General features: G+C 44.7%; 2 protein-coding genes across 5 annotated transcripts; one reads left to right on the forward strand and one right to left on the reverse strand.

The window, feature by feature from the left end:
* The first annotated feature begins 1792 nt into the window (after window positions 1-1792).
* On the forward strand, window positions 1793-52403 carry ACOX2 (acyl-CoA oxidase 2). Its single transcript, XM_044003229.1, has 15 exons — window positions 1793-1943; window positions 7535-7720; window positions 12227-12389; window positions 12706-12857; window positions 13291-13398; window positions 18312-18431; window positions 18625-18740; window positions 19852-20024; window positions 24029-24191; window positions 25963-26153; window positions 27693-27872; window positions 30095-30200; window positions 37854-38071; window positions 42416-42548; window positions 51006-52403. The coding sequence occupies exons 2-15, from the start codon at window positions 7561-7563 to the stop codon at window positions 51066-51068; spliced, it is 2046 nt and encodes a 681-aa protein (XP_043859164.1). The 5' UTR covers window positions 1793-1943; window positions 7535-7560; the 3' UTR covers window positions 51069-52403.
* Window positions 52404-53054: 651 nt separating this feature from the next.
* KCTD6 (potassium channel tetramerization domain containing 6) lies at window positions 53055-71455 on the reverse strand. Of its 4 annotated transcripts, none has more exons than XM_044003239.1 (3): window positions 71405-71455; window positions 56824-56911; window positions 53055-54450 (listed from the first exon to the last, which is right to left on the reverse strand). In XM_044003239.1, exons 2-3 carry the CDS (start codon window positions 56848-56850, stop codon window positions 53764-53766), a joined length of 714 nt encoding a protein of 237 aa, XP_043859174.1. In that variant the 5' UTR covers window positions 56851-56911; window positions 71405-71455; the 3' UTR covers window positions 53055-53763. The 4 variants fall into 4 exon arrangements, with proteins under 4 accessions (XP_043859174.1, XP_043859184.1, XP_043859179.1 ...); XM_044003249.1 differs by lacking the exon at window positions 71405-71455 and adding an exon at window positions 60650-60668; XM_044003244.1 differs by lacking the exon at window positions 71405-71455 and adding an exon at window positions 57093-57479.
* Window positions 71456-104080: the final 32625 nt, after the last annotated feature.

Genomic DNA, 104080 nt, shown 5'->3' on the forward strand with positions numbered 1-104080 from the left:
CTGTGTGACCCTGGGCAAGTCACTTAACTCCAAATGCCTCACTAAAAAAAAAAAAGAAGAATAAAGGATGGGGGCAGCTAGGTGGCACAGTGGATAAAGCACTGGCCTTGGATTCAGAAGTACCTGAGTTCAAATCCGGCCTCAGACACTTGACACTAGCTGTGTGTCCCTGGGCAAGTCACTTAACCCTCATTGCCCTGTTAAAAAAAAAAGTTTAAAAAAAAAAGAATTAAGGACAAACAACTCACCACTACCACCACACACCCCAGTCTTCTCTCCAAGCTCAGCAGCCCCCATTCCTTCAACAGAGCCACATGAAGCATGAACTCAAGGCCCTTCATTCACCCTCCTGTTTGTTCAGAAGAATGCTGTTTGTGGTAGCAAAAAAACTGGAAACATGGATCCCAAGAGATGCCCCAGATGGCATCTGAACCAACAGCGGCATGTGAATGCAATGGAACCATACTGTCAAGTCAGACGCTGCTCAAGTTAACTTAAGACTGGTATGAAAGGAAAGCAGGGAAAATAAGGGGACCCATCTACATCCTTTCCCAGCAGGAACCAACAGCACGATAAAAGCCATTGAGATCACACACAAGGCTTAAGTGCAGTCCTGAGAACTGGCTGAAGAGGAAGAGGGGATCTCTATTCTCAAGAGAGATTGCGGGACGGGGGGCAGCTAGATGGCACAGTGGATAGAACACTGGCCCTGGATTCAGGAGGGCCTGAGTTCAAATCCGGCCTCAGACACTTGACACTTACTAGCTGTGTGACCCTGAGTAAATCACTTTACCCTCATTGCTCTCTGAGAGAGAGAGAGAGAGAGAGAGAGAGAGAGAGAGAGAGAGAGAGAGAGAGAGAGAGAGAGAGAGAGAGAGAGAGAGAGAGAGATGGGGCACAACTACAGGAGGGCAGGCACACACAGGCTAAACCGTTACTGTTGCTGTTGCTCTTGTTAAAGCGTTCTGTTTATAGAAGGAGAGAGGATGCTGGGAAGTGACTGGTGAAAAAATCCATCAGTAAACTTTTTATAAAACAACTCAGTCCATTTACTCCATGTACATTAATGTTGATAACGTACACCCAGACTGCAGTGGGAAAGCACACCACATCTGGAGTCCCTGAGCATGTGTCAAGAACCTTTTTTTTTTTTAAGACCCTCTGAGTTTTGGGCAAGACACATTCCTGTCTCTGTGTTTCAGTTTCCCCATCCACAAAATGAAGAAGTTGAACTAAATCAGTAACAGGAATAGCTGCCCTTCTCGTGGCATTTTAAGGCTTACATCGTGCTTAAGAAACTTTTTGATTCTCACAACCACCCTGGGAGTTGTGAGGCAGTTGCTATTATTAAACCTATCTTCCAAATGGAGAAACTGAGGATCAGAGAAGTCTCCCTGCCCTGGGGCCCCTGGAAAGTGTCCCTTTCAGGTCCATATCTCTACGACCCTTGATCATCCGGAATGAGAGTCAGAAAGACAGACAGAGACAGAGAAAGAGACAGAGAGACAGACAGAGACAGAAAGAGACAGAGAAAGAGAGAGACAGGGAAGCAGAGATAGACAGAGAAACAGAAACGAGAGAGGGGGGCATCTGCACCCCAAGTTAATGCCCCGGTCGCCGGGTCGGGGTGCTGAGCTTGCCTCCTGCCGCCTCGCCTCGCCCTGCCGTGCCCGGCGAGGGGCCGCTGCTGCCCTCTGCCTCTGACTGGCTCACAGGGCGGTGAGTCATCACCCCTCGCGGAGCCAGCCCGGGCTCAGCTGTTCCAGTTCAGGGAGAATGGAATCTGTGGTCTCCTATTGCGCCTGGCGAGGCGCTGGGGAGGAGGAGACTCCGATGCCCGCCCCTCTGGCTCCCCCGGGATAAGGGAGCGCTTCGCTCTCGGAGGCCGAGAAGGCCGGCAGCAGGGCTGGAAGCTGGCATCCCGCTGCGGAGACCCGGATCAGGTCTGTGGGCTCCCCGACACCCCGTCCCCCGGGGACCCCCAGCTGTAGCTGCACTAGATGGGGGTGGAGGGAGCAGAAGAGGAATTGGGGACACCGAGGGGAAGCCAAGCACCGCCAAGGTCGGGAATCCCATTCCGGGAGTCAGGCAGGGTGTTCACGTAGCAGAGACCACGTGGTCCTGGCTCCCAGGGATCCCCAGAATCTGTTTTATCTGAATAACTTTCCGAGCGGTGTCGGGGAGGGGAGATAAATAAAGGACAGGGCAGGATTCCTGTCGACCCTGCGGGAAATTGACTGGAAGGAGGGCGAAATTTGGACTCGAGCAAGCCGGGTTCAAATCTTGTCTCTGCCTCTTCCTCCCTGGGTGACGTGGGCCTGCCCGTCTCTCCTCTCTGGGCCCGTTTATTCTTCTCTAAATGAAGATGTTGAATGATGTGGCTCAGAGTCCATCTCTTGTTACCCTTTGGTCTGCATTTCCTTCTTAGTAAAATGAGGGGTCTTTGGCAGGGATGGGGTGCCTTGGGGTCTAAATCTCTGATTCTGTGATCGCCCAGGGGAGGGTTCCTGTCTATGGCCCCTCCAAAGAGCAAAGGTGTTTGGCCTCCTGGGAACCACAATAAACAATTTAACTTCCTGGAGATCAGTGTTTGGATCCAGCACCTACCCCATTCCCACAGCGGCCCTTTAGCAATCCCTCACTTGGAAAGCTAAGAGTTACTTTTGTGGGTGGGTTCTGTTCAATTCATGGAATGTTTACCTTTCTTAAGCACTGTGCCTGAAGCTGGGGATGCCCAGAAAAAAATGAACCAGTCCCTGCTCCTGGGGAGTTGGCATTGTCCTGGGGAGAGAGGAAAGGGGCACTCAGGATGGGGGCAATCAGGAAACCCCTTTCCCCCAGTCGGAGGGGACACCAAACCTGAGCTCCGAAGGAGGGAGGAGTTCCAAGAGGTGGACCTGGCATTCCAGGCTCAGCAAAGGCATGGAGTTCGGAGACAGAATATTGTGCACAGCAAATAACCCATAGGCCAGCGGGACTGGAACATAGAAGGTGGGAGGGGAAAGAACAAACCAGCCTGCCTAGATAAGCCAGGGTCAGATTGTGAAGGACTCCGACAGCTCCCTCCCCCAAGGTGTGCCTATTCCACTCCAGGTGCAGTTAGGAGCTTGGTGTAGAATGTTGTTAAAGGGAGAGACTCAAAGGGGCGATGCTCTTGTTCTACCTATTAGAATCCCAAGCTTCATTCAGGTACCAGAATCACTGCAGGATAACACTAATCTATATACATTTAGGGGCAGCTAGGTGGCGCAGTGGATAGCGCACCAGCCTAGATTCAGGAGGACCTGAGTTCAAATCCAGCCTCAGACACATAACACTAGCTGTGTGACCCTGGGCAAGTTGCTTAACCCCAATTGCCTCACCAAAAAAAAAAAAAAAATCTATGTACACTTACACACTGCACCCAGATTACGAATGAGAGAGCCTTGAGGGACCAGCATCTAGCACTCAATCAATACTTCACTGAATTAGCCTAGCCCATTGCAGGACTCCAGATGCTTGCTTGTTGGGGGTTCCCCCCTTTTCAAGCACCTTATCAAGGAGCACTGCACATTGTAGGTGCTTAATTAGCATTTATTGAATTCATGGGTTTTGTTTTGTTTTGTTTTTACTGGACAAGGTGATTTCCTGGACATAAATAATTCTGGGTGAGAGAAGTCCCTCCAGCAATGGAAACTGACTTGCCTGTTCTGCTACTTGTAGTCTTAAGAGAGATGGTCAGGGGGCAGCTAGGTGGTGCCGTGGATAAAGCACTGGCCCTAGATTCAGGAGGGCCTGAGTTCAAATGTAACCTCAAACCCTTGACACTAGCTGTGTGACCCTGGGCAAGTCACTTAACCTTCATTTCCCTGCCAAAAAAAAAAAAAGAAAGAAAAGAAAAGAAAGAAGGAAAAAAAAGAGAGAGAGATAGTCAAGGGAGGGTAAGCCACTTGCCAAGCGTGTCAGAGCAAGGATGTGTCAGAGATAGAGCATTCCGGACGGTCCTCATCTTTATCACCTGGGTTGTGGTGGGGAACCTCATAGCAGCACAGAGACTTTGGGTTCCCCATATGGGGTCCTGTAACTGAATGTGGGGGTTGCAAAACATTTGACAACAGTAAAAGGTTCTGTAGACCTATTTTCTATACCTATATACCCCGGCTCCTGTAAAAATTTCTCAGGCAAAAAGGGGTCACAAGTGGAAAAAGTTGAAGAAGCCCTGCTGTAGGGAACCAAAGGCCTTCTGGGAGATGACTCCTGTTATGGGCCCAGGGCACCCCAGAAGTTCTCTGGGGCACATCAAAGAACCTTCTCCTTGAGAAACTAAACCAGAAGACAGACCCGCCTAGAGAAATAAGTGGAACCAGATTGGACTGAGCTAGCTCCCTGACCCCCACCCTTCATTCTAGTCTCCCTCAGCCCTGGGGCGATAAGATTAGGTGTGACTGCTTCCTTTGTGTCCTGAGGAGATGGCTTGAGAGATCTGCAGCCACTCCTTACCCAACACCTCCAGCCACCACCAGTGGGGGAGGGTCCTCCCTCACTCAGGGAACTTTCCACAGTCAGATGGTCACCCCATCAGTCCTCTATAAAAGTACCTGCCTGTCTCCTGCTCAATGAAATTGGTATCTCAGAGCCATACTCTCTGTGCCATGCCTTTCTCCCCATGAGAAGTCTAAGGACTTCTTTCATGGTTTCCCTTCCCTTCCCTTGACCCGAAATAAACTACCATCTTATTCTAACTGCTTTTGTGTGCAAGAGGGTGTAATTCTTTAAAGAGGAATTCCTAAGGACCCCAAACCCCTAACCCTTACCCCATTTTCCCCATGACAACTCCCCTTCACCCACTCCCTTGTCTGGTGCAGGAATTCTCCCACTTTGGTCTTAGGATTTCCTCAAAGTGAAGACACTCCTTCCATCCCCCAAGAGTTTGGCTTATGTGGGTTCTATCTGTCCATATTGAATGTATTATAAAGTGAAAATGTCTTAGAATTATTATGAAAATAGTTACTCATCTCCTAGATCCCCTGCAGGGTCATAATTGAGAAGCGTGGTTCTAGTCCGTTCTGGCCTTACAGTTCCTGATGTATATCATCAACTCCATTTCCTTTCTCCAGGCCTTTGCACAGACTATGCCTCATGCCTAGAACTTACTCCCACCTTACCCCTGAGACCTTTTAGAATTCCTAATACTACCAGCTTCCAATATTTTCAGTATCACCGTATATCTATTTTGCATATTTTGTTGTCATTCAGCCGTTTCAGTTGTATCTGACTCTTTGTGAGCCCATTGGGGGTTTTCTTGGCAAAGATACTGGCATGGTTGGTCATTTCCTTCTCCAGCTCATTTGACAAATAAGGAAAGTGAGGCAAACAGGGTGAAGTGACTTGCCCAGGGTCACACATCTAGTACGTATCTGAGGCCAGATTTAAGTTCAGGAAGATGAGTCTTCCTGACTCCAGGCCTAGCGCTCTATCCACTAAGCCACCCAGCTGCCTTTTTATAAATATGTGTTGTCTCCCCTGGTAAAATGTATTTTGTTTTTGTTTTTGTTTTTATTTTAGTGAGGCAATTGGGGTTAAGTGACTTGCCCAGGGTCACACAGCTAGTAAGTGTTAAGTGTCTGAGGCTGGATTTGAACTCAGATCCTCCCAAATCCAGGGCCAGTGTTCTATCCACTGCGCCACTCAGCTGCCCCCTAAAATGTATTTTTTTTAAGTTGTGGAAACTCCCTCTGCCAATTCAGGTTGGCCCGTTCTCTGCAGCTTAGAACCTCAGAGTCACCTAAAGTCCCAAGGAGCAACATGCCTTACTTAAGGTCACACAGCCAGTCTGTGCATTTGGGAAACATTGTTAGTTCTTACTAATATTGTCATCAAGAGTGATTCACATGCAGATAACTCTTTTTTTTGGGGGGGGGGTGAGGCAATGAGGATTAAGTGACTTGCCAGGGTCATACAGCTAGTAAGTGTCAAGTGTTTGAGGCTGAATTTGAACTCAGGTCATCCTGACTCCAAAGCCAGTACTGTACTCAGTGTATACACTGAGCCACCTAGCTGCCCCCTGCAGATGACTCTTAAAAGTTTGTGTAGAGATGGCAGAGTAACCATAGAGGCTCATTGTTATTGATCTTCTCTGTGTCACCTTTTTCAGTATAAGTAAGGTCTGAGATCTGTGCTTTTGGCATCTCTCCCTCTTTTGTATATCTTGGATGTGGGGTGTTCATGGAGCACTAGCATCTCTAGTGTGAGGGCTTGCCTCAAGCTCTTTTCAGGGCTGCTCATCCACCTTTGGAGTCTACCTCACACTCAACTGTCCCTTGTGGCTCCAAGAAGCTGTAGCATGCACAGTGGCCACGTCCTGGTAAACTGTCTTGGCAAATGGACTAAACCAGGTGGAGAGTAACCAACTGGCAGTAAGTTAGAGGAATGTCAACACCAAGCATGGGAAGACTTTTCCCAGCATATTGGGAGGATGAGAACAATGTGTTCCAATGGCCATGAAGGCAGCTGAAACAGGGGCTGTGGAGCACTTAGAGCTTAGTCAGGCATCCAAGATACCGAGGTCATTCACTGCATCCTGGCCCACCCCAGCTGTCCTGACCTTTGTCATGCCACTGGACTTTGATGACCCTGAAAGAGAGAGTGAGGCTGATAACTTTGTGCAGCTCTACCTCACTTAAATCCAATTCAGGCACAAGTCAAGACATCATCCAGTGATGTCATTGCCCCTCTTTGAAAACAAAGGACAAACAATAAGCTCCTTGAGAGGAGGACCAGTCTTTTGACCCTTTTTGTACCTCCAATGCTTACTTAGCACAGTGCCTGACACATAGTAGGTGCTTAATAAATGCTTCTTGATTTGACTAACAGTCCCAACTCTATAGATGAGGAAACTGAATCTCAGACAGGCTGAGTTGCCCATAGTCAACAGCTAGTGTCAAAGGTCAGGTCTAGACTCCAAGTCCAGCATACAGATCTCTACACTATGCTGCCTTTCAAGGGACTTCATGCGGACTTAGAATCAGGAGGATCTGGGTTCAAATCTTGCCTCAGTGACTTGCCAACCCCATGGTCCTGGACAAATAACTGAGCTTCTTTGGACCCCCAGCTCCTCATCTGTAAGGTCTTCAAGGCATCCTCCAGCTTCAAATTGACAATCCTGTGATGAGATCATCCCTGTCATTTTTAGTACTGCTTTCATTGCCTTTCTTTGTGGTTGATTTGTCTTAGAAACCAAATATAAATTGTATACCAGCTGTACAAATCAGTGTCCCTACGTGGGCAGGGAATGATTGGAGAGATGCTGGGTGGAGCTTTGGCCCCAGGCAGTGGCTTTTCCCCAGGTTCCATCAGTGACCAGGTTATCCTTGGGTCAGTCCTGCTCTGACACTTCTCCAGATGTCAAAAGGCACCAGCTACTCTTTACTATCCCCTCTTGCCTTACCACTAGGCTTACTCCTCCTCTGTAGGGGTAGAGCAGCTGTGGAGGGTAAGCTTAGGGCACGGAGGCAAGCCAGAGCTGACTAGGTACATTAGGCCCTTTCTTTTGCAGAAGGCTGGGACCAAAAACCTCTCAAAATGGCCAACCAGATCTACAGCACGACACCTAGGAGTACCTGGAACAAAAGGGTGAATCCTGACCTGGACATTGAGAGGCAGAACAAATCATTCAATGTTGAGAGACTGACAAACATCCTAGATGGCGGTGCAGAATTTACCCAGAAACGGAGACAAGTTGGTGAGACTACCTTTTTATCTTCTCCTTTCACTTCTCCTTTGCCCAAAAATACCCTACGCCAAATTTCCTAACTGAAGATTAATGCTGTCCAGGCAGTCCATGATTCAAAAGAACCTCTATTAAAATACAGACATTTCTAGGAATGCAATGTTATAGAAGGCAATGTGATGTGATCACAACAATAATAATTCAGAAATGGTGCTTTGAGGTTTAAAAAAGCCCTTTTACATACCTCACCCCTTTTGATCTTCACAATAAGCCTGTAATCCTCATACTTTCCATTTTACATGTGGGGAAACTAAAGTTCAAGAAAGGTGAAGCAATTTGCCAATAATCACAAAGGTAGCAAGTGTCAGTCAAAATTTGAAGACAGGACCTTTGACTCCAAATCCGGCCTTCTTTCCCACAGGCATGCAGAGCATGGGATGCATGGACCCTTAAGGGAAAAAGCCACATCTATTCACTTTCCAGTCTGTCATGTGAATACCACCTCCTAGCAGAGAGCAGAATGAGAGAACCTGGCTCCTCTCAAATATATCAAGTAGAGACACCCCCCAAAAAAAGTTTATTCTATTTCAAATGAACCTCCAGTTCCCCTGTAAAAAAAGCAGGTTTAATTATGATTTTGGATAAGGTGACAGTTTTTAAAAAATACTGTCAAGTGAGACACAATCAGGGAAACTATAATATAAAAGTACCATACATAATGAAACAATATATACAAATTTATATATACATATATACATATGTATATATATATATACACCAAATAATATAATATTCAGATACTTAAAGAAAAAGCTAAATGAAAAGCAAAAGACCTATATAGTAAGATAGGTGATTTGAACCTAATACTTTCAGATTTTGACAAATCAAAAATTAAGATAACTAAGCAGAATGTTGGAAATCAGATTTGATAAATTTGTGGTAATTACTGATAGGAATTTTAAAGAATAGATTTTGTTTTTCTTCATTGCTTGATACTTTTATGAAAACTAACCATGTGATGTTCTGGGGTGTAAATAATTCATAAGTCCTTTACAGAACATAATGTATTAAAAATTGGGATTAATGAGGGAAATGAACAAAAGATACATATCTAAATAAAGATTATACTAAACAGTGAGTGGTGGGGCAGATAGGTGGCACAGTGGACAAAGCATTGACCCTGGATTCAGGAGGACCTGAGTTCAAATCTGGCCTCAGACACTTGACACTAGCTGTGTGACCCCGGGCAAGTCACTTAATCCTCATTGCCCTGCAAAAAACAAACAAACAAAAACCAGTGAGTGGTTCAAGGAAAAATAATAAAAATAAGAAATAACTAAAGAGAATGAATGAAATGGTGAAATGATATCACAAAATATATGGTATACAACTAAGCATGGAAAGAAGCCAGAAATAGAAAGGTCATAATGACTAGTAAATACTATGCAGGGTGCCTTCCCCATGCACTCATAATCCAATACCCTGTTTTTGCCACAAGGATTCAAAGCTTTATGGTGGAACAATTTTAACCTTTATCTAGAGTCTACTTTTGACTTAATTTTTGGATTTTCTCCTTTTTCTCCAACAAAACAAACACTTCCCAACAAACAACCAAATAAACCCCACTCCAAAGTACATTCCCTGAAAATTTAAGCAAAACCACCAAAAGCATAATTGTAATGAAATTATATACTATTTTCTACTTCCGTAGTTGACCAATTTTAGCAGAAAAGATAGATGTTTTAACTTTGATACTATGGCACCAATATAAATTTGAGTTTTCTTTTCCCTTGGTGTTGACTTTATTTAGATTGACGTAGACATTGTGTATAGTGTTCTCTTGGTTCTGCTTTCTTCACTCTGTATCACTTCATGTAAGTATTCCCATGTTTCTCTAATTTCTTCATGTTCATCATTCCTTTCAGCTCAATGATATTCCATTGTATTAATATTCAAAGTCTACATCTCTAATCATCACAAGAGTGTAACAAAATAACAGTAATACTGCTTTAATTAAGAACTGAAAGACCTAAAGGGCTTGGGGTGGGAAGTTAAAAAGGAGATAAGTAATAATTTTATTATGAATATTACAGATAAAGAACACAAGGGGGAAAAAGGGCAAAGAGGGTAAAGTGGAAAGGAGGGTGGATCCCAAAGAGATACTCATATCTCAAATGCGAGGAAGGGCGGGGAAGTTAGGTTTGTGTAAGACTTAGTTAATAGCATAAAATTTAGGAACTATGATGAGTATAGTGTGTGGATGGGAGAGTGTTAAAGTTATGACAAGATAAAAAGTAGTAGTAAAATGAAGACAATTGCATTCCCTTCTGACAAAATGAATAATTTAGCAAATTATAGTAAGAGTTAGATAAAAGATCTTTGCTATAACCATCTCTAACTGACATCTGATATTGAGGCAGAATGGATACAAGTTTATAAGAATAAAAATCATTAGTGGTCAAAGGATATATAAACAGGCATTCTCCAAACACAGAAACATAGATTTTCAGTAACCATCTAAAAAACTATTCAAACAAACAATCATAAAAATGCACATTAAAAGAATTCTAGGGGTGGCTAAGTGGCGCAGTGGATAAAGCACCGGCCCTGGATTCAGGAGGACCTGAGTTCAAATCCGGCCTCAGACACTTGACACTTACTAGCTGTGTGACCCTGGGCAAGTCACTTAATCCTCATTGCCCCGCCAAAAAAAAAAAAAAAGGACTCTAGATACTACCTTACATTAAGCTGACAAATAATTTAAGTATTATAAAGTTGAAGGCTGATAAAGCTAAAAAAAAAAAAATAGGTACATTGTGACTCTCCTACTGTGGCTGTGAATTGATGCAATCTTTTCTGAAAACAACATATGATAAGGGTTGCAAAAGTGTTAAAGCTCTTTGACCTCATAAGACTACTCCTAGATGTTATTGGTAAGATTATTATACAAAGTTAATAAGATAATTATACAAAAACTGTTCCTAGCAATAATGCTTGTAATAGCAAAAAAAGAAAATAAGAAAGAAAGAAAAGGAAATGACCCAAATGTCCAGTGATTGATTACAGATCATAAGAGACTACGATTTGCCATCTAGTCCAACCTCCCTCATTTTAGAGATGAGAACAGAGAAGCTTTGGTTACACAAATGGTCAATGGCAAAGCTGTGATCTGAAGTCAGGTGCCTTAGCTTCTACTAATCCTGACTGCTATCTTTATATTTCACCACATGCCTGGAAAATGGCCAAACAGATTGTGGCATGTGAATCTAATAGGATATTTCCGTCTTTGGACATATGTATAAAGTATACAAAGTATACAAAAAGTATACAAAGTATACAAAAAATAGGGGAAACTACTACGAAGTGACATATGATGAAAAAACTAGATGCAGAGCAATAATGTATTCATAAATTACAACTCTGTTAGCCACAATAATAAATTTTAAAACCACAATTGGGGCAGCTAAGTGGCACTATAGTGTACAGAGCACAGAGCCTAGAGTCAGAAAGACTGAGCTTCTAAAGCCAAATTTGAACTCGGGTCCTCCTAAGGTTCAGGGGCTATTGCTCTATGCACTGTGCCACCTAGCTGTTCCTAATATGTACATTTTAAAGCTACAAATGACAAAGAGTTCTGCCTGCAAGTGAGAAGCAACAGGGTACAGCAATTAGAGGGCCAGCCTTAGCATCAAAAAACCTGGGCTTCAAGAACTTCTATGGTTTCATTACAATCTTAAAAAAAATTCTATATGCCTCTGAACATGTTTGTTAATGGTTACTAAGTTTATGATCAATGAAATGCTTTCAATGAATAAATATTTAAAGTACATAGGTGCAGTGGAAAGAACAGTGAATTGGAAGTCTGATGAATCAGTAACCAATCCACAATTATTTATTAAGTGCTTGCTTGGTGGCAGGAGCTGTGCTAGGTGCTGGGCACACAAAGTTAAAAAAAAAAAAAAGGACATGTATACAAGGAACAGGAAAAAGGGTGAGCTTGGTTGGATAGTAGAGGGTGGGAAAGGCCGTAATATATCACAGGACTGGAAGCAATACAAGGTTTTTAATGCCAGATGGTATCATTTGCATTTGACTCTAGCAACAATTAGGAGCCACTTGAATCAATTAATCACTGAACATTTATTCAGTACCTACTATGTGCCAGGCACTATGCTAAGCACTTGGGTTTATTGAGTAGCAGAGCACACCTGTGCTCTAAGAAAACTGCTATTGCAGGATGAATTGGAGCAAATAGAAAACCTGGGTGTGAACCCCAAAGCTGCTCTTGGCCTTGGGACATACAGTTCTGGGCAAGTGACTACCTTTGTGAGCCTTGGGTTCCTTATTAAAATGAGGGATTAGGATGCCTACCCTCATGTGTACCTTCCAGGGCACGTGATGAGGATACAATGAGAGAAGAGCATCCTTTTGGAACAAGCGATTCAGGAGATGCACGGGAAATCACTGCAAGGTATAGAGGAGTCATTTGCTGACTGATCTCTTGTCTCTGTTTGGCAGAGAGCATCATTTACAGCGATCCCATATTCATCCTGAAGAACATTTATTTCATGAGCCAGAACCAGCGCTATGAAGCTGCCGTTCAGAAGAGTGTTCATTGCAAGAAGCTGATGAAGCAAAGAGGCTGGAAGGAAGATGGTGTTGAAAAAAAGTATATATACAGGTGATGGTCGTGGGGCAGCCTCTGAAGCTGGCTGTCTTGTGAAGCCACCTGCTTCACAAGACCCCCAAACCCAGCAGCCCAAAGCTAAGATTTTGGCAAGAGCATCAGTGGAGTGTGATGAAATCAGATGATATTGATAAAGGGCTTGGCTCAGCCCCTGACACAAGTAAGGGCTTCAATGCTCATTCCCTTGATCCTGAGACAGTTAGTGAGTGCTGAGTGCCTCTGAGCCTGTCTGCACCCACCCCCACCCCCACCGTGGTTTCACATGCCCACCTTGTGCCCAACCCCTGATGTGCATGTTTGTATCTTCCAGGGCCCTTGCAGGAGACATGACTTTTGTCATACACTCAGTCTTCCAAGAAGCCCTCAAGAGCCTGGGTTCAGATGAACAAATCAAGAAGTGGGGCCCCCTGACAGAGGACTTCCAGATCATTGCAACCTACGCTCAGACAGAAATGGGACATGGTAAGACCCAGAAGGTGGTCGGCTGTGTAATTTGGAGGATACAAACCACAGCCTTGGCCCAGAGCTGTTGCCAGGTACCAACTTTGGGGGAGTCCTGAGAAGCAACCCAGAAGTCAGAGATGAGGCCATCTCACTTCCAAGGTTGCCTGATCCAAACAGGGCTACTTATAGACCATTAATAGAGACAGCTAAGGAGCTGTAAATATTACATTCACATTGACTCTCCCCTTCTTAAACTCATTTGCTAAGGACCAAGAGAGGGTCTATTCTCCTTGGAGATTCAGTCTGCATGGTGACAAATGGGAAGGGCAAAGGAGAGCACACCCAGTCCCTAGCTGGAACTCTGAGGAGCAGTGGGCTTGCCCAACAATAACCCCTTTAATACAAGTAGAGTAACTTTACTCATTGATGGTTCGGTTTCCTTGGCTCCAAGGGACATACCTTCAAGGTCTTGAGACAACAGCCACCTATGATGCTTCCACCCAAGAGTTTGTGCTAAACACTCCAACGTTATCAGCAACCAAGTGGTGGCCCGGAGATTGTGAGTATTCAGCCCTTCACCCCTACCCCTTGTGCCCCAGATCCTTCTTCCCTTTTCCAGGCCTCACCTTGCCCATCTCTCAAGCTCATTAACTGGCCTCTCAAGTCCCTTCCAGCCCTATCATGATGCTCTGCCCAAGGTTATACAGGGTTAGCCACTGAGATGGCCCCAGAACCCAGGTGTCCTGGCTCCTGGCTCCCTGCACTCCCTATTCTGGCATGAAGCCTCCACACCTTAGGTAATTTTCTTTCTTTCTTTCTTTCTTTCTTTCTTTCTTTCTTTCTTTCTTTCTTTCTTTCTTTCTTTCTTTCTTTCTTTCTTTCTTTCTTTCTTTCTTTCTTCCTTCCTTCCTTCCTTCCTTCCTTCCTTCCTTTCTTTCTTTTAACGGGGCAGTGAGGGTTAAGTGACTTGCCCAGGGTCACACAGCTAGTAAGTGTCAAGTGTCTGAGATCATATTAGAACTCAGGTCCTCCTGAATCCAGGGCCGGTGCTCTATCCACTGCGCCACCTAGCTGCCTCCACCTTAGGCAATTTTTAAAAAACATTCTTATCATAAGCCAAACTATCACTTCTGTGCTATTATAGTAAAGAACCATCCGGGAGTCAGAGCAAGAGTGAGCTTATCACCCACTGGTGTAGAGGATATCGAGGCCCCACAGAGGATAGAAGAACGGAAGAAGATGATTCCCCTATCCAGATGTGAGGACGCAGGCTCTACTCTCAAACAGAGGGCCTTGGAGTGTTGCCAACTCACTTGATCGAGCAGTAATTAAGTGGCCCTGTCCTTGAAGACCTTCCATTCTATCAAGGGACATTTATAAGTGCCACCCCATGAACATGGATGTCACTGAGATCTGCTGCTGACCAGGAATCCCTGCTGTCCTTTCCTCTCTACCCTCTTTCTCTCTGGATATTTTATCAGCCACATAATCAGCTAATATTACAACAAGCCCCCCCCCTTTTTTAAAGCCCAGCAGTGAAATAATCTCTTTAGGTTTCCTTCTCTGCAGTTTATATCAAACAAAAAGTTAGGAGACCAATTAAAATGACTGAGGCCCCAGTTAGGAAAATTCCCAACATTTAGGCAGAGATTTGGCTCTCAGACTTAATTTAAATTCGTGTTTATCTCTAGTTATCCTCTAGCCTCTTTATGGTTGAAACAAAAATTCAGGTGACTGACAATGTTTGGGGAAAGCAGCAAGCTGAGTGTGTGACAGGCAGTGTCTGTTAAAATGCAGGCGGTGGCAGGAGAAGCTGGGGGGACGCCGCCTTTTCCAGGAGCTCTGCTCGGTCCTCGAGAGGCTGGTCCAGCCGGCCACTTCAGCTCCAAGAAGCCTGTGGGCTCGGCGGTCCTCAGTCTCCTTCCTCTGCCACAGCCCAGCCCATGTTTTCTTCCTGTTCTTTCTATTTTTGTCTGTTGTCCCTGGGCTTTGGATTCTTTGCAGTTCAGATCTCGGGGCCCTTTCTCTCCGCTGACAGACCCTCAACACCCCAATTCCAATCTAGCTCCTGGGCTTTATACAGGTGCCCCAGGGGGTAACCAAGTCTCTTTTACTGATCTGAACACATTTCTCCTGTGGCTCAGACCCAGCAGTCCTCACTCCTGTTGAACCGATCATGGATTTTTCATATTTTGCCTAAAGCCTCTGACAACTGATTGATGCAGACAGGTGTTTAGGCCCTTTCACACCAAGTTTGCACCTCGATGAGCTCCTTGAGAAGTCTGAACTCTTGGTAATAGTCAAGGGCAGGGAATGGAACAGTCTCCTCCAAGACTTACTCCCCCAAAATACATAAGTACAAGGTTTATCATTCCAAACAGGTCATCAGCAATCATAGACATGCTACCAAGGTAGAATGGAAGTTCTTACCTGTGGACACTAGGTGGCAGACTTCCCCATGCTTTCCAAGGGGACCAGAAGTTGGCCACGGTAAAGGGTCTTAAATAGAATACTTACCTCTTTTTTCCTTTTTTCTTTTCTTTTCTTTCTTTTTTCTTTTTTCTTTTTTTTGATGAGGTAATTGGGTTTAAGGGACTTGCCCAGGGTCACACAGCTAGTAAGTGTCCGAGGCCAGATTTGAACTCAGGTCTGCCTGACTCCAGGGCCAGTGCTCTATCCACTGTGATCCCATCAATGGAAGAACTTCCCCATCCATGCAGAATGCAACTCATCTGCCCTTCCCATCCCCACCATCTCCTGTGGCGGATTTACAGACCCCACCTTCAAGGCGTTTTGTATTTCGTGGTACTTTTGCCCTTCCTGTGTTAATTATGCCTTGACCAAATCACCAATTTAAAGCCAGATGGGAACTCAGCCCCCTCCCACACACCCCCTTTTAACTTCCCCACTTGGGTGGGCAGCCCCTCCATCCCTCCAATCACCCAGTTTCCCAATCCCACACACCCAAAAAGTTGCCAAATCTTAATCAATGTTTGCAGAGCACTTTACAAATATTTCATTGAACCCTCCCGATCCTACCCTGGATGGTAGGGACTATTATTATTCTACAGTTGAGAGGCTGTGACTTGCCCAGGGTCACCCAGTGAGAGAGCATCTGAGGAGGATTCGAACACAGGCCTGACTCGAGTCTGGAGTAGAATCTTCCCCACTCCCAAGGCCGCCACCCTCGTTCAGAAGTAAAGGGACTGGGGCAGCGAGATGGCGCAGTGGATAGAGCACCGGCCCCGGATTCAGGAGGACCTGAGTTCAAATCCGACCTCAGACATTTGACACTTACTAGCTGTGTGACCCTGGACAAGTCACTTAACCCCAATTGCCTCACCAAAAAAAGAAAAAGAAGAAGTAAAGGGACTTTATGAGGTCACCCAGACAAAACATAGCTGGGGATTCAAGCCCAAGGCATCCAACTCCCAAACCAGCTTTTCCCAAGATACCCTAAGTGTTTGTGGGCTAATCCCTGAAAGGTGTTAAACATTCCAAGGGTGTGAGATGACGGGACAAATGTTTAGAAGTGGGAAATCAAAACCCAAGTTTGGGCTACACACTTCGTAAGACGAGACCATGAAGGGGAAGTACTATGAAGAAGCAGCATATGAATTCAGCTTAGGAAGAATTTTAAATGCCAGGCTTCAAGTCTGCATGTTAGCCTCCTGGCAATAGGGAGCCACTGATGATTCTCAAGGAGGGGAGTGGTGAGTTCTGACCTGTACCTTAAGAAAATAATGTTGGCATGTAAAAAAGAAAAAAAGAAAACAATGTTGGCAGCTATGCAGAGGATGGCTTGAAGATGGAAGAGACAAATGGGAACCCTTAGGCCAATAGCGGCTATTCTTCCTTATAGAAAACAACTTCTGGGGGCAGCTAGGTGGTGCAGTGGATAAAGTATCAGCCCTGGATTCAGGAGGACCTGAGTTCAAATCCGGCCTCAGACACTGGACAGTTGCTAGCTGTGTTGCCCTGGGCAAGTCACTTAACCCCAATTGCCTCACAAAAAAAGGAGGAACAGCTATGGTGCACTTTTAAAATGTGTATTACCAGCCTTTTTAAAAGCCTTCAGGTACTCCCCGTTGTATTTTGGATTAGAATCAGAGAGTGAGTATGATAATAGCACTTTACTCATGCATATTTCACCAGAAGAAGATGGCAAATCTGAACTTTTGATATAGCAACATTCCACAGATAATAGGTTTGTAGCTGGGCGTGGCCCCACTTCCCTTCTTCATTCTCCTAACTCAGGCTTCTGACCTCATTATGCAGCTGAAACTGTTCTTTCCAAAATTACCAACAGTCTCTTCATTTACAGCCTCTTGGCTTTTCTCAGTCGTCCTCCTCCTCCTCCTTGAACTTTGCGAGTCCTTTGACACTGCAGATCACCCCTCTTCTCCTGGAACTCTCTTCTCTCTAGGTTTTAATTTCTGCCGGATTTCCTCCTGCCTGTGTGACCAGGACTCATCACCTTTGCTGGATCTTCCCCCTGTGGCACGCCTACAAAGGCTCTGTCCTGGGCCTCTTCTCTCCTTGCTCCATGAGGTGTTGCCTCTTCCCCTTCATCAGCCCCCAGGGCTTTGATGATCCGTGTCTGTAATCTACCTGGCCAGCCCCCAGCCTCGCCTTCTCACCTGCCTGTTAGACATCTTGAACTAGATGTCCTACAGACAGCCTATGATCCACAGGTCCAAAGTGAACCTCTTATCTTTTTTGCAACAAACAGACCAACAACCCTCCCTCTCCTTAACTTCCCTTTTGTTTTCAAAGGCACCAGCATCCTCCATCCTCTGTGCAGTCTCCCAACCTAGGAGTCACCCTGGGCTCCTCCTTATTTCCCCCCCTCCACATCCAAAGGGTCACCAAAGCCTGTGGATTCTGTCTTCGTATCTCTGGAATACGCCCCCCTCTCTCTCCTGACATAGCCCCCACCCAGCTGCAGACCCTCACCATCTCACCCTGGGCTATGGCAACAGCAGCTGGGGTGGGAGGCTCTCCCCGCTCCAGTCCATCTTCCACTCAGTTGTCAAGCTGATCTTCTGAAAATTCAGGTCTGCGTCCATCATCTCCCAATTTGATCATTGCAGTGGTCCTCTCTGACCCCCAGATTCCAATATAAAATCTTCAGACCCAATCTTCCCTCCCCTTCCAGTCTCCTCACACCTGACTCCCCGACACAGCCTCATGATCCAGGGTGTCGGCCTCCAGGCTGCTCTCAGATCACACACATTTTCACTGTCCATCCCACGTGGCTAGACTGTGTCCTTCCTCGTCAGTCCCTCCTGACTTCCCTGGCTTCCCTGGGGTCCCACCTCTAGCCAGACATCCCTCTCTAACTATTTTGCCTTCTTTCTGAGACCACCCTTCCGTCGGCACGTAGCTGTTGGCGTGTTGTCTCCCCATTAGACCGTGAGCACCCTAGGGGCAGGACTAGACTCTGGGACTCATTTTTTCCCCATCCTACAGTGGGCAGAACAGCTACCCATGCCCTGGTACTGGCCCAGCTGCACTGCTCAGGAAGGCGGCATGGTATGCATGGCTTCCTCGTGCCCATCCGGAGCCTTCGAGACCACTCCCCTCTGCCAGGTAATGCCCAGGGGTCTGAGCCGCTGCCCTGTCTTTTTCTGAGGTCATCCAGGCCAGGGGAGCCAGCGACATTGGCCAGTCACCCAGTGACGAGGCTCCCTCAGGTGGAGTGGGGAGGAAAGTGGGGGACATGGGTAGAAGCCCTCATGCCAAGGGCTGTTCATGTCTTCTATCCTCTCTTGCTCTTTTTCAGGAATAACCGTAGGGGATATTGGGCCCAAAATGGATTTTAACCAAATAGACAATGGCTTCCTCCAGTTAGATCACGTGCGGATTCCCAGGGAAAACATGCTGAGCCGTTTCGCCCAGGTAAAAAGTTGTGAGGCCTAAAGGCCAGGCTGCTTGCAATCTTCACCTTTCCACACTGATTTTGAGCAGACACATTAGAGCATTGGGAGGAAACACCTTCAAATCCGAGGTTTGAAGGAAAGTCTTTAATGGACTGGCATTTATTAAGCCCCTACTGTATGCTGGGCACTGGCCTAGGTGCTGGGGATACAAAGTAAAAAATGAAAAGGTCCAGGGGCAGCTAGGTGGTGCAGTGGATAAAGCACCGGCCCTGGATTCAGGAGGACCTGAGTTCAAATCCGGCCTCAGACACTTGACACTTACTAGCTGTGTGACCCTGGGCAAGTCACTTAACCCCATTGCCCTACAAAACAAAACAAAACAAAACAAAAAAACAAAAACAAAAATGAAAAGGTCCTTGCACTCTATTAGGAATGAAGTGCTCCGTGCAATATTTCTACTAGCCTCAAACCTCCATCCCTCTCATGGCTATTTCCAAAAATCAAGTCACCCTTCTGAGGGATGGAGAGCTCAACAGAGTAGGTGCTCAAGAGGGACCTCTTGAGGTGGCCTTGTCTCTAGCATCTAGCACTGTGCTGGGCACACAGTAGGCCCATTATGAATGCTTGTTGACTTTCTTTCAGAGCCTGTAGGATGGTCGCATTACTGAGGGATAGCAATCACTTGTAAGCATAAGTGGGATGTGTTTGCTTATTCAAAAAAAATAAGCTTTCTGCTCTATATCCACAAAACCAAGAGCCCTGCATCCAAATTCTGGCTCTGCTCCCTACGGCCTGTGTGACTTTGGGCAAGTCCCTGGACATCCCTGAGCCTCCATGTAATCCATAAAATACAGACACTGGGCTGGTTGTTCTTTGCGATCCTAACCCTGTAACCCTAGAAAAGAAGAAATATGAGGCAAAGGGGGGTGAGCACTTTGGTGTCACCACTGACCTCAGGCTCATTACCATTCTAATATCCCCAGATTCTGCAGGGATGAGGAAGGGGGCCAGCCCTCCCCCCATTCTTCCTCTCTCTCAACCAAACTCTCCAATACTGCCCAGCTCCGAAGCACTGGGGGCTTCCTGGCGTGAGCACCCTGGGCCACTCGTCCCCTCTGTCTCACACCCAGGTTTTACCCGATGGCACCTACGTGAAGCAGGGCACACCCCAAAGCAATTACCTCGCCATGATCGTGACCAGGATCCATCTGCTGTCCAGCGAGTTCATCCCTGCCCTGATGAAGGCGTGCACCATTGCCACCCGCTACTCAGTCGTCCGGCACCAGTCCAAGATCAAGCCCAGGTATGTGGGGGGCCGGTGCCCGTCCTCTCTCCAGTCCTGTAGCACATCTTCATTTTCCCTGCCTCCAGGAGCTGGCTGTAAACAGGACGGTCACAGAATTCTAGATCTCAACTGGTCAGAGGCTTTCTAGTCCACTTTACAATTGAGGAAACTGAGGAGGCAGAGGGTGGATAAGTGACTTGCTCAGTTCACACAGGATGTTAAAGGTTGAGGCAGGATTTGAACTCAGGTCCTCTGACTCCAAACAAGTGTTCTTTATTTCCATTGTTACACAATAACTCCCTTATCAGAATCTGCTCAGACTGGGCCATATAGGGAATTACTACACATCTAGACCTCCCCTCACCTGTCACATAGATTCTGTTGGTAGAACTGAGCTCTCCTATAGAATAGGACAGGGGGCCAGGAAGGGGTGTCTGCCTATGCCAGACTGCCAAACAGATCATCATTCTGTTTTTCAGTCAGTCACCCCTGCCTCTTCTCACCTTCCATGGGAACATGTGAATGATCATGCAATCAACAAGCATTTATTAGGCACCTGCTATGTGCCAGGCACCTTGTTAGTGGCTGGGAATAAGCCCCTGCAAGAATTAAACAGGTTGGGGGCAGCTAGGTGGTACAGTGGATAAAGCACTGGCCCTGGATTCAGGAGGACCTGAGTTCAAATCCAGCCTCAGACACTTGACACTTACTAGCTGTGTGACCCTGGGCAAGTCACTTAACCCCCATTGCTCTGGAAAAAAAAAAAGACACTATACAAGAATTAAACAGGTTTATGAGCCAGATGGAGTAGAGCCATGCCCCTTATCCTAAAGCAGTGAATTTAGGGAGCTGGAGGGAAAGAGGGAAAAGGTGTAGCTGGGGGTTGGAAGATTAAGTGGTGGTCAACCCCTTGCAGCTTCCCACCTACCCACCCCCAAGTGTCCCAAGGGCATCTCCAAGCCTGGGTTCAGTCCCTGAGCAAATTGGACTCACCCTTCCCTGCTTTCTTCTTCTCTGGTTCATGGAAGCCTCTTCCTCTGGTCTTACCTTTTAGAGCAAAGAGTGAGGGCAGAATAAGAGAAGAGAAGGAAAAATCTCCTTCCCCAAAGCTGGGGGACAGGGGAGGGTACGATAATGTCCTGAGGTTTAGTGGACGCTCCACATTCCAGGCCCTTTCACACAGCTAGGTGGTGGGTCCCCTCCTGAGAAACAATCTTCTCCCACTGTGAGTGGAGGGGATGCCAAGCTGTTCTGTGGTGCACTAACTAGCCAGCCCACTAACTGCTGAATTTTGTTTAAGGGCCTGAGCATCCCTTAAATGGGTTTCACATGAAGAACATGCTCTGGGATGGGTGGGGGAGGGAGGGAACATCAACGCCTTTAAGATTTAAATGCCGTTTCTCATCTAATTGATCTGAATCTGTGTTCCTCCAGCTGTACTAACTGGCAGGAAGGAAGAAGCATGCCACAAACAAATGGTGCCCAAGAGACTGATGGAGCCACCATTTTGGCCAGGCAACCCAGATGCTTCTTCCCCTCATAATCTGCTGCTTCCTCTGAGCAGTTCTGCTCAGGTCAGCAGTTTTTAGGCAGTAGGGGAGGATGAGAAAGGATGGGAGAAGCAGCCGGCCCCTAGAAGCCCGTGGTTAACATGGGAAGATGGGGCAGAGACGGAGTGCCATGCACTAAAGGGAAGAGCAGGACTAGGAGTCAGCATCGGCTCTGTAAACTGGACAGAGGGGCTCCCTAGCCCTGTAGACGAACAGGAAGCAGGAGAGTGGCACCCCTAAAAGGAGATCTCTGGGAAAGGAAAAACAATGCCCATGGCATGGATGCCATTTTACAAACCAAATTTCAACAGTGTGGGTTGGAGAAAGGTTGGCCTTAGCCCGCCCATACTCGGACTAGTGTTTGGGGGGTTTTTCTTTGTAAAGGGGAATGACCATCAGAAGCTGGAATTACCTGCAGATGTTAGTCGATATTTTACCCTTTCCTGCCAAGAAATGTATCTATCACCCTAAAGAGCATTTCCAAAATTAGTGTAGTAGCAGCAACTTCTCATCTGTGCCCTACTACATGAACCTCACCAGGGAGGCAAGTGTTTGATGTAGAAACTCTCCCTTCAGATGAAGAGGTATCAGCCTTTAAGTCAGAGGCCTTGGGTGCAAGTCCTCCCCCTGATATTTCTTATCAGTGTGACCTTCAGCTTCATGTAACTCCCCCTAGGCTCTTCCTCTGTAAAAGAAGGGCATTTAACAAGATGTCTTCTTGGGGCCTCCCAGTTGACAATCCCATGTACCCATTTGACATGAGTAAAGCTGTAAAGTTACAGGTTTGGGGTTGAATTCCAGTCTTTCTGGGACAAATTATAATACTCCAGCAAGCACAGTGGCCTTAGTGCTGAGGACCAAGGTTCAGAGCCAAACTCTGCTACTTATTTCGTGTGTGACCTTGACCTTGGACATGTTATTTCCTCTCTGGCCCCAATCTCCTCATCTGTGTAATGGAGCTGTTTGAATGGCTTCCAAGACCCTTCCCACTCTAACCCTATGTATGATCTGTGGCCAATATAGAATAAATACTCATTACCAAATGCCTCAAGTCTTCTGCAGTACAAGTTATAGTTAGTGACACTGAACGCCCACCGGTCTTGAGAAAGGTGGGCCTGCACCTGTTTACAAAGCAGTTGACTAAAACTAGGGGAGCTGGGGCAGCTAGGTGGTGCAGTGGATAGAGCAATGGCCCTGAGATTCAGGAGGACCTGAGTTCAAATGTGGCCTCAGACACTTAACACTTACTAGCTGTGTGACCCTGGGCAAGTCACTTAACCCCAATTGCCTCACCAAGAAAACAAACAAACAAAACAAAACTAGGGGAGCTATAAGGGACATGCAGGTGCCTCTGCCCCATCCCCAGTTGTGGAACTGGAAGGTAGGGACCCTCTCATTTCACAGATGAAGAAGCTGGGGTCCAGAGAGGTGGGGACATGTTATAAATGGCAGAGCCAAAGTCTGAACTCAAGAAAGGATGTCCTAGCCAGGTGTGGTGGCACACCCCTGGAATCCCTGTGGCCAGGGGAAGCTGAGGCTGATGGATCACTTGAGTTTGGGGGCTCTGAGCTACAGTGGGGCTAGAATAGATCCAATGTCTGTATTAAATATAGCCCAGAGGCAGGAAGGCACCATGTTGTGAAGAGAATTCTCATTTCTGCCATACCACTGACTCGCTGAGTAAAGTGGGTCACGTTTTTTCTCATCTCTGGGTCCCAGCTTGCTTATAGAAGGGCCATGGGCTCCAAGAAGCCCAAGGCCCCTTCTGGCTCATTATCCTGAGCTTGGCCTCATTTCCTCCCTTCTGATTTCCTTCCACCTTATCTGGGGTCCAACGAGGCAAAACGCACATGTTCATGGAACACTCACGCTCCATGATAGCAGAAGGATGTGGCAAGGGGAACAGAGTGAGTTCCATTTTACAGAGAGATAAACTGAGGCCCAGGGAGCTCCAGCCCCGGCTTGAGGTTACAAAACATATTAGTGAATTGCTTTTTTAACTAGACAACTGTGGCATAAAGGAAAAACGACTCCACTGAGAGTTAAAAGATGTGGATTTGCAATCCTGGCTCTACCTCTTACTTGCAATCTTGGGCAAACGCTTGTCCTCTCTGAGCTTCAATATCTTCAAAGACTTGGGGGGACTGACCCAGATGGGCTCCAAGCCCTCCCAGATCTTAGGTCTTTCTGTTCCTTGCTACAGTTAGAGAGCCAGGCGGCCAGATTCCCCAAGCACCAAAAAAGAGATTTGTGTTATGCAGCCAGAGGGAGATTTCATCATCCCACAAAATCCCAAGTCCTACATTGGGCGTTCCAGGACCTGTCACCCAGGGGAGCGACTCTAGGTTCTAAGCGTCAATCACAAGGGCCCCGGCTTCATTAGCAGTTATATAATCTGTGTGTACGTGTCTGTGTCTGTATGTCTGTCTCTCTCTCTCTCTTCCCTTTCCCCTCCTCCTCCCATCCTCTCAGTGAGCCAGAGGTGAAAATCCTCGACTATCAAACTCAACAACAGAAGCTGTTTCCCCAGGTGGCCATGGCCTACGCCTTCCATTTTACAGAGAGAAGCAACACTGAATTCTTCCAAAAATCCTACCAAGAGATAATCAATGGGAATGTCACCAGCCTGCCGGAGGTAATGGGGTGGGGGTGGACCCTGACTTGGGGACTATTCCTATAGGCCATTTCCCTCTTCAGAGGCTCTCCTCTCTGCTTCTGCCTCACACCATCTCCCTGCAAAAGCGAGGCCTGGCCTCTCGAAGGCCGCATGCTTCCCACACATGACTCTAGGACCCTCCAGCTCTCTCCCCATCATTCCCTGTTCTGGGGGTCTCCAGCCCCACTTCCTCTCTTTCTTTCACCGAAGTCACAAAGGAAGACAAAACACCATCCCTGCCTGCCCTCAGGGAGCCCATGGCTTTAGAACAACATGGTCAGTGGCCAGACCCGTTAGGAGGTTCCTACAGCTGTACAGACGAGGGACCATGAGAGCTTGGACTTGAGTGGTCATCCTGTGTGCAGAGAAGGAAAGAAAGAAGGGCAGGAAATTACAGTGGAGGCAAGCAGATCTTATAGCATCATAGTTCCAGACATAGAAAAGACTTGGGAAGTGAAGGGATGTTAGTAAGAAGCATCAGGAGCAGGATTTGAACCCAGTGCTATCTCCACCTGGACATCCAGCTCCTCGGTGGAGGGGAGCAGGGACCAAATCCCTGAATCAGACATCACCTGGTCCCTTGGCCTCTCCAGGTAGCAGCTCCACCCACTCATTTATTCATTCAACAAGCATTTAAGTTCATACTCTGTGCCAGGCATACTACTAGGCATTGGAGGTATGCAGTGAGAGGGAGAATGAAGATGGGGAAAACTCTTAAATTCAACTTTTTCTGTCCAAAGATGCAAAACAGTCACAGCCTCAGCCTTCCCCAGTATCAGGGACTGCAGGCGTGTACCTGTCTGATACCAGCTGTTTTGACTGAGTGACCTGAGTTCAAATCCCACCTCTGCCATTTACAACATGTTTGACCTCTGGCAAACAGCTTCCTGTCTAGACTGAAGGGCTTTAAATGCCCAACACAGAAAGTTGTACTTTATCCAAGAAGCAACAAGGATTCACTGAAATTTTTGGACCAGAGGAGTAATTAATAAGTGTCAGACCTATGCTTTGGAAATGTATATTTGGGGGAGTGTGGGAGATGGCCCAGAGATGGGGAGAGAGCACAGGCAAGGAGACCGATTCAGAGGCTATCGCAATAGTGCAGACAAGAAATGCTAACAACCTGATCCCAAGTGCTTGTCCTATTGATGGAAAGAAGGGAACAGAAAATAGAACCATTGCAGAGGTTGAGTCGACAAGACTTGGAGGTGTTGGTCCTTCCCTTACCACAAAGGATGCAAAGGAAGAGGAAGCGATTGGTACATCTGTGAGTTGGGCAGCCCACAGGTGCCTAAGGAATCCCAGAGTCATGATCTGAGTTCAGCTTCCTTTTGAATCCCACAAGATGGTGCCCAGTGTCTCAGTGATGGCCACCGCCACTTGGAGAAGCAGGGAGCCATCATCAGAGGGCACAACAGCGGCAATATTCCCCAGTTGGCTTGGTTAGGGAGCCCCCATCTTCCTTGTCTTTGCCAAGAATGAAGAAGTTACTGACTATAGTGGGCTTCATCCAGTGCAGGGTTGCTCCCTCTTTTCCTTCCAGATATACCCACTTTGGGGTTTGGCCATAATTATCAAGAGTGATTGCATTCTGTATTCCCCAAAACAGTCTTTAGACAGAAAATGTTCAATTTAAGAGTCTTCCCTGGTCCTCCTCTTCCCTCTCACTGCACCTCTGCCCAACACCCGAGGCCATGAGTAATCGGGGCTCACTCCTCCCCTACTAAGTCCTATCTGTTTATCTTCACAGCTTCATGTACTCAGTGCGGGAATGAAGGCCATGGTGTCAGACTACTGCATCCAGGGAGCTGAGGTCTGTCGGAGGGCCTGCGGTGGACACGGCTACTCCCTGCTGAGTGGACTGCCCTCCCTGGTCACCAAAGTCACAGCCTCCTGTACCTACGAAGGAGAGAACACCGTGCTATACCTGCAGACAGCCAGGTGTGTCTGAAATCTCTTCACAGACCCATTGCCTGCAGGGCTGGCCACATCTGGCCACCTTTCCAAGAATGTCACTGGGCTTCTTTGAAGTCTCTCCAGAACGCCTTCTAGGGAAGAACTATGACTGGAACTCCCTAGAACCACAAATCTCAGAGCTAGAAGGGGCCCTGGAGCGAATCCACTCCAATCTTTGCATTTTACTGAGGAAAAAACCAGGGCCCCAAAGAGGATGAATGAGTGACTTTCTGAAGCTTTCACAGAGCTCAGGGATTTAGAGCAGGAAGAAATCCTAGTCATCTTATCTCATTTTACATACAGGGAAACTGAGGCCCCAAGAGGGGAAGCACCTTGCCCATGGTCACCCAGATAGACAGTGGCCAGAGCCTAGATTTGAACTCAGGTCTTTCCAGGGCACCATATTGATGGATGATGCCCAGATGGCACAAAATTCCTCCATTCTCATTGTTCTAATGCCAGCTGGGTGGCAACAGCATGTGCACCTATTGACACTGGATGCCATGTTGTTTCCCACCTGTGGTGGTCACTGAGGGACCCAGAGACAGGTTTTAGTAACAGTAACTAGAGAGTAGGAAGCAGACTCAGCTTCCCCCTTCGCTGCAGGGAATGTACAATTCGAGCTTACAAATTCACACTAATTAGGGAGGCCTGATCCCAATTTTACAAGTTTTAACAAATGCGATTTTATTCTTTCCTAAGACAAGATGGAGGCAGCATAGATCTTGGGTGTTTACAGCTGGAAGATCTCATCCGGGTGGTCTTAGACTACTCTAATGGAAGCCCAGTGGACAGAAGCAAACAAGGGTTGATCTCAGTGGGCTTTGCTCGGGTCAGAGCACATCTGGAACATCGTGTTCTGTTCTGGGCACAAAGCTTTAGGAAAGATGTTGACAGAATGAGTCCCATGCAGACAAAGATGACCAGGACTGCTGAAGCAGCTGGAAACCCAGCCACATTATGAGAGATAACATTTGTACAGCACTTCAGAGTTTACAAATGTTATCTCATTTAATCCTCCATAACCCTGAAGGGTAGAATCATTGCCCCCATTTTTCAGATAAGGAAACTGAGACTGACAGAGGTTTTTAACTTGGAGGAGAAAGGCTCAAGGCCTGTCACACAGCAGGGGAATTCGGCTTTATGTGCTCGGCAGGATGGGCTAGAACTAGAAACAATGAACAGAAGTTGGAGAGGCAGATTTCAGTTCAACGTAACGAAAATATTCCTAAACCAATGAAGGAGACCCATAGTAGAACAGTGTGTCAAGATGCAGAGTGCCTGGTCCCCTGCAGATCTTTAAGCAGAGAGGCTCAGAATCAGGGGCCTCACATTGTATTTAACGTCGAGGGATGAGCAATGGCAACTGGGAAACTGGAAGGAGATCCAAGGTTGCTCTTGGGCTCTTGGCCTCCACTTGTATTTCTAGAGAGTCTCCAGAGGGATGCTTCTAAACATGAGCCAGATGGTTGCTGAGTGACTAACAGGGACCCAGGCCACCTACTCCCTTATTATTTCCTGCAGATATCTGGTAAAGAGCTACCTACAGCTTCAGTCTTCCCAAGGTTCTCTGCTGCAGACGACCCTTCCTCAGTCCATCCAGTATCTCACTTTACCTCAGACAGACAGGTGTCCAGCACAGAAGACAGAAGACTTTCTCAGCCCCACCCTCTACACTGAAGCCTACGCTCATGTAGCAGCCAGGTCAGTGAAATACAGGAGAGTCTCACCACATGGAAGGGGACACATGACATTTCCTTCTCCTTCCATCATGTAAATCCTTTGCTTCAAAATGACCAAGGCTCCCTTTGGGTTGGACTGAACTGGAGAAGTACATCCATAAAGTAAGAAAGGAGAGAGAGAGAAAGGTGGAGAGGGAGAGGGAGAGAGACAGAGAAAAAGGGGGGAGATGGAGGGAGGGAAAGATGGAAAGAGGAAGAAAGCAAAGGGAGAAAGAAAGAGAGAAACAGAAGAGAAAGGGAGGCAGAAAGAAGAAGCAAGATGGAGGAGAGAGATGAAAAGAGAGAGGGGGAAGAGAGAGACAGAGATAGACAGGTGGGAATAGGGAGAGAAGAGAAAAAGAAAGAGAAAAAGAGAGGGGGAGAGAAACAGACAGAGAGTCAGAGAGAGACAGACAGACAAAGACAAAGAATTGCTATACAAAAAGCAAAGAGCCTAAAGTAATCAGGGGTTGGGTCTCATATCCTGGCTGAGGCTAGGCCAGAACTTGTTAGTGATCAGACAAATACTAGGTGGGAAAGGTCAAAGCCTGCCTGGGAGAAGGGAGATTCTAAGTTTGGAAGAGAGCAAACGGAAACCCGGCAGCCAGGCCGGCTTGGTACCCAGGTCTCTGCAAAGTGCTGAGCCCCCGGGCTGAGAGGAGCGAGAGAAGCGGCCAGCAGAGAGGATGAGAGAAGTGGGGGCAGGCTCCAAAGCAGGTCAAGAAGCCCACTGCTGGCGGCAGGATCTTCAGGGTGGTAACCACTGGCTGAACTGTCTCCCCAAAGGCTCAGTCATTTCTGGAAGCCGCCAGCATTGGCTGACCCCATGCTCTGCTGTCGTGGGTTAGTGGTGTCGCCCTTCCCTCAGCTGGGCTAGTCAGGTGGGCTTGTTCACCGAGTGAAAGGCAGAGGCTTAACATCCTCCTGACAGTCGGCAGGGTGGACAGTACAGTCAGGATTGAACAATTCCTGCTTATCGTGTTGATTTTCATTCAGTAAGTCAATCAAGTCAACAAGCATTTATTAAGTGCCTGCTGTGTGCATGGCATTCTGCTAAACACTGTGAATATTAAAATATTAAAAAAGGCAAAAACAGGCCCTGCTCTCAAGGAGCTTACAATCTAACAGGGGAGACAACATGCAAACAACTCTGAACATATCATGTACAGGATAAATTAACAATACTTTGTAAGGATAAAAGAGGGTCAAACTAACAGTGCACGGTTTTAGGGAGTTGGCTTTTTTGTTTCCTTAGCTCTCACCAGGGTCAGGTGTGTGTCCTGGAACCAAACCTGAGCAGATTAGTCTGTCCATGTTTAGCCAATGCTAAGCTTACCAATGAAGAAATAATGGGGATCCAGTTCTGAAAAATGGGTGCATTGAAAAAAGTTCTAAGAAATGTTATTGTGCACAGATTTTAGAAGCTACGGAAGTTACTGCTCTGTTATCTGTTTTCAAAAATAAAAAAAGGTGTTACAGATGCCCCTGGTAGTCCCTTCCACAGGCTGTCTATGTGCAAGCAGATACTCAGGATGTTTCTCTTCCCCCCTTTTCAATAAACTGTTATTTCCAGGATTGTCTCTGCATAGGTTCATTTGAACCTAACAGCTTTCAGAGGGGAGGCACTAAGGAGGACTAAGAAATACTTCTTGCTGAAGGAGAGATTTTAGCTGGGATGAGGAAGGAGAGAATCTGGGGCTTGGGAGAGAGCCAGGAAAAGGTGCAGAGTCTGGAAATGGAGGATCTTATTCAAGGAACAGCAAGGAGGCCAGTGCCCCTGGACTACAGAGGACATAGGGGGGAACCTGGAGAGGGAGCCCTTGCTCAGGAGATGAAGGGCTTTAGAAGTCAAGCAGAGGATTTTATATCCCATCCTGGAGGTAGCAGATAATGGAGCAGAAGGTCAGGTCCTTGAGGCAGAGCCTGTCTTGGTTTTGATTCTTGCAAACCCCGTACTTGGTACATGCTAAGTGTTTCACAAGCGCCCATTGAATTCAATAGTGTGGAACCTGTGTCCTCCAAAGTGGGATGGCCCTGGATAAAATCAACCTAACCCAGAAAGAAACCCAGGATAAAGCTGGACTTGGAGAGCTGGAGCAAATACCAGATAACAGGGCTCTGTCCCAGGCAAGATACCCATATGGCCCAACAGAAAAAGCACCAAAAATGGACACTGCCATACACTTTCTTTGTTTTGACCTTCAGGCTTATACGGAGCTCAGCTCATAAACTACGTGATCTGACCAGCTCTGGGACTGACCAGCATGTGGCATGGAACCAGACCGCCATCCTGCATGTCCAGGCAGCCAAGGTAAGGCCTTTACTGGCTAATGAATGACTATACAACAGACCGATCTCTCTCTCTCTCTCTCTCTCTCTCTCTCTCTCTCTCTCTCTCTCTCTCTCTCTCTCTCTCTCTCTCCCTCTCTCTCTTTCTCTCTCTCTCTCTCTCTCTCTCTCTCTCTCTGTGTATCTGTCTCTCTCTTTCCCTCCTTTCTATGTGTCCCTCCTTTCTCTTTCTGTCTGTCTCTCTCCCTCCTTTCTGTCTGTCTCTCTCTTTCTTTCTGTCTCTCTGTCCCTCCTCTCTCTTTCTGTCTCTGTCTCTCTCCTTTCTCTGTCTCTCTCTTTCCCTCCTTTCTGTCTCTGTCTCTCCTTTCTCTCTCTTTTTCCCTCCTTTCTGTCTCTCTGTCCCTCCTCTCTCTTTCTGTCTCTGTCTCTCTCCTTTCTCTATCTCTCTTTCCCTCCTTTCTGTCTCTGTCATTTTCTTTCTCTGTCTCTCTTTCTCACCCATAGCTACATTGATGGGAGAGAAAAAATGCCATCCCCTCTCTGCTCTCATTCCCTCCTCCTCCTCATTCAACCACTGCCCTCATTTTAGTGCCAAGGCTTCAGTATTTTAATTACAGACCTTAGGCCCCAGCAGTGAGATTGCTTTGGTGTTAGGGGGCCACCTAATAACACGGCTTTCTTAGGTTGGGGCTGTTTAAAGACTTCACTTCAAAGGGAACAGCAGAGCCAGGATATGGGGTCCAGATTCCTTTCCCTTCCTGCCTCCTCCCGTATCCTGCTGGCGTTTCATTAATTTCATGGCTAGACTCCTTTGGCCTTCTGTGTTTTTAGAAAAGAGTCTCCCCCAACCGCCTTGCCAAGGCCTGAAGGAAGGTGTGTTCACTCAGTGGGTTAATGAGCATTAATTAAGTACCTACTATGTGCCAGGCACTAAGCACTGCCTTCATGAAGCCTGTGATCTAGCAGGGGAGAGACAGGTACACAGCTATGCACAAGTAAAACGTGGCCAGTACTCTCTGAGGGAAGGCACTCACACTGGGACCCGGGCAGGCTTCCTGCAGAAGGTGGGACTTTATCTGAGATCCAAAGGAAGCCAGCAAAGCCAAGGGGCAGAGGTGAGGACACGGGAGGGCCGGCCCAGGAGAATGCCCACAGCTGGAAGAGGAAGTGCCCCGTGTGAAGGCGGTGCGGCTGGATCGCAGAGGATGAGGGAAGGCAGTGAGGTGGAAGAAGACTGGAGTGTAGGAAGGGACTGGGCCATGGAGGACTTCGAAAGCCAGACCAAGGCAGGGTTTTCTGTTTGATTCTGGGAGCGATAGGTGGACGCTGAGCAGGGAGGGGACGTCACTGGGACATCGGAGTGGAGGCTGGTCTGGATTGCAGAGGCTATAGGCAGGAGCCCAGGCAGCCCACGGTGAAGGTCTACACCAGGGTGCTAGCGATGTCAGCGGACAGACTGGATATGGGGAAGGGCTGGTGAGGGAGGCAGGGAGGAGTTGAGGGTGCTCAGGAGCTGGTGAAGCTTTAACAACCTAAAAACCTGAGAATCTTACACAGGGAGCAGAGACTGGAATCCTGATGCCGGCAGGCTTGTTCAAGGAACTAGGGTGAGGCTGCCTTGGAAGGCTTGGAACTTCCCGGGACAGGTTGAGACAGGGCAGACTTGGGTAGACAGTGCCATCTGGTGGCACATCGGCACCATTTCCTTCCATAGGCAGCATGAGTACCATGGTTCTTTGGTAGGCGGGAGAAAGGACAAAGCAGGACCCAGAAGAATAAACCCTTAGCCCCACAGACAGACAGGTGGTTATCCCAAGGTGACCTGGGTCACAGGAGATCATAAACACCAAAGGGTCTTGAAAAGTTGAAGCGTAAATCACCATTCAAATATAAGAAGTTTATTAGGTGGGGCAGCTAGGTGGCACAGTGAAGAAAGCACCAGCCCTGGATTCAGGAGGACCTGAATTCAAATCTGGCCTCAGACACTTGACACTAGCTGTGTGACCCTGGGCAAGTCACTTAACCCTCGTTGTCCCACAAAAAACAAACAAACAAACAAAAACAAAGTTTATTAGGAATATGAGAAACAGGGTGGAGGGAGAGAGAGACAGACAGAGAGAGGCGGACAGAGACACATACAGAGAGACAGAGAGAAACTAAGTGGAGGAACTGATGAGCCTCCGTTCCCAACAAAATGCTTTCTTAAGCCTGGTACCCACTGAGTAAAGAACGATGACTTGGGTCTCTCAGAAATGAAGATCTACTTGATCATGACCCTCTCCTGAGAGGTTTCTTCTCAGAACCATTCCTTTCCCAGAGCAGCACATTCGGTGACCCCACCCACATTTTGGCCATAACTTGATGGTACCAGATTGTTCACCTGCAGAATCATCCGCCCCTCCTCTTCCACCCCAGCACATGCAGCATGGTTTCAGGAATTCGCCCTCAAGTTAAAATAATGGGAGGGGGGGAATAAATTAAAAGACTTTGAAGGAGATTTGGGGGTGTGATTTGAAAAGTCACGAAGTCAGTGCCAGAAAGTTGTCGAATAGAAGCCTGCCAGATCGAAGAATTCTTGCTTCCTTCACAAATCTGGATGGGATACAGCTGACTTTGTCCAAGTTTTCTTGCCCCCCCCCATAATGTTGGGGGCGGGGCTACAAGAGGAAAAGCACAAAGTGGTAGCACCTGCTCATCTACTGTCCTTACACACACACACACACACACACACACACACCACCCTCCTCCCTGTGATGAAGACAGAAGGTGTTGTGTGTAGCACCTTGGTTTTGTAGTCAGGGAGACCTGGGCTCAGAGCTTAGCCGTGTGACCCTGGTCACTTACCCTCGGTAGACCTCAGTTTCCTCCTCTATAAAACGGGAGATTAGAGGGCAGCTAGATGGCGCAGTGGTAAAACACCAGCCTTGGATTCAGGAGTACCTGAGTTCAAATCTGGCCTCAGACACTTGACACTTACTAGCTGTGTGACCCTGGGCAAGTCACTTAACCCCCATTGCCCTGCAAAAAAAAAAAAAAATTTTAAAACACCATGGAACTCAAAACTTTAAGTAAAAAAAAAAAGAACACTGGATTTGTAGAGAGAAAACCTGGACCACATGACCAATGAAATCACAGAGCTGTGATGGACCCCACTCCCACTCCACCCCAATACCAAAGAGCATCTGAAACAGAAGTAAAGCAGATTAAAAAAAAACAGCAGCAAAGACAAAGTCTTACATGACCTATTTAAAGGAATCAGGCAAAAATTAACACTGGTTTAAAAAGCACACACCAGACTAGGGTGGGAAAAACATCAGCAGGCCCCAAAGAGACAAGGGACAGGGGGCAGCTAGGTGGTGCAGTGGATAAAGCACTGGCCCTGGATTCAGGAGGCCCTGAGTTCAAATCCGACCTCAGACACTTGACACTTACTAGCTGTGTGACCCTGGGCAAGTCACTTAACCCCCACTGCCTTGTAAAAAAAAAAAGAGAGAGAGAGAACGGGACACATTAATCAGCACACTTAGGAGCATCTGACCAATCCCATCCAATTCAATCAACATTTAATCAGTGCCTACTATGTGCCAAGCACTATGTTGGACACAGAAGATACAAAGACAGAAATGTAACAGAACTTACCCTCAAAGAGCTTACATTCTATTAGGGGGATACAATATGAAAAAGAAGGAGTAATATGGTGGGGGCAAGAGCACTAACAACCGGGGGGATCGGAAAAGGCCTTGGGCAGGAAGCAGCACCTGAACCGGGCCTAGAGGCAAGGGATATACAGGAGTAAAGGAAGACAGACTGTATGTACCAAGGCCTGGAGATAGGATGTCAGGTGGGGGAAGAGCAACTTGGCAGAACAGATCATTTGGCTGGAATATAAAGTGTGGGAATGTGAGAAATGTGAACGAAGTCTAGAAACCTTGTCTGGAGCCAAATTGTGAAAGATTTTAAATAACAAGCTGAGGAGTTTGTATTTTATACTAAGGGGAGAAGGGGCCACTAAAGACATATAAGCAGGTGCTTACAACATGACTTGGGCAGCTGTGTGGAAGATGACAGGAGGGAGAGGCTGGAAGCAGAGGGGATGAAGGCCCGCTAAGGGCGGTGCCCATGGCTGGAGACAAAGCTTGTGGAGGCAGAAGGAGCAAGACTTGGCAACTGATTGGACAAAAGAAATGAGGCAGAAGTAAGAGTCACAGATGCTGCTGAAGTCACAGATCTGGGTGAGTGGAAAGAGGGGTAGTGTCCTTAGGAGAAATGGGGAAAATTAGGAGCAAGAGCAGGTATAGGAGGAGAAAATATGTAATCTTGGGCATGTTGAGATTAAGATGCTGATTGGGGGGGGGGGCCAGCTAGGTGGCACAGTGGATAAAGCACCGGCCCTGGATTCAGGAGGACCTGAGTTCAAATCCAGCCTCAGACACTTGACACTTACTAGCTATGTGACCCTGGGCAAGTCACTTAACCCCCATTGCTCCACAAAAAAAAAAAAAAAAAGATACTGATGGGACATCCAGGAGAGATGTCTCGTAAGCAATTATTGAAATAGGCCTGGAATTTGAGAGAGATGAAATCTAGATCTCATCCCTCTAGAGATCATTGAGTCCTTGGCAACTGATGAGATTACTGAGAGGGTTGGGGGTGGGGGTGGGGGTGGGGGGTTAGATGCTGTATCATACTGTTGACTCATAGTGAACTTGCAATCCTCTAAGACCTCCAGATCTTTTTCCTATGAAGTAGCATTTAGCCACACCCTCCCCCATCTCGTACTTGTCATTTCTTAAACTCAAGTATAGAACTTTACATGGATCCCTATCAAGTATAGCATTACTAGATTTAGTCCACTCTTCAAGATCCTTGGAAATCCTGAATCTGTCACACAACATGTCAGCTACCCCTTCCAGTTTTGTGTCATCTGCAAATTTGGTTAGCCAAGGCATTGATAAAAAATGTTAAATGGTACAGAATCAAGGATGGATCCCATGAACACTCATGGACCTCCCTTCCAACTGACATTGATCAATTAAAGCAACTCTGTGGCTCTGCCCCACACCCATCAGAAAGGCAAAGATGACCAAAAAAGGAAAATAACAGATTTTGGAAAAGCTGTGGGAAAACAGGCGTATTAATGTACTGTTGGTGGAGCTCTGAATTGGGTTGGCCATTCTGGAAGGTAATTGGAACCATACCTCAAAATCACTCAACCATGTATGCCCTTTGACCTACTAAGCTTATATCCAAAAGAGATAAAAAAAAAAAAGAGGCAAAGGGAACATACCTACAAAAATATCTATAGCAGCTCTTTTGTAGTAGCGAAGAACCAGAAACTAGTGGCGTGCCCATCAATCAGGAAACAACTGAACAAATTATGGTATTGGCATATATGGAATACTACTGTACCCAAAGAAATAACAAAAGGGATAGGTTCAGAGAAACATAGTGTAACAATTGGAATGACGCCACCTGCTGGAGACTTACTGTAGAAAAGCTCCGCCATGAAAGGAAGGTCTTTGAGAGCAAGACCATGCATCTTTTCTTTGGCGTCAGGAAGTGACATTTGCTGGTGGGAGGAGGAAGGGGGACCTGGGCACTCTGTCTCTCTCTCTTTCCTTTGGACTCTGGTGGAGAGCGGAGCTAGAAATGTGCTCTCCCTTTAATAGATAGATGAATGTAGGCCTTTCTCTCTCTCTTTACCAAATTCTTATTCTCCTTAATAAATGCTTAAAAGCCTAACTCTTGCTAAAGCTTATAATTTATTGGCGACCACTCATTACAGATTTCAGACAGACTAGCTAGAATTTTAGCCCTTAACAACAGGAAGACTTGAATGAACTAACAATGAGTAAAGTGAGCAGGACCAGAAACAATTTTAGACACTAACAACATTTTAAAGACAAACAACTTTGAATGACTTAGTAAATCTCATCAGCACAATGGCCAGTCAAGACTCCAGAGATGATGCTACTCACTTCCCCATGGAGATGTGATGGGTTCAAGGCGAAGAATAAGACATCCATTTTTTGGACAGCATCAATTCAGGGATGCGCTTTGCTTGACTGTGCATATTTACTACCAGGCTTTTCTTTTTCTTTTTGTTGTTGTTCATTTGGTGTGAAGGAAATTATGGGGTGGGGGGAGGTAAAGAAAACAGATCCTTATTAATTAAAAAGAAAAAGAAAAGACAATGGCATTGATCAACCAATGTAATTCTGGGTTGCACGAAGAGAAGTAGTGTCCAGAAATGAGAGGTTGATAAATTGATATGCCGGAGGAGGACAGTTAGGATGGTAAAGGGTCGAGCCCACAGCCTAAGAGGTTCAGTTTAAGGAGCTGGGGGTGAGGGGCAGCTAGGTGGTGCAGTGGATAGAGCACCGGCCCTGGAGTCAGGAGGACCTGAGTTCAAATCCGGCCTCAGACACTTACTAGTTGTGTGACCCTGAGCAAGTCACTTAACCCCAATTGCCTCATCAAAAAAAAAAAAAAAGGAGCTGGGGGTGTTTGGCCTGAAGAAGAAAAGGGGACATGATACCTGTGTTCAGATATCTGAAGGGTGTCCTGCAGAAAAGAGATTATTCTTTTTTTTTTTCCCTTAGTGCCAAGAGGACAGAGCCAGGGAGAGTGAGTAGAAACTGCAAAGAGGCAAATTCAAACTTGAATTCCCTAATAATTCAAGCTGTCCAAATGCAAGATGCACTGCCTTGGGAAGTGGAGGGTTCCTACTCTCGGGAGCCTTTGGGCAAATGAGAGATGACCATTTGTCAGGCATGTTGTAGTGGCCTGGCCATCGAGTTGGACCAAATGGGCCAGAGGTCTCTGCCAACACTAAGATTCTTTGGTTCTGTGATAAGCCCATTATATTCTGCCACATCTGGGGTATTTTGTTTGGTGTGGGACGCCATATTTTAGAAAGGACATTGGGAAGCTGGGATGTGTCCAGTAAAGTGTGAGCAGGATGGTGAAGGGACTACAGACCATTCCACATTGGCACCAGTTGACAGGACCAGCAATGTCTATATTAAGTGGTGACAGAACCATTGCCTTCAAGTATTGAAAAGATTATCATGGGGAAGATGGATTAGACTTGTTCAGTTCAGCCCTAGGGGGAGAAATAAGAACAGTAGGTGGAGGGTTACAAGGATACAACTTTCTCCTTATGTTTACAAAAAACAAAATAAAGCAAAAACCTGCGCAGTAATTGGAGCTTGTCTGAAAGGGCATGGCCGCCACAGGAAGTAGTGAGCTCCCCCTCACTCAAAGTCTCCAAGCGAAGGCCACGCAACCACTTGTTGTAGACCTTACAGAGAGAATTCCTGCTCAGGCTTGTGTTGGCCTAGGTTGGCGTGTCTTCATCATCTTTTTGTCATGAGCTCTTGGGTAGTTGAGTCCTATAGACCTTTTCTGAGAATATGCTTTTACATGCAGGGAATAAAATGCATATGATTATGAAAGAAACTGGTTATAGGGAAATACTTGTTTAAAAAAAAACAACAAGTTCAGAGATGGCAGCTTCTAACCCTGCTGGCCCACATGGTCCCTAAGTCCCCTTCCACCCTTGACCATTATGCAATTCTGAGCAGAAAACACTTATTTCCCCCAGTTCTTTGCTGTGGTCAGAGGGCAGCCTTGGATTGAAAAGCAAACATTTACACAACTGCATCTTTTCTAGGCTCACTGTTACTATTTTACTGTGAAAACTTTTGTGGACTCTCTAAGAAAACTTGAAAATGAACCAGAGATCTATCAAGTGCTTAAACGACTCTGTGACCTCCATGCCTTACACGGCCTTCTGTCTAATTTGGGTGACTTCCTCTATGATGGCTACATGTCTGGGGCCCAAGCAGACCTGGCAAGAGCGGCCTACTTTGAACTCCTTTCTCTGATCCGGTAAGTGATTAACCATGAGAACATCCCCTGGAGTGTGAGGTGAAAAACAGAGGTTAGATGTCGGTACCTATTCCTTTATGACATTTTATTCATTATCATTACTACCAATAATAACAGCCAACATTTAGATAGCACTTGGTGGTTTGCAAAGAATTTTAACATATTATCCCGTTGCGTATCACCGTCAAATTCCAACTTGCTTCCAAAACAGGATTAGTAAGTGGATATTTTAATTTGGTTTGGATTTTGCCAGATTTGAGAGGAAGGGAAAAAGAAGAGATGAATCAGTATAAACATGTTAGCTAGGGGGAGGAGAAAAGGCGGGGAGGGAGATGTGGTACATAGCACCGGGAGCTGGTTCCAGGAAACAAAATTTCATTAAGGTAGCAAGTAGAATGGGGGGGTGGGGGGAGGAATGTTAAAGACCCTAGACTCAATTTTAAAGAGCTATTTTACACTGTATAATGGGAGGACAGCATTGCCCTAAAACCCTGAAGTCCTGCGTATTCTGTGAACGGGCAAATCACATAACCTTTTAGTGGTCTGGGCAGCTGAGACTAGAAGCTGCAGAGACCCTGCCCTTCTGCATTAGAAGAAGGATTCCCCCATACCAATGACATCAGCAAGCTCTTGTAAGGACAGAGCAGCATCAGAAATTGGCAAAGGACTGTACTAAAATAAAAATATTTCTTAAAAAGCCGTGGGGTGTGTGTGTGTGTGTGTGTGTGAGAGAGAGAGAGAGAGAGCGAGAGAGAGAGAGCGAGAGAGAGAGCGCACACATCTGTAGCCAGGGAGAGGATGGATTATGGAGGAATAGGGATTACACTCCATTTGGGTCCATGGACGTATTATTTACTGTTTTCCTGTCCCTTAGTCATGGTCCCAATGTACTTACAAACAAATCCCAGTTCTACTATGTGCATATCTGTGTGACCTTGGACAGATCACTTCCTCTTTCTGGACCTCAGTCTCCCTCTCTATAGAATGAGTGAGCTGGACCCCACAGCAGGGTCACTTCGAGCTCTAAATCTAGGATCTATACAAAGCAAGTGAGATGTAAAACCTCCTCCGGAAAAGTCCTGCTTCTATTCCAATAGCCCCATGCTCTAGTGGGGTGCTCAGGATGGGTCCGGGCCACCGACTCAAGTAGCTACTCAAGGGTCATTACCAGGGCGGCTGTGGCTCTTTTATTGATGTGATGAATTGTTCAACCACTGTTACTCTCGAAGATTTCTCTCCAAGTCATAGTCGAATTATGAGCTACATGATGAAATCACTGGTAACCGAAGTAATTGGAAATAATGGCTATTCCACCAAATTCTAGGATGTGTCTGAAAAAGCTTAAACTATTTTCAGTGTCTGCTGCCTAATGTGCAGTTTTGGTCAGATTATTCTCAAAGCATGATTTCCGATAGACATTAAGCATATTATTGGGGCGAGGGGGCCTCAGGGGCGGTAGGAGACAGAAGAAAGAGAGGACCTGGATCAGCTCTGCCTCTTCCCAGCTATGACAAGAGCCAAATGATGTTGGGAGGTCCCCATCGGCTCTAAAGCCAGGGTCCTTCAATCTAGGCCCGAAGTGCTTCATGGCCATGGTGCAGAGAATCAGGATGGCATGTTGAACAGACTGCCTGATGAACTTTATCCAAACTCCACAGAATCAGGGTGCACTAGCAGGCATTTGGGGCCATCTACATGCTATTCTCTTTTTTTTTTGGTGAGGCAATTGGAGTTAAGTGACTTGCCTAGGGTCACACAGCTAGTAAGTGTCAAATGTCTGAGGTCCGATTTGAACTCAGGTACTCCTGACTCCAGGGTCGGTGCTCTGTCCACTGCACCACCTAGCTGCCCCTACATGCTATTCTCTTAATCCTCTGTTGACAGAGGCTGTATGCTGTCACCGGACTTTAAAATTTTCCACAAGCCTTTCCAATAAGAACAGTTAAAAGATAAGATGGAAATAAGAATAGTTCATGTTTGCTCTCAGCTCCATCAATGATGTTTACTCCTGTTACAGCAGGTTACCTATGCACACGGGTACTTCAAAACATTTAATTAGTAAGCAAACACATCTGCTTTACTTTGGAGGGCAGGGGCTGGGGGTGGAGAGGGAAGGCAAGGCCTATGATGTAATCTGGAATTCCTGGCAAGAAAACTCCCTCCACTGATACCATCAGCAGCTCCTCTGTAAATGATCACCAGAGGTACCTGGAGCACCAAGAGGTGACCTGCCCAGGTTCACACAGCCAGGCTATATCAGAGGCAGACCTTGACCCCAGCTTTTCCTGACTCAAAAGCCACTAATGTTTACCTCTACATACCATACTGCTATTAGGCGATACAGTTTTTTGGTTTTTTGGTGAGGTAATTGGGGTTAAGTGACTTGTCCAGGGTCACATAGCTAGTAAGTGTTACGTGTCTGAGGCCGGATTTGAACTCAGGTCTTCCTGAATCCAGGGCTGGTGCTCTATCCACAGCGCCACCTAGCTGCCCCAAGAGATACAGTTTTAAAGTGAACATATAAGTAGACTTGAATATGTAAGTTATTGTATTGTCACCATATTGATTTCATAATACATGATATTTGTAATACACAATATAATGCTGTGATAATAACAATTGCTATTGATGTTCACATATTAATAATGAACCGAGCTCATTATTAATAACCCCCATTTCCATCCTTCTCTAACATTTAACAAAGCTCCTTCCTCACAACAACCCTGTGAAGTTGGCAGTAAAAGTATTTTCCCCAATGTACAAATGAAACACCTGGGGCTGCAGAAGGTGAAGTGGTTTTCTCAAAGTCACACAACTGAAAGAATGAGGTCTAGGACTTGAACCCAGGCCTCTGGACTCTGAGACCAATGCTTTTTCCACTAAACAACAGAGATTGAAAAAAATATATACAAAGTGCCACATGTAACATATGTGGAATAATTTTCTTACATTTATATTTGCATCAAGCAGGTAGCGTTGAAGTTTTCCTAAACTTCATTCATTGCTACGGTCCCCTCCTGGGATTGTTTCCTCAGCTGTACAGTGTGGAAGCCGACCTACATGGGCCTTTGAGGTCCCTTTCAGTTCCCAATTCCATGATCACCCTGAACACCACCATTTCCCCAATTATAACCCAGCCCAATCCAAAACAAGTCACCCCTTTTGACCTGTCAGTCCCTGAATATTCAAATGAAACGGGACTCCAGCCAGTGACCTCTGGGCCTTCCACATTATGGTCCTTAACATGAGTGGCTTTTAATTAGGAAAGATCCCAGCTGTTGTTTGGGCCTCAGCAGTGTGGACTCCCCTGAGATTGCTCTGTTTATGGGTAAAACCTGGTTCCCACAGAATCACAGGACGCCTCCTTCAGGACATGGAGCCAGTTCTCTGCATTCCTCACCCCAAGGGCTCAAAGGCCATCGTTCCTAGGCTGTAAAATGCTGGGGTTGGGCGGGATGACTTCTAGTTTCTGTCTAAGTCTAGAGCAATGACCTCGAGTGCTACCAAGTGAGAAGGGATTTGAACGTGGGCTGGAAAGGGGCCCCGTGCATCTGCTGTCCCAAGAACCAAACTAGCTCCACTTGGACCATCTAGTCATCAGAAGGCCCGGCCACCGGAGGATGCACTTCCTTTGTGGCAGCTGGAGAATCTCCGAAGGCTGCTGGAGGTTAGGTCAGCAGAGGGAGTGTCTACATCAGTGAAATCCCAGGTCTTATGGCAAAATGTCTAAAACTAGAGCAGGCAGTGCCAGTGTAGGGGCAGCTATGATGATCGGCAATAATACAACTGTCTGAGGAAGCCTAGAAATAATAATTTGTGTAACCGCTTCTTCTATGTTATTTCATTTGACCCTCCCAACAGCCCTTGAGATAGGTGCAATTATTATCCCCATTTCACAGATAAGGAAACTGAAGCTGAGATATTTGAGTGATTTGCCCAGGGTCACACAGGTACTAAATGAATGAGGCAGGATTTGCATTCTGGTCTTCTTGGCTCCAAGTTCAGAGATGCAGCTGCTCCAAGGCACCCAGAAAGACACTTGAATTGTGTGAAAAGGAGCCATATGCCAGATTCATGTCTGACATTGTAGAGTGCATCATAGAGAAACCTGACAATCAGTCATGATCTGTGAGCACTCAGCCATTGGCCATGGGAACTTACCACCCAAGATGGGCTGCCCTGGGGCAAAATCAGAGAAGCCCACACGACTTATTCTCTGGGTACCAAGATGCTTTGGTTGCAATGGATGCAACCCCACCCGCATCTTTATCCCCAGCAGGAAATCACCGCGTGTACATAATCTGAAAGATGCTCATCAACTCTTATTTATGATCTCTCTCTTAGGAAAGATGCAGTTTTATTAACTGATGCCTTTGACTTCTCCGACGAGTCCTTAAATTCCGCACTTGGCTGTTACGATGGAAATGCCTATGAACGGCTGTTTGAGTGGGCCCAACAATCACCGACCAATACTGAGGTAGGGAGTGCAATGTGCTATCAATTATGCAAGAGAACAAGCTCAGAATCTATCTCCTTGTTGTCTGGTTTTAGAGAATGCAGAAGAGACAAGCCACACCATGTGATTTTAAGCCTAATGGAAATCAATTAAAAGTATTTTAAGCACACAGGCGAGGGGGAGGGGGCTGGGCCTGTGAGTATCTCTGAGCCAGGAAGGCACCACTCCGAATGAGGCACGGGGAGCTGGAACAACATACCCAGGCCCTAAATCTGGGCTCAAACATGTGCTCATACAGCACATGGCTGTTGAGTAACAAATTCAGGTGACATTTATTGCTACACAGATTAAGACAATGATGGAGGTGGGATGGTGACAGAAAGACACCAGACTTTCTGCCCAAAGGAGCCCCTTCTTAGGACAACCACAAGAGTTATGATGACCACCCTTAGATAAGCAGCTCTTCCTCAAAGGAACACAAGGGCTCTATGTAATTAGCAGTTGAGGTAGCCAGGAAACTCACCAGAAAGCTGTGGGCTTTGGTCCCAATGACAGCTTCTCTCTCCAGTCCCAGGCATGTTCATTAACACCCCCATTCATTTTTTTTTCATGGTATTTAATGGAAAGATTTTGATTTGAACCTCAGCTCTGTCCCTTACTACCTCTCTGACATCCAGCTTCCTCACCCATAAAATAAGTGGCTCCCAGGGCCCTTCTAGCTCACCCCCCAGATGACTGGCCACACACCTACTCCACCCCAGCTCCCAAAAATAACTTTTTTAAGAACAGGAGGAAATAATCTAATGCAATGTATAGCTATTCTTTGGAGATTATGAAAAGAAAGAATCATACAGGTTAAGATGTGGTGGGGGTACCATCTGAGTCACTGGAAGCAGTGCCCCTAGCAATTACATCATGGATCTTTCGAGTTAAAAAATCCATAACCTACACTGACAGCTCTGTAACCAATAATCCAATTAATCTAACAGCAGATTTAACTGAGATAGGTTCTTTACCTTCTTGGCCTCATGGACCCTCTTGGGCAATCTAGTGAAGCCTTTAGACCCCTTCTCAAGACAATTTTCAAATGTTTTCAAATGTGTGTTTTTAATGTTTTTAAATGCATAAAAGAGGGGCAGCTAGGTGGCGCAGTGGATAGAGCACCAGCCCTGGAGTCAGGAGGACATAAGTTCAAATCTGGCCTCAGACACTTAACACTTACTAGCTGTGTGACCCTGGGCAAGTCACTTAACCCCAATTGCCTCACTAAAAAAAAAAAATGCATAAAAGAAATCACAGGAATTGAAAGGAAACCATTCATATTTTAATACAACTATCAAAAATACGTGCACATGTATATATACACATATGTATTTTTCTTAAGTTCACAGGCCATAGGCCACTGATTTAGAACAAAGCCTCATATTTGTGGCCTATAGGTACTTACTTAAACATGTTTCACCACATTCTTTAGCATAAATGTGTCACTGGGATAATGAAAGCAAATACACGTGACTTTTCTTTTTCCTCTGGAAAGTTCAAAAAGGTGTCTTGCCACATCATCATATTGACAGCTCTGGGACTTTAATTCACACTTAATTTGCATTTTGTCATGTCAGTATCGAGTCTCATTTTAGACCACCATTACAAATGAAGTCACACCCCTCCCTCTCCTCCCCCTTTCCCTCTCCCAAGGTAACCAGTGGAAAGAGCGAGTCCAGAGTGGATTTTTCACCCCACAAAGTTTCTATTCTGTACCGAGAGTGTGGTATCAGCACTGTTTCACTTATAAGTAACTTCCCAGTGCCGAGGACGGTGCCATTTCTCCTTGGCAGGTTATGAGTTGGACGCATCTTGGCTGTCCGGTAATGGTCAGACCCCACAGCTTGGAGGCCTGGCCCAGGCACCATTGGTGCATGTCCCTTCCCGGGTATGAGGAGAGGAGGGGGCAGCAAGGTTTTAGGTGAAGGAGGAATGGTAAGGGGGATAGACAGAGAGGGCTCTGGAACCATGACAGAGGCCAGCAATGAGCTTTGGGGAAGGGGAAATTGGAAGGGGAAGGGGGAGCAGAAAAGACAAGGGCGTCCTCTGAAAAGAAGTGACTGGAGGGGCAGCTAGGTGGCGCAGTGTATAGAGCACTGGTCCTGGAGTCAGGAGGACCTGAGTTCAAATCCGGCCTCAGACACTTAACACTTACTAGCTGTGTGACCCTGGGCAAGTCACTTAACCCCAATTGCCTCACCAAAAAAACAAACAAACAAAAAGAAGTGACTGAAAATGAAAGAAGGGAATGAGCTGAGCTGAGAAGGGAATCAGGCTAAAGGGGGATTCCAGAAGGAGGAGGAGGAGGAAGACTCAGGAGAAGGTCCTGAAGATGAGGAGAAATTTGAGGGGGTCAAAGACCCAAAAAAGACCCTGACTGCAGAGCCAGGACCCCTTCCACTGTGCTACAAAATACTTCACATGAAAGCTCTCCTCTGAGCCTCCCAACACCCCTGGGACTAATTACTAAAGGCATTATCTCCGTTTCACAGATGAGCAAACTGAGGTTCACTATGTAAGTAACACAGCTAAGTGTCAGAGGCAGGATTTGAACCCACATCTTTGCTTCTATACACTAGAGCACACTGTCTCTCAAGAGTAAAGTTCTCCTGTCTTTCCCAGAGCACGTATCCAAGATGCAGCCCAGAACTTCTGGTCAAACCAGATGACTACACGTATATGGCACTTCCCTTGGATATAAATGACACTACCTAATGGAACCCTGAAAACTATGCTAGGGAACAAAAGGGCTGTAGACCTCAGGTGCACAGGGGCATTTCCATCAAAGGCAAGGGCTTCAGAAAGGCAGATAATATCAGAGAATTGCATATGAATTTCTGGTCTGCACCTTAAAATATATCGATGACATGTGTGTCTGTATGCACACATACATGTACATGCATGTGTGTTCAAAAGCAACAGAAGAGGGAGACAAGGGGAGGAAGGGAATAGCACTGTATAGTAAGAAGGCAAATTCACATGCAGAAATGAGGAGGAAGCATTCCATTTTATATACTTCAACAAATATTTAAGTACCAGGCACTATGAAAAGTACAAACACAAAACTGTCCCTGCCCTCGAGGAACTGACGCCAAAACAACGTGTGGACAGATAAAGTAAATACAAAACATGTGCAGAATAAATACAAAGCTAATTGGGAAGTAGAGGAACGCTGACAACTGAGGAAATCAGAAGAGGCTGAGCTGGAAAGGAGATCTCAAAAGGCAGAGGAGAGTGGGGACAGTAGTCCAGGCTTGGGGGACAACCTGCCTCAAGGAAGAAAGGTGGAGATGGAATGTGAAACTGGCGAGCGTCCTGAGGAAAGAGCAAATAGACAAGTGCAGGAAGCAGAAGGTACAGCGGACACAAGGAAATGATATATCAGCGAAGGGCGATTTCGATGATTTGGGCGTCGGCTGGAGCTGCCTCAGACTACCAAAAGTAGGGCAGCTAACAATTTCATGACTTGCATTAGTGATAACATTATTTTTGAAATGGAGGAATGGTGGGGGAAATTCTACTGAGGATCTGATTCTCACCAACAGAAAGGACCTGGTTTCTCGGGTGAAAATGATGGGAAACTTGAAGTGGAACAAAGAGCATTCTGTCTTTGCAGTAAAGGAGAGGAATACCAGGAATAGTCTGACATATACCCTAGATCTAGAGGACAAGAAAATGCAAAAGGTTTAAAGGAAGAATGGGATCCCATGGACTAAAATACTAAAGAGGAAATCTACCCACAAGGGATGGGATGTTCTCAAGAATAAAATTCTGAATTTGCCTATGATACAATCCAACCCAATATAATGGATAAGGAAAATGAGCTGTCTAAAGAGACTAATATGGATGTACGAGGAATTCACCACCCAATTTAGATTTTTTAAAACCATACAGAAAATAAAGGCAAGGGAACAGAGGATGAATACATACGCATGGCTCAGTCCTCTAAGATTAGTGTCAGAAATGCTATAAAGCTCAGAACAAGCTGAGGCTGGTGGAGAAAGCTGAGGACAACAAGAAGCCTTTGGGTGGGATGTTTAGCCCAAGGAAGGATGAAAGAAGAAATAAGGCCACTGCTTGGGGTGGATGAGATTAGAGTAATTGGCAGAAGGGAGATGCCACAGCTTCTAATGCCTATACTTGCTTCTGTTTTAGCCAAGAATGATCTTTAAACAAAAAAGGAAAGAAATAAAAATAATAAACACATAACACCCCAAATAATTAAGCACCAAGCTACCTTTGATGAGTTCAAGTCATCAAACCCAAGTGAACTACAGCCCAAGGTGCTGAAAAAATTATCAGGAATGATTGCCAAGACACTGTCAATGAGACTGGAGAATACAAGAGATACCTGTAGGGCTAAGAGAGAGAAAATGTTTTTTTGATTTTCGAAAAAGGGGAGAGAATGGAATCTGAGCTATGGGCCAATAAGCTTGATTTTGATTCTTGGCAAAATTCTAGAATATATTTTTAAATCAAATTTTCTCCTTGTCAACTTATTCATCAACAATACAAACATTTCAGTGTACAAATGAGAATAGGAAAGCACCTTGTATGAGAAACTGTGAATTTTTTAAAGATGGCAAGAGATTATCCAGAAAACAAAATCATGATTCTAGAGAACAGCTTGAGTCCATCAAGAACAGGTTGTGCCAGGCTAATTTCATTTCCGTTTTTGACAGAGATACTAGATTAGTAAAACGGAATAACGCCATAGATATGGTTTATCTAGATTTTAGCAAAGCAAGTAATAAGATTTCTCCTGCTATTCTTGTAGAAGAGATGGAAAGATGTGGGCTAGACAGAAGTAAGATAAGTGCATTCACAACTGATTGAAAGGCCAGACCCAGTAAGTTCAATGTCAGCTCTAAAGGAGGTTTTCAATGAAGGGGTCCAGGGTTATATCCCTGACCCCGTGCTTTCAACATTTTTATCAGCAATCTGGCTAGAAACAGAGAAAGCATGCTTGGCAAAACTGTAAATGACTCAAAGCTGGGAAGAAGAGCTAACATAGGAAGACAAGATTAAACAATATCTTAATGGCTAGAATATTAAGCCATATCCAATAAGATGAAATTTAATAGGGTAAATGTAAAGTGTTATACTTGGGATCAAAAAATCAACTGCATAAGGGCAAGATGGGAGCTAAACAGCCATTCACCTGAAAATGTAGCTGGGGCTTTCCAAGTTCAGTATGAGTCAATATGAGAAAGCTCATGTAACTTGGGGCTACCTTAGGAAAAGGGGAGCATGCAGGCTCTCCACATCCATTCAGCTTGAGGTGCCACATTTTAATAAGAAGGATCAAAGGAAAAACTTAATGGGGATATGATTGTTGTCCTCAGGTACTGGAAAGGCTACCACTAAAAAGTGGACGAGGTTTGCTCTGCTTGTCCCTAGAGGACAGAACTAGGAGTAGTGGATTGAAGTCACAAAGACGTCAGTGTAGGCTTGAGGGAAGGAAAAATTTCTTAGCAATTAGAGCCGCCCAGAAGTGGAATGGGGCATCTGAGGAGAACAGCAGACACTAGAATGGAAGATTCTTGGCTTTGGTTGGAGGAGCACTGAGTGGGGAGAGGTGTTGTCAAGGAGATTTTGTGCACAGTCAGGTGGAAGATCAACGAATCCCTGTAGATATCTTGGAGGGGATTCCTTTATATCTATGGGTTACACAGCCTCCTTCCAACTAGGAGTTCCGTGGTTATGTGTCAGAGGACCTAGGCTCTGCTTGCTAACTAGTTGAGGTAAATCACCAGCTCTAGGAGGCCACCTAATCCTCTTTGTTTTCCAGAGAAGGAAACCAAGGTACCTTCCACCTCTAACATACTGTGATATTGTGGTACAGATCCTAAAAGAGAAATAAAAAGATATTCCCACTCAGACACGGGGATCACATCTAAAAAGTAAACTCATGGGGCAGCGAGGTGGCGCAGTGGATAGAGCACCAGCCCTGGATTCAGGAGGACCTGAGTTCAAATCTGCCCTCAGACACTTAACACTTACTAGCTGTGTGACCTTGGGCAAGTCACTTAACCCCAATTGCCTCACCAAAAAATAAAAGTAAACACAACATATATGTGTGTGTATATATATATACATATATATATATATATACACAAATACATGCATATATAATGTATAAAATGTGTGATTTCCACCTGGCTTAATGGTAATACATATTTTCCTCCCTTTGGTATGCAGCAGAGGAAAACTCAAACCACTCTTCTATATTCAAAATAACTAAAATGTTATGGGTAAAACCAGGTTAACTGGCAGCAAAGGGAATCAGACCCTTCTTCTCCAAGTTACCACAAAAATAATATTGCTTTTTATAGTTTTATATCCCAAAAGCACTTGAGTCTTTAATTAGATGATTTCTGTATTATGGCCACAAGGATGTCAGCCTACAGAACACCATTGTAGTAAAAGCATCATATATCACTCTGAAAGGAGATCTATAAAGTGGCTTTTAAATCTACCTATTTCTATATAAACAGAGAACCGAAATGGTGAGTTTATGAATTTTGAAGCTGATGGGGCACCACCCTATTTCACAACGGTGCAACATACAAAGTGTGGCTTTAGAACATGTGGTCTGTTACTCTAGCAATGGCCAACTCTACACATAATCGACTACATTATTATATGGATTTTCAGAATATAGTGACTCTGATTAGAAGAATGTGTAATTTTAGATGGCTTGAGGGCCCAAAAAGTTTCAGTGGTCAAAAGTTCAAATTGAACCTGGCTGACTTCCAGAATTTTCAGAAACCATTAGATTGTCATAATTTTAACCTAATTACATGGGCAAAAAAATGCATAGCATATAAATGTTTTAAACACCTACAAATGGAAAAGCCCTGTGATTAGGTATAAGTTCAAGTTGCTATACCAGCCTCTACACTGCAATTTTTTTTTTAATTTTTTTTTGCTGGGGTAGGGAGAAGAGAGAGAAAATTTCACACAGTGTTAAACACAGTTATGCTTTTGGGTATGGTAGTCACTCTGAGTTGGAAGGTACTGCAGAAGTTGTTTATTTTGACCCATAACTGGTCAAGAATCTCTACCACAATATCCCCAGTTATTCATCCAACCTCCACCATAAGACCCCCAGGGACAAGGAACCCACACTTTCCCAAAGCAGTCCATTCCATTTTTTTTTTAATTTCTTCTTTTTCTTTTTTTTTTTTGGTGAGGCAATTGGGGTTAAGTGACTTGTCCAGGGTCACACAGCTAGGAAGTGTAGAGTGTCTACGGTCAGATTTGAACTCAGGTCCTCCTGACTCCAGGGCCGGTGTTCTATCCACTGCGCCACCTAGCTGCCCCAGTTCATTCCATTTTGAGGCAGCTCTAGTTACCAGGAAAATTTTTCATCTCATGGATCCCAAATCTGCCTTTCTTTGATTCACTACTCCCAGTTCTGCCATTCTGAAAATATTTTTTTTTTAATGGGGAGAACCCAAACTACCTTGGGTCATTTATTTGTTTGTTTGTTTGTTTTAAGTGAGGTAATTGAGGTTAAGTGACTTGCCCAGGGTCACACAGCTAGTAAGTGTGAAGTGTCTGAGGCCGGATTTGAACTCAGGTACTCCTGACTCCAGGGCCGGTGCTCTATCCACTGCGCCACCTAGCTACCCCCCTTGGGTCATTTAAATATAGCCTTTGACCAAAGGCTATCTATCTAACTTGTTGGATCTAACCTTCTAGCCAGATGGACTCACTGAATGATCTTGGTCTATTTCTGCACTCACTGTGGAACGGGACTTAAAAAGGCCTACCAATATTTTTTCATGCCGCCTTATTTTTCAAATGTCTTATTCTGATCAATTTGAGGCCTAGGTCAGACTAAGAGAGCCATAATGAATGGCTCCTTCCACATATTCCATTCTTCTGCACTGGGAAGAAGAGGAAGGGGGTGAAATGGGGCAAAGCAAAGATTTGGGTTCTGAAATTAAGAGCAGGTCTTTCCCACTCCCCCTAACACATCTGACACCTTTACCCTCTGCTGCTGCAAAAGAAAGCAGCTCAGTGGAATAGATCAACTTTCTATTCTCTGAGGACAGAGAATATTTTTTTCCTGTTTCAAAGAACTTTATGCAGAAAGACATACCTATTCATGATGCCCAAGAATGTGTACATTTTCAAGTAGATACTTGATAAATGTTTATTGACTTGAAGCTTCAAGACCAAAAGCTGAGCTGTATTTTGCAATTTGCCTTGTACACCCACACAATGAAATCTGCCCTGAAAAAAAAAAAAAGGAGGCTGACCTTTGAAAAATGGTTCTTCATGAGTTTGCACAGCCCGGATTCTTTAAAAAAAAAAAAATTAGGAACCTCATGTGATCTTTCCAATGTTGAATTAGCTGTGAACAAGAAATTGACATAAATCCTGTTTGAAATGGTCCTTTTAATATCTCTTTCTTTCTCCAAACAGGGGAATCCTGTCTATGAGAAATACCTGAAGTCATTCTTTAAAAGCAACCGATCCAAATTATAAGATCTGCCAACTACAGACTGTCTTTTACATTCAAGAAGTAGAACAAAATCACCCTCTAAATTTATACTGTGATAAAGAGAAATTTGGGGTACTTAAGTTGAGGAAAAGCCAGGCAAATCATCAGCCAGTAGATGAGTGCCTTCAGCACTGTTCTATATACGCTGTGAAAAATAAACCTTTCCTCATCAAGTGACCGGGACTTAACAAACTTCTTAAATTCACAAAAAAGAAACTTATGGATACAACTAAGAGCTAATAATCAAATCAGCCTAATCATACGAAGGATGGCAGTTATGCCTGGTTTTTTTATACAGATTTAAAACCATATTTTCACAATTAAAATACTAGAGCATCTCTATTTTTAACATTTCGTTATGGAATATCCTACCACAAATCAAATGAATATATTATCAACTAAAATTTGCAGATAATCCATTTAAACATTTAGCTTTTGTGCAATTAAATGGGACAACGTACTAATCATTCGAAAATCTGAAGGAAACTGACTTTGTTCCAAGGTTTTAGACTCGACCATGTGACAGTGAACAAAGAAAAAGAAGTTACCAGGGGGGCAGCTAGGTGGCGCAGTGGATAAAGCACTGGCCCTGGATTCAGGAGGACCTGAGTTCAAATTCAGCTTCAGACACTTGACACCTACTAGCTGTGTGACCTCGGGCAAGTCACTTGACTCTTATTGCCCTGCCAAAAAAAAAAAAAAAAAGTTGCTGAGAATACACTTCACTGTGAGTTTAATATATTTCTTAAACTGGATTCAATCGGTCTTCTGCCTCTTTCCATACTCTAAAAGCCTCTCTCACACAGTGAGAAACCCCCCTCAACTGGTGGGTTTTCCATAATTTAACAAGGCGACAAGAATTTTACAGAAAGGAAACAGGAGCTGAATTTACAACTCTGTTGTGCCCAATTCACAGCCCCCCAAATCAGAGTAATTGTTGCTACAGTTTCATTAAAGTTCTATTTATAAGGCAGGAACTTGGCCATTAACAAAACTGTATAAAGAACTTTGAGGGGGAAATGGTACCATTTTGTCCTGGCTGGTTGAGGTTACAGGCTTCCCTCCCAGGGTCCTTTCCTGCTCTGATTTGTTAGCCCTGGAATGGGCATTTGTCTTATCATCCTGGATGACTCTGAGAGCCAGAGGTAAAATGACCTAACCTTAGTGCTGTGACCCAGAGTGTGCGGCTTGGAAGCAATCTTTCTGAACGAGAAATGTCAGCAGCCTGATATGGTAGCAATGTAGCTATCCTAGCAAATCCTTTTGCTGCCGGAAACTAACCAAATGCAAGTTCTATAAAATAAAAAATGGCGATGAAAGAGAAACAGTGGTACTTTTTTCACTGTGGCGAGGTGATCTCTATTCCCATCAGGAGAATTAATTTTTTAACAATCTCAAGCACCACAGAGGCTTTGGTTTAGCTAAGTTTGGTGCAGTTCTTAAGCAGAGTCCTCTGTCAAGCACACAGACAGCAAAAACAGACTAGTGAGCTAAAACCTGGACATTAGGAATATATTCAGTGCTGGGACAAGTGGGGACTCTGCTAGAGTCCAAGCTTGAGTTAAACAGGACTGAATATTTATTAAATGAAACTGTTCAAACATATTCATCTTAGACATCCAGAAAGATGCCATGCCTTCCAACTGTCACTGTTTTAACACTGTGATCATCACACTGCAATCAGGAGTGCCACTAGGGGCAGCTAGGTGGCGCAGTGGATAGAGCACCGGCCCTGGAGTCAGGAGTACCTGAGTTCAAATCTGGCCTCAGACACTTAACACTTACTAGCTGTGTGACCCTGGGCAAGTCACTTAACCCCAATTGCCTCACTTAAAAAATTAAAAAAATAAATAAAAAAAAAAAAGGAGTGCCACTGATAACCTCTCCAAAATATTGTACTGAAATGATTTTAAGGAAAAAAGCGTATACTCTCACATAGGCACATTACCAAGAAAAATCAATGAATCCGATTTTAATTTCCATATCTCACTTTTTTTATTAGCTTCTTTTGGGCAGGCGGTACACTTGGGAATAATATTGCACCAGGCATAAAAAGTAAGATTTCTACCATGGGGACATTTTGTATTCAAAATCCAATATAAATATTTCTAGTCCGACATTTCCATGGCTACAGATATTTGGTTGCTTGATTTATATGCATAGAAAGAAACGTTGTCCTCACTAGAAAAAGCAGGACTTAACAAGTACTTTAAACCAATTGGAGCAGGGCTTTCTTTCATCTCACAACACTGTTTATTGGCCTGGAAACTAGGTCCCTCATCAAGTTTTGATTTTCTCAAAGACGTCAGAAGTACCCTGCTAATTCTTCCATTTCCAGTGTTTTTAGCCTTGTAGTTGCATTAGGAACCATTTAAACAGTAATAATTTTAGCACTGTAATAGAAAAAGTTCTGTTAACAGGTAGATTATAGACCATAATGATTTTTAGAATTCTTTTTATAAAAAAGGTATCTTGAGAATTTGAACAGGCACATGCATACTCAGTGTGAATGGGACAAAAGGGGGGGGGGATAGGAAGGGAGTTTTGATAAGCACAAATTTCATTTCCAGTCCTCACATCCTTTAAATAAATACAGATTATTTTAAGCCCATAGAGGTGATTTTTTTTTAACCTTTCACCTGCGAGCCAGTGTCCAACAGGTTCTCCTGGGGTTATGGGTCAGTCATCTGTCTTGCGGGCCAAGCGACAGAAAGTCCAGTTGTGCTCCACTGTGTTTTCGTTGGCCCGCTCACTCATATGATGCACCCGTGTGTTGCGGATCGTAAAGCCTTGCTTTGTAATGTACTCCATGAGATGGACGCGGAGAGAGACTTCTTGGTGGTAATCACAGGGACCAAAAGTGAAGGACACTTGGCAGTCTCTGGTGTCCATCATGTGCTTGTTCCACTTGGTGAAATAGTTGGAAATGCCCTCCAGCAGAGGGTGGACCTTGGTGGTGATGGTCAGCTGCGTGATGATCACGGCCACTGGGTTGGAATACTTGGAGAGCTTCCGAGTGCTGGACAGCTCCACCACTTCTTCAAAAGTATCCATGGGATACAGGGGCTTCGGGTCATTGAGACACTGAATCAGGGGCTCGATCTGGTAGAAGTCAGCTTCTTTCCGAAGCAGATCAAACTCCTTAAAGTCCAGAGGCAAAGTCAGTTCTGAAGTCCTTAAGAAGTTGAGGACATATCGGAAAAGGGGTCCGTCCCGATCAATGAAGTAATTGCCCTGAGAGTCTCTGGCTGTGGGGAAGTCCCCCCCAAACATGGCTCCCAGCATGGAGTCAGGATACCTTGTCAGAGTGGTGAGGGAGGTCGTATACAAGTGGCCCCCGACATTTAATGTGACTGGATCAGTCATCTGAAAACAAAACAGACAGTGTGACTCAGGCTGGGAAGAAGCATCTGTGTTTTATTAGTCAAACACCAGTATCACACATCAAATTAAGTTTACCCCATTAATTTCAATGACAAATAATGGCCTCAAGGGATCAAATGCCATGGGTCTAATATTACTGCTAAATTTAAGGACCTCCTTCAATAGAATAAAAAAGAAATCCCCCAAATTAGAAAGTACTTTTTTTCCAAAGCCTTACTCTGAAAATAAGGAATTACTACATTGCTTCCAGATTTGTGCAATTTTTGTCCTAACCAAAGGGAACAGTTTTCCAAATAGAGTATGCTACAAAGGAAGGTTAATGTGGTTTAAAAGAGAGTATATTTGAAATTAAATCTTATAAATGACTATTTTATCAAAAGCAACAAAAAATAAAACAATATAACTAACATTTATGTATAGCATTTTCGATGTGCTAAATGCTTTACAAATATTATCCCATTTGATCCTCACAACAACCCTGAGAGGGAGGTGTTGTGATTATCCCCATTTTACAGTTGAGGAAACTGAGATAAACAGAAATTGTGACTTGCCCAAGGTCATACAGCTAATACGTGTCTGTGACCAAATTTGAATTTTGATCTTCCTAAGTCCAGACCTATTGCTTTATCCACTGCACCACTAGCTGCCTAGGGAATGCCAAATTTAGAAAAATACAAACTGAACACCAGAAAGACAGGTATTTGCTGCAATTATATTCTCAATTAAAAAAAAAAAAACGACAAAAAAAGTTGCTAAAAATCAAAGCTTCACCTCTTCAGAATTAGACACTCTAAAAACAAATACTCCGCATTTAAAATAACTATGTGGGAACACTATTTGATCCTGCATCTAGGGCCATAGACAACACCAGGGCTAAAGGCAAAGGTATTGGCACCTGTCTTCCAGATTGGTCAATGGGCCACCAGACTTCCTGTGTCTCCAGGTACATGACGTGACCAAACCTCTATCTACTATAGGCTCTACTCAGTGATGGAGCAGTAGGAGAAGCTATGACTGACGCCAAGTTAACCTCTGCGGCAGAGGAACCGAAAAAGAACTACCCCAAATCAATGGAATCATTTTATTGGACAAAAAGAAAAGTGAACTGATGACCAAAACAGCTCTTCTTGATACTTCCTCTGTTTACTTTACCCCAAAAGGAAAAAAAAAGAACTAAAAGTTGTTGTGTTAAGATCAAAATATGGGCAAAATTTAACCTTGTACATTTTCTGTGGAACAAATCATTTGTATTACTCAGCAAGCTAAATGCTATCACCTAATCTCTACATCCTAACCACAAAACCATGATGTATGTAAGACAGACAATGCTATTTTTAAGTTTCCATATCCTGACAGTTTGCTTATATTTGTAACATTAATGTCGTAATCTTGCCTTTAATTTTGAAAAGAAACATCTTCTCCAAATTATCATGAACCTTCAGTCTTACTAACCCATACCACCAATAAAAAGACCAGGCTTTAATGAGAAAAGTACTTCCCAACCAAAGGTAGAAAAAAATACAAAAATAAGGGGGCAGCTAAGTGGCGCAGTGGATAAAGGCCCTGGATTCAGGAGGACCTGAGTTCAAATCCGGCCTCAGTCACTTGACACTTACTAGCTGTGTGACCCTGGGCAAGTCACTTAACCCTCATTGCCCTGTCAAAAAAAAAAATAATAATAATCTCACATTTGCTGTGATTCTTTTTGGGGAAAAGGATAACATTAATGGTGGTGGCACTCATCCACCAAATGACATAAATAAATCTCACTAAATTCCATAACCGCAAAATAAATGGATAGATGTTTTCCATCAGCATCACTTCAATGCAGTTAGAACTTGATGAAGAAAACAAAATTTTAAGAGCAAAACTTGGGGATAGCTAGATGGTGTAGTGGATAAAGCACTGGCCTTGGATTCAGGAGGACCTGAGTTCAAATCTGTCCTCAGACACTTGACACTTACCAGCTGTGTGACCCTGGGCAAGTCATTTAACTCTCATTGCCCCACAAAAAAATTAAATAAATAAAAATTTCAAAGAGCGGAACTTTACGTTTCATAATATGATTTTAAAAAACTCATTGCCCAATATTAAACTATAGTTTTTAAAAGAGACACCTATGTTGTATGTAAATACATAAATGCGCTATTAAATGTATTACAATACCTCAAACATGATAGAATGTAATAAATGTCATAGTCATAATAAATGTCATAAATCATTCTGATTTACAGTAAGTTACATCTAGGAATTTATAGCTATTTATGTTTTTAAAATTCATGATAAAGGGCGTGTGTGGATATGTAAGAAAGATCAAGGTTGTCCAGCTACAGCTGGCAGTGACATTGCACTCACCATATAGGCCCAGTCTCCATTATCCATCTGCTCGGACGCTTGGTCTCCGCACTCCCAAGTTTCACTGAAGGTTCAGTAATAATATCACCTAGCCCCACAAGGGGAGAAAACAGAATGTTAAGGACTCACAGAAAAACACTTGTCATGCCCTTCTCACAGAAGACCAAACATCGCCACTCCTGGTTTGTATTCATCTCCCACCCTGCCCCCAAACAAAGGTCTGAACCGTATCCTATTTTCAAAGACCTTCCAGTGCCCTCTCTCCTTACCTCAAGGACCACAGTCTCTGGGGACAACAAATTATTAATTCTTGAGCCGTCCTATGCATTCCACTTGGGCTAAATAATGAGGGCTTTATCTGCATGGCTGACATGTCCACAAAGAAAAAGAATTATTTCAGTTAGGAAAGAAGGAAAACCTTAATAAGGAAAACCGGGCCCTCAAATGCTGTGCCCTAATCAATAATCAGCTGTCTACTTTCTGTGAAATACAGTTTTCAGAATTTTTACAATGAATTTATTTATCGTGCAACTTCATCCTGATTAGAATCTATGATGACCCTGTATCAGGAAGGTCATTTATGAAAAGGGAAAAATAAAATCCTCCTTCCCCATCAACGTAAATAGTAAAAACCAACAAAAACAATGGCAATTATAAATCTCTTCCTTATCAACTTTTCAAGTAATTCTACTTTGAAAACCTATTCATTAAAAAAATGAAAGCAAATGTTGAAGTTTCTAAAATAAAATATTTTTCTATGAACTTTAATGCTGCAGAAAAAGATGTTAACCAGCTTACTACTATATAATAGACACAGAGCATCTCAGAAGCGTAAGCTGAAAATCAGACCACCAACTTTGAGCCCGTCCTGTGCCACGGAGCCTATGCCACCCTACACATCTGGGCTTACACTGAGGTCACTTCCTCGTGTCAGCTATCCTAAAGCACCCAAGCAGACATGATCCCGGCTCCCAGTTCATGAAGCTCACACTTCATTCCATGATCAACCCATAGAGAAAACTGCCAAGCAAAGGGCCGTGCTTCAGCCGGTGCAAGGAGGAGGAAGCTGGCCGTATGTCCCCTCGTCCTTCACCAGCCCACTTCCCCCACTTTAGCGGGATCTGGCCCACAATTCCCCAAACGGGCCCTGGCTACAGGAGATCACAAAGGCTCTTTTTCAAAAGGTCACTCAGGCATGTAGAGAACATTTGCATAGCCCAGCAGGGACTGAAACCAGAGCCTAAAACATCTACTTCCCCACCTTGCAATTTCTTCAAAGCAAACAGACAAATGAACCATGGACCAGTCAGAAGGGGAGTCCTTCGTGGCTGCACTCTGCCCTCAGCAGTCAGATCCAGAGAGGGTCAGCGCAGGCTCTCTCTAAGGGGAAAACAGGAACAAGCATCCCGCTCCAGGGCTGCTGTGGGCCTGTCATTCCTCTGCTGTGTGGTATCTGCACTTCCAAGGTTCACTGAGGGGTTACTAATAATATCACCTAGCCCCACCCTGACTCCAAAGGAGAAATCACAATGGGAAAAAGTCTTCATGCCCCTCTAACGGAAGACTAAACATCAGAGCCCGGGGTCTGTGTCATCACAGCATTTCTACAAACAGTGAGCTGAAGCAAACAGACCCAATTTTCCAATTTTCAGCCATTTTTCCATAGAAAAACAACAACAATCCCTTCAGTCCCTATCAGGAAACAGATTATTAAGATGAATCAAAGTCATGCAAAAATGATCACTAGGCAACTGGTACCTTTGTGCATTCTCCTAGCACCCAAAGGAACCCTTCATGGCCTCTGAGAGCCAACCTGGGGCAGTCCATAGTGACACTCCGTATCTGTGGAGGTACTTTTGAATAGTTTTATCTTATCGCTACTATAACTCTGGGAGACAGACATCGTCTCTGATGCTTTCTGTTAAAAAGGAGAAAACGGCAGGAGGCCCAAGGCTAGAAAGTCACCCTTACCCTAGAGCCTGGTCTATGGACTGTGCTCTGGGCTCCATCACACCCTGCACGTCGAGAACAGTCCTCAAGGAATACAAGCTGAGGGGTCCATATGCAGACATCATAGCCACACTGTCCAAACAAGAGTCAGGACTTAGAAAATCCTGGCAGTTTGGTCACTCAAACCATAAAGTCCTTCCACCATTCACTACCCCCCTTCCCTGGCAAGGGCTCATAGCTTCAATTCTTTATCATTCGTGATGTGAAGAACTCCAGCCCATGATTATCAAATCCACAAAGTGAAACGGGGATAAAAGTAAAGAAGGGGCAGAAACCATCAATGTTCCATCTGATATGGCAAGTCTGTGCTCTTAGGAACCATTTATTGCTAAATCAAAGCGAGATAAACTCTTGGATGGTCATAAAAGAAAACCAGACAATATCTCCCATCTGCATCATGGCAAATACCAACGTTCAGTTACAGAGCAGCTATGAAACACCAAAGTCCAAGATCGATGAGAGCAAGTAGTTGACAAAAAGCACCTCTAAGTCCCCCCAAACTTCTGCCAAAGAGACATGTCCAAAACCCAACAGGGCAAGGTAAATGTTAGTGCTGTGCCGCGCTGCTTCTAAGTGAAATATCACCGTAACTTGTTAAAGGCATCTGCTTCCCTAGGAACAATATTCATCATGTACCTGGAAATTCAGACCTTTATATTCATTCAGGAGGCCTAGATGAAAACAATTTTTCTTTCTGGCAAGTATTAGAAACTCTAAAATAGCATAACCCACTTCAACTCTAACTTCTGCTCTTTGTGGAGAACAAAATCCCCTTCAGCACCTGGAATCCAGATCTCTTTAACCGTTTTATTTCTAAATATCCAAATTATATGCTAATGAAATACGAGCACCCGAGTATCAGGGCTCAAAGTGATGGGGGGAGGGGAAGAAAGACTCTGCCTTTCCAGGGATTAAAAGGCTGGAAATGCTTCCTCCACATACCAGCTGGCCCCTGGAGTGAGTTCAGTGTCATCCACCACAGTCTCATGCCCAAGATCCTAAGCCTGGGAAGCTGAAGACCTTTGAATCCTCTGCCAAAGGGGTTCACACACACACACACACACCCATCCACCCATCCATCCATCCATCCATCCACCCATCCACCCATCCACCCATCCACCCATCCACCCATCCACCCACCCATCCACCCATCCACCCATCCACCCACCCACCCACCCATCCACCCATCCATCCTTCCATCCTTCCATCAGGTACCTTAAGCCTCAGGACACTCTGAGGAATAAAAGTGAATAATAAGAACAAATAGTGACTTGAGAGAAGTTTAGGCTTTGCCCCTTTAAGATCCTTATCTCATCTGAGTCTTCTAATTTGGGAAATTTGATACAATTGTTCCCTATTTTACAGATGAGGAAAAAAAAATAGAGACCCTCAAGCCCAAAGAGGTTAAGTACAAAACAATACAATAAACATTTATTAAAGACCAACTAAGTGCCAGGCACTGTGCTAAATGCTAGGGCTACAAAGAAGAAAAAGACAGTCCCTGGCCTCAAGACAACTACCACCTAACAGGGGAAACAATATTAAAAAGGAAGCTGAAAAGGAGGACACGAGATGGCTGGCATCTTAGAAAGCCCTCTCTAAAGGGAAGACAGAGGAGGAATTTTTTGCTCTGCCGCATAGGTCTCCATCAAGACAGGCAGAAGCACCCAAGGCTACCGAGGGGCAAACCTGAAGCAATGTTCATGATGATGAGTTGATCCGGGGATGGCCATGGTGAAGGTGATGATGGAGCTGAAATCCAGCAGAGCAGCTGGCAGTAAATGAATGTTAAGTGAGGTACCCAGGATCACACTACCTTACAGTAAGCATCTAGAACAAAAGCTGACCCGAGCGGTCTCAACTCCATGTCTGGGGCCCTAGCCACTAGGGCACACTGCTCGGCTCCTCTGCGATGACTCAGAGCCCAGGAGTGACACACTTCCTCCATTTACAGTTGGGGAGGGGGGAGATCTTCAAGCTGTGCTTAATCTTCCACCACCTTGGGACAAGGCTGAAGGGCTGATGACAAGTCTGAGTTCAGTCTGACCAAAGGGACTCACTCACTCCAAATATTTACTGACCTTCCAACTACACACATCTACCCACTCCCCAATGTTTGGTGATGACTAAAGAAGTCTGGCAACAACTTCACACACATGGACAGACATAAGTCATCAGAGGACACTGGAAAGGGGTCCTGGGAGAATTTTCAGGATAATAATATTGTAAAGACGAGTAACATTTAAAGACTTAACTCTGATCAATACAATTATCAACCATGATTCCAAGGGACCAATAGCAGAACATGCAGCATGCTGTCTATCGATACTCTGACAGAGAGGTGATGGATTCAAAACACAGAATAAGACACAGTTTTGGACAGTGTCAATGTGGCAACAATGCCTGTTTGTTACAAGGCTTTGGGTTTTCCTCCTGTTTCAAAGGGGAGGCAGGTCCAGTCAATTGATTTTTCTCCCACGGTACAGTTGGCAACCTCCTACAAGGAGGTTCCTTTCCCCCAGAGACCGCTCCCCATCTTCTCCTTCCTACCCCCTCCAGGTCTTTACCCTCTGCTCTGCCCTTTCATTCCGCAGAGCCCTTTGGGATCCCGACCTTAGGGTCCACACACTCTTCCTCCTAGGTCTCTTCCATCATCTGGGCTCATGAAAACCCAGCTTCTGTCTCCCTGAATTTGGGGGAGTTTCTTTTCTCCCAAGTCCTCACAGACTTTGAGAGGAGGAGGAAGAAGCGGCAGACGTCCTTCCACTGAGGCACTGAATCCTTCCATCCACGTCATCCGGTCCAGGCCCTTCTTTCAGGAGTTCAGGACCGGGCTTCCTCTGTGCCTCTGCCCCAGCCCTTCGACTCAGGTTTTCAGTATCCATAGCAATGTCCCTCAGGTCACCTTCCTTCTTAACGCACATCACCTCATACCCACCCCCTCTTCTGCTGCATCCCTGCTTTACCTCTTCTTCACCCACCCTCGATATGACGTCTAGACCCCCACCTTTCCCAGTTCTCCCAATCCGTCATCACCTGTCCTCTGCCCTTCCTTTCCTCCCTCCACAATTCTGACCCTATAGTTGACCAGTTCAACCTCTGAATCTCTTGTTTTATCTTGACAAACTCCAACTCTGGATTTACCCATAGGCACCATCTTCTTTGCTCTTACCTAACTCCTGCTGAGCACTGCAGGATGAAATTAAAGCCACTGTGCTGAATGGATTCGCTACAAAGCTATTTTAGCTAAGTGCACGTGGGCCCTCATTGCAGCACAAGGACTCTTGGATTCTTCCCCAATTGCCTCTATTGTGATCCCTGCAGCGGATGTTCTAAACCTTCTCTTCTCCCTCAAGTCCCCTACGCTACCCCTCAAGTACCCAAATGAAATGACTATACTAAAAACGGAGGCCACCTATCACAATCTCCCTCTTTTCCACTGCTCCACACCTCCAAACTCCTCTCCATCATCCCCCATTCTCTCCTCTTGTGCTCCAGTCTCTCAGTAAGGGATGGTCATTCCTGCCAAAAGTCAACCCCTCTGCTTGAACCCTTGAGCCCATCCCTTCTGCAGTATCCTCTGCCAGCTAGTCCCAGTCAGACATTCTGTCTTCACTCTTCCCTAATCCACTGGCTTCTTCCCAGGTCCCTCTTTAAAAAACAAAACAAAGGAAAACCAAAAAAACCCACCTTGATTTATGAACTTAACCCTATTCACAGACAATATGATAGCTTATTTAGAAATTTTCACATAATCAGCAAATGAAGACAACAGTTCTAGTAAAGTGGCAACATAAAATTAGGTCCAAAAATCCATCAACGTTTATATTAGCAATAACAAAAACCAGGAAAAAACAATAGGAAAAATAGCATTCAAAACACTGAATCTATCTGAGTCAATATATCAAAAAAATACAGATAACATTATATAAATAAAACTGCAAAACACTTTTTTAAAAGAGAGAAAATAACTCAAATAAATGAGGGGATATTCATTTTTTTGTGGTTGGGCTATACTAAAATAATAAAATGATTATACTACCTAAATTAATTCATAGGTTTAATGCCATATTAAACTGTCAAGGTATTACATTATAAAGCTAGACAAAACAATAGCTTAAAATCTATTAAGAGAAACAAGAGGTCTAGAATTTCGAAGAATATAATGATAAAAAGAATTATCTCAAACTGTATGATAAATCTGTAATTATCAAAACTATTTAGTAATGATTTAGAAATAGAAAAGTTAGAGTCAAAACAACTGAACTCTGTAGCCCAGTGTACAATAACCCTAAGAACTAAACTTAACCCTGAGAACATAAACACAAAATCATGGAGTTGCTGGAAAAATGAGAAAGCAGTTTGGCAAAAAATAAATAAATAAGCTTAGGCCAGTATCTTAGACAAAATAATACAGTAAGTCCCAAATGGATATTCAACCTACACATAAAAGGTCACATCATTTAAGAAAAAAGAAAGGAAGAAACCCAAAGACAGTGTCTTTTACAACTATAGTTACAGAGAGAATGTTAACTCAGACAAGGAATAGAAGTAATCACAAACAATAAACTGGATTGTTTCAATTCTATAAACTGAAAAGCTTTTGCACAAGAATCTAAGACATGAAAGGAGACTGCCAATTGTTTGAAATATTTACATCTAGTATTTCTGAAAAAGAAGTGGTACCAAGTTGACAAAAAAGGGAAATGACAAATATTAGAGGCGCCACAAGAAATCAGGAATATCTATACACTGAAGGTGAAGTTGTATATTGGTCCAGCCATTCCGGACTGTGTTCCAAATGATGGTAAACTACACAGTTCTCTTAGACCCAGCTTATAACTCTGTTAGGCCGATACCCCCAAAGAAATCAAAGGTAGAAGAAAAGGATCTGTATGTACAAAAATACTCATAGCAACTTTTTTGTGGTGGCAGAGAACTGAAAACTAAAGGGGCGCCCATCAAATGGGGAGTGGCTAGACATTATGGTATATGAATAGAATGGAATGCTGTGGTATTACAAGAAATAACAAAGGGGACTGTTTCAAAGAAAACTGAGAAGGCTTAAATCAACTGATGCAGAATAAAGTGAGTAAAACCAGGAGAACTGCTTATACAATAACATCATTGTAAATAAAAACTTGAAAAGACTTAAGAACTCTATTCAATGCATTGACCAACCATGATTCCAAATGATCAATGATAAAAAGAGATACCCACTGGACAGAGAAGTAATGAATTAAAGATGCAAAATGAGACACATATGGTTAAACATGATCATTACAGGAATTTGTTTGGTGTGATCTTGCATTTTTGTTTCAAGGGGTTGATTCTTTTTTTCCCCAGTGGGGTGGAGAAGTGGTAGAGAGAGGAGAAAATAATGTTAATTTTTAAAAAATTAAGTTTCATAAAAAAGAAGTTTAAAAGAAAGGTAGAGCTCTAGCAGGCAGAATGTTATATACAATGCCAAAGTTTTTGTAGCAGATGTTTTGCGTTAGTGTTTTTCTTTGTTATTGTGATATAAAAATAAGACAATTTTTCATGTAAACTATGAATCTATTTCTTTGCTTTTATTTATATATTTCTTTTTTTTTTCTATAAAGAAACTAGGGCCTGAACTTGTGGTTTTACTGGTGTAAGGAACTCCCAGGTGAGCACTTTCTCTGCAATGTATAATCTTAGAGCTGCCTAGATCACTAAGAGGACAGTGATGTGCCCACAGTCATGAAGCCAGTACGTGTCAGAAGCAGAACTTGAACCCAAGTCTCCCAAACTCTGAGGCCAGCTTTTTCTATACCATGACAAACAGCCTTAGAAATAAGAGCTAATAAATATAAGGGGAGTTGAACTGAAGATACTTAATAGGAAACTGGCCTCTTTAGCAGTCATTTCCCCATTAACAATTTCAGGATATCCTTAAGGATGTCAGTTTCCCCATTGAGCAATTATTTAAATGACTCTTGAATTCACAAAATAATTACAGACAATGCTACATTACTCATCATGATAGAAAACAAGAATACAGTTATAATCCACAGACAATCCCAAAACTTGATTTTAGTCACTTTTGACCCCACCCACCCAAATCAAGTGATGCTACATAGCTTCTTTAAAAAAAAAAAAAAAAGGCAATTCTGCCTGGCACCAGATAGAGACACAAAGGAGGAAAAGGAGGAGGGGGCCTCCTAAGAGAAATAACACCACAACCTCCAGGGAGATCCCCTTGAAGAGAAAGACACTGAAAACCCCAAAGAAGTCCAGTTCCCCTGAGAGACTCTACAAAGAGAAAAGAGATACACAGACACAGAGATGCAGGAAGACAGAAAAAGCCCTGTCCAAATGTTGATGCCAAGTGTTTACTATGAGTTATTAGTTATATCAGTCCAAAATAAAGGTTGCACCTACCAGGAGAGACAGTGGCTGGACTCTCTAATTACACAAAGGCAAGGGAAGTCTTCCCAGGTTAGTACTATAGTTTTGGAAAACAATACACATCCCTGGGGAAGGCAGAGGCCCATGGAAAAGTGAAGCTGGGCTCCCTTGCCTGTTTAATGAACTCAAAGATGAGTCCTTTGCATTATTTATTAAGTTAGAGAAAACCTGTCCAGTATTCAATGCTTTGTTAGTCTGAGTACTTGCATAGGAAGTCCTTTTAGACCAGAGCCAAACTGTGATGTTATCAGGGTAGAAGCACAAGCCCAAGACTCATGTTACCAGGGGAGACCCTTTGTAGGAACAAATAAAATGCCATATAGAGTATTAAGTATTGATAGGCCTTCAAAATTTAAACTAAGGTTGTGAGAGACCATCATTGTGATCATGGGCTACAGGTTATAGATCAATTGGATAAACAGTCTCTGAATTATCTTTATAAAGTTAATCAATTAATTCTGGGAAGGCAGGAAAACAGGGAAATCATGTCATGTCAACAAGCATTTATTAAGTGTCTACTGTGTGCCAAGCACTAGGCTAAGTATCAGAGAGTCAAAGAAAGTTCCTGCTCTCAAGGAGCTCACATGCTAACAGGGAAGACAACAATTGTGTACAAACAAGATACAAGATCAATTGGAGATAATCGATAGGGAATTAAGAATTAGTTAACTAGCTCGAGGGGAAACCAGGAAAGGATTCCTGTAGATGGTGAAATTTTAGCTGGGACCTGAAGCCAGGGAAAGCAGGAGACACAAAGGAGGGAAAGAATGACACAAGTGGGGGACAGCCAAATGAAATGCTTGGATGAATGGAATGGACAGCAAGGGGGCTCAGTTGTCAGGAGCTCTGTGCCTGGAGTCAGGAAGACTCATCTTCCTGAGTTCAAATATGACCTCAGAAACTTCCTAGCTGTGTGACCCTGGGCAAGTCACGTCACCCTGTCTGCCTCAGTTCCTCATTGGTAAACTGAGCTGAAGAAGGAAAAGGCAAACCACTCCAGTATCTCTGCCAAGAAAACCCCTATGAGGTCAAACGACTGAAACGACTAAGCATTAAGGACAACAATTAATCCAAAAGAATCTCATTTCACCCATAGTTTGATCTTCTCCTTCTACTAAACCACTGAGGAAGATCTTTAAAAGAGAGGATAGAGCTGTTAACAATTAGCAAATCGATGGTTCTCCTCCCATCTTCTCTCTACTTGGTCTCTAGGAGAGGGCCTGATGCAAAATAAAATGACCACAGGACAGGCAGCATTCTCCTGAAATGTGAATTACATGAGTCTGTTTTACTAAGATAATGACAAAAAAAAATCGAATTGTTCAGAGAAATTGCTTATAATGGGGAATAAAAGCTTCATGATAAAAAAGCAAATAACGTTTCCATTAAAGTCATCTTTCCTAATAAAAAAAACGAACTATGAATGCTCCAAAAGCCAGAGGTGGCCTTGTGCTAAGACACACAGACAGAATGACTGTTCACATCCTACTGAATGAGTTCACCTAAAAAGATCTTTGTTCTGAAGTCAGACTGAGAACTCACTCCTCATTTCTGCAGAAAGAACTAGTTAATCCATCCTGAAGAAATAGTGAAAACACATCCACTTCTGGGCTTCGAAGTTTAATTAAGACTAAGGTATTAATTCTGACAAGGTAAGTTTACTAGGTAATTAATTCAGAGACAACTCAGTTAATTTATGGGAGCTTTATAAGCAAACTGTTAAAAAAAAAATCTAGAGTGTGTCTGGCGTGCTCACAACTGCACGCCTCGACATCTTGATAGCGTTTAAACAACTCGAGAACCAGTCTGAAAGCAAATCTTACTGCTGCAAAAACCATTCCAGTCTCTAATTTAAAGAACTGATTTAACTTTTTTTTTCCCTGGTTTATTGTCTCTGCCATGACCTCAGACCAAAAATTCCCTGGGGCAAAAAGCCCTGTTACTTTATAACGATCTATAAATTTCTATAGACACTTCAGAACTTGAAGAAATAATACTAAAGACCTATAACTACTGCCTTCATGGGGTTTCCAGACAGACACTTAAAATGCCATTCTCCTTAAGTCCCTGCTTCTGGCATTTAGAAACAAGGCAAGAATAAATTTCCAACATCTGCACATACCTTCAAAATTACCTTTGTACTCAGTTTCTCTGTTACCCGAACCATGTGGGAGTTTAAAAGTAGAATACTTTTTATAGCAACTAGTTCAGAGAAATCTGAAGAGTCCTTCGGGTTAACTAACATACAAGCTAGCACTGGCAGCCACTGCATCTTGGGGAAAAAATGTTGTGTTTTTTATTTATAGCAATAGGGACTGGCTTGTGATTTCACTGGTCTAAGGAACTCCGAGGTGGGGAAACTCCCTCACCCGCTGCAGTTCAGGACCTTCTCTGCACCTTGGTGTCAGAGAGTTATCCGGGCACGAGGTGAAGGACCTCCCCACGTATCAGAGGCAGCTCTTGAACACAGGTCATCCTGGCTGTGAGACCGGCTCTCCATCCACTCACTACAGCTATGCTGCCTCACAGATATCTCCGCTGTGCTTCAAAGTTTACAAAGCACTTTACAAACATGAACTCCTCACGGTCTCAGCCACAGCCCTGAAAGGCAGGCAGGCAGGTACTCCTGGCATCACCATCTCCAGTGCTGCTGAGGCTCAGAGAGCTGCTGTGACCCTAAGTCACACACTAGTAGTGCCCGAAACAGGTCCAGAGCCCTTGCAATCTCTCCTGGTTCCAAGCCATGGGTGCTCCCCTCCTTAGAGCTGTGAGCCAACACGGCAGAGATGGAATTATTCTTAAAATAATCTTTTTTCTTTAGCTGTTCATCACCACAGTGCAGTCTAGCAGAACAAGCATTTGTGAGAGGAAGGAGCATCAAGTTCTAGTGTCACTAACTCACTGGGTGAGCGTAAATTAATGCCACCTCACCAGCATCGGGGCACCTCAATTTCTCTAATGATAAAATGGGGCTACAACCTTCCCTCCCTGCTGCAGATGGATACTGGGGGAATAAAGTCTGTCAAGAGGACTATTTCAGCTCTGATATTATATGAAAATGGTGATTAAATGGTTTTGAAAGTCCTGGGTTTGGGCGGGGGGGGGGGGTCTGTTTTTGTTTTTAATTATCACACCATCCTTCCCATCTTTCCATGTAGTGCATAACTTCACTACATGAAATTTCTGTCACACACAGAAGGCCTGAGTCAATAGGAGCAGAGAGCCCTCCAGGTTAACAGTGCCAGGACAAGGAGCTGCAGAGTTGGCCCCACTTTCCCCACCCAAGTTCTCCTAAGGGGCTTCAATGGATGGGACAGAAGGCTGTTGAATGGACTGGCAAAGCCAGAGGGACCTCCAGATCGGAGCTTTATCAGCACTGGGGTCCCCCACTAGCCCAAAGTATGGTGCAGGAGGATCCCTAAGGCAAAAGCACTGTCACAAAACAAGACACATTCTAAGTAAGCCCTAAGCATGAAAAATCCAGATAAATCGAGGTGATGATTCTCTTTGCAAAAGCATTTGTCACCAGATTCCTTTAAATTGCAAGTTCTCCTCATGCAATTAAAACATGATTCTATTTACACAAAACTTCACAGAAGCAGCAACTAGCATTTTTTTTCTAGGAACAAATAAGGTGCCCGATTCTTGATGCATAATATAAAGAATACCTATATGAATGATTAGCTATGCTAAAAGGATCAGGCCTTCTTCCTACATTCATTCACTTAAAACATCCAACCTTTACTTCCTGATAAGCTACTGTTCATTGTAATTTTTTTTTCTATCTTGGACATCTGTGATAGAAAATTAATATCTCTGGAAAAGGGAAGGTAGGTAAGAGCAGCCACAAGGATCGCTTCATAGGAGGTGCTTAATAAATGTTTATTGACTGACTGAGAGTATCAGGACACCAACAAGCCTCACTTGCAATAGATGGTCCAAACCTATTTGCTTCACTAGTGGCTATACAAAATGCAGAGGGTTAACATTCTAATGCCCAGCAATTAAATCCAGCTCTGCTCTACCGAGCATGCCGCCCAAACCTCAAGAAAAACAACACCTTTAGCTAAAGTGCAATCTTTTAAACTACTGCTTATTACTTCAAAACTTCTATTGGTGAACTCACCTATGTGGTCATTCCCTCTATGGCCAAGCTGACAACCCCCCCCCCAAATCAGCAGAGACTGTAACCCAAGAGGGTGTGTCTTTTCATCCTGTGAGATTCTTGGCCCACATTCACCCACAGAGGCTCCACCCAGGATCTACCCACCATGCTGAAAGGCCTTCCTCTGGGCTTCTGCACCTGGTGGGCACCAATGCTGCACTGGACCACCCACATGTGATGCCCCACTCTCGTCATACAAAGTTCTCACGCCCTACATAAATGTCAGCTACCACTGATACCAACCATTATCTTGTGATGACCTGGAGATGCAATGAGAGCAAGGCCAAACCCTGGTGGCGTACAGCAAGCTGGGCACGCTTTCTTAGCCTGGTAAGAGACCTGGTGGGCTGTTTGCCTGAAGGACTGGCCCAGCTAAGCGCAGAACAGCCCATTAACACTACTTGAGCCCAAACACTGAGATTTCAGTCAAAAAGGAGAACATGGTTATCTGAAGCTTTCCTTTTTTTCTCTACTCCTCAATATTTGTTCAGGCTTCACAGACTTCCCCGTTTAGTCTCAATTTTTCATAATCCGGTATCCAGAATTTTTAAATAACACACACAGAAAAGTCCTGGATAAAAAGCCGACATCCCGTACATCTTGTAAATCTTTTCAGGATATAAAATTTCCTAAGGAAAAGATCAATATCTCACCCATGTTATGAACAGGGGCTCCCAGCGAGTGTTTAATAACTGCAAAAACAGCACCGGGAATAAATAACTCAGAGGCCAAACGCTGTTAGGTCACTGTCCAAGACCCCAACCGCTAAACCCCCTCCCACAGGACCTGGGCTCCCAGCGAGGGGCTGGAGTTTAAGCTACTGGGGGGCAGCGCTCTCTGCCCTCTTTCTCCCCAGAATCTGGAGCCGACCTAAGCTCCCCGGGGGTGGGGACTGGAGGAGGGGGGAGAGGGGAGGCGGCTGGGCCTTCATTAAGATGGGAGGGCGAGCAAAGGGTAGCACCAGCACGGAGGGCGATCAGCACTAGAGCACGGTCCACTCCGAGTCACATTGAGGAGTGACCCATGCCGCCCAGCTCACGGCCCAGGCTCAGATGCTGGGGACGCTCAAGTGCCCTCCACTCCCGGCTCTGCTCATCACCCCGATCTCCCCCGACCCCAGCCCCTGGTCCTGCCGGGGTCCCTGGAAGCCCCCGCCCCTCCCCAGCCCGGTCCTCTTTACAGTTTGGCTCCCCATGGCACTCCGTGAGCCCGATCTTTGGGGAGCCCTCCAGAGAGTCTCCTTCCCTCACTGGGGGTCTCCCTCCTCTACATGCCCCCCTCCTTTGGGGAGCCCCCCAGAGAGTCTCCTTCCCTCACTGGGGGCCCCCTTCTCTACAAGCCCCGTCCTTTGGGGAGCCCCCCAGAGAGTCTCCTTCCCTCACTGGGGGCCCCCTTCTCTACAAGCCCCGTCCTTTGGGGAGCCCCCCAGGGAGTCTCCTTTACTCACTGGGGGTCTCCCTCCTCTACAAGCCCCCCTCCTTTGGAGAGCCCCCCAGAGAGTCTCCTTCCCTCACTGGGGGCCCCCTCCTCTACAAGCCCCCCTCCTTTGGAGAGCCCCCCAGAGAGTCTCCTTCCCTCACTGGGGGTCTCCCTCCTCTACAAGCGCCTTACCTTCAGGGAGCTCCCCCCGCAGCGGGTCTCCTTCCCCCCCATTGGGGATCTCTTTCCCCCCACCCCTCTACAAACCCCCCTCCTTGGGGAGCGCTCCCCTCTCTAAGGGTCTCCTCCGCACGTCTCTCCATCCCTCCTGGGCAGGGGGCGCCATCCTCACCGCCCCCCTCCAGATACCCGCTCCCTCCTCGCCGAGGGGCCCCTCCCCTTCACACCAGGCCCTCCTCCAACTTTTCTGGGGAGAGGGCGAGGGGGTCCCAGGAGCCCCCACCCCCCGCACGCTCCCTTCCCAGGTCACTCCCCCTTCGCTGCTTCTCCCCCTGCCTCGGTGTGGGGGGATCCCCAGCCCCCAGCCTCACTCACCGCCGCAGTCGGGGCCGGGCCGGGCCAGGGCGGGAGGCGAGCCGGGGCCGGGCCGGGCCGGGCCGGGGACACAGCGCCGCCGCCGCCGCCGCTCACCGCTGCTCCCGCCGCCGCCGCCTCCAGCCTTCAGGAGCAGCCGCCGAGCGAGCGCGGGCGCGGGAGCGCGGGGGCGCGCGGGGCACGGGCACGGGCACGGGCACGGGCGGGCGCGCTACCCGCGGCGGCGGCCGGGCCTCGGCCGGGCGAGCGAGGGGGCGAAAGAAGAGGGAGGAGGAGAGCGAGCAGGAGGCGGGTGAGGCGGCGGCCGCCTGCGCTCGGGCGCCCCCGCGTGGGGCCTGGCGGCGCCGCAGCCCGCCCCGCCCCCTGCGCTCCGCCCCCGCCGCCCCGCCCCCGCCAGAAACCCAGACCGGGAGCTCCGAGTCGTCAAGCCCTGGAGGGAGCTGGCGGGGGGCGGGCCTGGGGCAGCCGGTGTGGCGTCGTGTGTGTGCAACGCGTGTGGCCTGGGAACGGGAGCATCGTGTTAGTGCCACGCGTGCATGCGCCTCCTCCCCCCACGCCCGCCCCCTTCACCTCCTGGACTGCCCCCCTCCCCCGACCCCTTCCAACACACACACCCCCAATCATGCGGGGAGGAAGGAAGGACAAGAGGCTCCCGACGCCCCGCGGATCCGGACAGGCCTGGGCCTTGCTGTCCAGTGGTCAGCGTCGTGGCTCCGGCCACACGGTGCTAACAGACGGGCAAACACCCACTTGAGCCCTACTACGTGCAGGGCAGGGCAGCGTGTGAGAAGACACGGACACCGAGGCCACCAGCCTACCCTCCGACTCTCATTGGCATCTCCCTGTAATGACCTTGGCCAAGTCACTGCCGCCCCCAATGAAAATCTAGGACACCGTACTGTCTGCCGGGCCTCTACAGCCCCAGCCACCACGACCCCTGGCAGAGGGGGGACCCCAGCCCACAAAATAGAACCTGAGCCCTGGTCCAGCCCTCAGTCCCCGCTGGTCCCATTGACTTGCAGTCATGGGACCTCCGTGGTCTAGGCCCAAGACCGATGTGACAGATGGGGACCCTGCCCTCGGAGCCCCAGATCCACTTATGTGGACCAGGGCTGCTGCCCCCTGCCCCAAAGAGGTGTCAGGTGTTCCAGGTGGCTCAGGGCTGCAAGCCCTTCCAGTTACACCAATGAGGCATCTAGAGCCCTGAGCCCTGTGTCAGGAAGACCTGAGAGCAAATCCTGCCCAGATAACAGCCTGGCCAGAAACCTCAGGTTTCCTCATCTATAAAATGGGGTTAATAGTTGAGGATCATTATAAGAATAAGCGCTTTGAGAATCTCGCCAAGCCGAAACATGTTGCTTAGTTATGCAAGCAAGGCCACCGGGAAGCTTTATTTTTTCCTTTTCCTCAGAAGAGGCCCACATGCAGACTGCTAGATCTTCCCTAATAACTACCCAGAATATGGGAGAAAATCTGTGCCCTGCCCCCTCGGTAAGTCAGAAATGTTTAAAAGATTCTATGCCACTCATCTCAATTCAGTCATCCCTCTTGATAGGATCACATCCCCCAGGACTTAACCCTCTCCACTCTGGAATTGGGCCATTCTTGGGTTGAAGAAATGAGGAGAAATGATTCATCGGATAGAAGGGAGGGTATGTGCACACCCTGCTACATCTAGCCTGACCCCAGCATGCTTCCCAGCCCACCCTGCCAACCCCCAACTCCACCCACTTTTCAGCTCCAAAAATCAGTCCGTTTGTCCGAATTCCTGGAAAGGACCCATCAGTCAACTGCCCTGAGACTCCTATCATCATGCCTGTGGCTGCCCAGAGTCCTCCCTGATCACCACTCCTGTGGATGCCTCCTCTCTACTGGAAGAAAGCTGAACTTTGCTATTTGTAGTCTCAGCCCTGGGCCCAAGGCCTAGCAGGCCATGGAGAGAGATGGGGAATGGATGTGTGATGTCACTGATGGAGAACTCCCGGATGAGGAGGTTCCCACTACCATGACAGGTGAAGGGAAGTCAGCAAGCATGTCTAAATCACCCACTATGTGCCAGGCACTGTGCTAAGCACTGGCCATACAAGCAAGGCCCAAAGGCAGTCCCTGCCCTCAGGAAGCTCACAGTCTAACAGGGGAGACAACATGTAAATAAAATGTATACAAACTATATAAAGATATATGTGTGCACATACATACAAAAATACATATATCTGTGTGTGCATCACACACATGCATACACAGGTATGTATACCTGCATACAAATATATGTGGGTGTGTATGTATGCCCACTGTAACAATTGGAATGACGCCACCTGCTGGAGACTTACTGTAGGAAAGCTCCGCTATGAGGTAAAGGTCTCTGAGGGCAAGATGATGTGTCTTTTCGTTCGTGTCAGGAAGTGACATTTACTTGTGAGAAGAAGAAGGAGGAGCCTGGCGCTCTGACTCTCTCTTTTTCCTGAGGACTCTGGGGCGGAGAAGGGAGCTAGAAATGCGCTCTCCCTTTAATAGATAGATGAATGTAGGCCTTTCTCTCTCTCTTTACCAAATTCTTATTCTCCTTAATAAATGCTTAAAAGTCTAACTCTTGCTAAAGCTTATAATTTATTGGTGACCACTCAATAGATATTTTAGACAATATAGCTAGAATTTTAGCCTTAACACCACAAATGTATATGTAGGTATGTGTATGCATGCACACAAATACACATATGTGTATACATATTCACACAAATATATATAGGTGTATAGGCATGCACACAAAAATACATAGGTATGTATGTGTGCATGCACGCAAATATGCATAGGTACACACATATGCACAAATATACATTGTAGACGTGTATATACATATTCACACACACTTATGTACGGCAGTACAGAACAGTAGGTGCAGAACCACTCCCCCTAAAAGCTGTGACACTCTCTCCCACCGGTACATGCAGAGTCCATGGGAAGGTGGGCTCAAATTCGAGAAAAAATGGGGCAAAAAGGAAACTGGAAGCTCTTGGTCTCAAGAGGTTCCCCTTAGACTTGGTATAGTTTCTTTCCCATATTGCTTATGGGGCCATGAATCCATATCTGGCCTGCTCTTGGCTCCCAATGCAGACATTGCCATCAGCTGATCCAGGGTCACCACTAAGATTCTAATGAGAAGATGGGAAGTCCAAGATGCTCCAGACTGGTGGTGTCTGACTCAATTAGAAACAGGCACCTCTAAACCACACTTAAGTATGTGGGCCACATACAGACTTGGAAAACCACGTATTCTTCTCATCTATGTATTTTTATTTCTTTTGTCAAATATTTCCCTCGGGAGGGTTAGCTAGAACACTCTTCCCCTTGTCCATGGGATCCAAACTTCACCAGATGCTCAAATAACTTCAGTTCTAATTAGCTTTATGTTTTACAGGCAATCCCTAAAGGTGTGGCCAAGTTTCCTCAGTCAATCCAAATAATTGCAAGGACTTTTCCCACTTAGTTTTAAATCTACGAATGAGACTGGGTGGTTGAGACTGGTTCTCATCCCCATTAAGGTATACAGGGTACATATGTATACATGGAGAGGTGCAGACATAGTTCTCTGTGAAGTAGGGATGGGGAGAAGGGAGAAAAGGAGGATGAGGAGAAGAAATCAGGGCACTGCTTATCAGCGGACAGTATCAGGACAGGCTTCACAGAGGCATCCTGTACAAAACCATTTCCCCCTAAAAGACTGTGATGTGCTCTCCTACCAGCACATATGGGGAAAGTGAGTGTGTATGCAAAGGGGTGTCCCACAGCTCCTGGTAGAAGGCAAGTGCTTTTCTCCCTTTCTCCTTCCTTAAAGGCTCTTGGCACAGAAGAACCAGGTAATAATTCAAGTCAATTCAACATGAATTCCGACGTTAGGAAAACAAGACAAAAACCTAACAGCTGCTGCCTTCACGTAGCTTCCATTTTGCCACCTATATGAGGGTTCTACTCTCCCAACCTGAAGAATAGGGAAAAGGTGACTCAGCAGAACTCAGGTCTATTGACAGAAATGAGCATCCTTCCTAAACTGTCACTGCTGACAACATGGAATAGGACACCAGTGGGGGCTCAAGCCAATAACATTAGGGAAGAGATAGGGCTAAAATCTTTAAGGTTACCCCTAGCTCCCTGATAGGATAATGGGGCAAACCTCACTCTGAGTGAACCCAGAGGTTACACACCACTTATACAAGGTCTGCAAAGTCCTTTACCTGTGTCATCTCCTTTAGTCCTCCCAACATCCCCGTGAGGCAGGTGTCACTGTCGTCCCTATCTTACAATTCACAGACAGGTTAAGTGAGGTGGCCATCCTCACAAAGCTGGTAAGTGTCTGAGGCAGGGTTTTTGAATCTGGTCTTCTAAACTTTAATGTCTGTATTCACAGTTCTATTTCCCACGTCCCCTGTCTTAAGGAAAGGATTGACCTGGCTGCATCTCGACATCCACATTTCATGGGCTAGAAGATGAGAAGGAACCCTTTATTCTTAGTGGATAGATCTTTTCAGTCTTTCAGCAGGGTTATTGTAGGGAGAAGGGAGAAACCAGTTATTGAGAATACTTCAAGTTCTTGGGAGTGGAGGTGGCGGGGAGGGAGACATGATTAATCCCAGGAATTCCTAGCCTCAGAAGAGAGCATGCAACAGTGCTAACAATTTGCCCTGAAGTGGTGATCGCAGACAAACTCAAGGTCTGGGCAAGTCTCTCCCCCTCACCTCTGGCTCCTACTAATTAAGTCAGGGTTTAACCAGTCCCAACCACAACTTGGCACTTATAAAGTCAAGCCAACTTGCCCCCAGGGGCCCTCACTGGCTTCAGATTTCTCACTTGTGTACCTTGCCCTCCATATTTCTCAGACTACTTTAGGGAGTATTGTCTTGGACTAATGGACCTTATTTCCTCATGATTGACCCTCCATATCTGACCACTGCCCAGTCAGTCTGGCAGACAGAGTTGCAGGATCCTTGAGGACTGCGATTTTTGTTTACATTGTTCTAGCTTTCTTTTATATGAAGTCTCTAATTACCTGTTGTTGGTGTTTTTTTTTTTCTGAAGGTCATCCTTTAATGAGCTTCCAGAAATAAGATGGCCAATTAGATTAAGGTCTCTGGTACTGGGGAAAAGAAGCTGTTTTTACACGACTGCTTGGGGCTTCTGGAGGAAGAAAAAGGCAGCATATAAATCCAAGGGTTTATTATCATCATCAAAATGATTCGTCCCATAATTATATATAATGGGCACCACACTGGGCCAGGAGCAGCTCTCTTTGTTGTCTCCAAAAAGTGTACTTGAGTTTTCTCACTTGTACCGTAAAAAGGTTACCCATGCAAGGAGATTGTTTCTGTAAGGGTTCCCGTGTGGTAAATGCATTTCATCCAGAGCACATGTGGGGCTAGTGAACCCACTGGATGACAGGCAGGATCCCCAGAGATTCTGACAGTCCAGAACACTGGGCTGCACTGAATAAAATGAACGTGAACAGGGATAACCGTCAAGTTTTAAACAACTGGGTTGGAGAAATGGCCATACAAGAAATACAAGATGGGGGAGAGGTGGTGAGGTAGCACATTGTCTGACAAAGATCTCAGGGCTTTATTGGCACGGGGTAGGGCAGTACCAATATAGGGAGAGGCAAGGGTACTGAGAAAACAAGCATTTATGAAAGCAACTTCCATCTGCTAGACACTGTGCTAATGCTTTATAAATTATGATCTCATTAGATCCTCACAACAACCCTTGGAAGTAGCTTCTATTTCTATTACTGTTTTACAGTTTGGGAAATTGAGGTGAAACAGGAGGTTAAGGAGACTTTGTCCAGGAGTCCAGTAACTGTCTAAGGCTAGATTTGAACTCAGTTCTTCTTGACTCTAGGTCCAACACCTTATATGTTGACTCACCTAGCAAGCTCAATAGTAGTCAACAATGTAATTTGGCAGCCAAAAAAACAGGAACTCAATTGTTGGCTGTGTTAAAAGAGGCATAACATGCTGTTCTAGAGGGGTGATGGTCTAAGTGCAGGTGGAGTTTTCTTCTCCATTCTAGGCACCACGTTTTAGGAAGGACGTTGATCAGGACAGAGGAGTGTAGCCAGAAGGAATGCGGAGAGTTTTGAATCCATGCCCTATGAGGAAGGAAGGAATTGGGGATCCTTAAGCTGGAAAAAAAGAAGGTTCCTGGGAAACATGAGAGCTGCCATCGAGTATCTCAGGTGGTGCCAGACAGACTAGACTCGTCTTGGTTGGTCCTAGAACGAATAGTTAAGAGGTGGAAATCTCAAAGATGCCCCTTTAGACTTGACGTCAGGGAAAACTTCCTTAGCACTGGAGCTCCCCCAAAGCAGAACGAGGTGCTTTGGGAAGCAGTGAGATCCCCGCTGCGGGAAGTCTTCAGGTAAATTCTGGGTGTCCCCCTGATGGATGTGTTGTAGAGGAAATCCTTTTCCAGTCAGGATTGGACCAGAGGGCAACAAAGGCACCTCCCACATCTGAGACTCTGTGGCCCAGCATGGCATCAAGTACAGAGGGTGGTGCTTGTCCCATCCTTAGATTCGTGGGTCCTTCTTTGTGGCCATAGGCACCCCCCTCCATTGAGCCGAGTCGCCAAACAGAGAAACGGGAAAGGCATTCTTGGTGAAATTGGGTATTATATTGAGAGCGCGATGGATAATGGTGCCATTTGGGAGCAAATTGAGTTAGCCATCCCGGGGGCCATCCTTATGGAAGTAACGTGCTGGTTTTGTCCTTTGTTCTTGAAGAGGACCATGACAGATGTCATGACTTGTACTGAATTTGATTTAAGTGAGGAAGGGCTGGCTGCTGAGTGATCGGGTTTCAGACCTTGACCGTCCATGAAAGGGAGAAAAGATGTCACTTGTTCTCAATCTGGGATCAGTAAAGGAATAGAGAGGAAGAGAGGACGCTAAGAATCCCCCCTTTTCTAGACTCTATTAATGTTTTGTTTATCCTGGAAACATGATGGGTGTGTGTATTCAAGCATATAAAGGGTATCTTATGAAAGAAAGATTGGCCTTGTCCTCTTGGACCCCAGGGGGCAGGACCTGAAAGAGACCAATTTGGGAAAAACTTCCCACAATTTGAGCTGTCCCAGGAGGTATCTTTGTACAAATTGTTCGAGAGAAAATTGGTTCCACCTCCTTGGAGCACTTGTCAGATCTGTCACAGAGAGAACTCTGACTTACGTATTAGGCACGGTCCCTGAGGTGCTTCCACATGTGAAATTCTGATTCTGAAATATGATGTCTTTGTCCAAAGACCAACAAAGAAGCAGCTCACTAGTGCAAGGGGGCAGTCAGGCAAATTTGAGGTTCAAATCCTACACGCCCTATGAACCCTGGGGGCAATGTACAGCTTAGGGGTTCAGTGGATGGAACACTGGGCCTGGAGTCAGGAAGACTCATCTTCACATGTTCAAATCTAGCTTCAGACACTTAAAGGGCAAGCCACTAATCCTGCTTAGCCTCAGTTTCCTTATCTGTAAAATGAGCAGGAGAAGAAATAATAAACCAGTATAGTATCTCTGCCAAGAAAAACCCAAATGGGGTCAAGACCAGTTGGACAGGGGGGCGGCTGGGTGGTGCAGTGGATAGAGCACCGGCCCTGGAGTCAGGAGGACCTGAGTTCAAATCCGGCCTCAAACACTTGACACTCACTAGCTGTGTGACCCTGGGCAAGTCACTTAACCGCCATTGCCCTGGGGGGGAAAAAAAAAAGAAGCAGGACTAGAGGTCTGGGGATTCTTGCTACTTCCAAATCTCTCTGTCTCTCTGTCTCTCTCCTCTCTCTTTCCCTCCTCCCTCCCTCCTTCCCTCTCTTGGTCTCTCTCTGTCTTTCTCCCTCCTCCCTCTCCCCTTCTCTGCTTCTCACTTACACACACACACACACACACACACACACACACACACACACACCTCTCAGGGTAGTAGAAAGATGGATGCAAGGAGGCTGGTGAAAAATATCATTGAGAAAATGCATGACAAGGAGAGAAGTGGGCCAATCATTCTCTTATTAACATGGAGATCTTTTCCCGTAGAAAATAGAACTAATAGAACCACAAAAGATTTGCACAATACGCCAAGATATATTAAGTGCCAGGCACATAGTAGGCACTTAATAAATGCTAGTTTGCTGACAGAGGCAGCAAATATTGTACTTGAAGCTAAAAAGACTCCGGTTTAAAGGTCATTCAAACAATTTTTGGAAATTCTTATTTTATTTTTCCAATGAACAAAAATTTATTTTCTCTCCCTCCTATCTCATCCACTGGGGGGCGAGGGGGGTGGAGATAAGAAAAACCCTTGTAACAAATATGCATAGTCAAGCAAAATTAAATTCCTACACTGTTGTTCTTTCAGTCATTTTCAGTCATGTCCGACTCTTCATGACCCCATTTGGGGTTTTCTTGGCAAAGACACTGGAGGTTTGCCATTTCTTTCTCCAGCTCATGTTACAGATGAGGAAACTAAGGCAAACAGAGTCAAGTGACTTGCTCAGAGTCACACAGCTAGTAAGTGAGGCTGGATTTGAACTCAGGTTTTCCAGACTCTGGGCCTGGCATTCTATCCACTCTGCCACCTAGCGGCCACTAATTTCTACACTGGCCATGTCCAAAAGTAAATGTCTCATTCTGCACATTGAGTCAGGAGGTAGGAAGCCCACTTCATCCTCAGGCCTTGGAAATCATAGCGCAAAGTTGCATTGATCAGATTTTCTAAGTCTTTCAAAACTGTTTGTTTTGACAGTGTTGTTCCTGTAGAACCCATTCTGGTTTAGCTCATTTCACTCTGCATCAGTTCACATAAACCTTTCAAACTGTCCCTTTCATCATTTCTTATGGCACAAGACTATTCCATGATATTCCTATAATTTACTTGGTCATCCCTTAGTTCCATGAACACTTTAGACAACGATCAGTCGTGTGTCTGTGGACAAGTCACATAATCTCTCCGAACCTCCGTTTCTCTGTCTATAGAATGAGTACAGCAAGAACACCAACCTCACAGGGTTAGAGTAAGGATCAAGTGAGATGATAGAGGTAAAGTACTTTGCAAACCTTAAAACACCATTTCAATGGCAGCTACTATTATTATCAGTCTACTATTTGACTGGAACTGTAATGTTTGGGTTCTGCTAATGCTAATATCAAAAGACAGGCGGAAAAAAAAAATACAGGCGGCTATAGCCAGAGAATTCATTGCCTAGTGCAAAGGCTCCCAACCTTTCTCAATCCCCGTAGCCTTTGCTGTACAGTAAATCTTCTTATGTATTCATTATGAAAAAGAAATCATTTCTACCATTTACCATGCATGGGCACAAAAGATAAAATAAAGAGGTGAATTAATTTTTCAGAAAAAAAGCAATTTGGGGTGGGGGGGCAGCTAGGTGGTGCAGTGGATAAAGCACTAGCCCTGGATTCAGTAGGACCTGAGTTCAAATCTAGCCTCAGACACTTGACACTTACTAGCTGTGTGACCCTGGGCAAGTCACTTAACCCTCATTGCCCCGCAAAAAAAAGGGGGGGGCTGCTACAAAAAAGCAATTGGTGGATAGCAACTTTTTTGCACTGATACATCTATTTTTGGAATATTTAAATAGAATACAATAGTTATTTGTTATATATTCCCCATCTCTATTTGACATACTCCTCATAGTTTTGGGGGGACACATATCTCTGCTTGAGAATCCTTGGTTTGGTGGCCAACCTACTGGTGATGAGGTTTTTTTGGTTTGGTTTAGTTTGGTTTTTTTGTGCTTAATTAGTTTAATCATCAGGAAGCCAACTGCATCAGTCACTAGTCCTTGAACGAAGCACCTATACTCTGCTGGTACGGCCTTTGAGAGCCCCTAAAGTCACCTCTACTCCATCCAAAAGCATTGGAGTAGGATTGTATATATTAGAGATAAGGGGAAACAGATGGCCAACTATGTGTGCAGCAGTGGGACCCACAAAATGTGAGAAGAGGTAGCAGAGGGTCTCTGGGCTATTGGGTGGATCCTCTGGGGAGGTGTTGTGGGTGAGAGTGTTTGAGAATCATGGAGTAGGTGAAGGTAGGTATGGGTGGACCACAATATTCACCATTGGAGGCAATGCCTAGAGAAATGAGAATGGAGATGCACTGAGGCAGGGCAATATCATAAACCAGTTGCACAAACATTCTCCATTCTTCTCTGGACTTTCTCTACCAGGTCACTGTGACCCCCTCACCCTGGAAGTTCACTCAACTCCTGCAGCCCTTTCTGCTCAACAGTCAAGTATTTCCTTTTCTAGGCCACCAGCCATTGTGACTCTCTGGACTTTCTCCATTAGATAGGTATCTTCTCCCTTCCCTCTGCCCCAGATTTGTGGCTTCCTTGAAGGCAGGAACTGTTTAATATTTGCTTGTATTTGTCTTCCCAGAATTTAGTAGGTCTGGGGAGTTGGGGAGAGAGAATGAGCTTAGTTTTGACAGGTCAGACAAACAGATCAAGATTTCTAAGGGTAGGTTTCAATGAATCAACAAGCATTTATTAATAAACCACTAAGTGTCAGGTCCTTGCTAAGGATTGGGTTTTGTTTGTTTGTTTGTTTGTTTTTGTGAGGCAATGAGGGTTAAGTGACTTGCCCAGGGTCACACGACTAGTAAGTGTCAAGTGTCTGAGGTCAGATTTGAATTCAGGTCCTCCCGAATCCAGGGCCGGTGCTTTATCCACTGTGCCACCTAGCTGCCCCCAATTGTTATTGGTGTTTGTCCAGGGTACAGTGAATTGGATTTAAGTGAGGGAGGGCTGTGCAAGATCACCAGCCTCATTCTCCCCTCCAGAGCCATCTGGGTCCAGTGGCAAGATATACCTCAGGATGACTGGAAATGGCCCAGGATGTTTAAGGCAATTGGGGTTGTGACGTGCCCAGGGTCACACAGTGTCTAAGTGAGATCTGAATTCAGGTCAGTGCTCTATCCACTGTGCCACCTAGGTGCCCTGGGAACAGAGCAGATGGAAGAGGGCAATACTTCTAGCTGGAGGAGTAGGTGAGACTAAGAAGGGTTTCCACCCTCAAGTGATATTTGAGCTGAGTCATGAAGGAAGTGAAGGATTCTGAGAGGGGGAAGGGAGGAGGGAGAACATCAATCAATCAACATTTCTCAAGCACCTGCAATGTGTGGGTCACTGTGCTAAATGGCGGCAGTCTAGGCATAGGGACAAGGGGGGGGGGGGGTGAAGATACAACCAGTGTAAAGGCAAAGAGATGGGGGATGGAGTGTCTGTTCTATTTGCAGATTGACAAAGAGGCCAGTGTGGCTGGATTGAAGAGTGTGCGCATGGGAGGAAAGGCTAAAGAGATTTAAAAAGTAGGAAGGGTCAAACCATTTGATCCCAGAGGCAACAGGAAGCTACAGAAGAAAGGTCAAGAGGAGGGATAGAGATTAAGTGTCATTTGCATAGAGCAAATGTCCCGGGAGTGGCTGAGATCACCGGGAGAGTGAGTTCAGAGAGGGGAGGGGCAAAGACAAACCATTAAGGAATATTCTCTTTACCGAGTGGGTAAGAGGTTGAGGTTTGGGAAGCCCTGTGGGATGGAACTCTGGCTCTGCAGACAGAGGACCTGGCTTCACATCTTGCCTCTAATGCCTGTTATCTATGTGTACTCCAACAAGACACATAACCTCCTGGGTTTCAGTTTCATCATTTGTAAAATGAGAGCGAGAGAGAACATTAACAAAAATGGGGTGATCAACAAACAATGTCAACAGCTGCAGAAAGGTCAAGGATGAAGACTTAGAAAAGACCATTGGATGTGCCAGTCAGGTGGGCATGGATGACCTTTGAGAGGTCATCTTCAGAAGAGTGAATATGACTGGAGCTCAGTCCCAAGGCATACCCAACCTTTTCAAAAAGTTTAGCAAAGCGGGGGCGGGGGGGGGGGGGGGGGGGGGGGGGGGGGTGTTAGGGGGGGGGGCAGCTAGGTGGCGCAGTGGATAAAGCACTGGCCCTGGATTCAGGAGGACCTGAGTTCAAATGTGACCTCAGACACTTAACACTTACTAGCTGTGTGACCCTGGGCAAGTCACTTAACCCTCATTGCCCCACCAAGCAAACAAAAAACAAACAACAAAAAAAAAAAGTTTAAGGCAATTGGGGGGGGGGGGGGGGAGCTAGGTGGCCCAGTGGATAGAGCACTGGCCCTAGATTCAGGAGGACCTGAATTCAAATCCGACCTTAGACACTTGACATTTACTAGCTGTGTGACCCTGGGCAAGTCACTTAACCCTCATTGCCCAGAAAAAACAAACAAACAAACAAAAGTTGAGCAATGAAAGGAAGAGAGATAGGACAGTGGTTGGATGTGATAGATGGGTCAAGGGAAGGTTTGAAGAGGGTAAGAATGGGGATAGTTCAACATGTTTACCAGTAGATGAGAATGAGCAATGGAGAAAATGAAGATCTATAAGGAAGTGGTGGGAGAAAGGGTAGTGTCTACTACTAGTGGAGGCAAAAGGGAATTGGGTAAAAACACATGGTGAATGGTATCTCTTTTGCTGTGATGCCAAGGGAAAGGAACCCAAAATTCTATGAGAAATAGAGAAAAAGGAGCTGAAGGAATTCACAAAGGGTAGCCTTGATCTTCTCTGAGAAGTGGGAGGTTAGGACCATCTGTTCAATGCAAGGGGGCTGGGGTGCAGCTGGTGGCAAGGAGGAGAGAAGAACAGGTTTGGGAACCCTTCGATATGGGGAATGAGATAAGAACTCTGTTAAGTGCTGAGTAGTGGGGTTGTCCAGATGCCTCAGTGACTCAGCTGACATTATTTATCATGTTATCCATTCCTTGCCAACAATGATCAGCTGCTCTGAAATCTGATGGTGGGAGTTACCCAGGGATGAGGATCGTAGGTCAATAATTGAGAAAAGCTGGGGCAACTACATGGTGCAGTGGATAAAGCACCAGCCCTGGATTCAGGAGGACCTGAGTTCAAATCTGACCTCAGACACTTGACACTTACTAGCTGTGTGACTTTGGGCAAGTTTTGCCCCACAAAAACAAAAAAACAAAAAATGAGAAAAGCCAAAGATGTGAGAGACTTTGGGGTGGTAGCTACTGAACTTTTTAAGCGGCATGACTGATAATGGAGGTGAGCTCAGCTCAGGTTCCTAGGCCCTCCTCACATTTCCATGCTAAAACATAGCCCTAAGATTCTTAAATATTTGTACATTACATATGTATTTTTCATCTGATGCTGTCTGCTTCTCCTGACTGGTCCTCCCTTCTCTAACTGTCTATTACCTCCCTGGTTCCAACCTCATCTTTCATAATGTGGACTCTAATGTCCCTACCACCCTGAGGAACCCCAGGTGGGAGACCCTCCCTCTTTTAGGAAATCAATAGGAGCAGCTAGGTGGCACAGTGGATAAAACACTGGCCCTGGACTCAGGAAGACCTGAGTTCAAATCCGGCCTCAGACACTTGATGACTTACTAGCTGTGTGACCCTGGGCAAGTCCCCCCAAATGATGGGGGTGTACAAAAAAAAAAAGGTAAATTTTTTAAAAGGTAAACAAACAATAATGTTAAAAAACTGGCCCTGTTCTCAAGAAGCTTATAGTCTAATGAAAGAGACAACATGCAAACAGCTATGTACAAACAAGACAAGCTAAATTAAGGATTGATAATTCACCTTTAGAGGGAAGGCACTTGCATTAAGGTGGATCAGAGAGGGGTTCATTCAATTATTTACTTATTTATTTTTAGCATTTAAAATTTTTGCATTCCAAATTCTCTCCCTCCTTCCTGCCCTTCCCCTACCCATTAAGAAGGCAAAAAATAATATCAATCAATTATATATGTGAAATCATGCAAAACATTTCCATATTAGTCATGTTGAAAAAGGGGGGGGCAAAAAATTTTGAAAATTTAAAAAAATATGCTTCAATATGCACTTAGACTCCATTAGTTCTTTATTTGGAGATGGATAGCATTTTTCAGTTCCAATTCCAAAGGACTTGTCTTGGATCATCATATTGATCAGAAGAGAGCTAAGTCATTCACAGTTGATCGTCATACAATACTTCTGTTACTGTGTACAATGTTCTCCCAGTTCTGCTCATTTCACTTTGCATCAGTTCATATAGGTCTTCCAAGGTCAAAAAAAGCTTCTTGTGAAGAAGCTGGGGTTTTAGCTTAGATGGAAGCCAGGTAGGTCAGGAGTCAGATGACAAGGGAGAGAATTCCAGGCATAGAAGACAACCAGATGGATTGTGTTGGGCTAGAAACAGCAAAGAGGACAGTGTCACTGGATCACAGAGAAGGGGAGGAAATTGTAAGAAGACTGGAATGAAGGATGGGGCCATGTGATGAAGGGCTTTCTAGGTTCTAGGTTTGAGCAATTTGCTCTCTGCCAATGAGTTTCCTCAGTCCACAGGCCTCTTAATTGTCTTTCCCAGACTTCCCGTCTACGAATATAAATAACTGTGATAACTCATCAATCTACCATGGCTCAGCCCCCATCCCACTGAGATTCTGAGTCTCCTCAACTTTAAGTAACCCAGAAAGATTACTCATTCACAGGTAGATTAAATGGACTCTTTATTACAGTGAAAACAAAAACAGGAATGTTTTTGTTCAAACTCTTGAGCTATGACTCTCCTCAAGGTCTGTAATGTGAATTTCCCACCCTTTTTTTTTTGTTCTTTCACAGGGAAAGGAGAAAGATTGATACCCCTTCCCCCAAGCCTTTGTACCAAGCATGCCTAGTTTAAAAATCACCAGGGCTGAGGAGGAGGGGAGCAGGGTCACCGACCCTTCATTCTCCAGTTCATCCCACCTCACTGCAGGGCTGGTGATGGTCATCCACTCCTAGACCTGTAGGCAGGGTATTCCCTCCCCGTTCAATCACCAGGCAAATCCTGTGGCCTAATGCTTTAGCAAGCTTGATCCTTGAGGTTCTGAGGTCTGAGGTGGAGGGCTGCCACCACACTCATCCTTCCCAGGAGTCTCCATCCCCAGACCAGTGCGATCCATCATGCTACCTACCCTTCTTATCTCACAAGCCTCCTGCATCATTGACACATTCTAGTTTTATGGCTGGACCCCAAGGGCTGGTGGGTTGGGGAAGTTATTTGAAAGAGGGATTGTTAGACTGAAAGAAGAGCCATCTCCTGAGCTCAAACCTCCTGGTGTTTGTTCCCTTTTTCATCTTTGGCATCTTTTCCATAAAGTATCCTGACTCTCTTTTAAATGTCCCACTAATGCTGTGTGACATTAGGATGATTGTGCCCTGAAGCTCTTCCAGCCTGCATGTCCTGTTCTTTCTGGCAGGGAAACAATCTAGAAAATTGCAGAATAGAAACCCAAGCTGTTCCAGGCATGGGTCACAATTTAGAGACAAGAACAAGAAGTCTAACTTTGGGTACTTCAGCCTGTGTAGGGGAAAGAAGCCCTTTTACATCAGCTCCCTTCTGGGAGCAACAGAGATGGATGAAGGGAAGGGATAAGGGAGGAAAAGGGGAGAGAGAGGAAGGAGTAGGAAGAGGTGGAGAGAGAGAGGAAGAAAGAGACAGAGAGAGACAGAGAGATAGATATTATTTCAGCCCCCAAAGGTTCTGTGCATTAGGGAAAGGCTGGACCTGAACATCAAGTAAAATGTATGATTTTTTTTTACTATGTTACATGTTGAATAATGCCTCCACTTTTGTTTTACTGTTTCATCTGATTAAAGTGTCTTTATATGACATGTCCTTGAATTAGAGGTGAATCCATGGAATGCGCAGCCAATGGTGAAAGAGAGAGGAGTCACCCTAAAGTAGGCTGGGGGCTGCACATTAAGATCTGATTGGGCACCAATCATAGGCTAACATAAGAATCTGTGCTGCTACCTACAAAGGGGTGGATCTAAGGGGAGACTAGCATCAAGCTCTAAGTGAAGATGAGAAAAGGACCAGGACCTGGCCTGATAGACAAAAGCGTGCTCTGGCATTGGGAGGTGCACATGATACATGGGGCGAGCACTTGAATGGCAACACATACACCCCCATAACAATAACGATAACATTTTTTAAATTGTTAGATTAGTATTAATTTCCTTGAGTCTCTGAGATAAAAGATATAATTAGAAGGCAAAATGGCACCTTAACCTATTAAAATATGCCTTTGAGAACTCATGATGGAAAATGTTCTCCACATCCAGAAAAAAGAACTGTGGATTCTGAATGCCGATTGAACCAGACTGTTTCTACTTTTTGGTTGTTGTTTCTTTTCTTTTTTGAGGTTTGCCCCTTGTGTTCTGATTCTTCTTTCACAACATGACTAATGCAGAAATATGTTCAATGTGATTGTACATATATAACCTATATTAGATTGTTTTCTATCTTGAGGGGGGAAGGAATGAGGGGGAGGGAAAATATTGGAACTCAAAATCTTATGAAAACAAATGTTTGAAAACTATCTTCACATGTAACTGGAAAATAATAAAATACTTTTATGATAAAAAATATGCCTTTGATAATTTGTGATTTGTTTGCCTTATTAATAAGCTAACACCATTTTTAGTGATGCAGTTCTTAAACTAGCTGTAACTATAGCCCTACACTTGAGTGACTAGAGGTCCAATGAACATCCATGTTTTGCAGTCCTGACTATGTTCTCCAAGCCATTTGTTTCTCATCATTTAAATCACTCCATTCAAGTTTCATGGCTAATTGCTCTAGTACTGATTGGGTAGGATACTTTGGATGACTAACTCCTCCATTTGGGGAAGGGGCACAGGAGAACGGGGGCTGAGAAAAAGAAGGGTTTTTGAGAGAAGCTAATGACTTGATAGTTCTGACATCACCCCATTTATTTTTTTTGCATCTGACTTTTGTCCACAATGATCATTGCTATGAATGATTTATGAAGGGTGGTTTCCACTGACTTTCTTCTTCTAGTGCATTTGTGCCAAGTATAAATGTAAATCTCGGTCTTGGACAAACTCATCAGCATTTGCAGCGCTCCACAATCTGGCTCCAACCTACCTTTCCAGGGTTTTTGTTTTGTTTTGTTTTGTTGTCCCATTCCTTTCTTCCACTCATTCTACATTCCAGACCCTGTTTGCTAATCACCATCTACATTGTGCTATCATCTATTTCCCTGCCTTTGCCTGTGCCTAAATGTACAACCTCCTCACGTCAGCCTTAGGGACCATTGTGACTTACCCTTCTCATTTTACAAAAGAGTCTCAGAGAGGTTGTGATTTGCCCAGGATCACAGGGGTCCCTTCTAAGAATTCCAAGCTTTTCTTGCAAGGCTCTGCTGAGGTGCCAAATCCTAAATTCACTTATATATGTACTTACTGTTGCCTATGTAAGCTCCTTAAAAAAAAAAAAAAAAAGAATGTAAGCTCCTTAAGAGGAGAGATTGTATTATTTGTTTGTCTTTGCACAGTGCCTAACACATAAGGGGTATTTAATAAAGGCTTTTTAATTGATTATATGAAGAATTCCTGTTTCCCTTATTTGTAAATGCCCTCTTGCTGAAATATTTTGTATTTAATTATCCATGTATATATTGTATCCCTCCAGTGGGATGTCAGTGGGATGTAAACTCCATGAGGACAAAGGACTATTCCATTTATACCTGTTATTCCATTATTTCTGTTTTCCAAAAGTAGGCACTCAATAACTATTGAATTATTGAAATGAATATTTTGGTATTCTGTTTTAGATAGCATTTCAGTGCTGACATTTACATGCTATATTCCTAAATTGATCAAACTGAGTTATTGTTAGCTTTCTTGATGTGTTAAATATGAAGAAGGAAAAAAAAAGAGGAAATCTCTTCGTACCTGGTAAGTCACAGCAACCCTTTACCTCACTAAAAGATGTCATAAGGCAGTAAATGATTCATTGTCAAATAAATCCTACGAACAATCAGAACTCATACTGGGGGCAGATGAGGCGGGCAGCCTACCACGGTGCAACAAGCAAAAGAGGACCCAAAAAGGAACACAGTAAAAACTCCTTTTTAGAAATGCATATATTTTTATTGTCCCAAAATTCCACTTCCCATGGCTCAGGGGTGTTCATTTGTGATAAATGAACCATATCATATTGAGATACAAAGATTCCAGTGGACAATAGCCCTGAAGGATACAATTTTCTTACTTTGCCTACCAGAAACAGACGCTAAGCATTTATGATGATAATTACTACAAGATTTTTGAGGAGGGAGAGATCACTTATTTGGTGCCGTCAGGGGTGATTTTGTGAAGGAAATGGAATTTGGGCTAGGTTTTGAAAGATGGGTAGTATTTGAGCAGGCAGAGATGAGAGAGGAGAGCATGAACCAAGATTGGAATGGCCTGGAAAAAAAATCCAATGTGGTAGGAAGCACAAGGTATAATTTAGATGACAGTAAATATGCTGGAGGTAGTATGTAAGCCCCTTGAAAGTAGAGACTGTCTCAGTTTTATATTTGGAGCCCAGCATCTAACACCATGCCTGGTACATATTAGTTGTCTAACAAATTTTTATTAGCTGATTGATTGATTTACTGATGGCAGAAAAGCAATAGCGAGAGCTTAGACTTGAAGGGTAAACTCATTTATTGATCACCAGAAACAATGAACTAAGTTTTGACTAGAATTGAAGAAGAAAAGATCATACTTCTGAAATGCATTAGTGCACTAGATTTGAAATCAAAAACCCGGGTTCAATTCATTCTATTTAATAAAAATTAAGTGCTAATTACATGCTAGACATTGTACTAAGCCCTGGGGATACAAATAGGAAAAAGACAGTCCCTGACCTCAAGGAGTTTACAGTCTAATGAGGAAAATGACCCACAAAAGGAAGCAGAAAAACCAATGTGGAGGGAAGGTAACTGATGGGTGGAGCCATCCAGGTACCTGATGGATGGAGAATTCAGCCAGAGAAGTCCCAAGGTAATGCAGCCAGGTAAGAAATGAGATAAGAAACAAGGAGCTGTCTTAGCTGAGCTCTCTCTTTAAATGGAGGTTTCAAGCTCATGTCCCCACCCTCCAGTCAGACAGACAGTAGTGATGAGATAGTCTCAAGGCTGATGTGATCTTATAGGACCATAAGATTATCCCAATAATGAGCTTCCTGGGGCATGGTGGACAAATCAGTCAGTACGGCCCGGTGAGAGATGAGGAGGATTCAAAAACCTATCTGTGTCCCATATCCTCTATATGACCTTTGGAGTGTATGGGGTGTTCAGGAACTAGCACCTCGGGTGTGAGAGCTGCTGAGCCCTTTACAGGGCTATTCATTCACCTTTCATGTCAACTGGCACTCAATTCTCACCTAGGACTCCAAGAAGTTGCAGCCTGCACAGCAGCCATACCCAGACTGGCTAAATTGGTTTGAGGGTAACCAAGGGTCCTCAGATCTATAGGTGAGTTGGGTGGGACGCCCCACTCATGTGAAAACTTTCCCTGGTGGAATGGACAGATGAGAATAATTTGTTTCAATGGCCATGAAGGTAGCTGAAGCAGGTACAATGAAGTGAATAGAGCTTGGCACTGAAGACACCAGTCTCCTGCTGTACTATGGGTCATTGCCAGTGGTCTTAATTTTTGTCCTGCCAATGGATATAGATGTCTTTTTTTTTTTCCCAGTAAGGCAATTGGGGTTAAGTGACTTGCCCAGGGTCACACAGCTAGTAAGTGTTAAGTGTCTGAGGCCGGATTTGAACTCAGGTACTCCTGACTCCAGGGCTGGTGCTTTATCCACTGCGCCACCTAGCTGCCCCGGATATAGATGTCTTGAGGAGAGGGTGAGTCTGACAACTTTGTGCAACTCTGCCTCCCTTAAATCCAATTCACATGCAAGTCAAGATATCACCCCATGGTGTCTTCGGTCCTCTTTCAACCAAGGACAAAGGACATATGACCTTCAGGAAGACACTGAATGTCTCTGGGTCTTAGTTTCCTCATCTCTATGTAGCACAGATAGACTCTGCAGCTGCTCTCCCAACCCCTATTAGCACAGACAGAAGGGTCCCCCTAGTAAATTTGGCAACAATGTAACCTCACAGGGTAATCAGGGTGGTCTGGAGGGGTTAGGACTATTTTTCTAATGCTTAATTTTATTAATTTTTTCAATTAACAAAAAGAAATCTTCATAGCAAATATAGATAGTCAAACAAAACAAATGTCCACATTGGTCATGTCCAAAAAATATACATCTGCCTCTGCACCCTGAGTCCATCACCCCCATGTCCAGAGGTGGGGAACTGCATGAATGTTCATCATATCAGCAAAGAATTGAACAAGATCACTGCATCTGCAAGTATTTCTTCAGTACTTCTCATGTGCTCAATTTGTGCCTGCCTACCTGTGCTTTATACCCATCCATACAAGGTGGATATATTATGCAAACTCAGGAGCATAATATAAACAAGAAGAAAAATAACACAAATAAGTCTTGAGCCATGTCCTTGAGTGGGACCTTGGGCTAAGCAAGAAGTGTGTCACTCGAATTTGGTAACATAATTGCTGAAGAGGTGGTGGAGTTGTCTGCTAGAAAAATGAGAGAACACCTTCCTGGAAGACTGCTACACGTGAGGAGAGGAACAGACAAGGGGAGAATCAGAACTTCAAGAAACCTCTCTGGCTCCTGTCTACATTTCCAAGTCGTGTTTCCAATTCCTCTCCATTCCAGTCAGACCTGCCTGCTAGTCATACCCCTTTCACAATATCCTATTTCCCACCACCATACCTTTGCCAGCAGACTTTGTAAGAAAGATCAGAAGAGATTCTGTAACTGGAGCTGTTAATAGTGTCTTCTGGTCGTTTCAGTTTTGTTGTTGTTCAGTTGTGTCCTATTCTTTGTGACCCCATGACCCTTCTGTCCTCCATTATCTCTCAAGGTCTGTCCAAGCTCAAGGTCATTGTTTCCATGATGCTCATCCTCTGCCATCTCCTTTTGCCTTCAATCTTTCCCAACATCATGCTCTTTTCCAGTGAGTCCCATCTTCTCATTATGTATTTGTCCTTTCAATGAGTAGTCTGAATTAACTTCTTTAAGTGTTGACTGATTTGATCTCCTTACTATCCAAGGGACTCTCAAGCCTTCTCCAGCACCATGATTTGAAAGTGTTGATTCTGCAGTGCTCAGCTTTTCTTACAATCCAACTCTCACAGTTATACATTGCTACTGGAAAAACCATAGCTTTGACTATATGGACTTTAATTGGCAAGATGATGTCTCTGCTTTTTAGTATGCTCTCCAGATTTGCCAGAGCTTTCCTTCCAAGGAGCAAGTGTCTTCTACAGTGATCTTTGAACCCAAGGATATAACATCGGACATTGCCTCCATTTCTTTATTTGTCAGAAGTGATGGAACTAGTTTCCAAGATCTTAGGTTGTTGTTGTTTTTTTTAGCTCCTACAAGCCTGTGCCCTTCCCTTTCCCCACCTGGGCCACTGCTACTCAAGTCTACCACCTGGTTCGACCTCAACACCAGCAGAGATCCCTGTAATTTCCCCTCTGCCAAGGGCTCAGACCTCTCACCAGACCGTGAGCTTAGTTCCAGATGACACTGGCACAGCAGCTGATTCAGAGAGTCGGGGCCGGGGGGGGGGGGGGGTCTCTTTCTCTGGCAAGGCCTTCCTGGAACTGGATATGTGTGACTGTGGGGTTGGGCTCTACTCCTGTCTCGGCACAGCAGCCCCCTCCTTCCAACCTTCTAAGCCGTCTTTGGTTGGAAAATTATCTCAACATGTTCTTATGTGGATTTTGCTGCTCCAGGAATTGTCCTATGGCATTTTGGGGAGGTTTTTTGCAGTGATCTTGTCATGAGTTTGAGAGCTTACTGCCTTTCCTCTGCTATCTTGGCTTTACTCCGGAAGTCTCGTTTTTTTTTTTGTTGTTTTTTTTTTTTAATGTTAAGCTTTTTCACCCTTATCAAGAGGCTTCTTAATTCTTCTTCACTTTCTACCATCAGAGTGATATCATCTGCATATCTGAGATTGTTGATATTTCTCCCAGCAACCTTAATTCCAGCTTTTGATTCATACAGCCTGGCATTTTACATAAAATGAATATAAGTTAAATAAATAAGGTGACAACATAACAGCCTTGTAGTACTCCTTTTCCAGTCTTAACCAATCAGTCATTGCATGTTTGGTTCTGACTTGCTTCTTGGTCTCCTTACAGAATCCTCAGTAGACAAGTAAGATGATATGGTGCTGCCATCTCTTTGAAGACTTGCCACATTTTGTTGTGATCCACCCAGTCAAAGGCTTTAGTGTAACCAATGAAGCAGAAGTAGATGTTTTTCTGGAACGCCCTCATTTTCTCCACAATCCAGCAAATGTTGACAATTTCGTCTCTAGTTCCTCTCCCTTTTTGAAAACCAGCCTGCTCGTCTGGTAATTCTCAGTGCTGAACCCAAGCTAGAAGAGTCTTAAATATAACCTTGCCGGTGTATGAAATGAATGCGGTTGTTTGTAGTTTGAACATTCTTTGGCATTGTTCTTCTTTAGGATTGGGATATAAACTAATCTTTCCCAATCCAGTTGCCACTGTTGAGTTTTCTAAATTTGCTGACATATTGATCACAGCACTTAATAGCATCATCTTTTAGGAATTTAAATAGCTCAGCTGGAATTCCATCACCTCCATTAGTCTTATGGCTAGCAATGCTTCCTAAGGCCTTCTTGACTTCATTCTCCAAGATGTCTGGCTCAAAATCAGTAACTCCACCATCTTGGTTGTCAGAGATGTTAAGATCTTTCTAGTACAGTTCTTCTGTATATGTTTGCCACCTCTTCTTTATCTCTTCTACTTCTATTAAGTCCATACCATTTTTGTTTTTTATTATGTCCATTTTAATATGAAAACTTCCCTTGATGTTTCTAATTTTCTTGAAGAGATCTTGTCTTTCTCACAGTCGTGTTTTTGCCTATTTCTTTGTATTGCTCATTTAGTCTTATGGTTTTTCCTACTTTATTCAATTTAAACCTGAATTTTGCAATAGGAAGCTCATGCTCTGAGTCACAGCTCCAGGTCTTGTTTTAAATGACTGTCTAGAGCTTCTCCATCTTTGTACCTTTCAGTAGCAAAGTTCAATGAGGAGTAAACTGTTTGATCCAGTCCAGCAAGAAGCCATCTCAGCTGAGTAAGGGAATGACCCATCCATTGATGATGTCATACTAAAAAGTGAACTTGGTGGGGACCCTGAGAATGGAGGAAAGGACTCTCAGGGCCAAGAAGTAACTCCTCAGATTGCTGGGGACTGTTTTATGTCAACCACTTGAAACTGGAACCCATTTCTCCACAGGGGCAGAGTATGGCTAAGAGGGAAAATATGACCCTAAGTTGGGGGATGTGTTTATGCTTCTTTTCTTTTTTTTTTTTTTTTAAGTGAGGCAATTGGGGTTAAGGGACTTGCCCAGGGTCACGCAGCTGGTAAGTGTTAAGTGTCTGAGGCCAGATTTGAACTCAGGTACTCCTGACTCCAGGGCCAGTGCTCTATCCACTGCGCCACCTAGCTGCCCCTGCTTCTTTTCTTATATCACATTCTCAGTCAATATTCGTTTATAAAAGCTAATTGATTTCAACTGGTTAACTGATATTGGGGAGATATCGACTGATTTATCAATGTTGTTCAGTTGTCTGACTCTTTGTGACCCCATTTTGGGTTTTCTTGGCAAAGATACTAGAGTGGTTTGCTATTTTCTTGTCCAGATCATTTTACAGATGAAGAACTGAAGCAAACAGGGCTAAGTGACTTGCCCAGTGTCACACAGCTAGTAAGTGTCTGAGGCCAGATTTGAACTCAGGTCTTCCTGACTCCAGACCCAGCATTCTCTCCACTGCGCCATCTAGATGCCTCTAATTAATCAACACTAGGGAAGAACACTCCAGGTAGGGTCTTACAAGTAATACTGTAAGAAGCCACAACCCTTTAGGATTATCCCTAGAATCCTGAAGTGAGGTGTGGTCAGCTACCAAATCCTAGCTTCAAAAATTATTTATATCAAATGCCTCATATCTATTCATACTGTCACTTCCTTAGTTTGAGCCCATATGTCATACCTTGGTTACTGTGGTGGCCTCTTAATTGGTCCTCCTGACTCCAGTCTATAACATGCACTCATGCCAAGGTGATCTTTTTTTTGGGGGGGGGGCAGGGCAATGGAGGGGTTAAGTGACTTGCCCAGGGTCACACAGCCAGTATCAAGATCTGAGGCCAGATTTGAACTCAGGTCCTCCGAATCCAGGGGCCGGTGCTTTATCTACTGCACCGCCCAGTCTGCCCCCAAAGTGATCTTTCATGAATCTGGCCCACTTCTTCCCCTATTCAGTCAGCTCCAGGAGATAACTATTGCCTCAAGGATGATGATGATGATAAAGAACAACTAATGTTTATTTGGCTTTCCCCACGTGCCAGGCATCCCACTGAGTAGTTTACAAATATTATCTCATTTGATCCTCACAACAGCCATAGGAGGTAAGTGCTATCATTATGCTCATTTTACAGATGAGGTAACTGAGGCAGTGGTTAAGTGAGTTGCGCAGGGTCACACTCCTCTGCCTAGCTTTTAAAGTCGGGCACAATCTGACTCCAACCTATCTTTCCAGATTTCTTGGCTGTTGCTTCCCTTACTACATTCTGTAATCCAGGAGACTGGCCTATTCTCCATCCCTCGCACACGACACTCCATCTCCTGTATTAGAGCCTCCGTATTGACCATCCCCCATACCTGGAATAAGCCTCTTCCTAGAATCCCTCACTTCCTTTGAGATAAAATTCAAGCACCATCTTGTGCATGAAACCTGTGCTGACTCCCACCTCTACACATCCTTCCTTTGCAAGTGCCTAGTATTTACCTAATTTATAATTCCTTATATTTATCTCCTTCTATTTATTCTGCAGGGCATTTAGGTGGTGCCGTAGTGCATAGAACTCTGGGCTTGGAATCAGGAAGACACTTACTTATAGCCTCAGACACTTACTAACTAACAGTGTGACCCTGGGCAAGTCACTTCACCCTGTTTGCCTCAGTTTCCTCATCTGTAAAGTGAGCTGGAGAAGGAAATGGCAAACCACCCCAGTATCTTTGCCAAGAAAAGGTCACAAAGAGTCGAATCCAACTGAAAAAGACTGAACGACAACAAAACAACATTTATTCTGTACTTATACATACATCTATGTACAAGCTTCTCCCTCACTTGAATATGTTTGAAGGAATATAGAAATGATTTCACTCATTGTATTTGTATCCCCTGTGCCTAGCACAGCGCTTGGCACATAGTAGGCACTTCACATTGCTTGGTTATCCAGCACTATGCTGAATGCTAGGAACACAAAAGGGAGAGGGCTCCTTCCCTGAAGGGACTTAACATGCTAATGGGAAGAGGAGACTACTTACAAAGCATTTTGTAAGCCTGAGATCTGTTCCTTATACCTGCCAACTACTGTGATTATTAACAAAGTATTATTGTTGTTATTTATTATTAAGACCAAAAAGAGCACGTAGAGAACTGATTCTCCGAAACAGACTAAATAAACACAACTGATAGAAAATTGCTAAAGAAAAAAAAATCATCCTTTGGCAGCCAATTGTCACTGAACTCAAAATTTCAAGGGAAGCTTTGGTTTCTAGGCAATTAAGGGTGTTGACTTGCAACCCCCTTTCCCAACTGTCTTATCAGGTTTAATGTGGCACACACAGAAGATGCATGAATTTGTGGATTTAGCACTGCTGACTTCTGTTAAAACATCTGACCCACTTTGCTACCCTCCAGGGATAAAAAGAACCCAGATCAGGTTTCACAAATACTGAAAAGAAGAAGGAAAAAAAAAACCAACCCTGTAAGCAGGTGTTTGGATTTTTTTTTTTTTGCAAAAGCAAACTGTGCTGTAAAATTTCTTTATATCAATATCGAAAGCCTAAATCCAATTTATGAAGGCAGAGCAAGACCTGTCATTCGTATAGTTATCCCGGTGATGGTTAAGAGCTCAGATGTGAATGAGCCCTGGTCTGAGCTGGTGCCTAGGTCCTCATTTTGTGCTGAGTGCTTGGCACACCTTAATCTTGCATCCGGAAGCCCCTGGGGATGGTCCATTTTCATGTAACAATAAAAATTAGCCCTTGCAACAGGCACATTGCTGAATCGTTCCTTTTTCTCAAGGAAAACGTTATTGCTGAATCTCCATTTTATCCCCAGGCTCTGAATATATCTGATATGACAGAGCAGGATCTGAGAAGAGGTTAAAACAATGCAAATTCTACCCTGTGATGCAGGCGGACATCTTTGAAGTTTAAACAAATATTATGAGCTCTTCTTCAGTAGATGATAAAATCAGCATTGCCACATTAATAATAATAATAATAATAATAATAGCTTATATAGCACATGGGCTAGTTCCCTGTTCTCACAGTGAGTTCCCCAGTTAAGACTACACCCAGGAGGGGCAGCTAGGTGGCACAGTGGATAGAGCACCAGCCCTGGAGTCAGGAGTACCTGAGTTCAAATCCGGCCTCAGACACTTAACACTTACTAGCTGTGTGACCCTGGGCAAGTCACTTAACCCCAATTGCCTCACTTAAAAAAAAAAAAAAGACTACACCCAGGAGCAGGTAGGTGGCACTTTAGATAGAACACCAGGCCTGGAGTCAGGAGGACCTGAGTTCAAATCCTGCCTTAGACACACGTGACTCTGGGCAAGTCACTTAACCCTGAGTGCCTCCAAAAAAAAAAAAAAAAGACTACCTCAGATTTAGGGCAGCAAAATAACATAGTAGAAAGACAGCCAGACTTGGAATCAGAAAGACCTGAGTTCCAGTACTGCCTCAGTCATTTATTAGCTGTGTGACCCTGGGCAAGTCACTTCACCTCTGCCTCAGTTTCCTCATCTATAAAATGAGGATGATAAGAGCACCTACCACCCAAGGTTGTTGTGAGGATCAAATAACCATATTTGTAAAGCACTATGCCAGGTTCTTTTCCACAGACTCTGTGATCAGTTGACACTGGCCTACACTCCCTCTCCTGACTCTGACCCCCATGCATGGAGCTCTCTCCCTCCTCATCTCTGTCTCCTGGCATCCTTCAAGTCTAGCTAAAATTCCACCTTACACAAGAAGCCTTTTCCAGTTCCCCTTAATGCCAATGCCTTCTCTTTATTGATTATCTACGATGTATCCTGTATTTATAGAGAGAGTTGCTTGTATGTGGCCTCCCCATTAGACCTGAAGGCCCTGGAGGACAGGGACTGACTTTTGTCTTTCTTAGCCTCCTCAGGACTTAACAGAGAAACTGGAACTTAGTAGGTGCCTAATAAATGCTCGTTGACTATGGACACAATTAGCTACAAGTTATTTAATGAAATAGTATAGGAATTGAAGTTGATATAGAACTTTCCCACCTGAAATCTAAGCATATTCTCCAACAAAATATGAAAATCATCAGAGGAAAAAATTAGGGAACATGCATGGTGTGAGAGACAGAGACAGAAGTTAAGTGACTTGCCCAGGGTCATACCATTAAGTGAATCTGGTCTTCCTGACTCCAAGTCCAGTGCTCTATCCACTGTACCCCCTAGCTGCCTTGATAAAAATGCACAAGATATAAAAACAAATATGACACTTTTGTTACCATCTTGTTAAAGAAAATAAATATATATACATGTATGTGTGTATATATATACTTGTTATATAGATATACTTACTTTAACAAGATAAGTGTCTCATTTGTTCTATGTATTGTGTTATATGTCTATGTCAACTGTAAAAAAACAAAAGTTTTATGGTTTCGTTGTACAAATGTACATCTTCTAGTTTGAAAATATGAATATTTGTTTTGGTTGGTGATTAAAAATAAGCTTTATAATAAAATCCTACTATTTCAGAGCCTGTGCTGATCCAAATCCCAAATTAGATGAGTGTGGATGTTTGCCCTCATGGATTCACAGCAGAAGGGGGGAGGAGGACCCCCTACCACTTCCTTGCTAACTGACCAGTCAGCCTTCCTTTTGTTTTTGTTTTTTATTTTTTATTTTTTTTGGTTTTTTGTTTGTAGGGTAGTGAGGGTTAAGTGACTTGCCCAGGGTCACATCAGCTAGTAAGAGTCAAGTGTCTGAGGCTGGATTTTGAACTCAGGTCCTCCTGAATCCAAGCCGGCGCTTTATCCACTGCGCCACCTACGTGCCCCCCAGCCGTCCTTTGAAGACCCCCAGTGACCAGAAATCTGCCCTCTCCTGGGGGTGCCCATTCCTCTTTGAGTATCTTCATTGTTTGGAAGTTTTTTTTTCCGGCATCAACCTTAATCTTCCTCTTCCTGACTTGGACGTGTTGTCCCTCATTCGGCCCTCCGGAGCCATGCAGAACAAGCCTAATCGGTCTTCTGTGGGATATCTCTTTCAATATCTGGAGCCAGATATCACATCTGCCCTGAGGTTCCGTCCTCTCCAGATCAACATTCCCAGGTCTTTCATGGGATCCTGAACTTGAGGTTTGCAAGAAATGAACACAAGATTATTGATGTGGTCTGGCTGGGGGCAAATGATACCAGGAACATCACCTGATTTCCTGGACATGACTTTTCTTCTCTTAATGCCACTATTCATCACTTCTGGGAACGTCTCTCTGATACAACATGCCCCATCCCTGGGGTGGTCCTGTTTTGGCCACATTCTGCCTTGTATCTTTCGGGCAGGGGCCCCTTGATCTAAGACGCACACAACCTGAGCTTCAGACTGGCCTCCATTTGCTGCCTCCCCACCCCCTTGATCAGGACAGGAGAGAGTTTGACTTAAAAATGACTGACAATGACCACCAAGATCTGCCCACTGCAGGGGGCACCTCCTGATGCTACTCACCTCAGCTTCTCAACAACTCCAGACCAAGAGGAAGCTTCCTCATGGGCATGGTGAAATATGAATCTCAGCATCGCTGTCAGTGACCTGTGCTCAGAGATAGAAGCACAAATCAGAAGAGACGATCTGAGTCAGGGGATAGAGTCCCAGTCTCACCTAGAGTGTAGCCATGTCCTAGCGGCTGCTGGAAAGATGGGAGAGAGATGTTGCCCTACAGGAATTTCTATCCCCCTCATGGAAATTCCAAAGGAAAGATATCCAAGCCCTGAGCCAAGAGAGCCAGAGAGAATTTGAGTCTGTGATATGTCATTCTAACCCATCATGTGTATGATTTTGTAAACAACTGGAAAAAGATGGTGTGGAAACCTGGGCATTTTAAATGCTCAAATCAAAGTGGGAAAGGAAAACAATTCTGTAAGGTTGAGCCAGGGGATTTTCTGACTGGGAAAATCGCCTAACGTATCAATAGAAGGGGAAATGGCTATTGGAATAATATGTTAGTGTTTATATGGTGCGTATACGGTTTGTAAAGAACTTTACATGTATTGTCTCATTGGATCCTCATAAGAACCTGGTGAAGTAAGTGTTATTATCTTTACTTTACTAAGAAGGAAACTGATCTTGAGAAAAGTTACATGACCTGCCTAGAGTCATATACTTATAAAGTGTTCTGAGGCAGGATTTGAACTCTGGTCTTCTTGAATCCAAGTCTAATAGTCTCTCCACTGCACCACTAGAAAAAAAAAAAAAAGAACTTGGAGTTGGGGAAAGTATTTTTAAGATATTGAAAGTACTTAAGGGCAGCTTAGATGGTACAGTAAATACAGTGCCCTGGAGTCAAGAGGGCCTGAGTTCAAATCCTGCCTCAGACACTAGCTGTATGACCCTGGGCAAGTCACTTAACCCCAATTGCCTCCCCCCCCCAAAAAAAAAAGTACTTCAGGAGGAAAATGAACTTCTAGGAAAAGCATAACCTGCTGGCGTACTGTAATTGTCCACATGCCATAGAGCTGATTAGTGTTATGACTCCTTACTCATTTTTGGTATGGATAGAGTTCAGGATAAGGACTTTTTCCCATGAGAATCTCTCACCGATTATATAATGAACGTCAATGGGAAAAGAGCCTGGCATGTACTTTCTCATTCATACACATATGTCTACACTAAATTATAAACTTTTGTGGGCAGGGTCTGTGTCTTATGCTATAGACAGTACTTGAAGACACCGTTGGGGCTCAGAGCATACATGCTGATTTATTTTTATGGATATGAGCATTATAACCAACTTTGCTGAAAGGATGCATTCATTTATTTGTTAAGAAAAAATAAATGTATCAAGCACCCGCTATAGACCAGGCACTGGAGATGCAAAGACAAAAACAAAACCTTTCCTGTCCTCAAAGAGCTTCCCTTTTATTGCAAAAAGAAATAGAAAATAGTCGTGCTATGCAAGAGAAGTCAGTTAATTCCAGCTTGGGGTATATTTTATGTATTTTTTTCCAGATGCAATGCAAATAGCATTCCACTACTAAAACCGATACCCTCCATGATTTGTTAGTGAAGCTAAAGACCTAATATATACCATCATTATGTTAGCATCTTTGCATTTATTTCCATTAGGGCTCAAGCTTAGCCTGTGTTCAGAGTACAAGACCGGGCTGGCCATGATTGATTTGTGCCCTATGAGATGTTTGCTGGCTTTCTAATAAACAGCTAATCTGATTACAGGAAAGCAAGATCTCCTGTGAACTGGAAAGCATCCATAAGACACTGACATCATCCTCAACCCCCAATATCTTTTCCATGTAAAGTATGTCCAATTCCTTCTTTCTCCAGTAAGGAGAGTCTCGAAATTCCTCAGTTACCTTCGATCAGGCTGCAATCCTGTAGGCCAATCCTTTTTTGACATGCTTCACACAAACAGAAAATTGGGGTTTAAATTGTTTTATAATTTCCAATTTTTTTTTCCAAAAAAACCTTTCCTAATTTTTTGTTTGTTTGTTTTTTGTTTTTTTTGGTGGGGCAATGAGGGTTAAGTGACTTGCCCAGGGTCACACAGCTAGTAAGTGTCAAGTGTCTGAGGCCAGACCCGAACTCAGGTACTCCTGAATCCAGGGCCGGTGCTTTACCACTGTGCCATCTAGCTGCCCCCAAGCCTTTCCTAATTTTAAAACAATTTACTCAGACCCGAACAGGACACACTCCATAGTGACACCTAGAGGTTGCCTATATTGTCTTACCTTTCCTAATGAGGTGAAACTGGAGGATGGTGTAATGCAAACAATGTGAGATTTGGAGTCCAAGAACTTGAGTTCAAATCTCACCTTTTGGTATGAGACTGTGGACAAGTTACTTCATCTCTCTGAAATTCAGCGTCTCCATGTGTAAGGGAAAGGGTTGGGCTAGATAATCCTTCAAGTCCTTTCTGGTACTAAATCTCAGCATAATGGTCTGTCTAACCCAGCCAACTAATGATCCATGTGCTCTTATCCTGGCCTTGAAAGTGGGCCCATAGGCTCACATGGTATTAGATATACTCCTAGAAGGGACCTTGGAGATCACTCCAACCATCATCCACTTTATAGATGAGGAAACTAAAGCCCAGGGATGTTAAGTGACCTATTCAAAGTCACTTCTTGGGGCAGGTAAGTGGCACAGCTAGGAATCCCCCTGGAGTCAGGAGTACCTGAGTTCAAATCCAGCCTCAGCCACTTGACACTTACTAGCTGTGTGACCCTGAGCAAGTCACTTAACCCCAATTGCCTCACAAAAACAAAAAGAAAACAACAAAAAAAACCTACAGTCACTTCTGTCCATACATAAAAATAAACAGAAAAAAATAGAGAGAGAGGGAGAAAAATAAAAGGTCATATATATGTGCATATGTATGTAACCTTTTATTTCTCTTCTTTTTTCTCTTTGGACAGCTCTATCCCCAGCTTACCCTCTCCCTTTATCTACCCTTCCCCACCAGGTGAAAAGGAAAAAAACCAACCCCAAACCTTTGTAACACCTATGCACAGTCAAGCAAAATGAATTCCCACACAAGCCATGTCCAAAAATCAAAGGACTCTGCCTGCCCCCTCTCTGTCGGGAGGTGGGCAGCCTTCTTGTGAGTTTTCAAGCCCTTCACTACTTGGTCCTCACCTATCTCTCTCTCTCTCTCTCTCTTTGTGAGGCTATTGGGGTTAAGTGAGTTGCCCAGGGTCACACAGCTAGTAAGTGTTTAAGTTGTCCTGAGACCAGATTTGAACTCAAGTCCTCCTGACTCCAGGGCCGGTTCTCTATCCACAGCGCCATCTAGCTGCCCCGGTGGGCAGCCTTCTTAATGATCAGTTTTTCTGAAATCATGGTTGGTCATTGTATTTATCAGAGTTCTTAAGTCTTTCCAAATTATTCATCTTTATAATGTCATTGTTATCACATATCTTGTTCTCCAGGATGTGTTCACTTAACTGTATCAGTTCAAGCAAGTCTTCTCCGTTTTCTCTGAAATTATTCCTTTCAGGGGGCAGCTCAGTGGCACAGTGGATAAACCATCGGCCTTGGATTCAGGAGGACCCAAGTTAAAATTGCAGCCTCAGACACTTGACACTTACTAGTTGTGTGTCCCTGGGCATGTCTCTTAACCCTCATTGCCCCACAAAAAATTTTTAAATTAGTCCCCTTATGTTGCAATAATATTCCATTCCATTCAAAGACCATGATTTTTCTTATCCATTCCCAAATGATGTACACCCCCTTGGCTTCCAGTTCTTTTTTTTTTTTTTTGTAGGCAATGGGGGTTAAGTGACTTGCCCAGGGTCACACAGCTAGTAAGTGTCGAATGTCTGAGGCCGGATTTGAAC

The sequence above is a fragment of the Dromiciops gliroides genome, chromosome 1 (genome assembly GCF_019393635.1).
Source record: "Dromiciops gliroides isolate mDroGli1 chromosome 1, mDroGli1.pri, whole genome shotgun sequence".
NCBI lineage: Eukaryota > Metazoa > Chordata > Mammalia > Microbiotheria > Microbiotheriidae > Dromiciops > Dromiciops gliroides.

Bases quoted from the DNA above. Each gene is read 5' to 3' on its own strand.
- ACOX2 (XM_044003229.1), top strand. From the start codon at position 7,561: ATGGCCAACCAGATCTACAGCACGACACCTAGGAGTACCTGGAACAAA. The intron at 18,432-18,624 runs GTAATGCCCAGG...GCTCTTTTTCAG, and splicing joins AGACCACTCCCCTCTGCCAG to GAATAACCGTAGGGGATATT. The intron at 42,549-51,005 runs GTAGGGAGTGCA...TTCTCCAAACAG, and splicing joins AATCACCGACCAATACTGAG to GGGAATCCTGTCTATGAGAA.
- KCTD6 (XM_044003239.1), bottom strand. From the start codon at position 56,850: ATGGATAATGGAGACTGGGCCTATATG. The intron at 54,451-56,823 runs GTGAGTGCAATG...TTTTGTTTTCAG, and splicing joins ATGGAGACTGGGCCTATATG to ATGACTGATCCAGTCACATT.